This window comes from Pinus tabuliformis, chromosome 7 (genome assembly GCF_031772625.1).
Source record: "Pinus tabuliformis cultivar Carrire ecotype Pingquan chromosome 7, CPIR1, whole genome shotgun sequence".
Classification (NCBI taxonomy): Eukaryota; Viridiplantae; Streptophyta; class Pinopsida; order Pinales; family Pinaceae; genus Pinus; species Pinus tabuliformis.
Window position 1 is genome coordinate 1,827,057,976 of NC_142293.1, and position 121,896 is coordinate 1,827,179,871.

Below are 121,896 nucleotides of genomic sequence, written 5' to 3' on the forward strand. Positions count from 1 at the left end.
AGTATAAGTAGCATGAAAATAAAAAACAACCATGGTGATCATCATCAAGAAAAAAAAATGTATCTCCCCTTGAGATTACACATCATTGATTTTGAGGACTTGATAATCATCTTCTATCTAGTACCTTTCACTACTTCTACAGTGACTATTAGAAGTATTCATTTAAGAATAATGGACTGCAATAGGCACCATCTTCTTTTACTCTAAATTTGAATCTTTCTCATATCTATGAGAATTCTGTTCTTCAAACACATATAATTTGTATGGCTTTCTATATCCTCTTGCTACGACTTTTCCAGTTACTTCATTCATAGCTTTACACTTGGTTGATGTAAACACAATTATATTTCCCCTATATTCCATTTGACCTACACTTCGAATATTTTGCTTTAGCCCTTGAACTAATAAAGCATCAACTCCTCCTCTAGTTTTATTGATTCTGGGTTTACCTTTTCCTAGAAATTTTACTAAAACATTAGTTACAAGAATAACATTACCATGTTGGTTCTTCCCGAGAGACTCCATTTTACTCTTATCTCTAGTCATGCGATGAGAACTTCCACTACCTATGTACCATTCATCTTCATCTTCAAATGACTAGAGAGCAAGACCACACCTTATATGTTCTTCTTTTTCCTGCCGATTATGAGAAATGTTGGTGGATCTATTCTTTTTAGGTCTTCTAACATTAATGTTCTTATCTGGTTATTTACCATGTTGTCTATGGTGATCCATAGACTTATTCCCGCATTCTTTTGCTACATGCCCAAACTTGTTATAAGCATAACATCTTATATGTTTCATATTCCTTCTATTACAATCAATGGATTTGTGACCAAACATATTGCAAGCAAAACAATATCCCTTAAAGTACCTGGAAGCTGATGATATTTCTGTGAGATGGTTATTAGCTTGAAACATTCTACTTCTGCAATTGGCTGCAACATGTCCATAATTATGACATATAGAACATTCAACATTATTGATCATAGGAGAAAATCGATTAACACTTCTATAGTTAGGAGTAAATTATTTCCTTTGAAGATTTTCTTTCCTTGGTTGTTGATGAGGTTGACTTCTTATCTCTTTGTTGAGCATTTCAAATTTTGCATTAGAATTCCTTACCTCAGCTTGTGAACTAGATTCTCCTTCAACAGTTTCATGAAAACCAAGACCATATTTGATGGTAGGAGACCTTTGACTACTAAGAATATTATCCAAAATCTTAGTACTATCTTGAAATTGCAAATGTTTATCCTTTTCTTCTAATTTACCTTTTAGGATATTTACCTCAACCTGATATTTCTTTTCCTTTTCTAGATACTTCTTCTTCATAATTTATTCAACCTTTCTTCCTTCCTCCATTTGTTGTTTTAATTTGAGAATCTCTTCTTTCAACCCATTTTCTTGTTCTTCAAATGCTTGAAGTAGTTCTTCATTCCGCTTATCTGATTTTTCAAGATCTGCTCTTAGAGAGATGACCTCAGCTTCAAGACCTTCACAATATTGGTTAGATACCATACCAGCATGATCCTTGTTATCATAAGCCTGCAACTTATCTTTAAGATTAACAATCTTTTTCAAAGAAAGATCAAGTTTTGTTCTAAGATCAAAAATTTCTTCTAACCTGTCTTCTTTTGAATCAACAACTCCATCTATCATTTTGGACACATTGTTAGATATAGGATTACTTGGGACTTCTTCATGTATTTCTTGTAGGTTATCCCACACTTTCTTTGTAGTAGTATAATGCATAACCTTATTCAATGTTGAATTAGATATACTACAAAAGATGTTACTCAAACCCTTACTATTATTTTTCACTTCCTTCTCTGATGGAGGAAACTTGGTGTAACCATTGCACACTAGATTCCAGACATCAGGATTCATTATATTATACTTCATCTTTCCTTTCCATTGTTGATATTTATCTTTGCTTAGCATAGGCACATCTACATTGTCCTCTGATTCTAACTTGCCTTGATATGCTACTTCAAGAGGCATCATTTTTGAATATGTTTTCTCTTTAGAGTGCTTACTTTAGCTTTTACCCATAAGTGTGAGCTCAGTAGTTTCACTATCATCATCACTATCATATTATTGCATAGACAAGAAAATGGATCACATTTTGAACAAAAACCCATACCAGATGATTCTTCGTCTTATACATTCTTGATCAATAAAAAGCGAGTTTCTCATAAACTTGAATATTTGCTGACATAAGTAACCGTTACTACACCTGATATATTCCTGTCAAAGTTTTCAATAAAAGTATCCTTTCATTCTAGGCCATCAAACTCATTATTACTTTTATTTGCAAATGTGATAAGTAAGTGACATTCTTGATAAGACTCACCTTCTTCACCATTTGAAAGACCATCACGGTCTTCATGTGTATAAAAAATTCTTTTGTTTTCAAACCTCTTCCTATTTATTTTTGCAACTTTCTTTTTCTTTCTCCTGATTTTCTTTGTAGGGACACTTAGCAACATAATGACCAACTCTACCATAAGAAAAACACTTGAAAGGAAGCTTACCTCTGAATCTTCCAGTACCCAATTGGAGCTTCTTTACGAAGTTTTCCTCTTCTTCTTCTGATACATAGCGTGATTCTTCCTTTTCTTTTCCTTTTGTTGTAGCTTTGAAGGTTGCTTCTCTCATGTTTGAAGGACCAACTTTCCTCATCTCAAATGCTGTGAATATTCCATGGAGTTGGTCAAGTGTGATACTTTTCAGATCCTGCATTTTTCAATAGCAGAGACTTTGGAGTCGAACTTCAGAGTTAGAAAAATCAAAATCTTTTCAAGAATAGGAGCATCTTTTATTTCTTCACCAAGATTTCTCATGGAATTAAGAATTTCATCTAATTTAAGAAAAAATGTTGCAATTTTTTCATCATAATGCATTTTCAGTGTCTCATACTGTATTCTAAATTTTTTAAGTTTAACACTTTTTACTTTGGTGTCACCCTCATAGCTTTGGATAATTTTATTCCACATTCCCTTTGTTGTGTTCAGCTGCATTACCTTCATAAACTCAGAATTGGCCATACTTCCCAAGATGGCATTTACAACTTTTGCATTGGTTTCATATTTTTTCTTTCCTACATTATTTGAAGGAATAGAGATTGGATATTAATATCCACTTTCAAAGATTTCCCATACATCAGATCCTAGTGCCTGCAAGTATGCTCTCATCCTAAATTTCCAAAAGACAAAGTTAGCTCCATTAAATATAGGAGCTATGATAAAAAATACTCCTTCGTGACTACTCATGTTGACAAATCTCCTTCAAGTGATCAAGCTTCTACCAAAGGACCTACTTTGATTCCAATCGTTGGGAAAATACAAAGAGGGGGGGAGGGGGTGAATTGGTATTTTCAAACCATTTAAATTTTTAATTTCATATCCTGATTTATACACGTGACTTCACTAAAAGGAACTCGTTTGTATACACGGTTGATTTTCATACAACTAGCATATATTTAGTAAAACATATTTATCAATTAATTCATATTTTGTTTATATTGAGTCAGTGCATTACTACTTCATTAACCATGAAATAAATAGTAACCATGTGTAGTAAGAAAAAATAAACCATCACACATAATAATCACACATGAAAACTAGGATTTAAGGTGGAAACCTAATGTAGGAAAAAACCACCACTGTTGTTATCTCTGTCTTCTTTCAATATAAAGAAAAACTTCCTACAATCTTGTACTGGCATAAACTCATACCTTAAAAAAAGCACACACCTGCAGAAGGCTACAACCTTCACTCATTCTCTAGCACCCTCTGGAAGGGAGCAACAACCCCCTGATATCATTTAACGACACCCATCGGAAGGGAGCTCCAACCCCTTGATTTGATTTACCAGCTACAATTGGGAGGAAGCTTCGACTCCCTCATTGAAGGCTCGAACCTTCAACACTTTTGGGGACCATGTTTCATAAATTTTCGTACTAGATCCACCTGATACAACACATCACAACTTGTAGGCCTTGTTTCATCAAATTTCCAGACTAGACCCACTACCAACATTTAAGCCCAAAACCAATCATCAAAATTGAAACCCACCACTGTAACTCAACCATTGAACGAGCCAACTGAACCAATTGAATAACCCAATTACTATAACCTGTTGTAGCAGCTACAACCACCCTCCAAAATTTTGGCCTACACCAATTTCTGAGCCTCCCTTGAAGAGTTTCACTTGATGACTACACATAGTCAGGTTCACTTCGTGAGCTCATGTGAGTCTTTACATCTGCCTTGCTTGTTAATTGCACCCAAGTCTCTGCATTTCGATTTCTAAGTCATGCTTGTGAAAATGTTCTGGTTATGCTCAAAGTCTTCGCTTCATATGTGCTTGTTGTGTTCGCCATGAAAGCATCTGTCGCACTCACACACTGAGTCACATTCATTGTCGTGCAAGCATCATGTCAATCAATGAGTGATCAATCATGAGTGTGACGCTTGCCACTTGCAGAGTCAGTCAGTCATGTTGAACATGTGTGTCTGGATAATTTGGGTCATTTTGTCGTCGAGTCGTGTGAGTGTGTGTTTGCATGATCAACTATGTATCTTTCAATTTTTCACACACTTAGTCATTTTTCCAAATTTTTGACAACCAGACTCCCCTCTGACAGCTAGAACATCACCCCACCATCAACTCGATCGACTGTCAACCAGAACAATGCAGAAGCACCAAGCTAGTCTTTTCGAGCTATGCTACCTGCAAGCAATTCAATCAAATCCCATGTTGACCACTCGAAAAGTCGGACTTGACAGTCACCCTAGGATTGAATCCCCTCAAAAATTGCATAGAGGCCATTGACCTCACCTTCTCATCTCACTGAGGAAATTGTGTAGACAGGTCAGACAAACACCAAGTACCCGTCCCTGTCTCCCTCATAAAATTGTGTAGTTTTCCTAGTCAATCATCTTGATAGTCGACCAATTGTTCATCTCATAATTGCGCAGTGTTCATGAGAAGGCCTTCCGCTTCCTATCAATCAACTCAACTCATAAATTACATAGAGATGATCAATACGCTGACCTCCTGGCCTCAATGCAGTTTTCCTTGCTAGCAGCTCCTGGCAGCAGACTTCTAATTCCCTCCAGGAATTGCACAGTTTCTAGTGCTAGTGACTCCACCAGCCAACTGGCAGCTCCCTCTGGGTATTGTGCAGTTTTTGCTCTAGTGACCCAGTAGCTAGATGGTATTTCCCTCTAGGAATTACGCAGTTTTGGCTGCTAGTCTCCCGGGCAGTTCCCCCAAAAAACTGTGCAATCCCTGCATGCTGACCCTTCATACAGCCTGGCCTATTCCTCTGGAATATTTCACAAATCTAGTTGTCAAGCTCTGTTGACTATTAGTTCCGAAAAATGTGCAGAACGTGCCTGCCTTGCCTTCCCATAGCCCGGGCTGTCCCTCCCAAAATTTGCTCAATTTTGCCTCTTAGCCGAGCTAGGCCACGCAGACAGTCACTATCGACTCATATTGCTTGTCTCCATCACTCAGTGACTCTTGTGCAATTTTCATCATCAGTGCCTAGAGCCATCATCCCGCTTCACAATCTTGTTGCCTCTTTGGTCACCTGCATCTAGAATGATCATGTGTCATGGTAGACTAGGAGGTTTTGGATTTGATATCATCTCGTCATGAGTGACTACATGTTTAGGTACACCAACAAACATGGCAAGACAACGAATGGGATGAATGAAGGGAACACATGCAGAAGGACAAGTTCACTAACAGATGAATGAATAAAGAATGCGAAATGGACGAACATGACGAACATGCACCTTCCTGAACAGATGAGCTTGTTAAGCCTTCCATCATGCAAGCAAGGAATGACATCCTGAAGCCTCATCAAGTGAACCAAGCACCATCGAAGACTCCGCACACTTCTCCATGTGGAGGTGAAGCTATGATACACCATGAAAACATCCATCACCCAACAACGCTGTAGCTCGACATGCACTCTAGCAGCAGCACAAATGCACTAGCATTCTCATGTCAAGTCATGTCGCCCACATCTCCACTATGGGCTTGTTGTCAATCAATGTGATTTAATGTGGAAGTCCAAGAGACCGACTTGTTGAACAAAGATTCATATATGTCAAAAAGTCATGGAAGTCAAACAATCATGAGGGTAGTTGAACAACCACAAGGGTCAGTTTCACCCTTGGTTGTAAATACCCCCTCATTTGCACATGTAAGGGACTTTTTACCTCAAGCCTCCCACATAGCCAAGAGAGTCTGTAACCTTTTCTTTGAGGAGTAAGTAGTGGCTCCAATGCCCTGCAATTAGGGTTAGTGATGTATGGTGTAACGATGTGTCTCAGAACTTTTGCTTAATTCAGAAGCCTACTATAACACTAGCACGTTTTCACACACGTATTGTATTTGTTGTAAGACTAATCTTTAACACTTTCAATGCATGTTTCTTTAACCTATGTTCTACATATGAATTGTTTCATTTGTTGTAATGCATAATCTATTAATGGAAATATGTTGTGTATGCTATTAATGCTATCTCTCCCATGTAGACTTCTCTCCCAGACATCAGATAGACCTTTCACATGAAGCTTGCTGTAACAACCATTACACTCATTCCGACTAATCCATGAGTGTTGTACATGTTATCTTACCTTGTATGTTGTGGTCATTGCATCCATGTGGACTGCTCCACTAGAAGCTGTTTGTCCTATTGTGTTGTGTTTTCCTAGCAGTGTTGGGACAACTCCCAATCAACCTGGAACTCACTCTCACCCTCCCCTTCGACAATGAAAGAACCATTGACACAAGTGACACTTACACTCACTAGGCACGCAAAACTCACTTCTCGAAGACAAATCAAACCACTCTCCTGTGTTGATAAGCAAGTGTTGAGGAAAATCCTTAGGACAATGGCAACGTGGCCATCATACCGGATGGGATTTCCACACCAAACGGTGTGAGGTCTAGTTGGAACTTCATACCCGGGTGATCCTCTGAATGTTGGCGTTTCCAACACCGTCAACACAACCCAATCACTGAATCAACCAAATCAACTTAAATAACCAGAACAGTCAGAACATTGTAACCAAAATACCAATCAACATAATGCACATCATAGAAACCAGATTCTATTGCTGCAAACCCTGATAAATCATTTATCAAAATAAATACGCTACTTTATAGTAGAAAACCTACATGGGTACGCGCTTTCCATGAAGCATACTCGTGTATAGATCTTAAATCACTGAATTCTAAAAACTAAACCGTTGTCACTCTGAAATAAATATTGAACCATACTCAGATCTACTGCATCATTCTGAACCAACCACAAAAACTTCATCGAACTTCAATAACAGATAACACATATCATCATCATTGTTCAACCAATCAATCCTTAATCAAAACATCATTGTTTAATCCCAGACCATCAAGAAGACTTCATTGACGAACAACAAAAACATATTAAGACTGAATAATCTGATCATACATCCTTCTCATCAAAACCTTAATTTTTCTACGCGCTTTCCTCAAAGAAAACTTGTGTGTATACATGCCTTTTAGGAAAGAAACAAGCGTATACATGACTTACTAGTATTACACCCTACATGTGTATGCGTCTTGCAAGCTATAAAACCCATGTACAGTTCTGAAATTTCAGATTCAAACCTTCGTACAGCACAGAGCTTCAGACATACTCAGATCTTGACATACACAAAATCACCATGCATCAAGGCACTATTAACATAGATTCAATCACCTCATAATCAAGATTGTCATCTCAGATCTATTGGATTTGATCCATCATCAAATTCCTAGGTGCATACTTCATTTTAAATCAAGCAAAACATCAATATCCCATTACATGCATATTTTCTTCAGATCTAACTATTCATAAGGTATTCATTACTTGCACACCATTACCACTTTGATCTTCATCTCCTTATATAAATTATCCCTCATTCAATACCAGAAGTCAAAACCATACTCCATCTTATGGTTTTCTTAGAAGGGATCAAAACATCCATAATTGGGCTCAATACCACAGGGCAATACCATGATCAAGACCCTTGGTGTTTATAATACCATGGTGCGGAAACTGTATGCACATTTGCTTCTTCATGCTTGCGTGTGTAAGTGGATTTTCTTAATAGAACCCATGTATACTTCTTGAAATTTCAACTTTTTCATTCCTCTGCCTTTGAATTGCTATGCCTTTGATCAAATTCTCTGTCACATGTAGAAACATCCTCTGTACATCTTCATCAAGTAGGTTTCCATCAAAGGGAAACTCATTAGATAGGTTTCCATCAAGGACAACACATAATTAATAATGCCAACAATTTTGAGCTTATTCTTCTGATGCTTGTGGTTTATGTTGGATTTTCATATGTACTAAGGTAATTGAAGTATTTTGGTGACTTTTGTGCTTAGCATGTTGGAAATGTGTTGTGATGATTTAATGATCGTTTCATTTATGTGAACTACTTCGCTTTATGTCTAACGATTATTTCTCATTAATGTGCATGTGCCTCCTGTAGATTAGTACTATTACTTATCTTTTAGAGGCTCACTTCCTCTCCCTTGTAGTGAAAGAACCTTGATACATCTTAAATTGAAAATTTCATAAGGCACACTCTCTTGCTCATTCAAAATAACACGTGCAGTTCTCTCTCATGCTAATCGCTTAAGAAAAGGGATATATTTAAGTAAACGACAATCAGGATATATTTCTAGATGGAACTCCTACACCAAATGATGTGAGGTCTAATTGGGACCTCATATCATGGAGATCCCCTATATGTTGATGGTATCCAACACCATCAACATTCTGGCTCTAGAATGATGGCAACCCATTTTTTATGGTGGATAAATATTCACATCCCAATCTGATCCGAATTGGATCCATAAATGACTGTCAAAGAACCGTGAATAAATCAGGTCGAACAAATCTCGAATGAAATCCAAAACAGTAATCGGAAACACCCTGAACCAGTGGCCATGGCAGCCAGCGCAAAACAACAAGGACCTCGGTCAAAGCATGCTGACTGAGGTCCATGGAGACTGTGCAGGAGGTCGATGTAGCCCTTGGGATCCCTGGAATGGGAAAATGAGCTGATTTTCGATGCGCGATTAGTGCCTAGTGCTAATTGCGCATCACTGGGAAAACAGGGCCAAAATAGAGTGGCCTTAAGCCCTTGGTCACGTTGGGAGCCGGAGAACCACAGGCGGAGAAATGAAAGAGCCAACGTATGAAGGTGGGACCCACAACCTAGAAACCGGTAGTTTTGATCGAGGCGCCCTTGAACGGTAAGAGGTTTTGGAGGAGAGCAGAGCGATCCCACTCAGTGATCAACGCGTGGCAGCAGAGGTGAGAGAAAAACCATCATTGATCACGCGTTATCGATCGAGCAAGTCAACCGTGCTCAACGTGCGTATGACGTCAGATCTTGAGGGGCCCAGATCAGACAGTTGAGATTGCGCCCGATAGACAGAAGCGAAATCAACAGGGAATTAAGCCGCGATTTAAGGGGATTTGGAATTTGTTGACCGCCATGGTGGAGAAATAACGTATCCACGACATAACCGAAGAAACGAATCGACAAGCAGGCTAGCGGTGTTCTGATGGGGATGTGTGGCTACTTCCCAAGCGTTCATGCTGATGCCGAACAGGGAACTCTAAGCATGCAGGCGGTAGGCGAATCAATGTAGGTGAGAGAGGAACCGAATAGGCATGGAGATCGAATGGCTAAATCCATGAATAGAGACATTCGAATAGAGATTGAGAGAGGAGGAATAGAGAGGAGTCCAAGCGACTAAGAGAGACAGTGAACAATGAACCATGAAAGGAGGACTGAGCACAAAGAGTAGTAAAGCCAAGCAGAGGAGACAGAGGGCCGAGCTGACCACAGGCAGCATCGAGCACTAGACATCTTGAAGATTCAAGCCTTCCCATAGAGGAATCTATTTGGATTGAGCATCACAATTGGCTCTTTCCACTGTAGACCGAGGGTCACAGAGCTGGTAGGAAGGAAAAGAGTCTATGAACTTCGAGTGGCTTGGGGAATCCAAGAACCACCCTGCGAAGGAAAATCTACTTCAGGAGAACTCATATTGAGTCCTTGTATTGTAATTTCTCTGCTGAAAGACACAATAAAACAAGGCCACCACTGAAGCTGGACCGGAGACGTAGCCCTGGAGAATAGGGTGAACTCCTTATTAAAAATTGCTTGTGTCTTTGTGTTGCTTACTGCACTTCTCTGCTGTCTTTCCATTTATTTTCTGTGTATTGGCAATCTGATCAATCTGTTGTTTCAATAACACAGAACACACACACCATCACATGAATCTGTAATACCTTTTGTTTAATAAATCTTCAACTGAGGTCACTCATAGGGTGATTATCAGATCAAGTGGTATCAGAGCTCTAGGCTGTAAGGTTAGACAAGCTTGTGTTGGTTTAGCTGTGAATGCTCACTAGATCAAAGCTCAAATTAGGAGAAGGAGAGTTGGTAGAAACTAATCCTGAAATTGGGAGAGTCTATTCTCGGAAGACAATGTCAGAGGAAGGTTCTATAGGGCCAGATCCTCAATTCATAGAAAGTTTCCTAGCTATAAAGTATATGGTAGAAGAAATGTATAGGGACTTTAGAAAGCATAAGGGTGAAGATTCATTAGTCTCTAAGCAAGATAAAGAAGGAGATGAATCTCATTCCCATGACCACTCCAAAGAAAAGGGGAAAGAGGAAAGATTCCCTACACCTCCTAGTATGCTGTGCATAATAAGAAGGCATCTTTGATTAAGTTAGATGTTAAATTTGATTTGCCTATATATGATGGAGAGCTAAATGCTGAAAAGTTGGACAATTGGATTAGACAAATTGATGTGTATTGCAGAGTACAAAATATAGACTCAGACAAGAGCAAGATTCAGCTGGCAAGCCTTCGCCTAGGGGGCACTGCCTTGGTTTGGTGGGAAGGCAGAACCCAAGCTGATATGAGGAAGCATGGCAAGACCATATCTTTCTGGAGTGAATTTGTTACTGCAATCAAAAAGCAGTTCTATCCATTGGCCTACATGCAACAAGCCATGATGAGTTGGCAAACTCTTCGGCAGTTGAAAGGGAAAAGTGTACAAGGGTATACTCAAGAGTTCCGAAAGACAGCATTGATGTTGGGTATCTCATTAGACTCACCAGAAACTCTTTTGAAGTATATTGGTGGTCTACATAGCTACATGAGGCATACCATACTCATGTTTAATCCGACTAGTATAGATGAGGTATCTGTATAAGCTACTCATCTAGAAGCTAGAGGAAAGAATGGAAATCTAGAAGTTGGGGGACCATCCCAACCCACTGTAAGCAAGAGCAAGGAGAAACGAAAGCAGAAGTGGAAAGCAAGGAAGGCTAACACTGCACAGAAAGGAAAAGCTTCATGCACTCACTGTAAAAAGGAGGGGCATGATGATGAGCACTGTTGGATTCTCCATCTAGAGCTGAGACCTAAGAAGTCCAGTGGAAAGAAGAAGAAGACTGTTGCAGCTATTGAGAAAGATTTGGGGTCAGACTTGAGAGATGAAACAATCATTACAACCACAGGTATAAAAGGTAAGAATTCTAAAGCATCTACTAGTAATTCTGCTCAATATGTTATTGATGAAGAACATGAGAGAAAAAGACATGGGCTTTTCCATATTCGAGTTGTTTCTAAAAATCAAAAGATTGATACTTTGTTTGATAGTGGCTCACAAGTAAATCTGATTTCTGAAGCAATTGTAAAGAAATTGGGACTAGCAACTAGACCTCATAAGAAGCCATACCCATTAGGATGGTTGAATGATAAAGCACAACTACAAGTGACTAGACAGTGCAAACTCAAGTTTTCTTTCGGGTCAGCATTTGTAGATGAGGTTGAGTTAGATATAATTCCTTTGGATATATGTGGAATTGTTTTAGGAAGTCCTTACTTGTATGATAGAAAGGCTATTTTCTATAGAGTCGAGAACAAGTAACTACTTGTTAAAGATGGAATCGAATACTTTGTAAGAGCTCATAAGCTCAAGAATAATTATACTCTCATAAACTCAGGATAGATGAAAAGAATGATAAATTCCTGCAAACAGTTCTTACTAATGGTTGTAAAGGAAAAGAAAACTGATAAAACCAATGTATTTGAGGGCTGTAATTCTGATCAGCAAGCTGATATAGAAAAGATTTTTTCAGAGTATGATGTCTTGTTTCAAGAATCTCAAGGTCTGCCACCCAAAAAGGGAATAGTACATGATATTATTTTGCAGCAAGATGTTCCTTTGCCTAACATTGGGATGTACAGGTTATTTGCTTTAGAGAATGATGAAATCAAGAAGTAGGTGTAGGAGTTGCTCGAGAAAGGGTTCATCAGGCCTAGCACATCACCATGTGGGTCACCAATTGTTTTGGTGAGAAAGAAAGATTGCTCGTGAAGAATGTGCATTGATTACCAAGCATTGCATAAAATAACAATCAAAAATCATTATCCCCTTCCTCGCATAGATGATCTTTTAGATCAACTGAAGGAAGCTGTTTATTTCACCAAGCTAGATTTGCACAGTGGATACCATTAGGTCAGAGTTGCAGAGCAAGATGCATGGAAGACTACTTTCAAACAAAGCAGGGATTGTATGAATGGCTGGTTATGCCTTTTGGCTTGACCAATGGCCCTGCTACTTTCATGAGATTAATGAATGATGTACTCAGAACTTTTCTTGATGATTTTGTTATTGTGTATGCGGATGACATTCTGACTTTTAGTAAAACGTGGGAAGAACATTTAAAACATGTTAAGCAGACATTAGATGTTTTGAAAAGAGAAAAACTTTATGTTAAACTCTCCAAATGTGAATTTGGAAAAACCTCTCTAAATTATTTGGGTCATATAGTAGGGGGAGGTGAATTGAAAATAGATCCCTCTAAAGTGGCAGTCATTGTAAACTGGCCTAAACCCAAGTCTGATACAGAAGTGAGAAGCTTCTTAGGAGCAGTATAGTATTGGAGGAATTTCATTTCAAATTTTTCCTCAATTGCAGCTCCCTTACATGCTTTGACATGATTGAACAAGGTGTTTCAGTCGGGAGGAAAACAATAGAAAGCCTTCGACACCTTGAAAGAAAAAATTAGTACAACACTTGTACTAGCACTGCTAGATCAACAAGGACCATTTGAGATCCAAACTGATGCCAGTGACTATGCCATGGGAGCAGTGTTGACACAGCATAGTAAACCCATATGTTATCATTTTGAGACTTTTCTTCCTGCAGTGGTCAACTACCCTACATATGATAGGGAATTATATGCATTAGTTCAGAGTGTGAAAAAGTGGAAACATTACTTAATGGGCAAAGAAACAGTAATACATACTGATCATCAGCCACTTCAATACCTACACTCCCAAACTAAGTTGTAACAATCAAGACATTACAGATGGATGGGTTTTCTACAACAGTTTCATTTAGTCATCAGATATAAAAAGGGCATACATAACAAGGTTGCAGACATGTTATCTAGACCCATTATAAATGCATCTACCATACAAGCATAATTCTATGCTACATGAAAGCTACATAGAACAATATGCTCAGGACATGGACTTTAAAGATGTATATGCAACTTTGAGTCAAGGAAAAAGAGTAGAAGAATTGGACTATCATGTGAAGGATGACTCTTATATCATTGTGGGAAACTCTACATTCCACAAACTGAGAGAGCAAAGATAATTAGGGAAGCACACACTTCTCTGATATCAGGTCATTTTGGGGTAAGTAAAACAGTTGCACAACTGCAAAGGTTCTGTTATTGGCTGAGAATGAGTGAGACAATTTCTAGATATGTAAAGGGGTGTGCTATGTGTGCTAAAAGCAAGCCCAACAACATAAAACTAGGCTTATACACTCCCTTTCCAGTTCCTTCTCACCCTTGGGAAAGCATTTCCATGGATTTCATGGGAGGACTACTTAAATCTAGGAAAGGTCATGATTATCTATATGTTGTTGTGGATAGGTTCAAAAAAATTTGTATTTTGATACCCTGTAGTAAACAGATTACAGCTGAACAAACTGCAAAATTATTCTTTGAACATGTATGGGTTCATTGTGGATTACCCACTTCTATTATATTTGATCAAGACACCCGATTTGTGGGAAAGTTTTGGTCCAGTCTGTGGGAACTAATGGACACCAAATTAAAGAAAAGCACAACTTTTCATCCACAAACAGATGGCCAGACATAAGTAGTTAATAGGACAGTGATCCAGTTACTGAGAGGATATTGCAACAAACACCCTAAGCTTTGGGATGAACACTTGTGTTATGTGCAACATGCTTACAATAGAGCCAAACACTCTTCTACCCAGAGATCTCCTTTTGAGACCTGCTTTGGTTTCATACCAAGGTCTCCCATTTTGTCTTCGGTAAAGATACTATGGTTGATAGACACAGTGATGTGGACAGGGCAACTAGGTTCATTGAACAGATCCAGGAGATCCACCAGGCAGTACAGGAACAGCTGGAAAAGAGCCATGCCAAGTACAAGGCTAGGCACGATGAGCATCGGATGGAGCATAATTTTCAAGCTGGAGACCAAGTCTGGCTGTATATCAACAAGGACAGGATGCAAGGTGAAGGTAAGAAGCTAAAACCTATTAGGTATGGACCCTTTAGGATACTTGAGAAGATTTGTGAAAATGCTTTTCACCTTGATCTGCCAGCTTACATGCAGTGAATGCAGATTGCTTGAGGTTGTTTGAAACTTCAATGATTGAGGACCCTGAAGAGCAGAGTCAATTGCCTTCTGTTGTTGACCTGCTACCTGAATATCTTAGTGAATTGTAGGAAGATATAGTGCTGGACAGGAAGGTAAGGACGACGCACAGCGGACAGGTGGAATACCTCAGGATTGGGCTTAAAGGTTCAAAGTCGAGCAGTGCGAAGTGGATTGAGATTCGACAAGTGAGACATCGGTTTCCTCACTTAGTCGATGCTTGAAGAAAACCAACTTTTGGTGGCCCAAAAGCTTTTCAGTAGGGAGGCTGTGATCCGAATTGGATCCATAAACGACTGTCAAAGAACCGTGACTAAATCAGGTCGAACAAATCTCGAATGAAATCCAAAACAGCAATCGGAAACACCCTTAACGAGTGGCCATGGCAGCTGGCACGGAACGACGAGGACCTTGGTCAAAGCAAGCTGACCGAGGTCCATGGAGACTATGCAGGAGGTTGATGTAGCCCTTGGGAGCCCTAGAACGGGAAAAGGAGCTAATTTTCGATTGTTGGGAAAATAGGGCCGAAACGGAGGGGCCTTAAGCCCTTGGTCACGTTGGGAGCCGGAGAACCATGGGTGGAGAAACGAAAAGCGCCAATGTACGAAGGTGGGACCCATGACCTGGAAACCGACGGTTTTGATCGGGGTGCCCTTGAACGGTAAGAGGTTTTGGATGAGAGTAGAGTGATCCCACTCAGTGATCGACGCGTGGCAGTGAAGGTGAGAGAAAAACCGCCATTGATTGTGCATTATTGGTCGAGCAAGTCAACCACGCTTGACGTGCATATGACGTCGGATCTTGAGGAGCCTAGATCGGATGGCTGAGATTGCGCCCGATAGACAGAAGCGGAATCAACAGGGAATTAACCCGCGATTTAAGGGGATTTGGAATTCGTTGACCGCCACGGTGGAGAAAGAACGTATCCATGACATAATCGAAGAAACAAATCGACGAGCAGGCTGGCGCTGTTCTGATGGGGATGCGTGGCTACTTCCCGAGCGTTCATGCTGATGCAGAACATGGAACTCCAAGTACGCAGGCGGTAGGCGAATCGACGTAGGCGGGAGAGGAATTGAATAGGCATGGAGATCGAATTGCTAAAGCAATGAATAGAGACAATTGAATAGAGATTGAGAGAGGAATAGAGAGGATTCCAAGTGACCAAGAGAGACAGTGAACAGTGAACCCTGAGAGGAGGACTGAGCACAAAGAGCAGTAAAGCCAAGCAGAGGAGACAGAGGGCCGAGCTGACCACAGGCAACATCGAGCACCAGAGATCTTGAAGATTCAAGCCTTCCCATAGAGGAATCTATCCAGATCGAGCATCACAGTTGGCTCTTTCCACTGTAGACCGAGGGTCACAGAGCTGGTAGGAAGGAAAAGAGTCTGTGAACTCCGAGTGGCTTGGAGAATCCAAGAACCACCCTGCCAAGCAAAATCTGCTTCAGGAGAACTCATATTGAGTCCCTCTATTGTAATTTCTCTGCTGAAAGACACAATAAAACAAGGCCACCACTGAAGCTGGACCGTAGACATAGCCCTGGAGAATAGGGTGAACTCCTTATTAAAAACTGCTTGTGCCTTTGTGTTGCTTGCTGTACTTCTCTGCTGTCTTTCCATTTATTTTCTGTGTATTGGCAATCTGATCAATCCGTTGTTTCAATAACATAGAACACACACACCATCACATGAGTTTGTAATACCTTTTGTTTAATAAATCTTCAACTGAGGTCACTCATAGGGCGATTATCAAATCACAATCATTCATCTTCTGGATAAGTTAGTAATATACCAAACACTATGCCAACTCCTATTCTTGAAGTAGGAGAGTCTTATGAGCCTTGTCCAGAGTTGGCCTATGCTATTACCTATGAACAACTCTGGGCACTTCAGCCTATTATTTGTTGGTTTCCAAAAGCTATTGGCTTACTCCTTATTCCTCATAATCTTCCTCGTCATCCTAATAAGAAAGAAACAACTTGTATTGGTCTGTTAGCCACATGTTATGCAACCAACTCACAAAATAAAAGAAGAGATAGATCAACGACTTCAAAATTAGCCTCTTCGAGGGGGCAACCTCCTTTACATTACTGTTTTGTAATTTAATTGGCTATTAAATTACTTTCATTTATATTTCAATCCAGGTACATGAGATTGAGAAGTACACTACATTGTATGTGCTAGGAGATTAGCTTTCAATATTTATGCATAACTGAAATCAATTGGAAACTTCAAAAGGAAATTAGATTCTTTAATATAAACTATGAAAGTACTAAGTTTTTGGAAATGAAAATAATGTTAAACTAAAAAAAAACATAAAGATTATTGATCTAAGAAACCATGACATTTTACCCTATGAAAGCATGGAGATTTTGTTCTAAAACTTACAAACTTTAAACTATGGAATCATGAACATTTTAACCTAAGAAAGCATAAACATTTAATCTATGGAAAGCATGAGTTTTTAGTCTATGATAAGCATAAACAATTAATCTATGTAAAACAAACCATTCATGAGAATATGAAATAAATGGAAAGCATCTATACTATTCTAACAAATCTCTAGGGGGGCCTCTTGAGGATTGCAAGTTGTTGAAAACTCAGATCAAGAGAAGAGATTTAAATCACCAATATCATTCAGAGTTGCGCCATATAAAAAAAAAATACATTCAATGAAAACAATGGAGTTCTTCTCCTTCAATAAGTAGCAACAATTACAAATTAAGATAATCTTTGACATCTCTGATCCCTCCTCTCATGAAAGTGACTACCATTTATAGAATTTTGAGACAATTAACAAACTCAGAATTTTCTTGCTTGAGTTTTGGTCATGTGATCAAATCAAATCAAATTTCATGGATTTTTGGATCAAAGATCGGCCCATATCTGATCAAATTTATCTCTATTCCATGAATTTTCTAAAGAACAGCTCATTCAGGCCTTTTTGTTGACTGTGCATTAAATGAAAAATTGGAAAATCATATATCCACGTAATCTGGAAAATAAGGCTCCAAAGAACTTCGAAAATCCCTCAAATGGTAACAAACTTGAGAAACGTGCTCACAAAAAACCTAATTGGGTTCGTTCTAAACAAAACCCAGGTTTTCGTTTTCTGAAATTTTCTTTCATTTGCTGAGAAAACGTGTTTGAGTTGACTGGTCAAAACTGTTGCATTTTTCCCTTGATCTTTTGTTAGAGGTCCACACATGTGTGCTGGGTGGAATTTAACCAATAAAAATCTATATTGGAACCTTTAGAAAAAATGTCCATGTGCTATATTTCCTTCTAGAGTGGTGTTACTACCTCAACCATGGAGATAGCTACAGAAACTTGACAAAATTGTAGAAATTTGAACATGCTAAACTGTTATTAGTAAAATCCATGCAAATTTCTTCTTAATATACTAAAAATAAAGGAAAACGATGTTAATTAACCACTTAGACATATAGAGACACATCATGAATAATTATGGTAAAAATGATGGCAAGTGAGTGAAATGGTGTAATGGATGTTTGGAAGTAATGGCTTAATGAATGACTAAAACAATTTAGAATGATGACAAATCATTGACCCAACAATTACAAAAATGAACAATTCTTGGATTATTCAAATGAAAAACCCTCCTTTCTATATATATAATTCTAAGGGGTCACAATATAATCAGAGCCGACATAAAAATAATAATGTAAGGGCACATCAATAGCAATAGTGGACTTCTATGGGGCACAATAATAACAATATTGGGACTACATAGGCACAACAATAAAAATATGGGGGATACACTAACAATAACAATGAGGGAATACACTAGTATTATAGGGACCTAACATGCCCCTCTCCTTCAAAAAAAAGTGTTGTCCTCAGTGCTTGAGTAGTTCTAGATGCTTCTGTATAAAATTATCATTCTCTAATTTGGAATATTCAGTTGGTAAGTTCTTCGACTTGATGAGATACTCTAAAATTGATCGATTTCGTAGCCTTCACATTTTTGTTTTCCTGACTTCTTTAGGTTCCAATATGATTTTTCCTTCCTTGTCAAGTTCTAGAAATATTGTTTGAACTGGGAGCTTGTCACCTATAACCTTCTTTAAGCATGAAACATGGAAAACCGGGTGCACTCGGGAATATGCAAGAAGCTCCAATTTGTATTCCATAGTACCAATATTTTGCAACACCTTGTAAGGACCATAGTACTTTGGTGATAATTTATTATCCTTCTTAGCTTGCTTGAGGGACATTTGTTTGTATGGTTGTAGCCTTAAAAATACCTAGTCACGTACATCAAAACTTCTTTCATTGCGATGTTGATCTGCCTGTTGTTTCATTCTATTCTATGCCAAAGTGAGGTTATCCTTTAAGAGTTTAAGAACTTGTTGTTGATGCTCAATGTGATATTCCACTACTTTAAACTTAGAATGATTGTACAACACTTTTTGGAGACTTGGAGGAATAGATGATTTCAATATTTGAACCTCTAGTGAACATAATCGTGAAATTATGCCCCATTGTTCTTTCTTTAGAAGCTTTGACATGACATTAGAGATGATTATCTTTCCTGGTTTCCTTGTGATACCCCTTAATTAAACTTCATTTCCTTCCCAAAAAATTTTCAAGAAAAGTTCTTGAAAATTAAAAGCTATCGTACCCAAAGGTTGTACCACTAGAATCCTAATACAACTTCAACACCACCCATTGGAATGGAAAGCATTGGAATATTCAATACATATTCTCCCATGGATAGTTTGATATTATGACACTTCCCAAATCAATTTATGGTTCCTCAATTCGCAACCATCACTTGACACTCTGTTACTGGATATATGAAGAAATTAAATTCCTTGGCTATATTACAATGAATAAAATTATGGGTACTACCCGAATCAATCAACCCTATTGCCTTTTTCTTATTTATATGTCCTTCTATCTTGAGAGTTTGAGGAGTCGTAATTCCTGCTAATGCATTACAAAATATTGTCGGGTTCATTTGTTCTTTCTATGGGGTTTGTTCTGGGTGTATATCGTCTTCTTTTGAAGTTTCTTGTTCCTTTTCTTCCTCCTCTTCACAATCTATGTAAATTAAATTCTTCTCGGCACACTTATGACCTTTAGTGTATTTTCTATCACAACTGTAACAAAACCCTTTTTTTGTTTTGTCTTCTAATTGTTGTGGTGTCAATCTTGTAGGTTGTGGAAGGCTAGTTCACTACAAGAAAAAAGACATTTGTGAGGGTCGAAAAATGTCACCATAACCTCATTGGTGACTGTGAAAAGGGACTTTGTCACCAAAGGTGGTGTCACCAAAAGTATAGGCGTTGTGGTGGCATTCAAGGTATGTCACCAATAATGATTTATTATGATTGATAGTGATTGTCACCATTTCATGTGAGCAATGGTGATGAACCTTAGCCGCTATCACTAAAAACCCGAACATCACCAAAGGTGGCATTGCCAAAAGTATAGGTGTTGTGACAATTAAGGTCCATCATGAATACTGATTATAGTGATAGATAGTGACTGTCACCATTTCATATGAAGAACAATGATTCATTGTGATGGACCTTTCATGCCCGTCACTATTGATGCATATATATGGTGACATTCATTAATGGGCACCATTTCATATTTTGGTGAGGGTCAAAAAATGTCACCATAAGCTCATTGGTGACAGTCAAAAGAGTCTTCGTCATTAAACATTGACCATCACCAAAGGTTGCATTTCCAAAAGTATAGTTGTTGTGGTGAAATTCAAGGTCTATCACAAATAATGATTATAATGACAAATAATGACTGTCACTATTGATGCATATATATGGTGGCATTCATTGAATGTCATCATTTCATATTTTGGCGAGGGTAAAAAAATGTCACCATAAGCTCATTGGTGATGGTCAAAAAATCCCCCATCACCAAAAATTGATCATCGTCATTCCATACGAATATCAGGGCATGATGGAATCGAACCACCAACCTCCTTCTTGTAATGCAGGTGCTATTCCATTGACCTAGAACCATTTAAGGAATCAAACTTTAAAAAATTATACCTTGAAACTTCATAAACTTTAAATTATACAACTTTCAATAAATATAAAACTTTGTATAGTATTGGCAAATATTTTACTAAACAAACAAAATAAAATTGAAACTCCAGGTCCCTACCTAATGGTTATGGAAGTTATGAAAAGTGGGTGGAAGAAAAAATAGTAATGTATAAAGCCCTCAATATGTTCAGTTCAATATTCAATTAGAAGTGAAAATTTGAAGACATTTATAGCCTATAAATGACCTATAATTATCAAACCTAAAATCTACAATTACACCATACATTGATTTGTTACTTTGTGAATCATGTAAATCCGTTATGATAGCATAAAAATTTCCCTCTAAACAACCGTGAGTATACATGATGTAATTATGAATAATGAGCTACATGCTTGAATCCTACTAGCTATGGGGTCTAGAAAAGTAATTGGGAGAGCTTCTCGTTATTAATTAATTCAATATGTCAAAATACAATGATCAATAGCAATGATCCTAAAATATAACCACTAAACAAATGTTAAAATTGTAAGCACAAAGTTTGGCTAATATATGTTACAAATATTAAAATTGTGATCATAACATCTGGGCATAATATCAATGTATAATATGAACATCTACTCACAGTATAACTAAGCACCAAAAATCTTGCATATCCTCTAGGCCATTCTCCAATTTATTCTAATGTTTCCAACTTAAGTTGCCTTTTCTGTTTCAATTTGAAAACAAAACCTGATAGTAAAGATATAAGAAAATGCCATGATCAATATTAATGAAAAACTAATGTCGTCACCAATATATCTAACATTGTAACTCTAATGAACAGCTAATTATATTTGACTAAACATTTTACAGGTCAATATAATGTTAAATAAAATTATGTAATCACTTTAGCAAAGAGAAATGACTCATGGATAATTGTAATGCATCACACCTAATTTGGAATTTATCCCTAGTTGGGCTTCTTGTACTGGTATTTATGTACACAAGTGATGTATACCAACAAGTTTAGAAAGCTAAGAGAAGGTAAAAGCCAAACATAGTAGGCTAGATGGCCTTGATTGAGATTGTCAGGTATCCATCCTTGTTTTCCTCATTTAATGGTGACAAAAGTGAAAATGGTTACAATTAAGGTGCTCAAATAGCTTCCTCATGTTGTTGTAAGAAGAGAAAGAGAATTGTATTAGGAGACTGATTATAGCAAAAATCTAGCTGCCTATAAAGAGAAAGACTTATGAATCACCAACTAAGAAATACTGGGGAATTTCCAAAAAATGATCATGGGATATGGTGTGACTATCATGGACTAAATCAAGAGTTCTGACAATATCGAAATGCTTGGTTTCAACCAAGGTAGGTACTTCCATAGAAATTATTGATATGATTAACCCAATACCCATTCATTGCAACTCAATAAACCCCCTCTTTTCTAGTGTACTTGCAAGCAATATGGACAATTATGCGATCATAAACTGGAACCCATATCATTACACTCAATATATCAAATATAGACAACGATGTTGCAAGAATTTCGAATAAACCAATCCTAGTGTCCATGGTCATGCCATGTTCAACAAAAAATGTTGACATTGAGCATAAACAACAGATAATACAATGCCACTCACCCATATGGAAACATACAGACCAAAATCTTCAGCACCTCCACTAGGGTCACAGTACCAAGGATTGGAAAATCCACTATCTTGATTATCATCATCTGTTATTATAGCTACTTTGTCAAGACAACTACAACCATTTTAAGTTGGATCCTAAATATTAATGGGAATATATATATATATATATATATATATATATATATATATATAAACTTGTAGTTCTAGGCTCTTGAAACTTTCTAATTTACACTGCTCATTTCAATGGAATTATATTAGTAAATAAAAGAATCATATAAAACCAACCCTCAAAGTTAAAAAAAAGAGAGTAAGAGAAGTACCTGAGATCATTTGTATGATCTATCTTTCAGCTTCCTTCAATAACAAAATGCTTATATTGCACCTTGTACAACATTGAACTATCTTGAGGGACTTCCTCTTGTAATTTACACGATGATGCAACTATTAATCGACATAACCATGCAAGGGGACTTCCTCCAGGTTTCTGGATTCTATATAATGGTGTCCCAAAAAATAAACTTATTACGATTAATCCCATAAAAATGTTAGGGATAGCAGACCCCCATTCACACCCAACATTGTCTTCAACCCATACAATAATGTTTCTAGAAGCAAGAGCCCCAACATCAATTAATAAGTAAAACCAATTGAAGCTAAAAAGGTTGAGTTCAAAAATAACGCTCTGATTATCATAAATTCATCCTTAATCACCATGACTTTGTAGGTTTGTCGTGGTCACTTGCGGAAAACTTTGAATCTCATCCTGTGACTCTAGACATGCTTGAAATCACCTTCTCTTCCAAAAAATATCTGATTCAAGCTTATGACAGACATAGTGAATAGTATTTACCTCACCCTTGCATGCGCTGAGAAGAGGGTCAGCCTCACCCCTTAGGAAAGTGCCCCTCTGGTCCAAAATAAATTTTTAAAATAAAACAATAAAAGTTATACCTCAATCGAACTCTAGTAAAAGAGTTACAATAAGATTACATGAAAATGTCAATGTGACAATTGTTACGTTATTGTGAAACCCTCTAATTTGCAAGTCCAAAGCCAAACCCCTTGCAAATTAGTTGTTGCCATTATTGAATAACTTTTGGGTTTCATGCGACATCTCAGAATTGCATTGGAGAAGGCCATAACTTATTGACATACATGGTATGCATAACTTGATTTTTTCTGTTATTATTAGCTGAACTGATCATCTCCTTGCCATTGCCTATTCAGAATATAGATAAATATTTGAACAAAATACTATTTTGAAATAAAATGGAATGTTAAAGATGTAACCTGAGTCATTTTAGTGTTCTCATTTCAAAGAAGAGAATTAATACTTCGAAGGAAACAAGTTTTTCTGCAAACCCTCATTCTTCAAACATCATTTTGTCCATGCATCAAAAGTACAAGTCATTCATTTTTCATGTCATGTTAACAAAACTCGACAGTTTTAACAGAAACACTGAATACCATCACATATTAGTTTTATATAATTATTCAGTGGTTTTTGGACTCGAACAAATACAAAAAAAATTCAGTGAATGACAACTGAAATTTTTTAAACTCCTAGCAATAATCAAATGCACAGTTGCAATTGACCTAGTATTTAGTTTTGTGGCTATTTCCCACAAGTTAGAAAGATGAAAAACATTGCATAAGGAAGCCTCTTGGAGACAATCAACGTTTTTCATTTATAAGATTTTATGTTGCTGGATTTGTGAAAAATGAAAACTACAGTTTCAATTTGATATTAATAGTTCAGGTCTGCAATATGTGGCAGAAAATGGGATTGCTAAACTAAAAATCAAATCCCAAGTAGGATATCAAGAGAAAGGTTGTTCTTGTTTTTAGTCACCTATATTTTAGTCATGACTATTTTTACTTTTATGCTAAAGAGCAAGTTCAACGATACATGTACTTGGTGTAGCTATGGTCATGTGTTAGCAAAATATCTTGAAAGTAACGAGTGTCACACGGAATGAGTTGATCTTGCGGACGAGATTGACCTTCCTAGAATCTAACGATATCTAGTGACAAGCAAGCCAATCAAAAACTATATTTCTCTAAATATGCAATTTATAAACAAAGGCAAACAAGTGTCTTAGGCCTACCTTGGGTCCAATGCAAGTTTGTGGAAGCCTCGCCCCTTTGATCCAAATGAGCTCCCTTGTAGTCAATCTGCAAACAAAAACAAGCAAACAAATTAAATAGCACTTGAAAAGCTAATATCATAAAGCATACTTATCATGATGATCAAGGAATTCATGAAACAAATGACATAAGACAATTTGTTGAGAAAAATGAATCTGATTGTATTAATTCAAATCAAAGAAGAACTTTACAAATTGTGCCTTGATGCTGTACAAGCTCCTTCCAGGGTCCAACAAGAAGTCTCCTCTACTTTGACAAGTTTCACTCTCTTCCCAATGAAGCCAAAAGGTATGTGATCTCTTCTCTCAAGCTTAAATAGGAAGTCTCAATTCCACCAACATTTACCCTAAAAAATGTTCATATTCTAACCTCCCTAGCAACCAGCCCAATGCATTAATTTATAGTGCAATGGAGGGAAGTTACTAGGTCCTCCTTCAAAGGGATAAAGTCCACCTTCAAAGGGATAGCTCCTCTCATCAAGGGATTAGCTCCTTCTCTTTTGGGATGCATGAACCACCTAAGAGCGAACAATCCACGTCAAAATTCCTTCTAGAATCATCTAGAATTAACCCAATGTGAGTTTTTCAGAATAAACTTGCACCTTTTTTACTTTCACAGTGGTCCACACCCACTCCTTTAGAGACGGAGCGGGCAGGTCCGCAGGTATTGTGAACAGGGGGTGCGGGACCGCAGGTAACAGTGAGAGAAAGTGCGGAACCAGAGCTTTGTTGATTTTTAATGTCTTTCTCCCATTTTCAAAGGTTGACATGAAGAGTGAGGTCTGAGACTTGCTTAGGAGGACAGTATAAGTGATGATAGACCCATACTGACTGCAAATAGTCATGGTGACGATATTTTTGTGTAATAGATTGCCCCCTAAAGTGCGAAGTTTGTAGTAGATGAGGATTTCATTTATCATCTAGGAAGAGTGAAGTACTTTATCATTTCGAGGATCATCTTGTGGAGAGCCCGGTTGGAACCTGTAAAAACATTCAATGCAAAATATATATATGAGATCATATCATCGCTGAGGTAGGCATTCCCATACTCAGATCAAAACTGACTAGAAAACTAACTACTGCTCTGATATAGGAATGATCTTGTAATACATCACAAGTATACACACATGTAGACACAGTATGGACGTAGCCATCTGTTTATGAATAGTCCACAGTATAATGTATACAAAATTCCTCGCAGCTTGGATTGTGGAAACTAGATCCAGGGTCTTCATTTCTACTTCCTGAAACAGTACGATTCTATCAATGCGAATGAATGTGTTGAAGTCAAACATGGTAGAAACCACTTGATTACCAATCAATGATGTAAACTGTTAACAAGTGTGAGAGAAACCACCAGTAATGTCAATGGCTCTCAAAGTACTCAGTACAATCCATGAGATGTGAATAGATGTGTTGATGTCGAACATGCCACGGAATCCTTTGAACGAAGGTCAATGATGCAACCTATCGTCGAAGGCGAGAAACCTGCCACTGAGGCATGCAGATCCCAAGGTACTGATGATTTCTATATCATATTTCTAGATAATGAGCTGAAGTCGATAGAAAGCAATCCGTCATAGGCAAGCTGACAACACAAAATCATAGATCAAGTTTGAAGAAATTTAGTTGCAAGGACTGACTCAGGGATGGTCAAGATGGATGACAGATATTTCGCAGATGAATGGCTTATTTGCACTGACCTCTTGAACACATAATGACACGGTAGATGGTTTGGTGACAATTGACCCAAATTTAATACCCAGAAACCGGCTGAAGACTTTCAATGTGGTTTGATCAACTGTTAGGCAAAGGATTTCCCAACCCAGGTGAATAAAAGTGTCGTGTTCAAGAGTGGTTACAAAGTATGACAAACAGGCTCATTTTTCTCTCTTTTACCCCACCATTTCTGGCAAGTACCTCTTTATTTTTGACAAGCTTGAGGAGGATAACATTTGCTTGATTATAAGCTCATCTTTCGGAAGAGTCCAACTTAGTTTAAATTCAAACCCTAAGAAGGAGTGGTCCGTTCCTGTTTGTAATTGAATAGGTCCTTTAATGTTAAATTTTAACGAGTCCAGTATAGGAGAAACTCGGCATTTTTCAATTTTAGAGAGTCTGAGAAAACTTAAGAAGACTCCAGAGTTGTCCTTTTTCATAAATTTGTGTCTCCCAAGCCCGAAAAAGTATAAAATAATACCTGAGAGAACCGCTTGATCATTACGACCAAGGATTACTTTTCGTAATTAGTGCCTCTGATCTGAAAAAGTAAAAAAGCGATCAATGACACGTCGTTTTATAACCAATATCGAATTTGAAATGACAAAAATCCGGCAATCTTTTCATGTTTTTACGGTCAGAAAAAGAGTTGTAAGTGGACCGTCTTTTTAGTTCTGTTTTAACGAGTTTAAAAAGAAAAACTCGGCGACCTTTTCATGTTTTAGGAGTCAGAAAAGAGCTTAAAGGTGACTCTAATATTTTTCGTCGAAAATGACCGATTTCGCTTGAAAAATCCGTTATCCTGAACAAAAACTCAAACATTACTCATACCTGTTTAAAATGGATAAAAATGCTGCAAAATTTACCTTTCTAAAGTGAAACATAAACAAGTTTACAATTCATTTATTCAAAAAACTTATAAAATGGGCTTTCGTCAATTCATTTTTACCGTTTGAGAATTGGGTGAGAAAATAGAGCTTTTGGTCAGAAACTTCCCGTGAAGATTGCAGAAAATCCGTCTGTTAGAATCGAGCGCCATCTCCCCCAGGTAATCCACATCATCCTACTCTTCAATTTCATCCATTTCAAATTTTTTTTTAGGGTTTCATTTCATTTTTAGAGGATTTTTAGGCTACAAACCCGCGTGTAGGGGCCCACAGGCATAACATAGGTAGCTTGCGGACCCCGACTTTTTCTCAATGGGGAAAAAGTCAGGGGTCCGCACCTACCGTGAAGGCAAGGTGCGGACCCATGCACTATCTCTAACAGAGAGGGTGCGGTCCCCGCAGCAAGGGTTTTTAACCCTAAATTTCTCAAAATTCACCCAAAAATTTCATTTTTTTGTATTCTAATTCGCCTTTTTGTTGGATGTAGAGTATACATCATGCTTGATTGGTGAGAACAGGAGCATGAGGACGTAGATCTTGCCGCGATAAATCATCAACCTTCGATCGATGCATTGAAGGCATGCGACTTATACAAATTCTGGGCCATACCTGGCATGAGGGCCCTGGTGGACTTCTTGCAGTGGCTGGTAGACAGGTGGAGCATACAGGACCAGTGTTTCTTCATTGGTGGTCACCAGCTCGAAATGGAGCCGGAAGACATATACTTTTTGACTAGTTTGCCTAAGAGAGGTGAACATTTGACTCTATTCGGGACTAGGCCAGGTGGCCAGTCTGTCGATAGCCTCCGGCTAGAGTTCTGTAACAACCAGACTAGAGACAAAGGGATAGAAATCAAAACCATATCCCATCCTGAACTCATGGTGATCGCGTTTACTATTACCATGCTTTGCGGGAGCGCCACACTACATGTAGCCACTGGATCCTAGATGCGGATGGCAGTTGACTACTTTCGAGGCACCATCTTCAACTGGTGCGATGCTGTGTTGGCTAATGTAAAAGGCCAACTAACTAGAGCCAAGAACAGATAAGTGAAGACCTTTGGATATGGGGCTTTAGTTGTGAGCTTTGGTCTGGAGAGGGTCCCAATGTTGGTCCCACAACACCTTACTATTGGAGTTGGACTTCCTCGAGAGCCCAAACTGATACGATGGGTTGCAGTTATGGCCCGTCATCCTAATGAGGGGACAGAGGTCGTTCGATTCAAACCTGAGTATTTCCATTGGTTGGAAAACCAGGTTTTTGTTATTCAGAACTTTCCTTATGCTGGGGTAGATTTTTGTGGTGACCCAGACATGGCTCTTCCACCAGGAGAGCAATGGGATGACTCAGGTAAAATCATTTTCAACATTTTCCTAATTTTTTTTTTGTTTTTATCTCGTCCCAAAATTGATAGTAAAAGTTTCAAATGTAGATGTGTGTCCACAGAGACCAGCCGCTCTCTGACCTTACGAGAGAAAACAACCAGCTGTAGCGGCGCCAGCCCCACAAGATGAATCAGCAGAGACCTTGGCCGAATTGGAGAGTCATCTAGAGCGTTTGACAGTAGACATTTCAGAGACCGACATAGATGGCATTCCTCGTCGACTACAGTGCTATGTGATTGGGGTCCCAGGACCTTTCAGGAGGTTCCTTTGTAAGGTGGCCCATACAGTGGTTTCTTATCGAGATCATCACCAGTGATAGGATGATCGCCTGTTGTAGACACATATGACATTTTTGCTTTTTGTACTATCATTTTTGCCGATCATAAGGTGTTTTTCAACCTATGATCAAGGACGATGTATATTTTGACACACTCCTATATTATACTATATCACTATTACCGGCTTATCTTGTAAAACATGTTATGGAATGTTTTTAAATTTATTTGTATGATTATTGCAAATGTATACATAACATTAGAGAAGCAATTGCATCTGCTAATGTATTTAAAGATCTTGGAATATGCTGATATTCAATATAATCAAATTCACGTTCCAAGAGACGCACTCTCAAAAATAATCTCAATAACACTGGATTTCTAATGGCATATACTCTATTAAGTTGTAATACAAAGAGTTCAGAATCTAACCTCACTATGAAACTCCGAATCCCAAATGAAATAGATTCAGATAATAACTCAATCACTGCACTGTATTCTGCAATGTTGTTTGTTGTTTAACCGAGGCTTGCCCCATGCATAGATACCAACTCATTAGAGGGTGAATAGGTAACCCAAGCTGTGGAAGAAATGTTTTGTGTATTACGACAAGCACCATCAGCAAAACCAATGTATGTTTGGAGAGGCATCGACATCTGCAATATCAAGAGTAAAACCAAGATAAGCAGGAATAATGACGAAAAACACTCTCTAAGCTAAGAAAACTTTTTAAAACTAAAACACACCAGCTAGAAAGAAAACTAACCTAACTAAAAATCTCCACACCCATTTTTAAGCATAATACCTTTTCAGGTAAAGACCATTTCTGGGTTTACCTAAAGAGTCCCCGTCAAAGTATACCAATTCATAGGCCCCTTTTGCCAGCTTTCGCTTGACAACATAGGGACCATGCCACATAGGAAAGAATTTTCCAGCGCCTAATTTATCATTTGCTTGATTGTACAATAAGACTAGGTCTCCTTCCGAAAAATTTCGAGGGGTCACATTTCGATCATACTGAGCTTTAATATGTTTTGCATGAGTTTCGATCGCCGATGCAGCATCACGTCGATTCTCATCTAGCTGAGCCAAGTATAACAAATGTTTTTCCTCTTCAGAAGTGGTTGGAAGTAACTCGATGGCCATTTGCAATGACAGGATTTCACATTCAATGGGTAACACAACTTCCAGACCATAAACTAGTTGGAAAGGAGTGAATGCAGAAATTTTGAGTAATTTAACACATATTCAACAGAGATTATCCTAATCATGTACTATTGTGGAAAACATACACAATACATAAGCTCCTCTACGTTGATCATCAATATAGCAGCATCAATAACAATAAAACATCAAGAGCATTCACACATTAACACAGTATGTATCCCGGGGAAAGCATCTCGCTAAAAACCCTAACTATCTGTATATTAATGATTGAGTCATGTAACATTACACAGCATAATACTTCTCACAAGTATCTCCACCTCTGTTACATACAATACAGCTCAGATCTGATCTCCAAATCTCTTCCACTGCTTGCCTGCCTCCACTGCTCAATACCTGCTCAAGAACTGATGAGAATGGCTCACCAAACTCGTTTTTCACCTGTAAAATAGTCACTCACACTTTGTTGGACGTGAGCACAAGCTATAATGTGGGAAAATACGTGAGCAAACTCATTGGCATACTCAATCCCTTGATTGTGCAAGATCTGGTGCACAACTATAGTCACAACTGATAGCAATCTGATTCTCTACCACCTGTCCCTGTTGAACTGAACATGCACTGACATGAAACTGAGTTAACTGATGCATTCATTAGTTGTATTATGAGTTAATAACTTATTAATTAATTAATAACTAATTCACCCAAGTCATATCTAGTCTATTTGCCAGTTAGACTAAATACAACCAGTTTAACAAAGCTAAACTGAACACAACTCCATCAACTCCACAATCAACTCCACCAAACTCAATTGATTGAGTTCTAACTGAAGTCATGCATGCAACAACTCAACTGACTCATAAGAAAAGCATATTTCCTTCTGACAGCTGCATGTGCCACCTCTGTAGCTCAAACTAAAGTGCTCCAAGAGAATAAGATTAAGTTTATAGTCCAAATATTATTGTGAGATAATAATATTTGACTTTTCTATTTTTGACAGCCAGTCTAAAAATAGACTTTGATCACTCACACTGTGATAAAAAATAGAAGTCCATCTATTTTTTCCAACTTGATCAATCATCCATAAACAGCAACCTGCAATCCATAGACATGATCCATATGTCTAAAAATAGACATAGTCTAAAAATAGACTTGCGCCAAAAATAGCCTGCGGGCCCACTTAGTGAAGGCGACTCTTTTCACTAGCTCCATCATCTTGTTGCAATCTCAACACTCCCTCTCGACAAGATATGGATTATCAGCAACCCCTATCCTGCCTTAGTGGTACTCGAATTTGCTCCTGGTGAGAGCCTTCGTCAGAATATCAACATCCTGATCCTCCGTTGGAATGTACGAAAGTAACATGATCCTCCGCTGCACACAATCTCTGATATGATGGTACCTGATGTCAATATGTTTAGATCTATCATGAAATACAGGATTAGCTGAGAGTTTAATGCAACTCTGGTTATCATAGTAAATCACAGTAGGATCCAAATGAGAACCGAACAAACCAACTAGGATCTTCCTCATCCATATAGCCTCGCATGCAGCCAAACTTGCTGCCATATACTCGACCTTCGCTGAATTGAGTGCCACAGATCTCTGCTTCCTACTGTACCAAGAAACTGCTGTCAATCCAATACTGAAGACTCCTCCTGATGTGCTCTTTCTTTCTGTTGGGCTCCCTACCCAATCTGCATTCGTGAAGCCACATAGCTTCACCACATCCTCCTGTCTGTACCACAAACCATATCCCGATGTGCCTGTCAAGTAGCACAATACATGCTTGCCCACCTTCCAGAAGAGCTTGGTAGGCTTAACCATAGCTTGTGAAAGCTGCTTAACTGCATAGCATATATCAGGTCGTGTATTGACCAAAAAACTGTCGATAAACAGTGGCATCCACTTCTTCTCCCGAAGTGGCATCCTCCTTCCTCCAACCTCCAGGAAGAGGAGTATCAACAGGCTTGCAGCCATGCATGTTGAACTTCTCCAGTATCTCCCGAGCATACTTGCCCTGAGAAACAAACAGTCCACCACTGTGCTGCCATATTTCCAATCCCAGGAAATAGTGAAGGAGGCCCAAATCCTTCATCTCAAACTCTGTAGCAAGATCCTTCTTGCATGACAGTATCAACAGCTCATCACCCGTTAGAATCAAATCATCAACATACAGTACAATGATAAGCAACTTACCCTCCACCACAATCTGGTATAGGTTCGGATCCGCCTCGCTCTTGGAGAATCCAAGTCCTGTGAAATAGCTGTCTATCCGTGTGTACCAAGCACGTGGTGCTTGCTTCAACCCATACAGCGCTCTCTTGAGCCTGCACACATGCGACTCGCTACTGAAGACTTCAAAGCCTTCGGGTTGCTCAATGTACACCTCCTCCTTAATGACTCCGTTGAGGAACACAGTCTTCACATCCATCTGATGAATGTGCCATCCCATCTGCGCTGAGAGAGCAAGAATCGTCCGTATGGAAGAATACCTTGCGACAGGTGCAAAGGTCTCCTCATAATCGATCCCCTCAATCTGTGAAAAGCCTCAGGTAAAAAATATTGCCTTGTACTTCTCCACACTCCCGTCAGCTGGCTGCTTAACTTTGTAGATCCATCTCGAAACCACCACTGATTTCCTTTCCGGTCTAGGAACAATCTCCCATGCACTGTTTCTGACAATAAAATCATACTCTTCCACCATGGCGTCTACCCATGCAGGATCCTCCACAGCTTCCTCGAAAGAGGATGGCTCAGTCACAACACACTTGCTCATAAGAGCCATTTACAGTGTACCGATCAGGTGACTGTCTCTGCCTGCGTTGGGCTATAGGTGGTCCTACAACTTTTTCTGCATCTTGAGCCAGTCGCTCAACTTCTGTCAAGCGCTTTTGCCCTCTGATGGTTTGCGCTGCATGAGTGGTCTCTTCCACTCCATGAACCTCGTCCTGTGGCTGATCCACGTCCTGAAGCTCATCCTTAGGAACTAATAGCTCCTCATCTACATGCAAGTGTAGCTCCCTCTCAAGCGAACACTTCATGGCTTTCTCCTCCTGAAATTTTATATCCCGTCACACAACAGTTTTACCACTGTCTGGCAAATACACACGATAGTTGTGGGGTGTATCAGTGTACCCCACAAATATCCCAACCTCTGCGGTCAACTCCAACTTCTTCCTGGCATCCTTCGTCACATGCATGTAAACGTTAGCACCAAAAATCCTCAAATGAGAAAGATCAGGCTTCTTACCAGAATAAGCCTCCTCGGGTGTACTCAGGCCAAGTATCCTATGAGGAAAACGGTTCTGCACATAAACTGCTGTATTGCATGCTTCCATCCACAAGTGAAGGGGTAGGCCCTGATCATGCAACATTGCCCGTGCAACACCCACAATCGTTCTGTTCTTTCGCTCAGCTACCCCGTTCTACTGTGGGTTATGGGGAGCTATGAGCTCTCTACGAATCCCTTCTGTCTTGCAGAAATCCTTGAACTCGTCCGAGATGTATTCACCACCATTATCGCTCCTAAGAGCCTTCACCTTCTTCCCCAACTCCTTCTCGACCAGTGCTTTGAATTCACAGAACTTTGAATATGTCTCGCTCTTCTTCTGCATGAAGAAGATCCAACACTTACGAGAGAAATCATCAACAAAAATCACATAATTCCTGTGTTTTGTTGTCGAAGCAACTGAGAAAGGTCCACACACGTCTGTGTGAATTCTCTCAAGGATCGTCGTGGCGCGACTATCCTTCTCGTGAAAGGTGGCTTTCACAAACTTCCCCAAATTACACCCCTTGCACTGATCTGACTGCGCAAGTGTGCCTTTAGGAAGCCCTGTAGTGATTTGCTATAGTATCTTCAAGGCTCCATGGTGAAGGTGACCCAATCTCCTGTGCCACAACTCGCCATCATCCCGGCTCACCAATACTTCTGCCTTGCCTGCCATTGCTGCGCATCCATCTACATGCAACTGATAAAGGTTCCTCACTCGAACCCCTATCTTTCGGGTCTCATCAGTTGTCTTGCTGCGCAGGAAGGCCTTTCCCTCGCTGAAAACAACATCATACCCCTTGTCTTCTAACATCGCCACTGAGATGAGATTCTTCTTCAATCCTGGAACATGCATGACTTCCTTCAATACAAAGGGTTTACCAGACTCCCTCTCAAAGGAAATGGTACCGATACCGGTCGCACTGTATCTACCATCATCGCCCATCTCGATGTGCACTCCAAGATCTTTGTCCTCCAGATCAGAGAACAAATCTCTATCTCCCATCATGTGAAAAGACGCACCACTGTCCAAGAACCACACTGATCCAATCACACTTGAAACCAAGCATGCAATCAATGAAAAATCAAGCTCAAACTGAGAAGCTAAGGCCTCTCCCCCTGCAGATCCAGCAGCTTGCTTGTTCTTCTTCTTCTGCGGACAATTTGTGGCATAGTGTCTGTTCTGGTGACAGTGAAAACACTTCACCTTGGACATATCCTACTTCTTGCCTTTCGCACCAGACTGAGAAGCTTTCTTGCTCTTCCCTTTCTTTGCTTTGGCAGCCAAAGCACAATTCTCTTCATCAGATACCTTTGATGAAGATCCATTCTCACCTTTATTGTTACTGAGTTTATCCTTGAGCGCCAAGTCGCTCTTGCTTTGGAATAACATTCGCTATCCATTGAAATACATTTCAGCAACACTTCTGCAAATTCGAATGCCACCAGCTACCAACTCAACCGCTTCCGATCTAGAATTCGTGAGAACAAAATATTTCTCGTACAAAGATTGACTGTATGGGCATTCACCGGATATCTCACCTTCCAAAGGAAGGATGAATCCAGAGGCTACCTGGCCCGATTACAGACTCTGCCTGAAGAAATAGAATGTAAACACTTCCTGAATAGTAGATCTGATGATCAACAGCTCCGATACCATGTAGAAACATTTTCTACAATTATCTAGCTCCCTCTGATACCATGTAGAAATTTTGAATAATTTAACACATATTCAACAGAGATTATCCTGATCATGTACTATTGCGGAAAACATACACAATACATAAGCTCCTCTACGTTGATCATCAATATAGCAGCATCAATAACAATAAAACATCAAGAGCATTCACACATTAACACAGTATGTATCCCGGGGAAAGCATCTCGCTAAAAACCACAACTATCTGTATATTAATGATTGAGTCATGTAACATTACACAGCATAATACTTCTCACAAGTATCTCCACCTCTGTTACACACAATACAACTCAGATCTGATCTCCAAATATCTTCCACTGCTTGCCTGCCTCCACTGCTCAATACCTGCTCAAGAACTTATGAGAATGGCTCACCAAACTCGTTTTTCACTTGCAAAATAGTCACTCACACTTTGTTGGATGTGAGCACAAGCTATAATGTGGGCAAATACGTGAGCAAAATCATTGGCATACTCAATCCGTGCAAGATCTGGTGCACAACTATAGTCACAACTGATAGCAATCTAATTCTCTACCACCTGTCCCTGTTGAAATGAACATGCACTGACATGCAACTGAGTTAACTGATGTATTCATTAGTTGTATTATGAGTTAATAACTTATGAATTAATTAATAACTAATTCACCCAACTCATCTCTAGTCTATTTGCTAGTTAGACTAAATACAACCAGTTTAACAAAGCTAAACTAAACACAACTCCATCAACTCCACCAAACTCAACTGATTGAGTTCTAACTGAAGTCATGCATGCAACAACTCAACTGACTCGAAAAGCGTATTTCCTTCTGACAGCTGCATGTGCCACCTCTGTAGCTCAAACTGAAGTGCTCCAAGAGAATAAGATTAAGTTTATAGTCCAAATATTATTGTGAGATAATAATATTTGACTTTTCTATTTTTGACAGCGAGTCTAAAAATAGACTTTGATCACTTACACTGTGATAAAAAATAGAAGTCCATCTATTTTTTCCAACTTGATCAATCATCCATAAACAGCAACCTGCAATCCATAGACATGATCCATATGTCTAAAAATAGACATAGTCTAAAAATAGACTTGCGCCAAAAATGGCCTGCGGTCCCACTTAGTGAAGGCGACTCTTTTCACTAAGCTCCATCATCTTGTTGCAATCTCAACAGTGAACCCTGTTGATGTTTTTATTGAGGTTCGATATGCCCAAAGCGCTGAAAATAGCATGTTATGCCAATTCAACCTGTGAATCCCAATGATTCGTCGGATCATGATGAATAGAACTTTGTTGATGGCTTCAACCAGACCATTAGCTTGTGGATAATATGGAGTTGAACTATCGTGACGCAAGCCAAGCTAGCCTGTAAGTTGAGTCATCATAATGTTTCGAAAATGATGCCCATGATCAGTGATAATCGCTTGTGGAACATGAAACCTAGCAATTATATGATTGAACATGAAAATCGCAGCTGTTTTGCCGTCTGCCTCAAATGTAGGCATCGCCTCGGCCCACTTGGTAAAATAATCTACCGTAAGGATGATATACGCATGCCCCTCGACTGAGTGAGGGTTACATGTTATAAAATTGATACCCCATTTTGCAAACGGACCGACGGAAATTATATGGTGGAGAGGAGCAGGTGGAGCGCGCATCTTTCGATCAAAAATTTGGCAGTTGTGGCATTTTCGGACCGCATTAATACAATATTTAAACAAAGACGACCAGAAGTAGCCAGCGCGCAATATCTTTTGGGATGTGGCATACCCAGACATATGACTACCACACACTCCAAAGTGACAGTCATTTAGAACCCTTTTAGCTTCCTCATGAGTTAAACAACGTCAAAAAACAGAGTCCGCCCCACGACGATAAAGAGTATCTCCAATAATTCGAAATTATTGGGACTGGAATCATATTTTTCAACGTTCTGACATTGATATTTTTGGCTGAAAGGATTGGGTCTGGAGATAAACGTTGATATCCCCATACCATGGATCTAAAGTGCTGATTAGAAACAAGGATTCGTCCGCAATGGGCTCCTCCACCACAATTTCCGTGTCAGCACGCAGGAAGTCACACATTAACTCCGCAAAAACTAAAGATTTCTTTGACTTAGACTTTTCAAATTCCAAGTCAAACTCCTGCAGGATCACAATCCATTTGGAGTACTTCCCCCTAGCAATTGCTTGGTCAAAATATAGATCATAGGGTTGCAATCAGAAATTACTGTAGTTTTACGTAGTAAGATGTAATGACGAAAACATTGGATAGCTTGAACAACTGCCAATGCCAATTTCTCCACATGTGAGTATTTTAGCTCAGTTGGCTTTAAAGTTTGACTAAGGTAATATATCACATGTTCAGGACCGAATTCATCTTCCTGAACTAACACCATTCCAATGGTGGAATGCGAGGCGGCGAGATATAAGAAGTAGTCCTGGTTGTAGTTGGGAGGCTGCAATAACGGTGTATGGGTCAACGCGTGTTTTAGTGCATCAAAATATTTCTCAGCTATCTCATCCCAAAAGAATGGAGTATTTTGTTTCAACAACCGGGTAAAACCCTTTGTAATCTCGGCGTAGTTAGGAATGAATCGACGTAAAAAGTTTGCTTTCCCCTACAAACTTTGGAGTTCGTGAAGACTCAAAGGAGGAGGCAATTTGACAATAGCTTCAACCTTCGAGGGATCGACGCGAATGCTAGCTTTCAAAACAACGAACCCCAGTAACCAACCCGTTTCTATATAGAAAACACACTTGTGTGGATTCAACCTAATCTGATAATGCCTACACCTCATAAAGATTGCTCGTAAATGGATGAGATGATCAGCTCGATGTAATGAATGAGCAGGAAAATCATCAAGATAGGTTTGCACAATGTGCTTGATGTCATGAAACACATAAGACATGGCCCTTTGAAAAGTTTCCCCGATGTTCTTGAGCCCAAAAGGTAATTTGCAATAAGAAAATGTCCCCCATAGACAAATGAAAGCCATTTTTGGTTGATCGGCAGGTAGAATATTGATTTGATTGTATCCGGAAAAACCATCCATGAAGGAGAATATTTTGCTGCCGGCACAATCATCAATGATTTGATCGATATAGGGAGTTGGGTAATTGTCTTTTGGATAGGATCGATTAATATCCCTATAATCGATACATATTCTTATTGTCCCTTGCTTTTTGTTAACCGGAACAATATTCGATACCCAATCCGTTAACGGAATCGGATAAATAAATCTGCTTTGAGTAATTTTTCAACTTCTGCTTCAATAGCAGCAACTTTTCTCGGGTGGATCTGACGCAAACGTTGCTGGATGGGTTTAGCATCCGGGTAAGTTTTGATTTCATGAACAACAATTGCTGGGTCAATTCCTGGCATTTGCTCATATGACTAGGCAAACACGTCGTAGAATTCTTGAAATAGGGCCTTATATATTTGAATTTCATCTTCCGTACACGAGGCACCTATATGAATGTTTTCAACAATTCCAGGCTGAATCGAAATATCAATAGGAATAGTTCGAGAAATGTTTCCCAAATTTAACTCAAAATCCGGATTTTTCATTGGATTCTGAGTTCCCTTGACATATTTAGTCGTAAAAATTGATGAAAAATCATTTTCAAAATGATCATTCTCGGGTAAAAACGAAGATCTATGATGAAGATCTTCCCATGGTAAATCATCGACACATAGGATTTCACGAATTTTCTCATCAGCATGAACAAGTTTGGAAAACATTGTTGAATCCGAGTTTGATGTGAAAAGTGATTCCTCATGGACCACATTCATTAAGTCAATTTTGGTTGAAGATGGGCTGGAAAATGACTGCACGGCCTGATATGCAGTTTCATATGGACTCAAAGGCATAACATCACCAAATGAGTCTATCTCAGATTCGGAAGGTACGATCCGAGGATCATCATAAACAATGGTGTCTGACGAAATCATATGAATGGCTGCAGTAGAAGACGATGCATTTATAGGAGGAAAAGGAAAAGTTCCCAGTAAACCAGCACCTTTAACTAGTCCTACTCCAACATCCTTATATGGGATAGTCATTTTGTCGACATGTTGAATACTTTCAGAAGAGGCTGGGTCAGATGAAAAGTAAGTTAGCTGGTCTATAGTTACGATCTTTCCATTATGAGGGAATTTTATAAGCCGAAAGACCAATGAAACGACAGTTGTCATAGCGTAAGACCAACTGCGACCCAAGAGAAGGTTGTAATCTAGAGGGGCATCAACCACCTCCACATCTAGATTAACAGTTTTGCCTTCTACCCTTATAGGTAAATCCTGTAGAATGCCAAAAGGATGAAACCCACGGCCATCAAAGGCCTTTAGAATCATTGGGGGTTGATTTAGCAAAGGAGAACCAAGCAATATCCAACACTGTATCGACATAATACATGTTGCGGCTCCCTCATCAATCACAATCCTATAAATAGGTCTGTTTTTGACTAACACTGGGATCTGGAAAGCCATTTGATGGGGTAAGCATGGTGTACTATTTTCTAGATCGAAAATTATAAGGTTCGAGTCCTGAACGTCAACAGCTCCTATAGCTGACAATAGTAATTTACGCTGTGCTGGACATGATTGCAGCACTTCTAAAGCCGACATTGCTAAAGGTGAAACAACCAAATCTTCAACAATGTTATAGTTCTGAGCCGCTCTCGCATGTGGATTGAAAGCTGACTTTCGAAGTATACCCTTGGCGAGCGGTTTGATTACTAAGTCTGGATTAGGTTTCTCGATCTGTAGCGGATCGGAACTGGGAGCTGAGGTTGATGGGTTAGAATGAGAAGATTCTACTTCTTTACCATCAATAGGACTTTTACTTCCATAATCATGCGATCGAGTTGCAATCCTAACATGGGACATCATCAGTATGGGTTCTTTGTTGGCATTTGAGGAAGAACCTATCATCTTACTGTCTTGACTTGGAAAAGGATCCTTTAAAACAACAGGCGTTTGGGAACCTTTGACAATCTTCGCAACCTCTACACGATGAGGGCAGTTTCTTGTAAAATGCTCTTCGTCACAAATGAGACAAGGATAACGAGGTTTGTGTTTCTCATCATTTGATTTTGCTTTTTCTGGTTTCTCTTTCGAATTTTTATCTGTTTTATTTTTCTTCTTCCCTTTCTTCTTACCATCGGATTTTGATTTGGTTGTAGATGACTCTACAACATGAATATCGACGGAAATTTCTGCGGAAGAATCTCCTGTCGGGGAATCTGGCAAGGTTATGATAGGAGAAGAATTCTTGGAAGACTTCGTCTTACTTTTGGTATTAACCGTACCAATCATACCATCAGCGGCATGAGACCCTGAAGGAGCTGCAGCGATTTGATTTTGCTTAAGAAGATCAAGGATTTTCTCGTGTAACGTACTTGACTGCATATAAACTAAGTCAAGGTACTGTGCTTGAGCAATTACTTGCTCCTCAGTAATGACTCCAGCCTTAGCTACATCCTCAATGATCTTTGGCAATAAAGATTTTACAAACCATTCGGCTAAGATTTGATTCAGAATAAAAACCTTCACTAAATGCCGTTGACGTCTCCATTCATGAATGTGATCTGAAATGTAAGTGGACGTTGAATGCTTTAATGAAGTTAGTAATTCCGTGCCATTGTCATATCTGACTGGCAACTGAAAATGAGTTAAAAACGAAGTAGCTAATTGACTAAAGTTATAAAAAGTGGCTCGCGGTAACTCAATGTATCACTTGGCCGCAAGGCCAATTAGAGTGCACTGGAAAAGCCTTAAACGGATTGAATCATCTGAAATGGAATTAGACGCACACCATAGGTGATAAGTCATCACATGGTTCGATGGGTCCTCTCCTGATTTGCCTTCAAACTTAGGAATATCACTAGGCAACTTATTTAGCATTGGCGGCCAAAACGGAAGATAGTTAATGGGATCATTCGTAAGGCGCGACAAGTCAGGCAAGTCCAAAGTTGCGATAAATGGTAACTGACGATTAGGGTCCCTAAAACTCTGGGTCATGAGACCAGCCCCAGGAGGAGGATATCCAGGATAACTAGGAATTGGAATTTCATTTGGGATATTATATCCTCCCAGAAAACCAGGATTAACCAGACCGTACTGGGGTTGTTGAGGTTGTTGATATGTATACCCAGGGTACGGTTGATACTGATAGACTGGTTGCTGCACAGCAAGACCAAATTGGTACTGTCCCTGGTACGGTTGATAAGTAAATTGAGGTTGACTGGTGAAAACCATATGTGAACCAGGTTGTCCTACAGGCATTTGAACCGAAGTTTGAATTGTGGATCCAGACTGAGGTAAAGATGTCTGAGGAGTTGATACAGGAACAGTAGAAACCGAAGCTGTTGATACTCCAGAAGTAGGTGGGGTAGATTGAACAGACGTTGCAGCAGTTGCAGCAGCCGTTTGAGGTGGAGTACGAGGCGTACTGGGCCTAGGCTGAGAAACTACAGAAGGTACAAAAGTTTTAATAGTAGACTGGACAGGTTGCTGGGGTGAACCAGAAACTAAGGGTTGTCCAGTTTGAGATGACAACTATACATTCGGTTGCAAGACCAGTTTAGTTTGAGATGGATCCCACACTAAGTTCATTCCGGGGTACGGACCCATAACAGGTTGAGAATATTGAGGACCATAACTGGGTTGAGGGTAGGGTTGATAATTCAGAGGCACATTTCCAGTTCCTTGAACATATGATTGACTGGAAGGTGGTTCGAAACCTTGGTTCAAGTACTGACCTTGAGGTTGATAACCCTGAGGCACGTACTGATACTGGGGTTGACGTTGAGGTACATATTGATACTGGGATTGACCCTGAGGTACATATTGAGTCTAGGGTTGACCTTGAGGAACGTACTGTCCCATAGGTATGTACTGTCCTTGAGGTTGTCCCCCAGGCTCAAATTGGGTACCTTGAGGTTTCCCCCCAGGCGATAATTGAGGATTTTGAGGCTGCCCCCCAGGCGGTAACTGGCCACCTTGAGGTTGAGGATTAGGAATAGTACCTGACATCATGAGAATATCTTCTACACTCAACGGCTTAGTACCATTATTTCTAGTTAATAACCCTTGTTCAATGGGTTGAGGAGATGCTCCCGAAAAAGTACCAGTAAGTGACTGATACCCAAAGGGAATAGAAGAACCGTCGTACAAAAAGGATTCTGGAGATTGAGAAAACATGGACGTCTGTCTTGACATATTTAACGGAGGATAGTAACCTCTAGGTGTTGGGTGATAAGGAATACGATGTGGTGAAAAACTTAGTCCTGGGTTTTCAAAAAAATTGGTCAATGAAAGATACCAAGCACTGCTCCTAGGTGGACTGTAAAAGATTGATTCACGCTCCCTAAGTTCTATAACAGGTTGATTTTCAGGGATAGGGATGCCTACTTCTTCTTCCGGAGTAGCAAGTTCTTCAATAGCTATAAGTCCAAAAGGAAGATTTTGGGTAATTATTCTTTCTACCCTGGGTGAACCAGGGCCACTAGAAGTTGGAGATGTAAATCCTAATGTCGGAGTAGCAGCAAATTCACTTTCAGGTTCAGATATTTTAGGTTCCTCACCTAAATCACTAGTAGATGAAAATCTACCAGTAATTTCGGAAACAGACACAGATTGTGGATTATAATCTGCTACTAAAGCTTGAAAATCGGGATGTACCACTAAAGAAGACTCTCCTTCTTCAGGTGACCCAAATCTACTGTCTCTAGGAGTTACGTGGGCTCTTAACCCTTCAGGCTGGCTTGGTGAAAACTCAGGAGGTTGGCCCCAAAGTCTATGGGACTTCCTCGGTAATTCAGCCACGATTAAATATTTTAACTACTTCACACGAAAACAAAGTAAAATTTCAATGAAAACCACCTAAAGTCTCTAAAGAACCAAACAAATTTGAATCACACGCCTAAAGAATCTAGGAGATCAAACCACACACAAATAGTAACTTTCCGTGCTGAAAACACTAGTTGGTGATGAAATCCAACGTCGCAGAGTTCAATATAGAAATGGCGGTTGGAACAGTTACCCCGATAACCTGCTTAATGAATAGACTGGCACAAGTTCCTCCACTAAACCGTCTCTAGTGAAGAGAATCCCCCAGAAAATCCAAGTGAGTCTAGCCAACGTTTGCTCCAGGTACAGTGGGATCTTCCCTCCACCATCACCTTAGGAAGAATCCTATAGAATATGGTCACTATGGTTACCAACGGAAACAAATATACCTGGGGAACATTCTACGATCCGATACACATGCAAGGGCAGAGTAACAAGCTCAATCCCCTTGAAGGCTCCTTGACATAATCCAAGGTTTACCAACAAGTGACCCCAGGCTCCTAGACAATGGTTAATCCGAGGTTTACCGTTTTTAATACGTGACTATCTGGCGTCGTTCCCAATGAGGAAGGATTGATTCCCACACTGGTTCAGACAAGATCCTGTGCTTCTCCTTTAAGAGGAGCTTTCCCAGAGCATATATGCAACAATTGGATTTTTTCTCCTACCGCAAGATACAACTACTTGTTTGTTTTACTGTCTTGGAGAGTTAATTACTCCCTACTCCAAGACACTAGCCTAAGCTATGTTGGTGTAATAGAGCCCTAGAAATAAAAATATTACTAGATATATTTTACTTTAAGCGTTATTTTTATTGGTTTTTGTTTAAGTCAAGAGTTGCGGAGATGAAACTTGTGGTGCGAAGAATCGACTCGAAATCACTAAAAAATGCACTTAAGATGATTAAGCAATCTTTTCCCTTCAATGAATTTCTAGCTAGGAAAGAGTTTGAGAATGCAAATGCTTGTAAACACAAATATTTTCCTTAACAAACAAATCAAAAGAAGAGCTTTTTGTCTTTTCCAATGCACTCAAAACGAGACAACTAGTTATTTTCACAAAAAATTCCCTTTTCTTTCAAACACTTCAAATACTACAAAAACAAACTTTTTCCAAAAGAGATTTTTTATTTTTTATAAAACACTCAAAACTATGGAAATAACTAATCTTGAGATTTATAAACTATAAAAAACTACTTGAAGTCAAAGCTTACAAGATTTCTTTTTCAAGGATGTTTTACTTAGCTATAAGCAAACTAAGGACTAATTTGTCCAGAATCACAAATAAGTTAAAAAACAACTAATTTTTGTTTTCTTTTCTAAAAATCCAAACTTTTAACACAAGTCTTTTCGAAGTTTCGCAAAGAGAAAACACAAGGTGGATTCCTCAACAAAGGTAGATTTTGCAAATGGTCAGACTCATAAGAAGGCCAGTAAAAACCAAGGTGATCTGAGGCTTCTACAGCTTCTAAGCTCTGAGCTACTACAAGACCAAAATGAAAACCAAGCCCAGCAACCAAAACTTCTAGGAATTTCACCTAAAACCCTAACGCCAATGGAATTATCCTAAGAAAAATTCTTAACAAGTCATATGCAGGTCTGGGCAGGGGATAACAACATCTAAACAAAAACTAAGCTGACTACAAGAGAAAATCTTAGGTTTTCCAAAATTTTGACAGGGTCCGCAGGCCCACAGTTCACACAGGTGCAGTACTGCTCTGTTTGAAAAGCAAAAGTGCAGATAGGTCCGCACTGTGTTGCAAGCCGAGGTTGCGGTCCTCTCCCAAAGTTATGAAAAACAAAAAATAATCTTGGATCTACTAAATCTACCCAATTCCACACATGACAAGCCAAAAATAGAAACAAAAACACAGTTTCTCAGGTCAAAGTAAAGCAAATAAAGAAATCAAGTCCCCAATATGGTCGCCATTTTGTCACACGGAATGAGTCGATCTTGCAGACAAGATTGACCTTCCTAGAATCTAACGATATCTAGTGACAAGCAAGCCAATCAAAAACTATCTTTCTCTAAATATGCAATTTATAAACAAAGGCAAACAAGTGTTTTAGGCCTACCTTGGGTCCAATGCAAGTTTGTGGAAGCCTCCCCCTTTGATCCAAATGAGCTCCCTTGTAGCGAATTTGCAAACACAAATAAGCAAACAAATTAAATAGCACCTGAAAAGCCAATATCATAAGCATACTTATCATGATGATCAAGGAATTCATGAAACAAATGACATAAGAAAATTTGTTGAGAAAAATGAATCTGATTGTATTAATTCAAATCAAAGAAGAACTTTACAACCTATGCCTTGATGCTGTACAAGCTCCTCCCAGGGTCCAACAAGAAGTCTCCTCTACTTTGACAAGTTTCACTCTCTTCCCAATGAAGCCAAAAGGTATGTGATATCTCCTCTCAAGCTTAACTAGGAAGTCTCAATTCCACCAGCATTTACCCTAAAAAATGTTCAGCTTCTAACCTCCCTAGCAACCAGCCCAATGCCTTAATTTATAGTGCAATGGAGGGAAGTTACTAGGTCCTCCTTCAAAGGGATAAAGTCCTCCTTCAAAGGGATAGCTCCCTTCATCAAGGGATTAGCTCCTTCTCTTTTGGGATGCATGAACCACCTAAGAGCGAACAATCCACGTCAAAATTCCTTCTCGAATCATCTAGAATTAAACCAAAGTGAGTTTTTTAGAATAAACTTGTGCCTTTTTGGCTTTCACAGGGGTCCGCACCCACTCCTTTAGAGACAAAGCGGGAAGGTCCGCAGGTATTATGAACAGGGGGTGCGGGACCGCAGGTAATAGTGAGAGAAAGTGCGGAACTAGAGCTTTGTTGATTTTTAATGTCTTTCTCTCATTTTCAAAGCTTGACATGAAGAGCTGAGGTCTGAGACTTGCTTAGGAGGAAAATATAAGTGATGATAGACCCATACTCACTGCAAATAGTCATGGTGACGATATTTTTGTGTAACAACGAGTAATGGTGAAGGTTAATTTATAAATAAAGATGTTATTTTCATGATCATTTGATGACACAAAAAAACAATATTGGGAAAAATATTGGGGGTGGGGGGGGGTGGGGGGTCGGGGGGGTGGTGGGGGTGAATCAATATTTAAACTTTCACAATAAAAATTTTTCCTTTTCAAATTGTATATGCTATTTTATAGAAACCAAACAATGTATGTCCGCGACTATAATGAATGGAACCAGCGTATAGATAATAAACTTGTAAAACAATGAATTCGTTGTCTGTTGAACTTAAATCAGAGTGTGATGCATTTACAATGTAGTAAAAAGATGCGGTAAAAATAGAATAAATCAACACACATAAGCAGCACACATGAACGTCAAGATTTTTCAGGTGGAAAATTAGTGTGGGAAAAAAACACCATTGTTGTCATCTTAGTCTTCAATCTTCTTATTATAAAAAGTGTTTACAAGTTTTGTGCTAGTGCAAGCTTTTTCCAGTATGTAGGCATCTACTTGCTGAAGGCTGCAACCTTCATTCATTTTCCAACTTCTACTAGAAGGGAGCTGCAACCCCTTAGCTCTTATACTGGATGATATGTTTACTAGTGAGTAGGCACCGACCTATAGAAGGCTGCAACCTTCACCCGTTCTCCAGCTACTATTGGAAGAGAGCTCCAAGCACCTAGCTCTTGTACTAGCTAATATGTTTACCAATATGTCCGCACCGACCTACAGAAGGCTACCACCTTCACTCTCTCACTAGGGACCACGTTTCATAAATTTTTAGATTGGATATTCTTGGTACACATCAACATAATATGTAGGACATGTTTCATCAAATTTTCATACTGGACCCATCAGCAACATTGAAGCTAAAAATGAATCACCACAACCGTAATACAACATGTCAGGCGGAAAGAGTCGATAGTGCGGACACAAATCAACCTCCCTAGGAGCCTAAGACTCTCTAGTGACAAACAAGACAAACAAGAGCAATCCTTCTCTAAACATGCATTTACCATATAAGAAATCAAGTGTTTAGATCCTACCTGTAATCCAACGCTGTTGTAGCAGTCCAGCTCCGCTGATCCGGATGAGCTCCTCCTTCACTTTGAAACCTGCATACACTAACAATCAAACGATTAAATAGCACTTGATAATCTCATAGAATAAAACATATTTAACACATAGACCAAGGAGTACATGAAACAACTCATAAATAACAAGTTATTGAGAAGAATGGACTCATTTGCATTAATAGGTAACAAAAGGAATAAATACAACCTAAGCCTTGGTGTTGTGCAAGTCCCTCCCAGGGTCCATCAAGAGTTCTCCTTTACTTTGACAAAGCTCACCCACTTCCAAATAGAACAAGTAAAGATGACAATCTCTCCTCACAAGCTTCTAAATGGGAGTCCTAATTCCTGCAGCATCTACCCTTAGAAATGTTTAGCTTTCAACCCTTTCTCCTTCTGGCCCAATGCCTGTATTTATAGTGCTCAAGAGGAAGTTAATCAGGTCCACCATCAATGGGATAATCCCCTCTTTGGATGGGATAGCTCCCTTATTGATGGGATAGGTTCCTCTTTGGTAGGGGTACATGAACCATCTGGAGGCGCTCAATACACGTCGAACAACCTTCTAGAATGCTCTAGAAATGACCACAAGTAACTTTTTAAAGATGAAACTTGCGCATTTTGACCTTTACAGGGGGACGCACCTGCCCCTTTACATACGCTTTTGTGAACATTGGGTGCGTACCCGCAGGTAGGGTTGAGAGAACCTGCGTACCCAGAGATAAATACATTTATAAAGACTTTCTCTCTTTTTGGAGTTTGACATGGAGAGCAGAGGCATAAGACTTGCCTAAGAGGATAACATGACTGTTGATAGAGCCATACTAACTGTAAATAGCCATGGTGACATTTTTAGTGTAACAGATTGCCCCCTAAAGTGCGAAGCCTGTAATAGATTAGGGTTTTGTATTATCTAGGAAGGGTGAAGTGCTTTATCATTTCAAGGATTATCTCGTGGAGAGCCTGGTCAGAACCTGCAATTTTCAACACAAAATACATGTATAAGATTATATCATCACTGACGTAGGCATTCCCATACTCAGATCAAAACTTTAACTAACAGACTAACTACTCTGATACAGGAATGATCTTGCAGTACATCATAATCATAGACTTTTGTAGACACAGTATGGGCGCAGCCATCTGTTTATGATTAGTCTACTTAGATAATGAATACAAAACTCCTCGCAGCCTGGATGGTGGAAACTAGATCCAGGGTCTTCACTTCTACTTCCCGAATTGGTACGATTCTAGCCATGAGAATAAATGAGTTGATGTCGAACATGGTAGAAACCACTTGATTACCAGTCGATGATGTAAACTGTTAACAAGTGTGAGAGAGACCACCAGTAATGTCAATGGTTCTCAAAGTACCCAGTACAATCCATGAGATGTGAATGAATGAGTTGATGTCGAACATTTCACGGAATCCTTCAATCGAAAGTCAATGATGTAAACTAACGTCAAAGGCAAGAAACCTGCCATTGATGCATGCAGACTTCAAGGTACTGACGATTTCTAAGTCATCTCTCTAGATAATGTGCTGATGTTGATAGAAAGCGACCCGTTGCAGGCAAGCCCACAACACGAAATCATAGTTCAAGTTGAAGAAATGTTGCTGTAAGGACTGACTCAGGGATGGTCAAATGGATGACAAGTATTTTGCAGATGAAAGTTTTTCTTGTAGACCTCTTGAACACATAACGACATGACAGATGGCTTGGTGATAAACGACTCAAAGTTAATCCCCGGAACCCGGCTGAAGACTTTCAAAGTGGTTTGATTAACTGTGAGGTAAAGGATTTCCCAACCCAGGTGAATGAAAAGTGTCGTGTCCAAGAGTGGTAATAAAGTTTCTTCTGAGACAAAAGATAACAAATAGGTTCATTCTTCTCTCTTTTCCCCCACCATTTCTGGCAAGTACCTCTTTATTTTTAACAAGCTTGAGGAGGATAACATATGCTTGATTATAAGCTCATCCTTCGGATGAGTCCAACCTAGTTTTGATTCGAACCCTAGGAAGGAGTGGTTCGTTCCTGTTTGTAATTGAACAGGTCCTTTACTGTGAAATGTTTAACGAGTCCAGTATAGGAGAAACTCGGTGTTTTTCAATTTTAGAGAGTCTGAAAAAACTTAAAGAAGACTCCAAGGTGAACTTTTTCGTAAGTTTGTGTCTCTCAAGCCTGAAAAAGTATAAAATCATACCTGAGAGAACCGCTTGATCTTGCGACCAAGGAGTACTTTCATGATTAGTGCCTTTGACCTGAAAAGTAAAAAGCGATCAAGGACACGTCGTTTTATTTCCAGTATCGAATTTGAAACGACAAAAATCTGGCAATCTTTTCTTGTTTTTTACGGTCAGAAAAGGGCTATAAGAGGACCGTCTTTTAATTCCGTTTTAATGAGTGTAAAAGAAATGCTCGGTGATCTTTTCATGTTTTAGGAGTCATAAAAGGGCTTAAAAGATGACTCTGAGGTTTCACTTTTTCGTAAATTTTAACGAGTTCGAAAAAGGGATAAAAATGTACTCATGGTTTTCACTTTTTCATAAGTTTTAATGAGTTCGAAAAAATGATAAAAATGTACTCATATGGCCGACTTTCAATTTAATTTACGAGCAGAAAAAGACGGAAAGAACTCGGCATTTTCATTTGTTTTACGAGAATGAAAAATAGCAAAATAATCTCGGTATTTTCATGAGTTTAACGAGTCTTGAAAATAACTAAAATTGACTCGAGATAGGTTTCATTTTTACAAAAGCTTGAAACAGACAAAAACTATGCTTCAAAGTAGTTTCATTTTTTCACAAGCTTGAAACAAAGAGAAAACTGTGCTTGATGCCCCCTAAGCATAACTGCTAGAGCGCATGCCCCCCAGCTTCATTTCATTCAACCAGTTGGATGAAATGAAGGTTGAGTTACGAGATCATGGAAAGACTTGACCTAAAACTATAAGAAAATTATGCAAAAAACTGAAATAACTAACCTAAAAATACAAATTAACATTTACGAGATCTAGTCAAACTCTCGACCCAAGTAGAGGAGGATTTGTTTCATTTTTTAACGAGCTTGACACAGGAAAAGAACTATGCTCGGCTTCGGTTTCATGTTTACGCAAGCTTGAAACGAAAAACTATGCTTGTTATAAGTTCACATGCCCCCAGCATAATGACGCAAATCAAGGTACACGCCCCCCAACCTTTATTGCATTCAATAAGGTGGATGGAATGAAGCTTTACTTTCATGATCTTGGAAAGACTTGTGGGAGTTGTTTCATTTTTTAGTGAGGTTGACACAGGAAAAGAACTATCCTCATACCTGATTCATTTTTTAACGAGGTTGACTCAGTAATAGAACTATCCTCATACCTGATTCATTTTTTAACGAGGTTGACTCAGTAACAGAACTATCCTCAAAACCCTACTTTCTACAATCTACCTACATAACCTAAAATCTACCTGATTCATTTTTTAATGAGGTTGACTCAGTAAAAGAACTATCCTCATGCTAGCCTGTTTCATTTTTTAATGAGCTTGACACAAGACAAGGAACTATGCTCATGACTTCCAGTTTCATTTTTTAACGAGGTTGAGACTAGAAGAAACTATCCTCACTACAGCCTATTTCATTTTTTAACGAGGTTGACACAGGAAAAAACTATCCTCGTTGCATCCAGTTTCATTTTTTAACGAGGTTGAGACAGGAACAAACTATCCTCGTTGCATCCAGTTTCATTTTTTAACGAGGTTGAGACAGGAACAAACTATCCTCGTACCCATTTATTATGGCTTCCAACTGGAAGAAAGACATGTCAATGGACACACCTTGATCATGGCTTCCAAGAGGTCTTCATCAGAAGGAAGAATAGTTCTATGGAAGGAACACATGTCAAGGGACTCAAAAGGGATAAGAGCATCGTGTTCAAGTAATCCCATAGAGTTTTCCATGTCAATTACCGGATCTAAATCAAAGGAAGATGAGCAAACAGTGAGAGGCTCACTTACATCGGTAACTGAAAACATGGGACCAGTTGCCAAATAATTAACCCGTGGCAGGGTAGATACCACTTTAGAATCATGAACATTTAGGGGTGTCATATTATTGGTAGTCGAAACAAGACTAGGGAACGGAAGCTGGTCTACAGTCACAATACTTCCATTGTGAGGGAAAGACATCACACGAAAGAGTGTCGATACGACAGCTTTCATTGCATAAACATAGTCTCGCCCAAGGAGTAAATTGAAATCCAAGGGACCTCGAACTACCATAAGATCAATAGAGACAGTTTTACCTTCCAAGGTAATAGAAAACTTAGGAAGGATCCTTAAAGGTTCACTAATGGTTCTGTTAAAAGCTTTCAGATTCTGCGTAATAGGCGCAAGCTGAGGGGAACCCAAAGCTTTCCAAACAGTTGAGGATAAAATACTAACAGAAGCACCTTCATCTACCTGAGTACGATGTATGTCCCTACCACCAGCCTTGACAATGATTTGGAAAGGGATGGAGGAAGGAAGATGAGGTTCTGTCAGTCTATTCCAATCAAAGGAAAAGACCTCAGTGCTTGGAGGGGGTTCTGTGGAAACAGGTGAAATGCCCCCCGGCATAGAAGAATCTGATGTAACAAGAAGAACCTGAGCGGCATGAAGTTCACTCTCCAAAGGGAAAGTGGGATCGACCGAATGTGAAATTGAATCGACCACTTAATCAACTAATGGATCATCAACCTGAGTGACATGAGTTTCACTCTCCAATGGAAGAGTGTGATCGACTGTACTTGAAATTAGATCAATCACTCCGTCAGTTGACGATAGGTTGGGAGAAAGTTTACGGTAACCAGTTGGAAATTCTTGCTGTGGAACAGTAAGTTTTTCCAACAATGTTGAGGCTTCATCCATGTGAGGGCAAATGTGAGTTTGATGACTCCCTTTGCATAACTTACAAGGAAACCTAACTTTACCCTTTTTCCCAGGAACCTGACTATCACTGGTTGATGGATCAACGGAAAGTTGATGAGATTTTTCTGACCATACTTCCAAGACCTTTGGAATACTAGGACAATTGACAAGGAAGTGGTCACCCTTACAAAGCCTGCAAGGGTATTTGGGTTTACGATGCATGTCGGAGTTTTCCTCAACACAACTAACACTTACAGTCGTGGTTGGTTGGTTGACTTCTTTCTTATCTTGCTTCTTCTTCTTCTTCTTCTTCTTCCCTTTCTTCTTCTTCTTAGCCTCATGGTTACTAGCATCAAGGCTTTTACCAGGCGAAGAGGAAGAAATGGAGGAAGAAAAATTAGGCGAAGAAGGTAAAGGGTCAACAGAAGGTTGGTGATGTTGAGATGGTGAACTCTGTTGAGGTGAAGCATCCGGTTGAGATGGAACAATTGGAGTATTTTGGGCCAACGAAGTTGAAAATAACCATATCGGTAAACCTATTGTAAATCCAGGTAATGACAAAGTAGCCATATAAGGAGGACCAACATTTCCAAAGTAAGGAAAAGTACTAGGATTCTCGTTAGGAGGGGTTCCTAGGTTGATAAATTCCGGAACATTTGCCATTATATTCAACTTCAGTGAATTCTATTAACAATTTAAAACTAAAATTAACAATTCACACCTAACAATTAAAATTCACAAATCACACCTATGGTCTCTAAAAGTAAAAACAAACAATTTAACACGCGCTATCAAATCTAGGAGTCAAACCATACACAAACAGTAACCTTCCGGACCGAAAACACTAGTTGGGGATGAAATCCAACATCGCAGAATTCAGTACAGAAGTGGAGGGTGGAACAGTTACCCCGGCAACCTGCTTAATGAATAGACTGGACCAAGTTCCTCCACTTTAACCGTCTCGAGTGAAGTGAACCCCCCAGAAAATCCAAGTGAGTCTAGCCGACGTCTGCTCCAGGTACAGTGGGATCTTCCCTCCACCGTCACCTTGGGTAGAATCCTAAAGATAATGGTCACTAAGGTTACCAACAGCAACAAATACACCTGGGGGAACAGTCTACGACCCGATAGCACGCAAGGGCAGAGTAACAAGCTCAATCCCCTTGCCGGCTCCTTGACAATAATCCAAGGTTTATGGACAAGTGACCCCAGGCTCCTCGACAATAATCTGAGGTTTACCGTTTGTAGTACGTGCGTATCTGGCGTCTTTCCCAATGAAGGAGGATTGATCCCCTCACTGGTTCGGACACGGTCTCGTGCTTCTCCTTTAAGAGGAGCTTTCCCAGAGCATAACTGTAACAGTTGGATTTATCCTACCACAAGATGAGCTACTTGTTTGGTTTTGCTGTCTTGGAGAGTTAATTACTCTCCTACTCCAAGACACTAGCCTAAGCTATGTTGGTGTATCAGAGCCCTAGAAATGTAAAAATTACTAGATGAATTTTAATTAAGCGCTGTGTTATCAAGGCTATTATTACTCAAATGGGTAAATGGATATGAAACCAATGGTGTTATGACCCGACTCAACTGAATGCAATCGAATATGATAATGTAATCTTTTCAATTCGATGAATCCTAACTAAAGTAAGGAGAGAGTTTCCATTCACTTCCAACAATGCAAAAAATTGATCACTAAGAGAAAATATAACAAATTCTCTAATGCACTAATTTTATCAAGAAAAACTAATGCAAATCAATTCCAAACCATTTTTTTTATTTTTGTGTAAATTCAAATCAAAGAAAACTGATCTAAATCTACGATTGATTTTTCAGAATGTAAACTATGCAATTGTAATCTATGCACAATTCACTTGAAAAGTATGCAAATGTAATCTATGCACATTTTTCATTAATTTTCTGAAAATGAGAATTCTAATTATGCAAATGTGATCTATGCAAGAGAATTCTCAAACACAAGACGATTCTAATGTGGTCTAAGAACCAATCAAGTGCAAGTCGAGAAAACTGGGTGAGAGTTCCAAAGATCAAAACATAAAAACACTCAAAGGCGATTAACACTCATACACAATTTAGGCCCCCCCGGCGAATGAGGGGGAAATTTTTTTGCAAAAACAAAAGCAAAAAGATGCAAAATTGTGAAAGGACTGAGAGAAACCTCCAAGTAATGACCAAAGGAAATCAAATCAAGAATTTCTCAAAAAAGAGACTCAAAACACCCAATTGATGAAAGCTTAAAGCAGGAATGCCAATGAAACAAGCTTAGGTGAAGATCTTTGACAGGAGACTAATGGATCTGGGCAGTAAAAACTAAGAAAAAGCAAAATCTAAGAGGAAAAATGTAAAAAATGGAATTTTCTTAAATTTTAGCAGGGGACGCAGGCAACCCGTTAAGACAGGTGCGGGCCCGCTCTGTGCACACAGCGACAGTGCGTACAGGGACGCACTGTGCAATACTCAGAGGGTGCGTCCTACTGGAAAATTCAAGAAAAACTAAATTGAATCTAACCCTAAGCTAACCCACCCAAAAACAAAGTCACAGAGCCAAAAACCAGAAAATAAATGACTTTTCTCAGATCAAAGTTGCATACAAAGGAAAAGACTTTCACATCAATGGATTCCCCAGCGGAGTCACCATTTTGTCAGGCGGAAAGAGTCGATAGTGCGGACACAAATCAACCTCCCTAGGAGCCTAAGACTCTCTAGTGACAAACAAGACAAACAAGAGCAATCCTTCTCTAAACATGCATTTACCATATAAGAAATCAAGTGTTTAGATCCTACCTGTAATCCAACGTTGTTGTAGCAGTCCAGCTCCGCTGATCCGGATGAGCTCCTCCTTCACTTTGAAACCTGCATACACTAACAATCAAACGATTAAATAGCACTTGATAATCTCATAGAATAAAACATATTTAACACATAGACTAAGGAGTACATGAAACAACTCATAAATAACAAGTTATTGAGAAGAATGGACTCATTTGCATTAATAGGTAACAAAAGGAACAAATACAACCTGAGCCTTGGTGTTGTGCAAGTCCCTCCCAGGGTCCATCAAGAGTTCTCCTTTACTTTGACAAAGCTCACCCACTTCCAAATAGAACAAGTAAAGATGACAATCTCTCCTCACAAGCTTCTAAATGGTAGTCCTAATTCCTGCAGCATCTACCCTTAGAAATGTTTAGCTTTCAACCCTTTCTCCTTCTGGCCCAATGCTTGTATTTATAGTGCTCAAGAGGAAGTTAATCAGGTCCACCATCAATGGGATAATCCCCTCTTTGGATGGGATAGCTCCCTTATTGATGGGATAAGTTCCTCTTTGGTAGGGGTATATGAACCATCTGGAGGCGCTCAATACACGTCGAACAACCTTCTAAAATGCTCTAGAAATGACCACAAGTAACTTTTTAAAGATGAAACTTGTGCATTTTGACCTTTATAGGGGGACGCACCTGCCCCTTTACATACGCTTTTGTGAACATTGGGTGCGTACCCGCAGGTAAGGTTGAGAGAACCTGCGTACCCAGAGATAAATACATTTATAAAGACTTTCTCTCTTTTTGGAGTTTGACATGGAGAGCAGAGGCATAAGACTTGCCTAAGAGGATAACATGACTGTTGATAGAGCCATACTAACTGTAAATAGCCATGGTGACATTTTTTATTGTAACAAACTATCAAATACAACTACATCAACCAATCACTAAAACCCATCAACTTTGAAGAAAAATACAATCAATCAATTTGAACAGTCAAATCACTGTCACTAGAACATAGAGCTAAAACCAAAACACTGCATCAACAACCAGAAACCATTGCAACCTCAAAAACCATATGTCAGAACGTATACGTTACTTCAATGAGGAAACCCTATGTGTATACGCTACTTTCTGTAACCCAAGCTGCATATACCTCTAAAGATACTAAATCATTAAATTTTTGAACCAAAAATTATACTGACCAAAGAAATTATAAAGATTTAGGGTCATATTACAGAGTTCTAAATAGATAGCAGCAAAGATCCCCCTTCTTACTCAATCAATCAGTCAGCCAAACTCAATGTCCTTATACAATCAGTTTTACTTCAGATCTAATGAAGACATCATTGTAAAACAATAGTAAAACAACATCACTAATCAGATAGATTAGTCATTTATGAACAACAAGCCCTTCCTCTGCATACACTACTTGGACATGCTAAATCCACGTGTATATGCTCCTTTAATGAGGTAAACCTGCATATAGATGTGCAAATAGTGACTTATAACTTCACAACTTTTTAAGACTTTAGATAGACCCAAATCATAATATTTCAATGATAAAACCTGCATTAGAACTTAGATCTAGCCTATCCATGATTAGATCGTACAATGATAAGTCATTTCAGGTCTCATGATCCTGGTCCAACATTGTATCCAAGGGTGCACAAGATGTTTCAGATCTATAGCATAACCATAGCCCTTACAACACAAAATATATTTCAGATAGAAGTATTCATGAAAAACCCTTTCAATTGCATACTTACCCCTTTGATCTTCTCCTCCTTATATATTAGAGCCCTTGTCAATACCATGCACCAAAATAACGTTTATAACCTATGGTATTCCTAGACGAGATCAAGTAACCATTATTATGCTCAATATTGTGGGATAATACCATGGTATTGACACTTGGTATTCTTTAACCTTAATTTTCCATCCCATACGCGCATTTCCTTCTATGAAACTGCGTGCATATGTATACGCGCCTTTTATTCTGTGTACCTATGTGTATACACAACTTGGACTAGGTTAACCAATGTATACAACTTAAAACATTCTCTTTCCTTAATTTCTTGATTCTGATCTGTAATCCTTTGTCCCATCATCCTGTTCTTCTATGCCATTACTATGTTACCTCTGAATAGACTTGTTATAATGTGAGTTTCCATCATACATCACTTTATCATTTCTGAACTTGCCTATATGTGGGTTGCCATCAAGGACAACACATATACCATAATGCCAACAATCTCCCCCTTTGGTGTTGATCACTTCAAGCTGTAGAAACTATTAGATATATCAAGAAACAACAAGATACTCTCCCCCTTTGATATCAAGGGAAAAGGGCGGACCAAGATATTCTCCCCTTTAGTACATGCTGAGGTGCATTATACTGTCCATGCTCCCCCTGAGCACATGCAGAGTCTGTAGAAATATTTTTGAAAAGAATAACATGACTCTATAATTCAATTATGTGAGTATGACCTTCCTATCACCAATGACTCATACATACATCAATCACCCAATAAAGTGGGGATACAAAAAATGTTCATACATGACTGAAAATTGCAATTATTACATCATCCTTCCCATGCATAGTGGGGTTAAAAATTACATCATGTGTCCAAAATGAATCATCCATAATAGACTATGACAGAAAAAGACACATTATTACACCATAGGTCTTTACATGACCTTTTCATCAAATGACATTAATAACTGAGACCATAACTAAATTAAACAATCATGATGCCAACAATGCATGATATTTTGAAGGCTAATTCTCCCACTGAACATGTGCTACTCGTGCATTGTCAACAATTCATTCGTCAAGGCATCTTCATCAATCAAATAAACATTAATGAGAAAAGCATATTAGAAGACTGTATCCATCAACATCAGACTGAATAGGTATGTCAGAAACTAATTTTGAGTCTAACCCACTGTTGTTCTATCAGAAAAATACATATGCTACAGCCGACATAGAAACTCGCGTATATACACGATTCTACTTCATGAAATCCACATATAGAAAATAATCCTATGAATTTGAACACACTGGTTTTAACAATAAGATGAGGCAGAAACAACTCCTAACTTGTGTCCGAGATATTCAAATGCTTCTCTCGGAAGAGGTTTGGTAAATATATCAGCAACCTGATCCTAGGAGGGAACATACTCTAATTTAACCTTTTTTCAAGTACTTTTTCTCATAGAAAGTGGTACCTAATGGGTATGTGTTTGGTCTTGGAGTGCATAACAAGATTTTTCAAGATACTAATCACACTTGTATTTTCACATCAGATGGAGATGGGTGGAGAACATGTAATTTGAATACCTTGTAATTTCTGCATCATCCAGAGAAGTTGTGTGCAACAAGATGTAGCATCGACATATTCTGTTTCCACTATAGATAAGGCAATCAAACATTGTTCTTGCTGAACCAAGATACTAATCCTGATTCCATATAAAATGCACCTCTACTAGTGCTTTTTTGGTCATCAACATTTCCAGCCCAATCCACATTTGTATATGCATGAAGGGTGAGATCTATATCTTTAGGATATCATAGACCAAAGTCTTGAGTTCCTTGGATATATTTGAATATTCTCTTTATTGATTCAAGATGTGATTCCCTCAGATTGGCTTGGAATATTCCAACAATTCCTACTGCATGTATGATATCTAGTTTGGTACTTGTTACATAAAGTAGGCTCCCAATCATAGATCTATACTCTAGTTGATTCACTGTAGGAGAATCATCATTAGAACTGATACTACATCCTGTTACCATTGGAGTACATATTGGTTTGGAATCTTTCATTCTGTACTTCTTCAAAATCTACTTGAGATATTTATTTTGTGAGAGAAAGATGCCATCTTTTGTTTGTTGCACTTGTAGACCAAGAAAATAGGTTAGTTCTCCAAGTAAAGACATTTCAAATTCTTGCTGCATAAGATAAGCAAATTTTTTATTCATAGATTCTTCATTACTGCCAAAGATGATATCATCAACATAAACAACAATAATTACCAATTTATCATTCTCAAATTTTGTATATAAGTTGTTTTCTGTAGATCCTTTTGTGAAGCCTTCTTGTTAACGATATTTGTCAAGACGATAATACCATGCCTTGGAGCTTGTTTCAGTCCATATAAAGCCTTTTTGAGTTTGCATACAAGATTTGCATCATTTCCTAGAATGAATACTTTTGGTTGTTCAACGTATACTTCTTCTTCTAAATCTCCATTAAGAAATGCCATTTTTATATCCATTTGATAAACTTTAAATTTTTGAAAACTTGAAAGAGCAAGAAACATTCTTATGGCTTCAAGTCTAGCTACAGGTGCAAAAGTTTCTTCAAAGTCTATACCTTCTTGTTGTGCATACCCTTTACAAACAAGCCTTTATTTATTTCTAATTACCTCTCCATTTTGTTCAACTTATTCTTGAATATCCATTTTGTTCCTATAACATTTTTATCATGAGGTCTAGGAACTAATTCCCAAGTATCATTCTTTTCAATTTAGTCAAGTTCTTCATCCATGGACTTAACCCAACATTCATCTTTGCTGGCTTCATTTACATTTTGTGGTTTTATGGAGGATAATAAGGCTATATAGCTAGAACAACCTACAAGAGTTCTTCTTATTTATACTCCAGACCCTTTTTCTCCTAGAATTTGATATTCTGGATGATTCTTTTGAACATACATGGATGGAGCCTTTTCCCTGTTAGATCTATCTTCTTTTAGTGCTTCATTGGTTTCTTCCTCTCTATCATTTAGATTTGATATGGGAAATCATTCACTGTCTTCAATATCATCTTATTTTGTTGTTGTCATCTGTTTCAGATTTCTGCATGCTTCATTGATTACAACATCAATGCATTCAACAATTTTTTGAAGTCTCTTATTATAACATTTGTATCCTTTAATTTTAGATGAATAACCATGAAATATTCCTTCATCTACTCTGGGTTCGAACTTACCAAGTTTTTCATCAGCCTTTTTGATGAAAAATTTGCTTCCAAAAAATTTGAACTATTTTACAGTGGGAAGCTTACCATACCAAAGTTCATATGGAGTTTGATCACTATTTACATGTACATGAGATTTGTTGAGAATATTTACTACAGTTGTGCAGCTTCACCCCATAAGGTATCAGAAGTTCTAGACTCATCAACCATAGCTCGAGCCATTTGTTGAATTTTTCTATTCATTCTTTCCACCACGCCATTTTGTTGAGGAGTTATGGCAACATAGAACTGTTTCTTTATTCCATGTTGTTCATAAAATTCAAAATATTCATCTGATATGAATTATCCTCCCCAATCATATCTAAGACATTTGAATTTTAGACCTAATTCATTTTCAACTAAAGCTTTGAATATCTTAAAATTTTCAAATGCTTCATATTTATCTTTTAAAAACCTAATCCAACACATTCTAGAAAAATCATCAATGAATAAAATGTAGTATTCTTCTCCATGAGGTGACTTTTTCCTGTTGGTCCACACAAATCAGTATGAATGAGTTCAAGAGGGTTACTCGCTGATCCTTCTTTGGCATTGAATTGAACTATGGTTTTCTTACCAAATTGACATGGTTTGCAGATGGTATTTTGTGGGATGATTATATCTGGAAGATCACAAACAACCTTGAGCCTGCACGATTTTCTTATTCAAGAATAACTTAGATGCCCTGATCTTCTTTGCCATAACCAGTTCTCTTTTGTTTTGCTTATATAACATTGTTCATGACCTCCTCTTAGTATATATAGATTGCTTGGATTTCTTGTACCTTTGATTATTGTCTTTCCTATGTCAAGGTCATGAACCACACATTCTTTTGATTGAAACACAACTTCATTTCCTTGACCACACATTTGACTAAAAATTAATAAGTTATGCTTTAAACCATCAACATACATAACATTTCCATCTTCAACCTTTTATTTTAGATAAACAGAACCTTTACCCTTAATGCCAGTTGGTGTGTCATTTTCAAAAGAGAAATTCTTTTCCTTTTCTAAAGCATTGTATGAAAGGAGTTTATCTTTATCACATGTCATGTGTTTAGAGCATCCACTATCAATGCACCACCGATTTTCTTGTCCTTCTGCAAACAAAGCTATGCCAAATCTTTCTGATTGTAGTTCCTTCTTTTTCCATACCTTTGATTTTGATGATGTTTGCTCCTTTTGATATGTTGGCCGAAATTTTCTCCTGCATTCTGATTCTTCATGACCAAATTTATTGCAAAATGAACATTCAATTTCATCTTCAAGAGGTGAAAATTTATTATAATAGCTCTTCTTGATTCCTGTCATGCTCTGTTGTTTTCTTTCTTCTATCGTCATGATAGTTTTGTAATAAACACATTGAGTAGTCTTATGACCAAATTTATGGCATGGAAAGCATTGTACATTAAAGAAGTTTCTGTGATCATAAAATATTTTGGTATTGTTCACCTTTTTTTTATTGCTTCTACTAATGTTCACCCTTGGAATAAAATGAGCATGATTTACCTGGGGAGTACCTTTAGGCTTTTGCTGAGGATTGACACATTGTTGACTGGTTTTTGCTACATCAAGATGGCTCCTGGTGATGGCTGAAGACTTTTATGGTTGGGATGTTTCTCCAGTGTATCCAAGACCGGGCTCTAAAAGAGGAGAACGCTGAACCTTGATGATTTCTTCTAAGGTTTTTGATCCTTCAACAAATCTAAGATTCAAAGATTTTGTCTTCTCAAGTTCCTTTCTTAGAATCACTACCTCACACTCTAATTTTTTGTTGTGCCTTTCCCTTTTCGTGAGTTGGTGTGTCAAGGTGTCTATGAATATATTCATTTCTTCCAAGAAGATTTTGAGTTGAGTGATTTCTTCAAGAAAAACTTATTCTTCTAAGGCATCCATAAAATTATCATTTTCATAAGCCATGAGAAGTTTAATTTCTTGATCAGATTCACCTTCATCACTATTAAATAGGCCATCACTATCTTCATGAGTATAATAACTTCTTCTATTAACAACATTTTTCCTATTACCTTTTGTAGAATCCTTTCCTTTGTCATGGTTATCTTTATGGGGACATTTAGCAACATAATGACCAACTCTACCGCAAGAAAAACATTTGAAGGGAAGCTTACCTTTGAATCTTCCGATACCTAGTTGAAGTTTCTTCACAAATTTTACCTCATCTTCTTCTAATATATATTTTGATTCCTTGAGATCTTCCTTTTCTTTTCCCTTTGCAGAGGCTTTGGAAGTGGCTTCTCTAATTTTTGATGGACCTCCTTTCCTCACTTCAAAGGAAGTTAAAATTCCATGAAATTGAACTACAATAATAGATTGTAGATCCTTCTTCTCTTCAATGGTAGATACTTTTGACTTAAATTTAGAAGATAGAGATCTTAAAATTTTCTCTACTATAGTAGCCTCCTTTATTTCTTCGCCTAGATTCTTCATATGATTTACAATCTCATATGTTCGTAAAAAGTAACTAGCAATACTTTCGTCACTATGCATCTTGATAGTTTCATATTGAATTGTGAGAGTTTAGAGCTTAGCTTACCTAGGAATCTCCTTCGTAGCTCTGAATGATTTTGTCCCATATTTCTTGGGCTGTGTTGAGCTACATGAATTTGACAAATTTTGATTTTGATAGACTTCCCAATAATGCATTGATGACTTTGGCATTAGTTTCATATGATTTCTTTTCTCCTGGATCTATGGGGACTACTGCTAGATATTGGTATCCTCCTTCCACAATTGCCCAAACATTAGCTCCAAGTGATTGGAGATAGGCTTTAGATCTTATCTTCCAATATGCTAAGTTATTTCTGTTGAAGATTGGTGGTCTGATAGATCCCATTCCTTCGTGATTGTTCATCTTGAGAGATCTTCCTTCAAGCAATCAAGATTCTTCTGAAGGACTTGCTCTGATACCAATTATTGGGAAAAATATTGAGAGGGGGGGTGAATTAGTATTTAAACTTTCACAATAATAATTTTTCCTTTTCAAACTGTATATGTGATTTTACAGAAATCAAGTAGCGTATGTCTATGACTATAATGAATGGAACCAGCGTATAGATAATAAACTTGTAAAACAACTAATTCATTTTTTGTTGAACTTAAATAAGAGTGTGATGCATTTACTAAGGAGTAAACAGATGCAATAAAAACAAAATAAATCAACACACATAAGTAGCACACATGAACACCAGGATTTTTCAGGTGGAAACCCAATGTGGAAAAAAACCACTATTGCTGTCGTATCAGTCTTCAATCTTCTTATTATAAAAAGGGTTTACAATTTTTTTACTGCTGAAAAAATTTTCCAGTACGCAAGAATCTACCTGCTGAAGGCTACAACCTTCACTCATTTTCCAGATTCTACTTGAAGGGAGCTCCACCGCCCTTAATTTTGTATTGGATGATATGTTTACCAGTACATAGGCACTGACCGACAAAATGCTGCAACCTTCACTCATTCTCCAGCTGCTACTGGAAGGGACCTCCAACCCCCTAGCTCTTGTACTAGCTGATATGTTTACTAGTATGTAGGCACAGGCCTACAAAAGGCTACCACTTTCACTCTCACACCAAGGACCATGTTTCATAAATTTTCAGATTGGATACTCCTCGTGCACATCAACATAATATGTAGGCCGTGTTTCATTAAATTTTCATACTGGACCCACCAGTAACATTGAAGCTCAAAATAAATCACCACAACTGTAATAAAACCATCAAATACAACTACATCAACCAATCACTGAAACCCATCAACTCTAAAGAAAAATACAATCAATGAATATGAACAGTTAGATCATTATACTAGAACATAGAGTTGAAACGAGAACACTGCATCAACAACCAGAACCCACTGCAACCTCAAAAACCATATGTCAGAATGTATACGCTACTTCAATGAGGACAACCTGCGTGTATACAATACTTTATGTAACCCAACCTGCATATATATGTAAAGATACTAAATCATTAAACTTTTGAACCAAACACTGTACTAATCGAAGACATTTTGAAGATCTACTGTCATATTAGAGAGTTCTAAATAGATAGCATCAAATATCACCCTTCTTACTCAATTAATCAGTCAGCCAAACTCAATCTCCTTATACAATCAATTTTACTTCAGATCTAATGAATGTTGGGTTGTTTTATATTCTTTCCACAACTAGCCCACGTAGATAACCAGGGGTTAGAGGGGGGGTGCAACACCCCCTTCGTTGCATCGATTGCATAGCTGGTGGGGGGGGAGGTCACAGGGGGTTTGAGGGGTACCCGTAACCCCACACTATGGGGTCCGGGGGAGCGGCCTGGAAAATTTTGGTTTTGGACCCTATGTTAGGTTGGGTAGACCCACCTATGGTTTTGTGCATTATTTTTTGCACATGTTTTTTGGATGTGATGGTTTTTCGGTCCATGGTATTCAATGCTTCGACATGTATAAATATGTATTGTAACATTGAAAGGAATATAATGAAAAATCAAGTTGGTAGTCCCGGTTTTCAGATCCAAGGGAAAATCTCTGTGTATATGTGTTTTATGTGTTATGCTCTCACATTGTTTATTTTATGTGTTTTAAAATTCATATGCAGGTAATTTCTATATGGGGTTAAAACCTACATTTGGTATCAGAGCTATTTTGGCTTCAAGGGGACACCTTTGTTGCTGAGGGGTTTCGCTCTGGCCTATGGTAGACCTTGTTTAGTGGGAGATCGGCGAGATCGATTCTGTTGGTGAAAGAAGATGGCGAGTAGTGGAAAGATAGAGATCGAGAAATTTAATGGTCAAATTTTTGAGTTGTGGAAACTCAAGATGGAGGATCTGTTGGTGGATAAAGATCAGTGGATCACGGTAGATTCGGGTACTAAACCAACGGGAGTGTCTGATGAAGAATGAAAGAAGTTGGATCGGAAGGCAAAGAGCACAATACGATTATGTGTCTCAGATTAAGAATTTTTGAATGTATTAGGGGAATCTACGACGAAGGCTTTGTGGGACAAGTTAGGGAATTTGTAACAATCTAAGTCTCTGGTGAATAAACTGTTCCTGCAGAAGAAGTTGTATATCCTGAGGATGAAATATGGAGACTCGGCGACTGAACATCTGAACGTATTTAATACTGTGGTAAGTTAGTTATTATCTATTGATATTAAATTTTTAGATGAAGATAAGTGCATCAGTTTGTTGTGTTCTCTACCAGATTCGTGGGATAGTCTGGTTATTGCAATAGGTAGTAATGCAATTGCCTTGAAGTTTGATGAAATTGTCTCATCCTTACTGACGGAGGAGATGAGACAAAAAAATATGGAGAACAAGAATGGTGATGCCTTATCTATACGAGGATGGTCCTAGAATAGAAACAAAAATAATTCATTGAGTGGGAGATCTAAATCTAGAGGGAGATCTAAATCTCCAAGAAAAATTGTTAAGGTGGTGTGCTGGAAATGCAGAAAGGAAGGGCACTACAAAAGGGACTATAAATCTAAAACTCCTGATAAAGGAAAGGCATCTGATGATGCTCCTTTTGAAGAGGAAAAAACCACCTTAGATGAAGGTGGGGATGTGTACTTGGCTTCTTCAAGTACACATGTAGATCATGAGGCATGGTTCATTGACTCAGGTGCATCGTTTCACTTCATTCCCCATAGAGAGTGGTTCTATAAGTATGAGAAATATGGTGGTGATGTCTTCTTGGGGGATGACAGGAAGGCTAGAATCATTGGTCTCGGAAAAGTAAAGTTGAAGTTGAAAGGTGGAAGGATTAGAACACTTCCAGGTATTCTGCATATTCTTGCATTAGCCAGAATTCCGATTTTTTGTAAGCAAGCTAGATGATGCAGGTGTAAAAACAGTGTTTGAGAAGGATACCTACAAAATGGTTCAGGGAGCACTGGTACTGATGTGGGGAGTTTATATTGGAACTCTGTACAAGCTGCAAGGTAGCACTATTATTGATGGGTGCAACAGTTCTGTGGTTCCTGAAAGTGGAGCAGAAAATCTAGTGGTCTCTGGAGAGAAGACCATGCTGTGGCATCAAAGGCTTGGACATATTGGAGAGAAGGGCCTTCAAGTACTTCATGGTAAAGGTATGGTAGAAGGTATGAGTAATAGCTCTCTGGATTTTGATTTCTGTGAAAATTGTGTATATTGGAAGCAGAATCGAGTGAGTTTCCCCTCTGGTATTAAGAGAGCGAAACATATATTAGAGCTTGTGCATAGTGATGTGTTTGGACCTGTGAAGGTTCCATCACTGGGTAAGTCTGTGTACTATGTATCATTTATAGATGACTTCTCAAGGAATACATGGATATATTTCCTTAAGAAGAAATATGAAGTCTTTGATAAGTTTAAAGAATTTAAGGCTCTTGTGGAAAATTAGACAGAGAAGAAGATAAAGGTGTTGAGGACAGATAATGGTGGAGAGTTTTGCAGAAAGGAATTTGAAGAATTCTGTAAGAAGCATGGTATAGCACGATAGAAGACTACTCCATATACACCTCAAAAAAATGGAGCTGCAGAAAGAATGAATAATACATTGATGGAAAGGGCAAGAAGCATGCTCAGTGGTGTCGGGTTAAGACAAGAATTCTGGGTAGAGGCAATGGATAGTGCATGCTACCTGGTCAACAGGTCACCTTCATTAGCGTTGGAGGATAAGACTCCACAAGAGGTATGGACTGGTAAGAAACCCTCTCTTTCACATATAAGGGTATTTGGATGTGATGCATATGTACATGTTCCAATGGAGAAACAAACCATGTTGGATAGTAAATCTGAAAAGTGCATCTTTATTGGGTATAAGGATGGTTTAAAGGGTTATAAGCTATGGAACCCAGTAACAAGGAAGGTTGTGTACAACCGAGATGTGGTGTTCAGAGAGGTAAAAGATGTTATTAAATATGAAGTCCAACCAAAGGAACCTGAGAAGATAGAGTCTGAGATAAAGGAGGAAGAATCATACTCTACAGTAGAGGAGGAATCAGAAGATGAAGAGCCACAAACTCCGGGTGTGAGAAGATCAGTTCAAGAAAGAAGGCAGCCAAAAAGGTATAGTCCATCTACTTTCTATTCAAATTTTGCTTTATTTATTACTGATGATGATCCCAGAACTGTGAAGGAAGCAGTAGATTCAGAGGATAGAAAACTCTAGAAAGAGGCCATGGTTGATGAAATGGCATCTTTGCACAAAAATGAGGCTTGGGATTTGGTGGAGTTGCTGGCTGGAAGGAAACCCATTGGTAGTAAATGGGTGTTCAAGAAGAATACAAATGCAGAAGGAAAAGTGGAGAAATACAAAGCCTGGTTGGTAGCAAAAGGTTATTCCCAGGTGCCAAGAATTGATTTTGGTGATATTTTTTCTCCCATTTCCAAAGTAACTTCTATTAGATTACGTTTATCTGTTGCTGCTGCTTTTGATTATGAGGTATAACAGATGGATGTGAAGACAACATTTCTTCACAGGGATCTGGAAGAGGAGATCTACATGAAGCATCTTGAAGGTTTTGCGGTGAAGGATAAGAAAGAACTGGTATGCAAGTTAAAGAAGTCTCTGTATGGGGTTAAAATAGTCACCAAGGATGTGGTATCAAAAATTTGATATATTTATATGAGGACATGGCTTCACCAGAAGCAAAGCAGATCACTGTGTGTATTTTAAATTAATTGGTGACTGTGTTATTTATCTTGTCTTGTATGTGGATGATATGTTGTTGGTTGGAAATGACAAAGAAATTATCCAGGATTTGAAGACCCATTTGTCCTCCAAATTCGACATGAAAGATCTTGGTGCTGCAAACTATATTTTGGGCATGGAAATTAAAAGAGATCAGACAAAAAGGAAGCTCTGGTTAAAGTAGAGGAAGTATGTTGAGACAATATTATAGAGGTTTAATATGCAGGATAGTAAACCGGTGAAGGTTCCTATTCCTGTAGGTGTGAGGTTATTTGCTGAATAGTGTCCCAAGACACAAGAAGAGGAAGAGGACATGTCCCATGTTCCATATGCAAGTGTAGTCGGTAGCCTGATGTATGCAATGGTCTGTACTAGACCGAACATTGCACATGTAGTGGGAGTATTGAGTAGGCTTATGTCAAAACCAGGGAAGGAGCATTAGACAGTAGTGAAGCAGGTTTTCAGGTATTTGCGTGGCACTAGTGATTATGGTTTGTGCTACCAAGGAAGACCAGGATTGGATAGAGTGTTGGATATTCATGGCTTTGTTGATGCAGACTAGGCTAGAGATCTAGATCAGAGAAGATCTACAAGTGGGTATGTGTTTAACCTATTTGGAGGCACAGTTAGTGTGATGAGTAAGAAACAATCTGTAGTGGCACTATCAACTACAGAGGCAGAATACATGGCAGCCACTCATGCAAGCAAGGAAGCTGTTTGGTTGAAGAGATTGTGTTCAGGTATGGGGTTAGTACAGGAAGCTATAAGGATAGACTGTGACAACCAAAGTGCAATTTTCTTGGCAAAGAACCCTGCATATCATTCAAATACAAAGCACATTGATGTTTAATCACTTTGTGAAGGATATGATAGAAGACAAAAAGGTGTTGTTGGTAAAGGTGGACACTTTGAAGAATACTGCATATGCATTAACAAAATCTGTGAGCTTTGAGAAGTTCTCTTGGTGTAGAGAAACAATGGGCATTGCAAGGCTGGATAAATGACTAAGCTCTCTTGTGGCCTCCTGTGGAAAGAAAACAACAAGTGGGAGAATGTTGGGTTGTGTTATCTTCTTTCCACGAGTAGCCCACATAGATAACTGGGGGTTAGAGGGGAGGCGGAGCCCCCCCTTCTTTGCATTGATTGCGTAGTGGGTGGGGGGGGGGGGGGTCATAGGGGGTTTGAGGGGTACCCGTAACCCCACTCTATGGAGTTTTGGACCCTATGTTAGGTTGGGTGGACCCACCTATCGTTTTGTGCATGATCTTTTGAACATGTTTTTGGGATGCGATGGTTTTCGGTCCATGGTTTTGGACGTGATGGTTTTTCGGTGCATGGTATTGAATGCTTCGACATGTATAAATATGTATTGTAACATTGAAAGGAATATAATGAAAAATCAAGTTGGTAGTACCAGTTTTGGGATCCAAGGGAAAATCTTTGTGTATATGTGATTTATGTGTTATGCTCTCACATTGTTTATTTTATGTGTTTTAGAATTCATATGCAGGTAATTTCTGTACTAGGTTAAAACCTACAATGATGACATCATTTACAAACATCAGTAAAACAACAACAATGATCAGATAGATTAGTCATTTCTGAACAACAATCCCTTCCTCTGCATACGCTACTTGGACATGCCGAATCTGCATGTATACGTGCCTTCATTGAGGTGAACTTGGGTATAGATCTACAAATAGTGACTTATAACTTTGCAACTTTCCAAGACTTCAGATATACTCAGATCATAGTATTTAAATGATAAAACATGTATTAGCACTCAAATCTAACCTATCCATTATCATATAATACAATGATAAGTCATTCCAGGTCTCATGATCCTAATCCAACATTGTATCTAAGGGTGCACAAGATGTTTCAAATCTATATCATAGCCATAGCCCTTACAACATAAAATATATTTCAGATAGAAGTATTCATGAAAAACCCTTTCAATTGCACACTTAGCCCTTTGATCTTCTCCTCCTTATATACTAGAGCCTTTATCAATACCATGCACCAAAAAAACATTTAGAACCTATGGTATTCTTAGACGGGATCAAGTAACCATTATTCTACTCAATATTGTGGGCTAATACCATGGTATGAACTCTTGGTATTCTTTAACCTTAATTTTCCATCCCATACATGCTTTTCCTTGAGTCAAACTGTGTGCATACGTATACACGTCTTTTATTTTGTGCACATGCATGTATACACAACTTGGACTAAGTTAACTAGCGTATACAACTTAAACCATTCTCTTTCCTAAATTTCTTCATTCTAATCTATAATCATTTGTCCCATCATCTTGTTCTTATGTGCCATTACTCTATTACCTTTGAATAGATCTGTTACAATGTGAGTTTCCATCATACTGTTGAAAATAGCAACAAGAAATGATAAAAATAGAATCCAGAAATTCCAATTTTAATTTGTCCTTGAATTAAAATTGTGAATTAAAATTGAATTTAGTCTCACCAACTACTTTGAATGAATTAATTAATTCATTATGGATTAATTGGTTGGAGAAATTCAAGTTAGAAGTCTTTATGCATTCATGCAACAGTTATCCCTTAAATTAAGGAGATTATCCCTTAATTAAGGAGATAAGATTGAGTTATATTTGAGTTGTAATTAGTTAGCTTAGTTTAATGAGTTAAGTCTAGTTAAATTAGTTCCAAACTGTTTGAGGAACTAATTGTGAGTTATAAGTCAGTTGATGCATGCATGCACTCAACTAGTGTACTCCAGATAACTGAAGCTTCCCTCATCAGAAACTCATGCATGTCTATTTAGAGAAGGACCTAGTTGAGCTAAATTTCAACGATAGTGTACTATCAGTTGCATGTTTTATCCTATAAAGGAAACTCATACATGCAGAAGGAATAAGGTTCCTTGAGGATTGCGTAGTTCTGACAGGGTGTAGGATTAGTGTGAGTCATCAGCATTCCACTTGGTAATAGGAGGATCACCTAGAGTGATCCAGGTCTGAGTGTGACAAACGGCCCTTCCAAGACCTTTTACTTTCGTGATGTGTTAAATTGCATTTTTAAAAGAACATTAATGAATACATCTGCATGTTGTAAAGAAGAGGAACATGTCAATCATTAGCAACATAAAAACATAAGCGTTGATAACGGAGTTCATCGAGGAGGGACTATGTATCTGGGCCCTGGTTTCAAGATCGTGTAGGCTGTTGCATTAAGTGTTGTCAGTAGTGATGATGTACATAGAGGTGATGTCATTGTCATACAAGGAAAATGCCCTCACGCAGGAGTGGCTCTAAGAGATGTTCCGCTATAGGAACTCTCAGTCAAAAGACTCCTATCAGTATGACACCAAACTCATGCATGATGAGAATCCTAACAACATGGCATGAAAGGGATCTCAAAACAAACATGCATGGCGACACATGAGTATCCCATCAAAATACAACAAAAGGGGTCTCAAAACACAACATGAAAAATCATGACAATAAGTACATCACATAGATGATTCCGTGTCACATCAAGTAGGAATTATGAAACAAGTAATAAACAAGATCCCTCATCAAGATCAAACTGGGATCTGTGAAACACAATGCATAACAAAAGAAGCACATGAACACACTACATATAGCTCACAACCAAGGGCCATTTGAATAAGTGGATGTCAAACCGCTGAAGTTGTTCGTGCCATCGATAACAAGGCATCAATCACATGGAAATGGCTACTTGCACATGAATGATGACACCTGCATTCCACTTAGAAGAGTGGTTGAAGAATAGAATGAGAAAATGAGAAATATGAATGCACCATCATATTTGCGATGTTGAATAGTGCAAAATCGACTGTCCAATTTTTGAATTCTAAGAAACTGAGAATCTGGGGCTTAAGGAATCTTTTAGATTCCCCCTAGATTCCTCAAAGATTCTACTCCATGGATGGACTGGGAATCTGCAACTCAAAGGGTGAATCTAACCTCACCATTGTGATCCTTGCGAAAAACCATGAAAAATGACTGTAAACTTGACTATATTCTGACATGGAGAAAAATTACCTCCTCAGGAAAATTTCAAGGATCATGGTTCCACTCCCTGTTTTTGCAGCAATCATGGTTCCACCTGCATACTGAAAAATGGTCGAAAGATGAAGAAATATAAAGGAGAAATAGACAAATCCATTGTGTTCATGGTGTTGAGAAGTGCTGAAACCATATAAAATTTGTCAAATTCTGACAAAGTGAAAATTCGCCCCTCCTACAAAATTCTACCTCGAATTGCATGCACTGCCTTCCTCTATCTCGAAATCCATGCCCACTCTTGGTTCCCCCTCCTTCTCCCTGCACTGTGCAAATGAAGGTTCATTTAAGGTTTGGAGGGTAGATTAAACAAGAAAGTGGTTGTGGCGCAATAGTTATGTTAAGAAGTTTGTTGAGGAGGGGTCAGGTGGTCAAACCCCGCCCCTCCCTTTTTATACATTATGATTTTAAAAAAATTATGTTTTGTTATTTGGTTGGGGTCAGGTCCATATTGGGTGGCTCACCCATACCCACTGTACCGACGCATTCAAATTTTGGTTGGCACGCAGGTTGGTTGTACACGGTACATCTCATTGGCGTTATATGTTTTAATGGGTCACGTGTTATATGACGCCGCCTGGTGGGGGCCAGCACACGTGGGCTGGGAAGGTTTGATCCCCACCAGCCTCACACTTATGGTAATGTATTCATGGTGAGGAGAGGTGTGGGGTGGTGGGGGGTGGTGGCCCACCACCTCCCCTTTTATATATATTTTTTAATTTTAAAAACAATAGTTGTTTTTTTTAATTTTTTGAAAGTTGACCGTAGGAGTCATTTTAATGAGGCCACAAATTCTCCTGGAATTTGGCTGAGGTTGGCCTGAATCTGGTGGCTGGGTTCTATCCAAATTGTGGCCTCCTTAAGCCTGCCCAGTCAGCAAAAGGTCAACCCAACTTTGACTACTTCTAACTTTCGCATACAGAATCGGTTTGATGAACTGTTCACACTGCCATGATTAGGACGACGAGATATACGCTTTAGTCCTAGTTGGAGGATAATCCAAACACTTTTATTTTTGAGCTTTCCTAAGTCCTCTTTGTCCTATGTGTGTCTCTGGAGCCACTTGGATCAATCCTCCCCACTGAGGAGCTTTTGGTCCTCCACAAGTGTGAAAAGTAATCTACAATTATCTGTACCTTGTCTACATCACAAGCATCCTAAAAGGTCTCGCTTCCATTTCCTTCACCTTCATTCTTCGGAGCCTTAAGTGATGATCTAACACCTGCAACCTCTGCACCCTGTCATACATTATTTTTCAAATTACATTCTTGAATTTCATGACCAACTAATGACCCAAGCGTCGTACACTTGCCACGAGTTTATAACACATACTCGGTGGTCAAGTTTACAACAAGATGAACAAAATACCCCAACTACGACAACAAGGCCAACATCTAATTGTTGTTTCAACAAGTGATGAAAAACTCATCATCACTGCAACACATGATTTACAACAATAAGGCCGAACATTGTTTTGCTTTGACAAGTGATGGAAACATGACATCACTTTCACAGGTCATCATGCAACGCGAAATAAGACTAGACATCATTGTTGTTGAACAAGTGATGGAAACACATCATCACTTTTGCATTTTAAAACACAACAGATGATTTACAAAAGCATGACCATGAGAAGACAACATATCTAGAAACCATTTTTCACTTATCATTGTGAATGGGTCATCACCCTGTGATGGTCTTGGTTTTCGATCAATCGTTTCACCTGGTTCATGCATCAACACTTTGTCTTTAAGGCACTGCTCTGGATGGAGCCTCCAACAAGTGGCTCTTTAATGGCCATTTCTATCGCAATGACTACAATAGGTTTTCTTCCTCCATATCTGCTTAACATGTTTCTTTACCTGCTGTTGAGGAGGTTTTTCATGCCTCATCCTTTTGTGTGCAGCCATTCTTTTCCAACACTTAAAAAATGTATGGTTATGCAATCCACAAAAGGTACATGTCTTTCGATGCCATGTTCTACATTCATCATTAACAACATGATCATAATCGAAATGAACATTCGAATGTCAAGAGTGGTGTAAGTATGGCGATGAGAGCTTGCCTCAACTCTTTCCCTACAATGGAAACTACCATGGGATGATGGGGATGTGTTCCCATAATTCTCTTTCCTTGATGATTTTGATGATGTCTCGGAAGCATATGACACCTTCGAGCATTCCCCATTGGTGTGTTGCATGCCTGCAAATTGAGATCTCTGCACAACCTCCAATGGTTGAGTTATGCATTGGTTATTAATACCAAGTTTTTATTCCTTCTCTATGCCTTGTCTTGGTAAGGAGCCTCATGTTTGTCCCTGTAATTGGGATCTCCAAATATCCAATAGAAATCATACTATGTGAAGAAGAAACTGAAAGGAAATCAACATTTTTTACCTCCTCTGTCGATTTGGAAAGAACTGATGACTGTTGCTCATCATCTATTGTTGGTGGTGTGCTAACTGTCGTGGTGCATTCCCCAACTTCCTTTCTGACATACCCAAGTCTTTTTCGCCACGGTAATTCCTCTACTTTTATGGAATTGACAATGCTTTGGCCATTAATGCCCAAACCTTTTCCTTCATACCCCATTCTCTTCAACAGTTTGGGGCCAATTCCTTTGGTATGATTTTAAAAAACAACGAAATCATCATCAAGAAACATACATGAATTTGGAGGGTTACATTTTACCTCACATGGGTCATGTTGTAGCTTTTCCAAGGCCTTATCCTTTTCTTACAGCTATCGTAGCAAACATTGTTTTTCCTCTTTCTCTTCATGTAGATGCATCTTCAATTCGGTGTTATCTATTTGAAGATTATGTTTGTTATGCTTCAGTTTTTCCAGGGCCTCTTCTATGGCTTGTAACTGAAGCTACAATCGCTCCTTTTCCTTTGTCTCTTTCTGTAGAGTTTCATACATTATTTCCACTCTTTTGGAAATTTTGAGCATGGTCTCGTACATCGCTTTTTCATCCTCTATTGTTGCACGTTCCATTGTTCACACTACAATTCACATCAACGTAAAGACCGCTCTGATACCACTTGATCCAGGTCTGGGTGTGACAAAGGACCCTTCCAAGACCTTTTACTTTCGTGAGGTGTTAAATTGCATTTTTAAAAGAACATTAATGAATACATCTGCATGCTGTAAAGAAGAGGAACATGTCAATTATCGACAACATAAAAACATAAGTGTTGATAACGGAGTTCGTCCAGGAGGGACTACATCTTTAGGCCCCGGTGTCAAGATGGTGTAGGCCACTGCATTAAGTGTTGTCAATAGTGATGATGTACATAGAGGTGATTTCGTTTTCATACAAGGAAAATGCCCTCATGCAGGAGTGGCTCTAAGAGATGTTCTGCTATAGGAACTTGTTGTGCTATACAACAACCCCCCCATTTCAATTTTTAAACTCTTAATCTTAAAAAGCTAAATAAGAAATGGGTCCCCCTTTAGAATATAAATAAAAGAAATAAACTTTTGAGTAAAATAAATTTTCCATAAAAGACATATGAAATTTGCTTTTAGAGTATTTAGGACCACTCATTGCAAATCGCATTTCTTTAGAACCCGTGAACATCCATTTGGAAAGCTTGCGATGTGATCAGAGTCATAACAAAACCCTCATCGTAAAGTTTTATCAAGCTAAGCCATTTATAAACACGATGTAATAGAACTATCACATTTCACACAATCATTAATCCCACGGAATGATTTAAAGCGACATTGAAACTTTGCGATGCGATAAGGCTATCGCAATCGCATATTGCTGATTCATAGTGAAGCATCCAAAAAACTCCATTGAAATATTGCGATGAGATAAGGCTATTGCAATCGCATATCGCCGATTCATAAAGTAACATCCAATAAAACTTATTGAAGAATTGCGACGTGATTTAATTATCGCATATCGCGCTCTCGTTAAAAGAAAATCGTAAAATACTATGAATACATGTGGTATAGGGATAAATCGATTATAAATAAATAATGTGATTTGACAGGTTTGAAACCTACCATTCCCCAATGCTAGCTCAACACTCATCGCAATTGCAAGTATGCAAACAAACCTTTTGAGCATAATGCTTCTAACTCTTGATTTGTGATACGTGACACGACATATGGTTTCAGCATTAAAGTTTCACATTGGAAGTTACGGTAAAACATTGAGGAGTAGTTATGGGTAAGTCCTTTAAATATTTTATCCGTGATAGCTAAGTACAATATAACATCTCATGCATCTAATGCGCTTAACTATGTTTAGTCTGTAATTTGTATTACCTCTTCTCAAGTTTTTCAATTGTTACGCTCCCCTTTCTCATTTTGCAGAGCTGACTAAGAATCACACAAATAGGCAAGGCGTCTAAGAAATATCAAAAGGCAAAGGCCCCGGTTATACTGGAAGAAGCACCAGCGAAATTGATGTTAATTGTAGACAATACCTGTCAAGGCCTCGGTAAAATCTCATGGGAAGGAATATATGATTTACTCGAAGCAGAAAATCCAACGGAGATTGAAGAGGAAGCAACAATTGATGCAATTGACCAAACAGAAAACACACTCAGTTATTTGGCCAACGCCTTCCTCCATAGAATAACAGCCGTGCTAAAGTTTTACCATACAATGATATAGTGAGATGGGTGATTGAAATTATTAATATAATAGAAAGAGATTTCTTTACAACCGATAGAAGGATGTTCGGGACATTCAAGCCTGAAGATGCATCATTTGCCGGATCCCCAGCAACACTACAACAAGGCATTTCTGGAAGCTTTTGCTAAGGAGAACGAGGTAGAGTCAGACCCTATCAAATAGTGGAGGCATTTTCCTAACAAGCATAAACATGAATCTTCTGGTATGTACTCTGTGGACTCTTTGGAATCTCCATATTGTTATGCTGCTGCTATGGTATGTAGGCTCTTTGGAACCCCTGATTCTGCTAGATTTTCTATAGAAATGGTTCCTTTGATGGAAGCAGAAATCAACTCCTTTATTATGGATTGGGCAACCATTCTATCAGATAAAATTGCCAGTAAAATATTAGATTATAGAAGGAACAGATTTGTCACCACTCGAGTCATGGCCCCATTTTATATGAGTGCCTACATAATGGATACAATGTGTTTTAATTCTGAATTTCCCATTCTAGGTTGGAAATGGACTATTCAGGATCCAACCCCCATTCATATTTATCATAAGTATTTATGGAAGTCTAACTATAAGAATCATATATACATAATTTTCCATGGTTTTATTTTACCTGTTCATCAAGCCATTTTTAACAAACCTGCTCCTCGGGTGTCTGACAAGGCTAGCATTGATTTAACTTCAATCGGCAGTTGGTTCGGGGAGGAAAATTTCACCTATATTAGGGTTTTTGGCAGTATTACAGACCCTCATGTCCTTCCACTCTATATTCCAGATAAGTTATTAGCTAGGGAAATAGCATACCAGATAGTGGAAAAGGGGATGACCAGAAACCTTAAAGACTCTAAAAAACAAGTGTGGCCTTCATTTCCCCTCTGCCGTGGCACTTACACATTGCATGATTTTAAACATGCTGAGAAAGAAGCAGAGAAAACTAACGATCTGGGTCTAGCAGTGATTCCTAAAAGACAATATGATCGAAACAAGGTCGCTTACTATTTCACCACACAGGTGAAAATTAGTAAATTTATACATGAGGAGGATGAGTTTGATGATGTATTCGCTTCAGTAGAGTTATTATCACAAGTAACTCATCTGGCAAGATTCAAATTGGGAGCCAAAAAGATGAATAAATTCATAGAATATAGGACACGGAGGTTACAGACATTACCTCTAGATTTATTAAATACTTCCCCTACTATTTAGCAAGTAGAGCACAATGGGGAATAGACTATTGAAGAGCTTTTCGAGGAAGCAGAAATAAGTGGAAAAGCTAGTGAACCTCTTAGCACAAATGTTAATATTGACCCCATCTTGATCAGAGAATGGGAGCAGTTTGATCAGTAGATCAAAAGCTAGAGCGACCCCCAAAACATTATCGCATCAGCATCGCCCGCAACACAACATCCAATCGTTATTGATAGTGCGATTGAAGGGACACCCAGTACAGACATAGCTCAGAAAGAGGTTGAAATAATCCCTGAAAATCCTTAAGGAGAAATTACATTAAATATTGAGGAAATACCACCCTTGGATGTATTTTACAGCCCAAAACACAGGGTTGTAGTCAAGAGATAGAGAAAAAAGAGGAAAATTGACCAGACATCATCCATAGCTCCTCAGTCTGAATTTATGAATGTGATATGGAAGGATTCAGAGGTCAATCCTTCTGAGGATTTGACTAAATTATCTCAATTTGCAGGGGCATACATAGCTACCACAATTGATAAGGCCACTAAGGTTAATCTATTGATCGAAGAAAAAGATCAAAGGATTACTCAGCTTGAAGAGAAAACAATAGTAGAACAACAGAAGATTAATGGGCTTGAGAAACAGTTGGCAGAAGAAAAACAAAAGAACGAGTAGCTTAAGCTACAATTAAACTTGGAGAAACAAAATATCAACCAACATGCCATCCAAAAACAACAACATTTGTCCCAACAGCATGAACAACTTCAATTGACACATCAACAAGAAGTGAAGGGTAAAGAGGAGCAAATATCACATCTACAATTATATATAGAAGAATTTAGAGATTATCCTAAGGTCGAGGAATTTAAGAAAGAAGCCCTAGAAGCTAATAAGGCATTATCTCAATAGCTCAATCTACTTCTCCATAAAATATCTCTTGTTGACCCATTATGCATCATAACTACAATGCTGATCAATCAAGCAGTTAATACTAGATTAGAATTTGAGGACACAAATGACAAGGTCACAAATTTCCTCTCCTGGCAAAGCACAGCGTAAGGTAGAGCTGCTAACATATCGAAAATTCAAGAGTCGCATAAAGAAATATTGTTTTTGGAATGGGAAACACAGTTGATAAAGGCAGAAAGGGCTACTTCTAGGGACAGAGCTATAATGAACAATGTGATTGAGCTGGTAATGATAATTTATATGGAGCCAATTTGATTTCTAATTTTTGCCCATGAAAGCTTCCAAAAGTGAAAATGTTAGAAAATCAATGGAAGAAAGATCTGGCCACCAAAGATGAACAACTCAGTAGAGTACAAAGCCTTACTTGGGATGCGTATTGGTCCTTTTTGGTCAAAGTGCATGGTCAATAGATGACCATCAAATTCCTTGCTGATGCTATTGATCGCATGGTGCCCGAGCTTTCAGATGCCATGTACAAGGGACAACTACACTCTAAGGTGAGTCATCCTCCAGAAATTCAAAACATGTTCTCAATTTTTCAGTTGGGGGTACAGGAGAAGAAGTATATACAATGAATCTTTTGAAAGGAAATCACACTACTATTTTTGCAATTCAAATCCCAAATTTTAATATTTATAGTTCCAACAACTCTAAGTGATTTTTGTTGATAGTTTGCTTCAACTCTATTATATAAACCCTTTCATGTTATTGAAGAAAGGGTCCATAGAAAGATGCATTTAAAATTAATTATAAAAAAAATCTCATTGTTATAAGATTACACGGGTTACATAGATTGTTGGAGAATACTAAGAGGGGGGGGGGGGTGAATCAGTATTATCAAATCAAAAACTTTTTCATTTTCATACTCATATATATATATGCTGCTTTAGTTACGGGAACCCGCATATACATGCAACTGTCTAAAGCAATTAGCGTATATCCAATAAACTTATGATTTAGTTAATCCATTAAATGTTGATCTTTAATCAGTGCATCAGAACTTCATTAACCATAAGAACAGTAAACAAGTGCAAAAAAATAGGATAAATCATCACACACATGAACACAAGATATAAGGTGGAAACCCAATGTGGGTGAAAACCACCTGCTGCAATTCGTCTTTATCTTCTTTTAATAAGAAACTTCTTTTTACAATATTTCTTTACTAGTGCAGTCTTATACTAGTATGCAGGCTTCTACCTGTAGAAGGCTACAACCTTCTCTTTTCTTCCAGGGGCCACGATTCATAAATTTTCAGACTGGATCCATCAATAACATCAATCAAACATCAAGTGTATCTTCATCAACCAATCTCCTTTGCACCAAACAAAAATGAATCAAACAATCACTTCTCTGAATGCTGTAACTAGAATACAGTAACAGTAACCAGAAACCAATCCTAAACCCAGAACATTGTAGCAATAAATAGAAGTAGCTAAAACATATTTTATGAGACGTACACTACTTCAATATGTAGAACCTGCATGCATACGCTACTGTATTATGGCGAACCTGCGTATATGTTGTTTTGAATTACCAAAGCAACGTGTATATGCGCCTTTTCTATGTCGAACCTGTGTACGGATCTATAAAAGATAATTTACCTTTTTCAGACATCAGTTATACCCAGATTATCAAATTTATAGATCAAGTCATGCGCCAAATATAACAAATCAAAATCACACAAAGGTACTTCCATTCAAGCCTTAAGATCTTGACCCATAAATAGAACTTATCCTTCTTCTAGCACTCAGGTTCCTCCTTGATTCAAATCCAGCTATGCACCATAACCTAATGACCAGTATACTAGATCTTGCTCTTCATGAGATATTCAATCTTTTTGGTGCCTTTGCCTAATGATCTCCTTCCCCTTTTATAGTCTTAGGCCTTACTCAATACCATGGTCCAAAACCACTTAGAACCAATACTTGGGACCCAATCCCTGGGTTGAACACTTCAGATGAGATACCATGGTCCAAAACCATAGGTCCAAATACCAAGGACTAAATACCATGGACTAAAAACAAGCTTTCCCACATGTACACACTTTTCCTTGCATGAAATTGCGTGCATATGCATATGGGCCTTTTGATCGGTGATCCCGCGTGTACTTGGTTAAGTGGAACCTGCATATATCTCTTTTTCCTTCATTCTGAGAGCCTGAACTGTGATCTATCATCTGAGTGAGTTGCCATCAAGGACAACACCTGTGTCATAGTGCCAAACCTATGTCATAATGCCAATAATCTCCTCCTGTTGACTTGATGGCAACCCCAAGTCACTCAAAGTCATTCTCCCCCTTTGACATCAAAAGCAAAGGGTTATGCTCCCCCTGAGTCATGCTGACATCTCTGCTCTGCTGTGCTATCCATGCTCCCTCTGACTGTAGGAAAGGTCTACAAAAAGATGTTGTAAATGAACATGACTCTATACATCATAAATTACCTTCCTATCATCGAAGACTCATACATACTGTTAGCTAAATATACCAATAGGTTTCATATTTCATGATTGGCAAGGAAAGGCCCAAATATGCTCTGCTTTGATGATGCAAAGATCACATATTTCCAAGAGAATACAATCTGTGCCTATAGCTTGATGTTGTCTAAATTTTGATGGATGGTCCAACAGCGTAATCTGGATCATGCCATGTTTTGAATTTTCAGTTGTAGAATAGAGAAAGAAGTCTGTCCAAACTGTTTAATCTTGGCAGACAAGTAGTTTAGGTAGAGAAGAAAGGTTTCCAACTGCTTAATCTGGAACCTTGGAGGAAATAAGGGTAGAAGTAGATAGAAAAACAAAAGAAAAAAGCCAAAGAAAAGAAAAGGCAGATAAGGGTCTACAAGTCCAAGTGCACCCTCCAAGAAGAAATAAAAAATGCTAGGCAAGTAGATGGGTAGGCAGTTGGGGTTGCAGAAATGTCACTCCTTACAAGTGAAGGTATGTTAGCTTTGTTCACAAAGCAAAATCAATGAAGTGAGAAGGTGTTCCTCTCCACCAGGTTGCAACAAGAAAAGAAGCATGTCTAACTTCCCAATATTCCCCTCTCCATTCATTACTAACATCCCCTCATCAGTTGAGATTCATGGAAGGAAATATGGTTTCATGGTGGTTCTTAATCTTTTTAGAAGCCACATTTCTTGTCTAAAATTCTTTTCATTTTGATCTACTCCCTAAACTAAGTAAGTTTCAAATAAACTTAGTGGTTTCCCCCTTATTCACTTTTTCATCCATATTAACCTCTAACTCTAATATGTAATTCCCTTATGTTACCCCTTTCCCTAGTATTATTAACACCATGGTGTATAAACCCCCAAGCATTCTATAAATATCCTCCTTTTAGCATTATAGCTAAATATCTCTGTATAAAGGGAGACTTTAGTCCACCTAGGACTGTGGTCAACCCTGTCCTGGGGCTGCTCTAACCTCTGGTTATGAGCAACAACCTTTCCCCTAAGCTCTCACCTTCCCTCTGCTCAGAAAAACCCAAAAAATCCCCAAAAAAAAAACCTTATAAAAGACCTTGTTCTACCTATACCCGCTTTAATTTGCAAAAATAAACAAAAAACCCCCTTTTCTCGTGTAACCAAAGTATGGGCGTCGGGTTATTTTTATATTTTTATATTGAATGGACATTGACAAACCTTTGTAAGCCCGCCATATCCCAAGAGTTTCCGCCAAACACAGATCCCGAAATAAATATTAAAATAACCCCCGCCCCCTTCCATATTGCCCGATCAACTCAGCAACCCGTCCGCCGTCCGATCAGGCACCTTCGATCGGACGGTCCACATGCATATCGGGTTGGACCTGACGGCGGAGCTTTAGCCCCCGAGAAAATGACGAAGGGTTACGTCATGCCACGGCCACGCGTCGCCCTCACAACTTCTCAGGTCGGCCTCTGACAAAACCAGGGCCGTATTGTAAGCGGTCCGAGAAAACCATTACCGCTGTTTCACTTACCACCTGGTTTTGCTGGTCCCATGTCATGCCCACATCAGAGCCACGTCGCTGCCACCCCGCCGTCGCATCACCTCATTCGTCCGTCCCTTCGTTGACATGTCCGCCACTTCAGCATATCCGTGGACCAACCAGGACCTGCCACATCACCCGGTGATGTCATACTGACGTCATCCGACTCCGACCCCACCCGATGACATCATGCTGACGTCATCCCAAAAACGCGCCAATATTGCCAAAAATCCATTTTTAGGCCAAAATCTCGTGTTTTTTCCACTTTTGGCAAAAGACACTACTGCTATTTTTGCATGCTGCTCACGTCCAAACCAGCACCAGCCTGCTAAAGTCGATTCCGAGACCGCCAGAGCCTCCATTGCACCTGCATTCGCAACTATTGCCGACGAATTCATCAGGTATTCTTCAAAATCATCCCATGAGCCTGGTTTTATCCATAATTCCTCAAGTAAACTGTTAAAAGACTGTAAAACTCTGTTTTCACCACCAAACACACAGTGACCTGCACTTATATCCAGCCAGTGAAGCCATTAAACTCCTGTAGGGCCGCATTTGACAAATTGAGTTGAAATTTACAGCTGGTTCGCGCAGTCGCAAAATAAGAACCTTAACTGACCAAATTCACCACAGAAAACACTTTGCTCAGTCCTGTTACTGTTTTATCAATCCTTTAAACAATATTTCAATTGCTGTTTTACTCAATTTGCCTTCTGTTTCTTATATCTCACCTCCCTCACCAAGAAACACTCCTCTGTGTCGTTCTGTTCAATTGGAACCGGTTTACATACAAATCAAGAGCCTCAGAAGCCATGGAGACACCAATAGCTCTAAACATCCAGCCTCTGAATGCCCCTCAGAAAGAAATAGATTGGAAACCCCTGGGGGACATGGATTATCAAATGTTAGATTGGTTTCCAATGGGTTCCAAGTTCAATATTCACATGCTAAATGAATTGAAAGCCCAACATCTTAATGGAGCTGATATTTTAGGGATTTGGGACTCAAATTTGCCCATTTACAACCTCCCTCAAGTCAATGCCCTTCCAGACTTGATCCATAAGTGCCAGGAATGCTATGATCCTTGCCAGAGAGCTGTTCTCAGTCGTACAGGCTCAGTTTTGTTCTTTATCACCCCAGAAACCATAAATGAGATGCTACATTTCCACTCTGCAAGGCCATTAATCCCTCTTTCCATGGTGGACTTAATAAAGAAGGAGAGGAATCTGTCAAGTGCCCAGATTACCAAAATTAACCAATTATTTGTACTGCCAAGCTCTGAAACTATAAGGACTCCTCCTATTGGATATCACTACCTGAATGACCTGGGAAGAATGCTAGTGGATTTGATCAGCTATGTCCTGGGCTTTAAAGGAATTGAAGATGTTGATGATACTATAATGGCAATGCTGTCCATATTTTCTCCTGGAAAGCCTCCAGCTGTACACTATGACTATGCCACTTATATTGCAGAAAAGATCCATGAGCAGCTAATGAATCTACCAAGGGAGAGGGTGTTCAGATACACCTCATACATCTACCATCTGTTCTTGTTTTATCAGCCAGACAATTTCTCCATTCCCCTCAAGAAACTTAATGTCCAGGGGAATCCAAGGTCAGTTGTGTTTTGGACTCCAGTCTTCCATCATGTTTCTCAATCGCCATACACATACTGTGAATTTATAGACCTGTTCATTCACCCAACTATGACATTGCTGTATGGTGTCCCTCCCCCAAGGTTAACCGATGATATGCAGAGAGTTCTCCATCTCTCCAAATCCTACAGCATTGGTGATTGGTATTTTTACCAGCATCACACAGTAATCAGAGTATATGGCTGTGAGTTGGACCCTTTTAGGCTTCCAAGGTATGTCCCCATGAGACTTTTTGCCTTAGAATATTTCAAGAAGTTTGGATATGCTGACTACTTCCATTTCCAAAGCAAAAACAAGAAGGTACAACTGAAGGTAAGGAGCCAGCTAGGCCCTTTTTTGTACAACAAAAGAGAGGAGGGATGGAAGGAGGCAGATATGATCCTAGCAAGCCTCAAATTGCAAACCAGTTTCAAATGGTCACCTTATGACCGCAATCATTTTATTTCCCTCAGGAGGATAAAACACAAATTGGGTAACTATTCACATGTTAAGCTGCCCCATATTGAAAAGTATGCCAATTCCTTGAGCTGGAAAGAGGGCACCCTAGAAGAGGAAATTACTAGAGAGCAGATGCTAGAACAAGAGGCTAGAAATATTCAAAAAGAAGCTGACTTGGAAACTTGTGGACAGGTTTCCTTCTCATATCAAAGGCAACTTGGAGCAGCTGCCTCATCATCAACAACACATCAGCAAGCTGCCATGGACACTCAGCAGACATCCAGCAAAGGCAAAGAAAAGCAAATGGGGGAGGAGCAGCCACCTCCTATGACTGAAGAGCAAATGGAAACACAGGTGGAACAGCAAAAAGAAGTGCTGCAGCAGGAAGTGCAGCAACAACCACAACACCAACAGCAAGAAGAACAAAGACAGGAGCAGCCTGTCCAGCAAGAGCAAACAGTGGAAGCCCCTAAATCCACTGAACAAACTCTGCCTCCAAGGCAAGAAACCTCAGCTGAGGCATCAATCCTCCAAACCCCACAAAAGGAGGATACAAGCAGGAAAAGGGACAGAGAGACTCCCCTTACAACATCCACAACTCATGGGGAGAAAAGACAGAGAATCAATCCTTTCTCAGAGGAAGAAATGCCAATAGGACAGTCTTTTGGCATGGCCCCACCCAGCAGGGAAGCATCTGCAAGTTCCTTTCAGCAGGAACAGGACAGAACAGTGGGAGGAGAAGTGAGCTCCTCTAGCCAGCAGAGAGAGGGTGAACTGAGCATTAAGCAGTAGTTCATTGAAATAAAGAAAAAGAATGAGCCCATAAAAATACAGCTGTATAACCATTTGTTGAACATGGCTCCCACCAACCAGCAGCGACTAATGTCTGCATATGATGTCCAGGAGGGCAAGATGATCATGACTCATTTCATGCCAACTACTTTGCAGCCAAAGTCCCCTTCTGACTACTTGAGGACCAACCTTGAGGTCCTTGCCAAGGACATCCACCCAATGGATAAAATTGAATTGCATAAACAAACAGGTGAAATGGTCTATGCTTCCTTGGCAGACAAGACATTGTATAACTATAGGCTAGAAAATAGCCTTAATAATACGGCTGCCCAACTTGAGTTGGAAAGGGCATCCTCACAAGCAAAGGACAACAGAATAAGGTCCCTAGAAGATATAATTATTGAGATTGGGCATGACCCCAAAGATATCAAGGGCATACAAGAAATATTAAAGTTGAGGGATGCAGATATGGCAGCTTTAAGAAGAAAGATCAAACTCCCAGCCACAATTCACCCTCAGACAGATGAAGTAGCTCAACAAAGGCATGATCAAGATGCCACAGCTTTGTTGGTATCTCTCTATAAATAGCTCATCCAGACACAAGAAAAGCTGGGAGAATCAGAGGCTGCATAGGAAGCATTACAGGCAGCTTTGAAGCACAGAGAAGAAGGTCAGACCTCTCAGCCTCCTCCTGAAGTAATAAACCTTGAGGAAGCTGCCCCAACTACTATTCCTCCTCCTCAACAGACTGAACAAGCAGCACCATCTGCTTCAGTACCACCAACAACAGAGCAGGCCCCTAGCTTGGACATGCAAAAACTAAGGAATGAGATTCAGGCCCTGGAAGCTCAAATGACAGAACTGAATGAGACCAGGGAGAAATTGGCCAAAATAAATGAAAGATATGATAAGAGCAAACAGAATGTAGCTGAGAAGGAAAGAGAGATAAAGGCTCTCAAAAAGAGAATAACTGAGCTTGAGAAAGAGCTCACACTCGATAAAGTAACAGCAGAACTCAGAACAGTCCTCTGGGCCAACATTGGCCAGTCCATTACTGACCAGTGGCATTTCATTGAGACCATACATGAGTAGTCAGAGCTCATTACAAAGGCAAATAGGGAGATACACGAAGCAAGAGCAAGCCTTGGCAACATGCCTGATGCTGCCAATAGAATGATCAATATATTAAATCACAGGACAAGCTCTCAACTGACCACCATGGGAATTGCCAACAGGACTGAGACAATCTCAATGGTAAAAAGGGTCCTGACATTAAGAAACCTGATTGGAACATTGGAGAGAAGGACCCAAGATATGCAGACCGAAATCAACAGGTTCATGGACAGGTTCCAGGCATTGCAAAACAGAGGTCTCCCCAGCATACTAAGCAGTGTAGGCAAACTGCTTACCCATGAAAACTATGCCAAAAGGGTCAATGCCTATGCTGCCAATCAAGTTGCAGAACAGCCCAGCACTTCAGCAGAATCAGGGCCAGCATCAGGGCAGACTCTCTACAACAGGGTGGAAAACCTGTTCTTCATCATGAACGAGATCAATCATCTATTCGATGTGCCTCCAAATTTTTATAAATATACCGAGGCAGATGAAACCATAGAGGCAATTGTGAAGCACCAATTGCCCACACAGGAAGTCTGGAATAGATTGATACAGTTAATATTATCAAACCAGAACCTGTAAATCAAATTTTTGCAAATTTTATAAATGATCATGCACAGGATAACTTAACAAAATCGGCATGCGAAGAAAGGATGAAAGTTGAGCCAGCTCAGCAAGCCATTCGGCCACCACAGCAGCAAGCACAGTCACAGGTGGCAGGGCCGAGAAGATACAGTGCAACAAACATAAAGGCACATTTTCCAGCTTTAAAGCAAAGCGTTCCAACCAACTCAGCGACCTCCAAAGGTCAAAATATCTTCTGACAGACTTAAAGAGCAGTTATGCTATATTCAAAACTGTAATAACTTCTTATCTACTTTTCTGTACGAAGTAATGAAGATATCTCTTTCTCAGATGACTCAATGCCTGAGATATTTTGTATGAACATTTCTATAAAGCCCCCTTCGCATGAGTTTGCAAGGGTTGTTGTTGATTTCCCTTGAAGAAGTTCTTATGCTGTAATCCTTTCAGAGTCTAATAAAGAAAGTGATGGAATTTCTCAAAGTTCTGAAGTGTTGAATGCGTTCTGGTGTTCGTTGAAAACTGCAGGATTCCTGTGTACCTCACAATACAATAAGTTTTCTGTAACTCTCTTTGTTATGTGTTTCAATCTTTTACAATCCATACATGTTTCTAGTTTCTAAATATTCAGCAACAAAGAAAAAGAATAGCCTTCAGGATTTATTCATGCAATACCCTGAGCTCAATCTATGTTGTTGATGAATGTTTTCTTCAGCTATAATCTTGATAAGTGTAATTCTTAATTGCTGCACTATCAGAATATATCTTTCACAGTGACCTTTGTTTCAGGAATTCAAGTTTGCTCCTGTGCAACATGTTCACTTTCACATCACCAGCTTAATGGAGAATTCTTAATTGCTTTCTGTTGGCTGACCATACATCACCACTTAAGTTTAAATTTTGTTTGTTTGAGATACCCAATAGGCCCTGCAGTCTGAATATCATCACTCCAGCATTTCAAGCATTTCACAGCTCTAGACTCCATTGCCCAATGTTATACTACTATCTGAACACTACATCTTAAGCACTGAAAGAAGTCCTTCAACCAAAACATAAACCAAAAACCTGAGCATAATAGCTAGCCTAAAATACCATCAAAACAGAGACAAATCATAAAGAGAGAGCCCTCTCTGATTACAGTTTGGCTAGAAACTGTAATCCAAAGATTGGTTAGTGGTTACCCCGGCCGTATTCCCTTGGGAGTCAAAGGGAACAACCTGGGTGTTAACATAATTGGCGACTCCACTGGGGAATTCTTAGGATTTTCCAATTTCTATACATCTCTCAAAGCTACAGATCAAGCCTGGAATCAGTCAGGAGGCCTTCAAAGCTGTTTCTGTGTCACATTGGCAGCTTTAGGGAAGAGCTTTTTCAGTGAATCTTCATCTCAGCTTTGAAATATATATAGCCATTCCAAAATCTTTATCCAGTCCCTGCAGATATAAAAACTTCCTATAAAATCCTAAAAAACAGTTAGAAGCTGGCTCCCAAGAAAAATCCACGGCATACTAGGGCAAATCCTGACCCTAATCCACCCATCATTGTTGATAATCCAAATACCATCCCTAGAAATATTAGGAGGCAGCAAAGGCAGGAGCAGCCTGCTGATCTAACCTCAGATTCAGATCATCCCAGCCTTATCTCTACCCCATGCAAGGTCCTTTTCCGGTCTACCCCTAGTTCCCCTAGTTCACCATCCACATCTCAAAGTTCTCCTTTCACATCTTCATCCACTGCACAAACTCCTTTAACCAACATCCTAGTTGCTACCCCTCCCATTAACCCTGTTGTACCTGTTATCCCTGTTAACCCCTTAAACCCTGTGAATATGGCTAACAGATATGCACCCTTGCAAATACCAGCTAATGCTGCAGCCCTACCCCAAGACTACCAAACCAAAATCTCATACTTTGACTCCACTGGCCCTTTGACAGCTGTTCAGCATGCCAAAAGGATGCAAGACCATTTTGAGACCTATGAAATAGATGATGACAGTGTGAGAATGAGGATGTTTGTTCAAAGCCTAACTGGGGATGTAAGAACTTGGTTTAGATCCCTGAATGCAAATTCCATCACAACTCCTGATGAGCTGTATCAAGCCTTTACTAACAGATGGGAGAAAAAGAAAGATCCTCTGCACATACTTGGGGAATATGACACCATCAAAAGAGGTCCCCAAGAGACTGTTTTGGAGTATTGTGCAAGATTCAACAATGTATATAACGCAATCCCACAAAATTTAAGACCCCCTCCTGATTTAGCTTTGTATAAATTCCCTGATGGTTTTGACCCTGACATGGCCTATCAGTTAAAAGAAAGAGATCCTCAGTCCCTTGCAGAGGCCCAAAGGGTTGCTGTTACAGTGGAAGCCAACCTAATTGCCAAAAGAAACAGAGCAAGGTTGGAAAAAAGGACTGTTTTCAAAGAGGAACCCTCTGCCTTTGATCAAAAGCTGGATGCAATACTCAATGGAATGAAAAGATTGGGTGATAGAGTGGAATCGGTTGAGAGAAAATCATCATGGGAAGCACCACAAAACAACCCTCCTAGGAATCCAAATTTTAGGAGAACTCAAAACCCAAACGTTGGCAAGGCCAGTGCTGACCAAGACATAAGACCTCCTTTCCAAGAAAATTATGCTGAAACTTCCACATCAACTGAACCCAATGAAGATCCTCAGATTAATTTAATGGGTCTAGATGGTGAAAGTCAAGTTTTCTTAACACAAGAGGATCATGAGGATGATGAAATCAAACTGTTCCAAACTAAATCAGGTGAATCCTTTGACTTTAAACAAGGCTATGACACTGCTGTTTATGAAGTCCATAGACAATATAAGCTAAGGAGCAGAACTGTAAACATAACTCAGCCTGAAAAGATAAAGGATAATCAGCAGCCTAAAAGAGCCATAATCACAGAGCCTAATGACAAAGCAAATTCACCTACAGAAGAAGTAATTATTGAAGAGATCACTGAACCATTGTCCTTAAAACAGCAGCCTCTGGCTACTTCATCCTCTCACCCTGATTTAAATGTTATTCCTCAAGAGATGAGTAAAAAAGACAAGTCCCAAAATCAAGATAAGAATCAAGAGGAAGATTTAGTGAACAAGGTAAGGACTGTTATCCATAACCCTAAGACCCAATCTGAAAAACCCTTTGACCTGGAAACTGAAATTGGCAAACTAAAGATAGCAATTCCTCTCTCAGAACTAGCCAAGCATGACATTTACAAACAACAGATCAAGAAGTCCCTTCAACTCACCAGTAGCAAGGATGATGTTAATGTGCTGGATGATACCCCAGAGCTACTTTTTGGCCCAGAGGTGGATGGAAAGACAGTGGTTGCAGGCATTTTACCTTTCTATGTCAGCCTGCATGTTCATGACAAGATATTACACAATGCAATGTTTGACTCAGGTGCCTCTCACAACCTGATGCCCAAATCAGTCATGGAGAGACTAAACCTGGATATTACAAGACCATATAAGGACTTATTCTCCTTTGATTCCAGCCAAGTCAAGTGCTTAGGCCTGATCAAAGACCTCTGTGTCTCACTTGTCCAGTACCCAAATAAAACAATTCTAATGGATGTTGTAGTTGCTGATATCCCACCTAAGTATGGGATGCTGTTATCAAGATCATGGGGAGCTAAACTCCAAGGTTCCCTACAATTAGACATGTCATATGCCACCATCTCTGTTTTTGGGCAACCAAAAAGACTATACAGAGAAACACTCATGAAATACATGGTCAGCAGTGAAGAAAGGCCTCAAAACTTTCCCATATATGCTGTCCATTCAGACATAGACTCATACATTCTCTTCAATGATAATGCAACTCTCTCAGACAATGAGGTTGAACCCAAGATATTCATAAAAGAGGAAGACCCTAATGAAAGAATTACCACCCATGAAACAACAGTCAATCAATCACTAGACACTGTTGCTGCTCTAGTTGTCAAGTATATTCAATCAAGTAAGGAGACTGTCCTAGAAGACAAACCAGATGAAAAATCATAACTTCAACTTACAGCTCCAACTCATGAACAGATCATTAAGTCCCCCCTACAGCAAAACATTCTATGGTTCCTGGAATTTGATGGCTCAGTCAACAAATTAGGGGCGGGAGCTGGAGTTTGGGTACACAATAAAGAAAACAGTCATGCAGAAGGCAGAGCCTATAGATTAAACTTCAGATGCACTAATAACATGGCGGAATATGAAGCTCTTTTACTAGGCCTCAAGCTAATAAAGTTCTTACAAGCTGCCAGGGTTTCAATCATGGGAGATTCAGATTTAGTCATCCAACAAGTGAAGGGAAATTTTGTCACCAATGATAAAAGATTGAGGTCTTATAGGTCTGCTGTTGCTGAAGTACTAAACTCTTTCTCTGAATTCCAAATCACCAAAATTTCTAGGACCCATAATCTGCATGCTCATAGTTTGGCCACATTTGCAAGTACTTGCAAATTGCCATTGGAACCTAACAATTGTTTCACAGCTGAGATAAAACACAGACCCTCCATTCCAAACAATGTTAAAGATTGGCAAGTATTTGAGGATGATATGCAAATAAACAATTTTTTAACTTTGCAACAAGAATTTGCAGGACTAAATATTGACACTGAAATAGCAAATCAATCACAAATACTTGATAGAGCAAGTCAATCACAAATACAGTTTGAACAAACTAACCACCCAATATCACCCAAAACAGCAAAACAAATGCTAAATCCAACTATTTTCAACAAGGAGAACATTCAGCAAATTCAACAAATCAGTTGTGAAGAAGTGGCCAATGCTGAAGCTGAAATCATAGAGCTGAAAGATAATTTTCTACCAACAGGCCTAACTCCACTAGAGGACATCTTTGATTCAAATGATATTCCCAGAAAACCTTAAATGCAGCCCTTAAATGCAGCCATTGAAGAATGCAACATTGGTACCATTGACAAGCCCAAAATCATAAAATTGTCTGCATCTTTACCTCCTGATCAAAAGCCTAAATACATTGACCTTTTCAAAGAGTTTCAGGACGTGTTTGCATGGGGCTATGAGGATCTGAAATCCTATGACACCTCTGTTATTCAGCATACTATCCCTCTCAAGCCTAATCAAAAGCCATTCAAACAGAAATTGAGAAGGATTAATCCCATGCTCCTCCCTTCAATTGAAAAAGAACTTCAAAAAATGTTCAAAGCTGGCATCATAGCACCAATAAGGTTTTCTGATTGGATTTCAAATTTGGTGCCCACAAGAAAGAAAACTGGTGAAATAAGACTATGTGTTGATCTTAGAAACCTAAACCAAGTGTCTCTCAAAGACAACTATCCCTTACCTAAGATGGATCATATCCTCCAAAGAGTGGTAGGGGCCTCAAGGATTTCATTACTGGATGGATTCTCAGGCTTCAATCAAATCTTGGTGCACCCTGATGATCAAGACAAAACAGCATTTACAACCCCATGGGGAACTTTCAAATATGTAAAAATGCCTTTCGGGTTGAAAAATGCAGGGGCCACATTCCAAAGAGCAATGGATATTGCTTTTGCCAAAGAGATTCATGACTTCCTGGTCATTTATCTAGATGACCTCACACCTTTTTCCAAATCGGACCAAGAACATTTAAAACACTTAAGGCAGATTTTCTTAACATGTAGGAAATATGGAATTTCCTTGAATCCCAAGAAGTCTCTATTTGGTCTAGAGGAAGGTAAACTGTTAGGTCACATCATCTCTAAAGATGGCATAAGAATTGATCCAGATAGGATACAAGCTATCTTACAAATGCCCCACCCAAGAAATATAAAAGAATTGCAAGGATTCTTGGGAAAAATCAATTTCTTGAGAAGGTTTATCCCAAACTTAGCAGAATTGATCAGATTGCTAAATAATATGCTAAAGAAAGATTCGAAAGTGAAATGGACAGTTGAAGCAAATCAAGCCTTTGAAGGTATAAAGCTGGCTCTTACCCAAACCCCGATCTTGACCAATCCTCAATTCGACAGAGAATTCATCATTTTCTCTTTTGCATCCCAGCATACTATTGCTGTTGTTTTGTTACAGAAAGATGACCAAGGAAATGAGAAGCCAATTGCTTTCTTTAGCAGAGCTCTTAGAGATGCACCTCTGAAATATCAGATCATGGAAAAGCAGGCTTATGCTCTGGTCAAAGCAATTAAGGACTTTAGGATTTACATCCTTTATTCCCATGTTGTAGCATATGTGCCAAGTCCAATTGTAAAAGACATACTAACTCAAGAAAATTTAGAGGGCAGAAGAGGAAAGTGGATTGCCAACATCTTGGAATTTGATATTGAAATAAAACCTACAAAATTGATAAAAGGGCAAGGTTTGGCCAAACTAATGACAGAAGCAAACTTTCAAGCCTTAGACATCAACCAGCTGGACAGTGAACCGGAGCTGGCGACTCCAGAGATCAATGTAGCCTTTGAACAATCCCCTTGGTACTCTGATATATGTTATGTGTTACAAAACCTGTGTGCTCCCCCAGGATTGTCCAGAACTAAAGGTAGGTTCTTAAAAATGAAAACCTCAAGATTTTGTGTGATGGATGGCAATTTGCTTTGGAAGAACCATGAAGGAATATTGCTGCACTGTTTACTTGAAAATGAAACTGACAATATCATGAAAGAATTTCATGCAGGTGACTGTGGTGGACACTTGTACTGGAAGTCCACTGTGGATAAAATACTAAGGGCTGGTTACTACTGGCCCACCATGTTCTCTAACGTTAAGAAATTCACCACCTCATGTCATAAATGTCAAGTGTTTGAGGGAAAGAGACAGTTGCTGCCACTTCCCTTGAGGCCTATTGCAACAAAGAGACCTTTTCAACAATGGGGCTTGGATTTCATTGGGGAAATTCATCCCTCATCTTCAGGCCAACATAGATGGATCTTAACAGCCAAATACTACTTCACCAAGTGGATTGAAGCTGTTCCATGCAGACAAGCAAATGATTCCACTATCATTCAGTTCTTGGAGAACAACATATTGGCTAGATTTGGCTGTCCTGATAAAATAATAACAGACAATGCTGCTGCTTTCAGATCCAAGAAAATGGTGAATTTCTGCCACAAATTTCACATTACCTTAGGCCATTCTACTGCATACTATCCCCAAGGAAATGGCCTTGCTGAGTCATCAAATAAAAGTCTGGTAAACATCATAAAGAAAGTGCTAGAAGAGAACAAAAAGAATTGGCATAAGAAGCTTGTGAATGCTCTATGGGCAAATAGACTAAAAACCAAGAGATCAATTGGGACCAGCCCATATGAGTTGGTGTATGGATTAGAAGCCAAGTTTCCTTCATCACTAGGGGTACCTGTTATGAAACTTCTTCAAGAGAGCCAAGCTGAACCAAATGATATGCAAAGAAGGATCAATCAAATCATATGTTTACAGCAAACTAGAGACCAAGTTTTCAGCAGAGTTCAAGTCCTACAAGAAAAATTAAAAAAGGCCTTTGACAGAAGAACTAAGGCAGAAGATTTCAACATGGGTGACAAAGTCCTCAAGTGGGATTCAAGGAGGGAAGATAAAGGAAAACATGGAAAATTTGATTCCCTTTGGAGGGGACCATTTGCTGTCCAAGCAGTACAAGGAAACAACACTTATTTCCTTAAAAGTCTTAATGAAACTGATTTGGATGAAGGTCCTGTGAATGGCAGGATGCTGAAGCACTATTTTGACTACTACCCATAAGTGCAGCCTGAGTTTCCCTTGTACATATTCAGATGTAAATATCACTTTCTGTTAAGGTGTAGAAATGCAGTTTCTCAAAGTTTTCTTAACTATCAGCAAAAGGTAAATAGGATCAGAGGTCTACCAAGAAGAGAGGTACACAATTTTGGCATGTCAAAGCAGCAAACTTCAAAATTTTGATAAAAGCAGTCAAGGAGCAAGGCAATCTGACCTGCTGTTCTTGGTCTTTCAAATGAAAAACCATCCCCATGTGGAGCCACTGTTAGCTACCTATACCAATAGGTTTCATATTTCATGATTGGCAAGGAAAGGCCCAAATATGCTCTGCTTTGATGATGCAAAGATCACATATTTCCAAGAGAATACAATCTGTGCCTATAGCTTGATGTTGTCTAAATTTTGATGGATGGTCCAACAGCCTAATCTGGATCATGCCATGTTTTGAATTTTCAGTTGTAGAATAGAGAAAGAAGTCTGTCCAAACTGTTTAATCTTGGCAGACAAGTAGTTTAGGTAGAGAAGAAAGGTTTCCAACTGCTTAATCTGGAACCTTGGAGGAAATAAGGGTAGAAGTAGATAGAAAAACAAAAGAAAAAAGCCAAAGAAAAGAAAAGGCAGATAAGGGTCTGCAAGTCCAAGTGCACCCTCCAAGAAGAAATAAAAAATGCTAGGCAAGTAGATGGGTAGGCAGTTGGGGTTGCAGAAATGTCACTCCTTACAAGTGAAGGTATGTTAGCTTTGTTCACAAAGCAAAATCAATGAAGTGAGAAGGTGTTCCTCTCCACCAGGTTGCAACAAGAAAAGAAGCATGTCTAACTTCCCAATATTCCCCTTTCCATTCATTACTAACATCCCCTCATCAGTTGAGATTCATGGAAGGAAATATGGTTTCATGGTGGTTCTTAATCTTTTTAGAAGCCACATTTCTTGTCTAAAATTCTTTTCATTTTGATCTACTCCCTAAACTAAGTAAGTTTCAAATAAACTTAGTGGTTTCCCCCTTATTCACTTTTTCATCCATATTAACCTCTAACTCTAATATGTAATTCCCTTATGTTACCCCTTTCCCTAGTATTATTAACACCATGGTGTATAAACCCCCAAGCATTCTATAAATATCCTCCTTTTAGCATTATAGCTAAATATCTCTGTCTAAAGGGAGACTTTAGTCCACCTGGGACTGTGGTCAACCCTGTCCTGGGGCTGCTCTAACCTCTGGTTATGAGCAACAACCTTTCCCCTAAGCTCTCACCTTCCCTCTGCTCAGAAAAACCCAAAAAATCCCAAAAAAAAAAACCTTACAAAAGACCTTGTTCTACCTATACCCGCTTTAATTTGCAAAAATAAACAAAAAACCCCCTTTTCTCGTGTAACCAAAGTATGGGCACCGGGTTATTTTTATATTTTTATATTGAATGGACATTGAAAAACCTTTGTAAGCCCGCCATATCCCAAGAGTTTCCGCCAAACACAGATCCCGAAATAAATATTAAAATAACCCCCGCCCCCTTCCGTATTGCCCGATCAACTCAGCAACCCGTCCGCCGTCCGATCAGGCACCTTCGATCGGACGGTCCACATGCATATCGGGTTGGACCCGATGGCGGAGCTTTAGCACCCGAGAAAATGACGAAGGGTTACGTCACGCCGCGGCCACGCGTCGCCCTCACAGCTTCTCGGGTCGGCCTCTGACAAAACCAGGGCCGTATTGTAAGCGGTCTGAGAAAACCATTACCATTGTTTCACTTACCACCTGGTTTTGTTGGTCCCATGTCATGCCCACGTCAGAGCCACGTCGCTACCACCCCGTCGTCGCATCACCTCATTAATTCGTCCCTTCACTGACATGTCCGCCACTTCAGCATATCCGTGGACCAACCTGGACCTGCCACATCACCCGGTGATGTCATGCTGACGTCATCCGACTCCGACCCCACCCGATGACGTCATGCTGACGTCATCCCAAAAACGTGCCAATATTGCCAAAAATCCATTTTTAGGCCAAAATCTCGTGTTTTTTCCACTTTTGGCAAAAGACACTACTGTTATTTTTGCATGCTGCTCACGTCCAAACCAGCACTAGCCTGCTAAAGTCGATTCCGAGACCGCCAGAGCCTCCATTGCACCTGCATTCGCAACTATTGCCGACGAATTCATCAAGTATTCTTCAAAATCATCCCATGAGCCTGGTTTTATCCATAATTCCTCAAGTAAACTGTTAAAAGACTGTAAAACTCTGTTTTCACCGCCAAACACACAGTGACCTGCACTTATATCCAGCCAGTGAAGCCATTAAACTCCTGTAGGGCCGCATTTGACAAATTGAGTTGAAATTTACAGCTGGTTCGCGCAGTCGCGAACTAAGAACCTTAACTGACCAAATTCACCACAGAAAACACTTTGCTCAGTCCTGTTACTGTTTTATCAGTCCTTTAAACAGTATTTCAATTGCTGTTTTACTCAATTTGCCTTCTGTTTCTTATATTTCACCTCCCTCACCAAGAAACACTCCTCTGTGTCGTTCTGTTCAATTGGAACCGGTTTACATACAAATCAAGAGCCTCAGAAGCCATGGAGACACCAATAGTTCTAAACATCTAGCCTCTGAATGCCCCTCAGAAAGAAATAGATTGGAAACCCCTGGGGGACATGGATTATCAAATGTTAGATTGGTTTCCAATGGGTTCCAAGTTCAATATTCACATGCTAAATGAATTGAAAGCCCAACATCTTAATGGAGCTGATATTTTAGGGATTTGGGACTCAAATTTGCCCATTTACAACCTCCCTCAAGTCAATGCCCTTCCAGACTTGATCCATAAGTGCCAGGAATGCTATGATCCTTGCCAGAGAGCTGTTCTCAGTCCTACAGGCTCAGTTTTGTTCTTTATCACCCCAGAAACCATAAATGAGATGCTACATTTCCACTCTGCAAGGCCATTAATCCCTCTTTCCATGGTGGACTTAATAAAGAAGGAGAGGAATCTGTCAAGTGCCCAGATTACCAAAATTAACCAATTATTTGTACTGCCAAGCTCTGAAACTATAAGGACTCCTCCTATTGGATATCACTACCTGAATGACCTGGGCAGAATGCTAGTGGATTTGATCAGCTATGTCCTGGGCTTTAAAGGAATTGAAGATGTTGATGATACTATAATGGCAATGCTGTCCATATTTTCTCCTGGAAAGCCTCCAGCTGTACACTATGACTATGCCACTTATATTGCAGAAAAGATCCATGAGCAGCTAATGAATCTACCAAGGGAGAGGGTGTTCAGATACACCTCATACATCTACCATCTGTTCTTGTTTTATCAGCCAGACAGTTTCTCCATTCCCCTCAAGAAACTTAATGTCCAGGGGAATCCAAGGTCAGTTGTGTTTTGGACTCCAATCTTCCATCATGTTTCTCAATCGCCATACACATACTGTGAATTTATAGACCTGTTCATTCACCCAGCTATGACATTGATGTATGGTGTCCCTCCCCCAAGGTTAACCGATGATATGCAGAGAGTTCTCCATCTCTCCAAATCCTACAGCATTGGTGATTGGTATTTTTACCAGCATCACACAGTAATCAGAGTATATGGCTGTGAGTTGGACCCTTTTAGGCTTCCAAGGTATGTCCCCATGAGACTTTTTGCCTTAGAATATTTTAGGCACTTTGGATATGCTGACTACTTCCATTTCCAAAGCAAAAAAAAGAAGGTACAACTGAAGGTAAGGAGCCAGCTAGGCCCTTTTTTGTACAACAAAAGAGAGGAGGGATGGAAGGAGGCAGATATGATCCTAGCAAGCCTCAAATTGCAAACCAGTTTCAAATGGTCACCTTATGACCGCAATCATTTTATTTCCCTCAGGAGGATAAAACACAAATTGGGTAACTATTCACATGTTAAGCTGCCCCATATTGAAAAGTATGCCAATTCCTTGAGCTGGAAAGAGGGCACCCTAGAAGAGGAAATTACTAGAGAGCAGATGCTAGAACAAGAGGCTAGAAATATTCAAAAAGAAGCTGACTTGGAAACTTGTGGACAGGTTTCCTTCTCATATCAAAGGCAACTTGGAGCGGCTGCCTCATCATCAACAATACATCAGCAAGCTGCCATGGACACTCAGCAGACATCCAGCAAAGGCAAAGAAAAGCAAATGGGGGAGGAGCAGCCACCTCCTATGACTGAAGAGCAAATGGAAACACAAGTGGAACAGCAAAAAGAAGTGCTGCAGCAGGAAGTGTAGCAACAACCACAACACCAGCAGCAAGAAGAACAAAGACAGGAGCAGCCTGTCCAGCAAGAGCAAACAGTGGAAGCCCCTAAATCCACTGAACAAACTCTACCTCCAAGGCAAGAAACCTCAGCTGAGGCATCAGTCCTCCAAACCCCACAAAAGGAGGATACAAGCAGGAAAAGGGACAGAGAGACTCCCCTTACAACATCCACAACTCATGGGGAGAAAAGACAGAGAATCAATCCTTTCTCAGAGGAAGAAATGCCAATAGGACAGTCTTTTGGCATGGCCCCACCCAGCAGGGAAGCATCTGCAAGTTCCTTTCAGCAGGAACAGGACAGAACAGTGGGAGGAGAAGTGAGCTCCTCTAGCCAGCAGAGAGAGGGTGAACTGAGCATTAAGCAGTAGTTCATTGAAATAAAGAAAAAGAATGAGCCCATAAAAATACAGCTGTATAACCATTTGTTGAACATGGCTCCCACCAACCAGCAGCGACTAATGTCTGCATATGATGTCCAGGAGGGCAAGATGATCATGACTCATTTCATGCCAACTACTTTGCAGCCAAAGTCCCCTTCTGACTACTTGAGGACCAACCTTGAGGTCCTTGCCAAGGACATCCACCCAATGGATAAAATTGAATTGCATAAACAAACAGGTGAAATGGTCTATGCTTCCTTGGCAGACAAGACATTGGATAACTATAGGCTAGAAAATAGCCTTAATAATACGGCTGCCCAACTTGAGTTGGAAAGGGCATCCTCACAAGCAAAGGACAATAGAATAAGGTCCCTAGAAGATATAATTATTGAGATTGGGCATGACCCCAAAGATATCAAGGGCATACAAGAAATATTAAAGTTGAGGGATGCAGATATGGCAGCTTTAAGAAGAAAGATCAAACTCCCAGCCACAATTCACCCTCAGACAGATGAAGTAGCTCAACAAAGGCATGATCAAGATGCCACAGCTTTGTTGGTGTCTCTCTATAAACAGCTCATCCAGACACAAGAAAAGCTGGGAGAATCAGAGGCTGCACAGGCAGCATTACAGGCAGCTTTGAAGCAAAGAGAAGAAGGTCAGACCTCTCAGCCTCCTCCTGAAGTAATAAACCTTGAGGAAGCTGCCCCAACTACTATTCCTCCTCCTCAACAGACTGAACAAGCAGCACCATCTACTTCAGTACCACCAACAACAGAGCAGGCCCCTAGCTTGGATATGCAAAAACTAAGGAATGAGATTCAGGCCCTGGAAGCTCAAATGACAGAACTGAATGAGACCAGGGAGAAATTGGCCAAAATAAATGAAAGATATGATAAGAGCAAACAGAATGTAGCTGAGAAGGAAAGAGAGATAAAGGCTCTCAAAAAGAGAATAACTGAGCTTGAGAAAGAGCTCACACTCGATAAAGTAACAGCAGAACTCAGAACAGTCCTCTGGGCCAACATTGGCCAGTCCATTACTGACCAGTGGCATTTCATTGAGACCATACATGAGCAGTCAGAGCTCATTACAAAGGCAAATAGGGAGATACACAGAGCAAGAGCAAGCCTTGGCAACATGCCTGATGCTACCAATAGAATGATCAATATATTAAATCACAGGACAAGCTCTCAACTGACCACCATGGGAATTGCCAACAGGACTGAGACAATCTCAATGGTAAAAAGGGTCCTGACATTAAGAAACCTGATTGGAACATTGGAGAGAAGGACCCAAGATATGCAGACCGAAATCAACAGGTTCATGGACAGGTTCCAGGCATTGCAAAACAGAGGTCTCCCTAGCATACTAACCAGTGTAGGCAAACTGCTTACCCATGAAAACTATGCCAAAAGGGTCAATGCCTATGCTGCCAGTCAAGTTGCAGAACAGCCCAGCACTTCAGCAGAATCAGGGCCAGCATCAGGGCAGACTCTCTACAACAGGGTGGAAAACCTGTTCTTCATCATGAACGAGATCAATCATCTGTTCGATGTGCCTCCAAATTTTTATAAATATACCGAGGCAGATGAAACCATAGAGGCAATTGTGAAGCACCAATTGCCCACACAGGAAGTCTGGAATAGATTGATACAGTTAATATTATCAAACCAGAACCTGTAAATCAAATTTTTGCAAATTTTATAAATGATCATGCACAGGAAAACTTAACAAAATCGGCATGCGAAGAAAGGATGAAAGCTGAGCCAGCTCAGCAAGCCATTCGGCCACCACAGCAGCAAGCACAGTCACAGGTGGCAGGGCCGAGAAGATACAGCGCAGCAAACGTAAAGGCACATTTTCCAGCTTTAAAGCAAAGCGTTCCAACCGACTCAGCGACCTCCAAAGGTCAAAATATCTTCTGACAGACTTAAAGAGCAGTTATGCTATATTCAAAACTGTAATAACTTCTTATCTACTTTTCTGTACGAAGTAATGAAGATATCTCTTTCTCAGATGACTCAATGCCTGAGATATTTTGTATGAACATTTCTATAAAGCCCCCTTCGCATGAGTTTGCAAGGTTGTTGTTGATTTCCCTTGAAGAAGTTCTTATGCTGTAATCCTCTCAGAGTCTAATAAAGAAAGTGATGGAATTTCTCAAAGTTCTGAAGTGTTGAATGCGTTCTGGTGTTCGTTGAAAACTGCAGGATTCCTGTGTACCTCACAATACAATAAGTTTTCTGTAACTCTCTTTGTTATGTGTTTCAATCTTTTACAATCCATACATGTTTCTAGTTTCTAAATATTCAGCAATAAAGAAAAAGAATAGCCTTCAGGATTTATTCATGCAATAACCTGAGCTCAATCTATGTTGTTGATGAATGTTTTCTTCAGCTATAATCTTGATAGGTGTAATTCTTAATTGCTGCACTATCAGAATATATCTTTCACAGTGACCTTTGTTTCAGGAATTCAAGTTTTCTCCTGTGCAACATGTTCACTTTCACATCACCAGCTTAATGGAGAATTCTTAATTGCTTTCTGTTGGCTGACCATACATCACCACTTAAGTTTAAATTTTGTTTGTTTGAGATACCCAATAGGCCCTGCAGTCTGAATATCATCACTCCAACATTTCAAGCATTTCACAGCTCTAGACTCCATTGCCCAATGTTATACTACTATCTGAACACTACATCTTAAGCGCTGAAAGAAGTCCTTCAACCGAAACATAAACCAAAAACCTGAGCATAATAGCTAGCCTAAAATACCATCAAAACAGAGACAAATCATAAAGAGAGAGCCCTCTCTGATTACAGTTTGGCTAGAAACTGTAATCCAAAGATTGGTTAGTGGTTACCCCGGCCGTATTCCCTTGGGAGTCAAAGGGAACAACCTGGGTGTTAACACATACATCCATATTTCAACCAAATTTGACTCATCCACCCAACCATGTGGGGATATACCAAAAATTTATACATGATACAACAAGAATATTACATCATCCATCCTAGGCATAGTAGGGAACCAAAATAGGTCGTTACATGACCTTAATAATAAAAGAAATACATGACATAGAGACCAAATATCTAAGACAAGACTATGATAGTCATCAGCAACTGTCATCAACAACATCTGTCAATCACCATTTAGACCATCAACCATGATCTCCCTTTGCACCTATTCCACTTGAATCAAAAGCAACTGTGAAGTTGTACCAAGATCTTGTAAGATAATTCCAACAATGCATTATTAGAATTATATGCTCCCCCTGAACTTGTGCCAGATGGTCTCTGGCAGACCCATATTTGACTCTTTTCATCCTGAGTTTGGCCCACTATTTTTCTTCAACCCAACATATACGCGACTGTATCCATAGAAACAGGCATATGTATGAAGATGTTTTTCATGAAACTCGTGTACAACCACTTTTCTCTGAAACAGATAAGTGTCAACAGAAAGCTAATGCATCAACTACCCCCAGCTTCTGTCTAAGATATTCAAATGTCTCTCCGGGTAGTGGATTGGTGAATATATCAGCAACCTATTCCTTGGAGGGAACATACTCCAATTTGACCTTTTGTTCAAGCACTTGTTCTCGGAGAAAATGATAGTTGATAGGTATGTGCTTGGTATTTGAATGCATGACTGGATTCTTTGAAATACTGATTGCACTTGTATTATCACATAAAATGGAGATAGGTGGAGTACAAGTGATTTGGATGTCTTGCAATGTTTGCATCATCCAAAGGAGTTATGTGCAGCAAGATGCAGCCGCCATATATTCTGCTTCAACTGTAGATAATGCAATTGAACTTTGTTTCTTGTTGAACCAAGATACTAATCTAGAACCCATAAAGAATGCACCACGACTCGTGCTTTTTCTGTCATCCACACTTCCTACCCAATCTGCATCTGTATATGCATGAAGTGTGAGATCTGTATCTCTAGGATACCATAAGCCATAGTTTTGCGTTCCTTGAAGATATTTGAATATCCTTTTAACTACCTGAAGGTGGGCCTCTTTTGGATTAGCCTGGAATCTTCCAACTATTCCCACTGCATGCATGATGTTTGGTCGGGTACTTGTCAGATAGATCAGACTACCAATCATGGATCTATAGGTTGGTTGATGTACTGCTGCTGATTCATCATTTATGTTGAGGCTGCATCCTGTTACCTTAGGGGTACATACTGGTTTTGAATCTTCCATGCCATATTTCTTCAAGATCTTCTTGAGGTACTTGGTTTGTGATAGAAAAATACCATCTTTGTTTTATTGTACTTGTAAACCAAGGAAATATGTGAGCTCACCAAGTAGGGACATTTCAAATTCTTTCTTCATCACCAAAGCAAAGTTTTGACTCATGGTGTCTTCATTGCTACCAAAGATGATATCATCAACATATACAACCAGTATTAGCAATTTATCATTATCAATTTACATATAGATTGCTATCTGCTGATCCTTTTGAAAAGCCTTGTTGATGGAGGTATTTGTCCAGATGATAATACCAAGCCCTTGGAGCCTATTTAAGACCATAGAGTGCCTTTCTAAGTCTGCATACAAGTTTTGGATCATTTCCAAGGATGAATCCATCTGGTTGCTCAATATACACTTCTTCTTCTAAGTATCCATTTAAAAAGGCAGATTTCACATCCATTTGATAAAATTTGAACTTCTGAAAGCTAGAAAGAGAATGAAAGCTAGAAAGAGAAAGGAACATTCTTATGGCTTTTTCCTTGATGGACCACATAAATCAATATGGACAAGTTCAAGTGGCTTACTAGCTGATCCTTCCTTCTCAGGGAAATGTGTTCTGGTTTGCTTACCAAATTGGCATGATTTGCATATTGTATTGTCTGGAATTCTAAAGTTAGGAAGATCGCGAACAACCTGATATTTGCATGCTTTCCTTATCTGAGGGAAGCTTAGATGCCCCAATCTTCTGTGCCATAGCCAACGTTCATCATTTTTACTTAGATAGCATTGTTACTGTCCTCCCTTGAGTATGTATAGATTATTTGGAGTTCTTATGCCTATAATCACTGTTTCTCCTATATCAAGCTCACGAACAATACATCCATTTGATCGAAATATTACCTCATTCCCTTGATCACACATTTGACTAACACTCAATAGATTATTCTTTAAGCCATCAACATAAATAACATTTCCAGCTTTGACCTTTTCTTTCAGAAGAATAGATCCTTTACCTTTTATGAGTGCAGGGGTGTCATTTCCAAATGAGACCTTCCTTTCCTTGTCTAAGGCACTATATGACTAAAGTTTTTCTTTATCACCTGTCATATGTTTCGAGCATCCACTGTCGATGTACCATGGATTTTCCTATCCTTCCACATATAAGGCTATACCACATCTTTCTGGTTGCGGTTCTTTCTTTCTCCATGTTTTGGGACCCAATGAAGCTTGCTCCTTCTGAGTTGTTTGTCGAAACTTACTCTTGCATTCAGAATATTCATGACCGAAGTTGTTACAAATAGAGCATTCTATTTCATTTTCAAGAGAAGAATATTTATTGTAGGTCCTTTTCATGATCCCAGTCACTCTCATTTTATTTCGTGCTTCTCTAGTCATGATGGTCTTGTAGGAAACACACTGAGCAGCTTTGTGTCCAAAGTTATGACAAGAGAAACATTGGCCATTAAAGAAATTCTTGTGACTATCAAATCTACTGACCAGGTGATTATAGTTTTCATTGACATTCATTCTTGAAGCAAATTGAGAATGATTTATCTGTGGTTGGTTGTAGCTTCTGTTCATCCTCGAAGTAGATTGACCCCGATTTACCTAGTGATCTGCTTTATGCCTTTGCTGACGATTGTCAACCTGTTCACTTTTCCTTGCTGCATCAAGGTAACTTTTGGAGGTGGATGGCTTCTATGCTTGAGATGCTTCTTCAGTATATCCAAGACCTGTCTTGATTAGAGGAGAACGCTACACTTCGATAATCTCATCTAAAGTTTCAGATCCTTTAGGAAATCTAAGATCAAGAGATTTTGTTTTCTCAATATCTTTTCTAAGTCCCACAATTTCACATTCTAACTTTTCATTGTGTTTTTCCCTTTCAGCAAGTTGGAATGTTAGAGTATCTATAATCATACTCTTTTCTTCTAAGCAAATTTTAAGTTTAGAAATTTCTTCATAGATATCATCTTCATCTATAGCATCCAAGAAATCATTATCTTTAAAAGCCTTTAAAAGTCTATAATCATTACCATGTTCATATTCATCACTATTTGAGAGTCCATCACTGTCTTCATGTGTATAATAGCTCTTCTTACTTACATTCTGTTTTCTATTCCATTTAACTAGGTCCTTACCTTTATCAAGCTTATCTTTATGATGACATTTGGATGCATAGTGACCGACTCTTCCATAAGCAAAGCATTTGAAAGGTAGCTTACCTCTGAATCTTCCAGAACCCTGTTGAAGGTTCTTGACAAAGATTGATTCTTCCTCTCCTTTTGACGTATGTCTTGACTCATTGTACTCTCCTTTTGAAGTTTTGAATGCGGCTTCTCTTATATCCGATGGAGCCCCTTTTCCCATTTCAAAAGCAGTTAGGATTCCATGCTGTTGTGACATGGTAATACTCTGAAGATTCTACTTTTCTTCTATGGCAGAAACTTTTGATTTAAACTTAGAAGACAAAGATATTAAAACCTTTTCAACTAAAGTAACTTCTTTTATCTCTTCACCCAAATTTTTCATGCGATTAACAATCTCATCTATACGTAAGAAATAATTAGCCACACTTTCATCATTGTGCATTCGGAGAGTTTCGTATTGAATTATGAGATATTGTAGTTTTGCACGTTTTACCTGATTGTCTCCTTCATAGCTTAGAATGATCTTGTCCCATATTTCTTTGGCGATTTTGAGCTACATAACCTCGACAAATTTTGATTGAGATAGACTCCCCAATAGAGTATTGACAGCCTTTGCATTTGTTTCATACTACTTTTTACCAGTTGTATCTGTAGGAGTTGCTGATGGGAATGTGTATCCTCCTTCCACGATATCCAAAACTTCTGCACCAAGAGATTAAAGATAGGTTGTGGTTACTACCTTCCAATAGATGAAGTTTCTCCCATCAGAGATTGGTGGCCTAATGGATGCCTCACTTTCATAGTTTCTCATGATGATAGATCTTCAAGCGATCAAGCTTCTTCTGAAGGACCTGCTCTGATTCCAATTGTTGGAAATAATACTCGGGGGGGGGGTGAATCAGTATTATCAAATCAAACATTTTTTCATTTTCATACTCAGATATATATATACTACTTCAGTTATGGGAACCCGCGTATACATGCAATTGTGTCTAAAGCAACTAGCATATATCCAATAAACTTATGATTTAGTTAATCCATTAAATGTTGATCTTTAATCAGTGCATCAGAACTTCATTAACCATAAGAACAATAAACATGTGCAGAAAAACAGGACAGATCATCACACACATGAACACAAGATATAAGGTGGAAACCCATTGTGGGTGAAAACCACCTACTGTAATTCATCTCTATCTTCTTTTAATAAGAAACTTCTTTTTACAATATTTCTATACTGGTGCAGTCTTATACTAGTACGCAGGCTTCTACCTGTAGAAGGCTACAACCTTCTCTTTTCTTCTAGGGACCACGATTCATAAATTTTCAGACTGGATCCATTAATAACATCAATCAAACATCAAGTGTATCTGCATCAACCAATCTCCTTTGCACCAAACAAAACTGAATCAAACAATCACTTCTCTGAATGCTGTAACTAAAATACAGTAATAGTAACTAGAAACCAACCTGAACCCAGAACACTGCAGCAATAAACAGAAGTAGCTAAAACATATTTTATGAAACGTATGCTACTTCAATATGTAGAACCTGCGTGCATACGCTGTTGTATTAAGGCGAACCTGCATATATGCTGTTTTGAATTACCGAAGCAGCGTGTATACGTGCCTTTGCTATACTGAACCTGCATACAGATCTATAAAAGATAATTTACCTTTTTCAATTATTCAGACATCAGTTATACCCAGATTATCAGATTTATAGATCAAGTCATGCACCAAATATAACATGTCAAAATCACACAAAGATACTTCCATTCAAGCCTTAAGATATTGACCCATCAATAGAACTTATCCTTCTTCTAGCACTCAGGTTCCTCCTTGATTCAGATCCAACTATGCACCATAACCTAATGACCAGTATACTAGATCTTGCTCTTCATGAGATATTCAATCTTTTTGGTGCCTTTGCCTAATGATATCCTTCCCCTTTTATAGTCTTAGGCCTTACTCAATACCATGATCCAAAACCACTTAGAAACAATACTTGGGACCCAATACCTGGGTTCAACACTTCAGATGAGATACCATGGTCCAAAACCATAAGTCTAAATACCAAGGACTAAATACCATGGACTAAAAACAAGTTTTCCCACATGTACACACTTTTCCTTGCATGAAAGTGCGTGCATATGCATACGCACGTTTTGATCAGTGATCCTGCGTGTACACATGACTTGGTTAAGTGGAACCTATGTATATCTCTTTTTCCTTCATTCTGAGAGCCTGAACTGTGATCTGTCATCTGAGTGAGTTGCCATCAAGGACAACACCTGTGTCATAGTGCCAAACCTATGTCATAATGCCAACATAGATATATTTGTATATTTTAGAGTTATAGGTTAAACCATCTACCATCTTTGATATACATTTTAAAACACTCATTCATTAAACCACACATTATTGGGAAACTGGTCCCATAATATCTAGTCGGAGCCACCATCCTAAATGGAAAAAGAGTTGTACTAAGGTATGGACTAGGTGGTTATCTCGCAATGTTGGAGCTACGATTTTAGAGGCATCAATATTTTTGGCACTAGAAGGAGGGCCTAACTATGAATGGTGAGTAAATATAAATCCATAGGCCATTCCAAGAGTAAAACTCCCTCATCATCTTCTCCAACTTCTCCTTCGCATTCTAAATCTCCTATTTCTAAGTGAGAAGTTGAAAATAAGAATACAACAACCATTGCTGAAACCCTTAACACACCAGACAATTCTTCTCTTGAACCCCTTGAAGTACAGCCTTTGATTCATAAACTCCAAGGGTTTTCAATATCCCAAGAGGAGTCTGAGTTATCCCCAGGCAGTGTGACTTCGCAATATATCCCATCGGAGTTGCTTACTAGATCACAGAGTGAAAAACTTGGTATTCCACCAGTTGAGTTCCCTATGCCAAGTCAAAAAAGGGCTAGGAAGACACCATCTGAATCTAACAATGAGACTCTGTCCTCATCATCATCCATTCAATCCATACCATTGCAAGATCATCCATCCCTTTCTCAACTTCAGATCATAGTCCAAACAGGCTCAGGAACTTCATCATCCTCTACTCAATCACTTTCAATTGCTTCATCACCCTCTTCTATTGTTAGCTCAATGATGGCACATAATCAACCGTAACTAAGGCCATGGACCAACCCAGGAGCAGTCAGACTCATTGCACCTTTGAGTCAATTACCATAACATCCTAAAAAATGGTTACCAAAATTTAATCCCGACATTGGCCTATTAGCAGAACATATAAATAGTTTCATGTTATCAATCAATTTGAATGGAGTAACAAAAGAAGATGTTGTTGTCAAACTATTTCCATACACTCTATAAGGAGCAGCGGGATCGTGGTACTTTTCATTACCACCAGGGTCTATCAATAGCTGGGATGCTTTTAAAGAGCAATTTCTAACTAAGTTTGGAGACGATAGGTCTACTGCCACTTTGATTAATGATCTCACCAATCTGAAATCTGAATCAAAGCAACCCATCAAAGACTTCAACTCACACTTTAATAAGCTATTAAATAAAATTCCTGCAACATCCAAGCCTAGTGAGGAAGTCTGAAATGAATGGTATATATCTGCCTTTCCTTCAAACATAGCCATCTTCGTTGATAGGGCTGCTAAACCAACATTAGTAAAAAATATGAAGGAAGCAATCACTGTTGAAAAATGTATCCTTGCTTTGGAAAAGAAAAATGCTCTCGAGGAAAGGAAATCCAAAAAAGCAGGTGGCTGAAACTTCTATGAAAAAACCATTTAGGAACTTTAAAAGGAATCAATCAGCTAATCCTAAACCACCTAATACTATATCTAGTGCCGAATCTGATCTGGATGATGATGAAGATGAAGATATAGTTTTATCAGCTGATGAAACTAAAGAATATGAAACAGTTGAATGTAATGGAATGTGGGACTTTATCTTAACCAATTCTAATAATGAAAGTGAACAGGAAGCTCTCCCAGTAAATACCAGAAGCAAAAGTATAGTTGCGCCTAGTCAAGAAAATTATAAGAAGAAAAACTCAAGTCATGTTGCTAAAGACAAAGCTCCCACAAAGAAAACTCCAGTTGCATCTCCCCACAATCAACCATCATCCTCCAATCCTCCCTCTTCATATAAAATGCTAGTAGTTCCAGACTCCATGGATTATAACATTGTGGAAGACATGAAGAAGACTTGAGCAAATATTTCTTTTCATGAACTTAGCAAGTTCAAACATCAACAAAAGTTGTTGATTAAAGAATTAAATGTCGTACCTTCTTCTCCTCTTCCAACCAGTGTATTATCAAAGGCGACTAGAGGATTAGGTAAGCCACCATCCGATAAGGTAGATGCTAATGATGCTGTTTTAATTAGGGATAAGTCGAATTTTCATACCCCTCCATTTCTCTTGACTTATGAGATCTACAATAGAAATTTGAATAACTGCTTGATGGATTCAGGGGCTTCAGCAGATATAATGCTAGCCTCAGTTTTCTCCAAATTAAATATTAAGCCCCAGAAGTCTGTAGTTCACATTGTTCAATTAGGTCGAACTAAGGTACAGGTTTTAGGAGAGATAAATTCAGTTACTATCAAATTAGCAGCCGATCCAAGGGTTGTCCAAAGAATTGATATATTAATTGTTGACATCCTTGAGTTTTATAGATTAATCCTTAGCAGAGATTGGTCCAAAAAACTTCACAGTTATATTTCAACTGATTGGTCTCACATGTGGCTTCCCTATAATGGGAAACCAAATCAAATCAGAATAGATTGTGAAAAACATTTTACTCATACAATAATCGAGTTTGAACAAGAAAATCAACCTGTAGCCTTCAATAATAACATTCTAGGAAACTATTCGGCTGAGTCATTTTTTGGAAATTTTAATTCTCAACAATCTCCTTTTCCTGTTAATAGTGTCATATTGCAAATCGAAAAATTTTCCCATACTGATACCTCAAAGTGTGTTAGTGTTGCTGATGAACTTATAAATAAGCCTGTAAATAAGCCTTTGTTTTGGTCTTTGTATTTTGATGGATCAAAATCCAATGACAGTTCAGGAGTAGGATGTATTTTAGTTAGTCCAGAAGGAGAAAAACGATGTTATCATGTAGATTGGAATTTGAATGTACCAATAACACTATGGAATATGAGGAATTGATTCAAGGGCTCTATAAAGAAACAGGCCTGAATATCCAATATCTGAAAGTATTTAGTGATTCTAAAATTTTCATTAAATAAGTAAGAAATACTATCCATTGTCTCTTGGGTCATCTCAAACATTATCAATCACTTGTTCAAGATCTCATAACTCATTTTCTAGCATTTGACATTTCTCCTATTCCTAGATCACAGAATGCAGCAACCGATCTTTTGGCTAATGTTGCTTCTAAACTCCTTCCATCCGAGGATTATAGTCTAGATAGATTTTCAATTGAATTAATTTTTCGACCATCTGTCCCAGATAATGTCACCAATTGGCGTGTATTTAATCACGATGAGGATATCTTAAATTTCCTGACTTGTGAAGGATCTTATGACAAGTAGATTATCGATGAAAGCAATCATGATATTCAATTAAAACAAAGACTAAACGAAAATCCTATTCCTAACTCTGTGGTCAAGCTCAAATATCTTTATGATATTAAGGATAGATTCAAAAAGGTAACTAATGCAAAACTTCAAAGTTCTACTTTAAGATTTGAATTAGTAAATCTTGGCACTGAGGCCAAACTCTAGAATGTTATTCTAGGACTTGGACTTTCATTAGAGGAAAGATTTTCTTTCATCAGATTATTAAAGAAATATTACGAAGATATGAAAACTTATGATACCTCTATCATTCAACACACAATTCTAATGATTTCTGATGAGAAACCTATACAACATAAGCTAAGGAAAATTCACCCAAATCTTGAAAGTCAAATCAAAGCAGAGTTGAATAAACTCCTTAAAGATAAAATAATCTTTCGTGTCAGACATTCTAGATGGGTCTCAAGCTTAGTACCTATAAGGAAAAAGAATGGTGATATTAAGATATGTATAAATTTTAGAAATCTCAACAAAGCATGTTAGAAATATAAGAGTTAATGTCTTTTCTTGATGGTTTTTCAGGATACAATCAGGTACTAGTACATCGACAGGATATATTAAAGACTACATTCCAGACTAAATGGGGAACATATACTTATCACAAAATTCCTTTTGGTTTGATAAATGTTGGAGCTACTTTCCAACGAGCCATGGATATAGCCTTCAAAGGTTTGATCAATAGGACAGTCGTTGTTTACTTAGATGACATAACTGTCTATTCTAAGAAAAGGACCAATCATCTACATGATTTAAAACACATCTTTGAATATTGTAAAAGGTATGGGATTTCTTTAAATCCCAAGAAATCATTCTTCACTCTTAATGAAGGTAAACTCTTAGGGTTTATTGTATCCAAAGATGGCATATACATTGATCCAGACAAGATAAAAGAGATTTCTGATATTCCTTTTCCACACAATAAGAAATCTATGCAATCATTTTTGGGACAAACAAATTTTGTGAAAAGATTTGTTCCTAATTTTTCTCATATAGTTTTACCCTTGTAATCTATGATTAAGAAAAATTTAGTTTTCAAATGGGGACATAATGAAAAAGAGGCTTTTGACTCGATCAAACAAGCAATCATTAATGCTCCTACATTGAATACTCCGAATTTTTCTAGTCATTTTATTTTGTATACTTTGGCCACTGAAACATCTTACGCTATTGTTTTAACTCAGATCAATGACCAGCAAGTAGAAGCACCCATATCCTTCTTTACTTCTAATTTGCAAGGTGCTGAGCTCAACTATTCTGAAGTTGAAAAACAAGCTTTTGCTATATTTAAATATATCAAGCACTTTAGACCATTTCTCCTAAAACATATACAAAAGTAATAGTCCCATTCTCTGTAGTGAGACAATTGCTAGTTCAAAGGGAAGTAGGAGAGAAGAGAGCTAACTGGGTAACAACTCTACAGGAGTATGATATTGATATTAAACTAGCGAAAATTGTTAGAGGGCAAGGTTTTTGCATGTTATTGGCAGGAGCTTCTAATATTCTAGACCATGAAGATTCAAACAATATTGCACAAGTAAATGATATAAGTATCATTAATTCTGAATCTCAATATGCTGATTTGATCTTTTACCTGAAAAATGGATATGCTCCCCCTGAATTCAATTAAAAAAACAAACATGCCTTAAGATTAAAAGCCAAACACTTTGAAATCATTGATAATGTGTTATTCAGGAGAAATTATGATTCAATTTTATTAAGATGCCTGGAAAAAACTGAAGCACAAATGGTTTTGCAGGAATTGCATGATGGCCCAGCAGGTGGACATTTTGGAGGAGACACTACAGCTCATAAAATACTACATGTTGGATATTATTGGCCGACTTTGTTTAAAGATGCCCATGACTACGTAAGGAAATGCAATATATGACAAACTGCTATGGGAAGAGAAAGGAAACCAACATTTCCTTTACAACCAATAAACATTGAGCAACCATTTGAACAATGAGGGCTTGATATTGTAGGAGAAATTGTTTCACATTCTTCCAGGCAACACAGATACATCCTCATGGCCATGGACTACTTCACAAAGTGGGTAGAAGAAATACCACTAAAGGTAGCCAATTTTAATGCAATTATTGGATTTATTGATCAATTCATCATTACAAGGTTTGGTTTACCTATGACGCTTATTTTTGATAACTCATCTTATTTTTCTAGGAATAGTATAGTTGAATTTTCTCTTAAGAGAGGTTTTAAGTTAAAATACTCTGAAAATTACTATCGTCAAGGAAATGGCTTAGCAAAGTCAACTAACAAGAATCTCATCAAGATTATTAAAAGAACTATTGATGAAAATCAAAAGAATTGGCATAAATCTTTAATATTTGCATTATGGGTAGATCGCATAACTTAGAAGGCCTCAATAGGTACTTCTCCTTTTAACTTGGTGTATGGGAAAGAAGCTATAATACCGCCAAATTTAGCACTCCCATCTCTAGCCCTAGTACAATTTATTGAAGAAATCCCTTCTTCCTCTATTCAATTGAGGTTTGATCAAATCCTTAAATTGGATGAGGAAAGAGAAAAGGCCAAAATTACTCATGCTAAACATCAACAAATCATTAAATCTTGTTTTGATGCAAGTTCTGTTGGCTCAAAAGCATTACAGATTGATGATCTCATTTTGAAATGGGATAAAGAACATGAAGACAAAGGTAAGCATACCAAATTTCAAAAGATGTGGCTTGGACCATTTCAGATCATTGAAAAGATAGGCTCATCAACGTTCCTACTGCAAGACTTATCAGGAAAGAGAGATTCTCTTCCTGTGAATGGGCTTATCTTAAAGAAATGTTTTTCTTAAGAAGGTAACCCCTTCTTACCTATACTTATTCTTTATGCAAGCTAGTTTCTTTTAGGAAATAATGTTGTAAATAGTCTCCCATTGACTTTTCACTATTGAAAAGTTCTGTGAAAGAATATTGTGAATACTTGCTTTCAAAAAATAGAACTTTTTAAGGAAATGATTATAGTTTTGGAAATTAGATAAAACATGAAACTCTCAGAACCTCTTTAAATTTGTGAAATCTTCGAAACCTTGAAAATACAGTAAATAATTTTGAAGTTTTATAAAGTTAAGAAAGGTTCTTTAAAAAAAGGTAAAGACTTTCTCTAGCTAAGCATCAACAACTCTAAAATTGTCTTCCACAAACTCTTAAGGAGTAAGTCATTCACCCCATCCACTAGGTTTATGATTTTTCAAAGTGTAATTCTAAAATATATCTGATTTAAAATATATGAGGTCTCATGATGAGCCTGCTTACCATGATCATAGGGAACTAATTAAATTGGCATTACCATTACTGCATATCAAAACAGCGTAATGGCTTATAATTATAAGACAAGGGATCTCATTATGAGCCAGCTTGTTCAGTTCAATTACAACCAGTGAATGGCATTGTCATCATCTGGCTCCCAAACCAGGACAATGGCTTTTATCCAAAAAAATAAAAAAGTAAAAAATAAAAAAATAAATGTTGGTATATCTTTTTGGATTTATCTTGCGAAAGTTACTCGTAGATGGATGAGACAATGAATGATTGATGGTTAAAAGGTAACCCTGTTGAGACTATAGATGTTTGCTGGCAGTAGAGGCACTACCTGTCACAAAAGAGTAAATTTAAAAGCTAAGTTGGAAGATCCCCCTACTTTATCTTTAACAACCAATCAAAGCTTGAAGAAACCAAAAAATGTTTTTTATTTTATCATAAGGGTTTGTACAAAAAGTTGCAAAATTCATATATTTTTATTCAGAGTAAATTTTTATCTAACCAATTCTTAGATAATTGTCTTTTTCCTCAATTGATTCTACTTAAGAAAGTTTCAGAAATTTCATGATTTTTTAGAGATAACTGGTTCTCCCAGTGAATTGCCAATTGTTACACTATACAACAACCCCCCAATTTCATTTTTTAAAATCTTAATCTTAAAATGCTAAATAAGAAATGGGTCCCCCTTTAGAATATAAATAAAAGCAATAAAATTTTGAGTAAAATAAATTTTCCATAAAAGACATATGAAAGTTTCTTTTAGAGTATTTAGGACCGCTCATCGCAAATCGCATTTCTTTAGAACCCGTGAATATCCATTTGGAAAGCTTGCGATGTGATCAGAGTCATAACAAAACCCTCATTGTGAAGTTTTATCAAGGTAAGCCATTTATACACACGATGTAATAAAACTATTGCATTTCGCACAATCATTAATCCCACGGAATGACTTAAAGCGTCATTGAAACTTTGCGATGCAATAAGGCTATTGTAATCACATATCGCTGATCCAAAAAACTCCATTGAAATCTTGCGATGCGATAAGGCCATCGCAATCTCATATCGTGAATTCATAAAGTAACATCTAGTGCACCTTATTGAAGAATTGCGATGCGATTTAATTATCACATATCGTGCTCTCGATAAAAGCAAATCGTAAAATACTATGAATACATGAGGTATAGGGATAAATAGATTATAAAAAAATAACATGATTTTCCAAGTTTGAAACTTGCTTTTCCCCAATGCCAGCTCAGCACTCATCACAATCGCAACTATGCAAGCAAACCTTTGAAGCATATTTCTTGTAACTCTCGATTTGTGATACACGATTATTACACAAAAATTAAAATAATGCAATTGCTGAATGCAAATCGTAGAGTGACAACACCTATTCTAAAAAGGACCGTTACCAAACTTGTGACACAACATATGGTTTTAGCATTAAAGTTTCATGTTGGAAGTTATGGTAAAACATTAAGGAGCAGTTATGGGTAAGTCCTTTAAAGATTTCATCCATGATAGTTAAGTACAATATAATATCTCATGCATCTAATGTGCTTAACTGCATTTGGTATGTAAATTGTATTATCTTTTCTCAAATTTTTCGACTGTTACGCTCCCCTTTCTGATTTTACAGAGCTGACTGAGAATCACACAAATAGGCAAGATGTCTAAGAAATCTCGAAAGGCAAAGGCCCCTGTTATAGTGGAAGAAGCACCAGCAAAATTGGTGTTAATTGCAAACACTACTTACAAGGCCTCGGTAAAATCTCATGGGAAGGCATATATGCTTTACTTGAAGTAGAAAATCCAACAGATATTGAAGAGGAAGCAACAATTGATGCAACTGACCAAATAGAAAACACGCTCAGTGATTTGGCCAGCTCCTTCCTCCATAGAATAATAGCCCATGCTAAAGTTTTACCATACAATGATCTAGTGAGATGGGTGATTGAAAGTATTAATATAATGGACGAAGCTTTCTTTACAATAGATGGAAAGATGTTTGGGACATTCAAGCCTGAAGATGTCAAGAAGATGTATCATTTTCCGAATCCCCTTAGACACTACAACAAGGCATTTCTAGAATCTTTTGCTAAGGAGAATGAGTTAGAGTAAGATCCTATCAAAACATGGAGGCATTTTCCTAACAAGCATAAACATGAATCTTCTGGTATGTACTCCATGGACTCCCTGGCATCTCCATATTGTTATGTTGCTGCTATGGTATGTAGGCTCTTTAGAACTCCCAATTCTGCTAGATTTTCTATAGAAATGGTTCCTTTCATGGAAGCAGAAATCAACACATTTATTATGGATTGGGCAACCATTCTATCCAATAAAATGGCCAATCAAATATTATATTATAGAAGGAACAAATTTTTCACCACCCGAGTCGTGCCCCCATTTTATATGAGTGTCTACATAATGGACAAAATCTGTTTTAATTTCGAATTTCCCGTTCTAGGTTGGAAATGGATTGTTCAGGATCCAACCCCCATTCATATTTATCATAAGTATTTATGGAAGTCTGACTACAAGAATAATATATAGAGAATTTTCCATGGTTTTATTTTACCTGTTCATCAAGCCATTTTTAACAAACCTACTGCTCGGGTGTTTAACGAGGCTAGCATTGATTTAACTTCAATTGACAGTTGGTTCAGGGAGGAAAATTTAACCTATATTAGGGTTTTTGGCAGTATTACAGACCCTCATGTCCTTCCACTCTATATTCCAGATAAGCTATTAGCTAGGGAAGTAGCATACCAGATAGTGGAAAAGGGGATCACCAGAAACCTTAAAGACTCTAAAACGTAAGTGTGGCCTTCATTTCCCCTCCACTGTAGCTCTTACACATTACATGATTTTAAACATGCTGAGAAAGAAAAAGAGAAAACTAAGGATCTGGGTCTAGTAGTGATTCATAAAAGACAGTATGATCCAAAGAAGGTCGCCTACAATTTCACCAGTCAGGTGAAAATTAGTAAATTTATACATGAGGAGGATGAGTTTGATAATTTATTCACTTTAGCGGAGTTATTCTCACAGGTAACTCATCTTGAAAGATTCAAATTGGGAGCCGAAAAGATGAATAAATTCATCAAATACATGACACAAAGGTTACATACATTACCTCTAGATTTATTGAATATTATCCCTAATGTTCAAGAAGCAGAGCACAATGGGGAACAAACTATTGAAGAGATTTCCAGGGAAGGGGAAATTAGTGAAGAAACCAATGAAACCCTTAGCACAAATGTTAATATTGACCCCATATTGATCAGAGAATGGGAGCAGTCTGATCAGTAGATCAAAAGCCAGAGCGGCCCCCAAAACATTATCACATCAACATCGCCTGGAACACAAAAACCCATTGTTACTGATAGTACGATTGAAGGGACACCCAATATAGACATAGCTCATAAAGAGGTTGAAATAATCCCTGAAAATCCCTCAGGAGAAATTACGTTAAATATTGAGGAAATACCACCCTTGGATGTATTTTATAGCCCAAAACACAGGGTTGTAGTCAAGAGACAGAGAAAAAGAGGAAAATTGACTAGACATCATCCACAACTCCTTAGTCTGAATTTATGAATGTGATATGGAAGCATTTAGAGGTCAATCCTTCTGAGGATTTGACTAAATTATCTCAATTTGTAGGGGCATACACAACTACCACAATTGATAAGGCCACTGAGGTTAATATATTGATCAAAGAAAAAGATCAAAGGATTACTCAGCTTGAAGAGTAAACAACAGTAGAACAACAGAAGATTAATGGGCTGAGAAACAGTTGGTAGAAGAAAAACAAAAGAACGAGAAGCTTAAGCTACAATTAAACCTGGAGAAACAAAAGATCGACCAACATGCCATCCAAAAACAACAACAGTTGTCCCAACAACTCGAACAACTTCAATTGACACATCAACAAGAAATGAAGGGTAAAGAGGACCAAATCTCACAGCTACAACTATATATAGAACAGTTTGGATATTATCCTAAGGTCAAGGAATTTAAGAAAGAAGCCCTAGAAGCCAATAAGGCCTTATCTCAACAACTCAATATAGTTCGCCATAAAATATCTCTTGCCGACCCATTATGCATCATAACTACATCGCTGATTGATCAAGCAGTTAATACTAGATTAGCTTTTGAGGATGCAGATGACAAGGTCACAAATTTCCTCTGCTGGAAAAGCACAGTGCAAGGCAGAGCTGCTAACCTACGGAAAATTCAAGGGTCGCATAAAGAAATATTGTTTTCAGAATGGGAAACACAGTTGATAAAGGTAGAAAGGGCTACCTCGAGGGCCATAGCTATAATGAACAATGTGATTGAGCTGGTAAATGGTAATTTATATGCAGCCAATTTGATTTCTTATTGTTCCCTAGTAAAGCTTCCAAAAGCGAAAATGTTAGAAAATCAATGGAAGTAGGATTTGGCCACCAAAGATGAACAACTCAGTAGAGTAAAAAGCCTTACTTGGGATGCATATTGGTCCTTTTTGGTCAAGCCACATAGTCAACAAATGACCATCAAATGTCTTGCCGATGTTGTTGATCACATGGTGCTCGAGCTTTCAGATGCCACATACATGGGACAACTACACTCCAGGATGAGTCATTCTTTGGAAATTCAAAACATGCTCTCAATTTGTCAGTTGCGGATATAGTAGAAGAAATAGATATAATGAATCTTTTGAAAGGCAATCACACTACTATTTTTTCAATTCAAATACTTGATTTTAATGTTTACAGTTCCAACAACTCTAAGCGATTTTTTTTACAGTTTGTTTTAATTCTATTATATAAAACCTTTCATGTTATTGAAGAAGGGTCCTCAATTTGTACAAAAAATAGACTTGAGAAGTTGCACTTTTGCACTTCTAAATTTATTTTTTATGAGCAGTGGATCAAGGTTTCAGATTTTTGTGAAAGAATTTTTTCAAGACTGGAATTTTTGTATCTTCTTAAAGTTTCTGAAATAAAGAGGTGGAACTGGAATGTTAATTACATATCAAGACTCAAATGCATGTGGTATTTCTATCATTGTTCCCTTTGTCTTGATTTAATTAGCATTCCATTTAATTTTCTATTGTTGATGTATTCACACGCTTCAATCAATTCTATATTGAGTAACTTCTGAATGATTTAGATATGTTAAATTAGAGATATATGTCAGCAATATATATTATGATGTCATGCGATATGTTTTTATAATTACTTTGTTTAATTTCTTAAACAAAGTAATCATTATTTAAATGCATCTTTCTATGGATAATGAAAACATCTATATGATTATTTGTCGCTAGGAATTTTCAAAAATTGCATTGTTATAAGATTACCTAGGTTACATAGATATATTTGTATATTTTAGAGTTATAGATTAAACCATCTACCATCTTTGATATACATTTTAAGACACTCATTCATTAAACCACACATTATTTGGAAACTGGTCCCATAATATCCAGTCAAAGCCACCATCCCAAATGGAAAAGGAGTTGTACTAAGGTCTGGACCAGGTGGTTATCCCCCAATGTTGGTGCTACGATTTTAGAGGCATCAACAGAACTCTTAGTCAAAAGACTCCTATCAATATGACACCAAACTCATGCATGATGAGCATCCTGCTAACATGGCATAAAATGGATCTCAAAACAAACATGCGCGGCGACACATGAGTATCCCATCAAAATACAACAAAAGGGGTCTCAAAACACAACATGACAAATCATGACAATAAGTACATCACATAGACGATTCTGTGTCACATCAAACAAGAATCATGAAACAAGTAATAAACAAGATCCATCATCAACATCAAACAGGGATCTGTGCAACACAATGCATAGCAAAAGAAGTACATGAACACACTGCATATACCTCACAACCAAGGGCCATCTGAAGAAGTGGATGTCAAATTGTTGAAGCCATTTGTGCCATCGATAACACGACATCAATCGCATGGAAATGGCTGCTCGCACATGAATGATGACACTTGCATTCCACTTAGAAGAGTGGCTGAAGAATAGAATGAGAAAATGAGAAATCTGAACACACCATCAGATTTTGCGGCGTCGAATAGTGCAAAATTGACTGTCCAATTTTTGAATTCTGAGAAATTGAGAATCTGGGGCTCAAGGAATATTTTAGATTCTCCCTAGATTCCTCAAATATTATGCTCCATGGGTGGACTAGGAATATGCAATTCAAAGGGTGAATTTGACCTCACCACTGTGATCCCTACAGAAAACCATGAAAAACTACTATAAACTTGACTATATTCTGACATGGAGAAAAATTACCTCTTTGGGAAAATTTCAAGGATCATGGTTCCGCTCCCCATTTCTGCAGCAATTATGGTTCCACCTGCATACTGAAAAATGGCCAAAAGATGTAGAACTCTGATGGAGAAACAGATAATGTCATTGCATTCACAGCGTCAAGAAGTGTTGAAACCATATAAAATTTGTCAAATTATGATAAAGTGAAAATTTGGCCCTCCTGCAAAATTTTGCCTGGAACTGCATGCACTGCCTTCCTCTGTCTCAATATCCATGCCTACTCCTGGTTCCTCCTCCATCTCCCTGCACTATGAAAATGAAGGTTCATTTAAGGTTTGGAGGGCGGATTAAACAAGAAAGTGGTTGTGGTGCAATGGTTATGTTAAGCGGTTTGTTGAGGAGGGGTCGGGTGGTCAAACCCCGCTCCTCCCTTCTTATACATTATGATTTAAAAAAAAATGAGTTTTTTATTTGGTTGGGGTCAGGTCCACATTAGGCAACCCTTCCATACCCACTGTAACGGCACATTCAAATTTTGGTTGGCACGTAGGTTGGTTGTACACGGTACATCTCATTGGCATTATATGTTTTAATGGGTCACGTGTTATATGAGGTTGCCCAGTGGGAGCCAGCCCATGTGGGTCGGGTGGGTTTGATCCCCACTGGCCTCACACTTATGGTAATGTATTCATGGAGAGGAGAGGTGTGGGGTGGTGGGAGTGATGGCCCACCACCTCCCCTTGTATATATATTTTTTAAATTTTAAAAACAACAGTTGTTTTTCTTGAATTTTTCGAAAGTTTACTGTAGGAGTCATTTTAATGAGGCCAAAAATTCACCCAAAATCCAGCCCAGGTTGGCTGAAATCTAGTGGCCAGGTTCTGTCCAAATTGTGGCCTCCTTAAGCTTGCCCAGTCAGCAAAAAGTCAACCCAACTTTGACTTCTTCTAACTTTCGCATACGGACTTGGTTTGATGAACCATTCACACTATACTGATTAGGATGATGAGGGCTATGCTCTAGTCCTGGTTTGAGAATAATCCAAACACTTTTATTTTTTAGCTTTCCTAAGTCCTCTTTGTCCTGTGTGTGTCTCTAGAGCCACCTGGATCACAGAGAAATTGCGCAAGGAAATAGGAGCTTGGAGGGCAGAGGAGAAGGCTTGTGGGAAGCTTTGATTGCCTGTGAGCATCTAGGAGGATTGTATTGAGATATGGCTAGCTGTGAGAGCTAAGA

At 38.6% G+C, this 121,896-nt stretch overlaps 1 pseudogene; it reads right to left on the reverse strand.

Annotated features, from left to right (window-relative positions):
* Positions 1–21,792: 21,792 nt before the first annotated feature.
* On the reverse strand, positions 21,793–120,959 carry LOC149255697 (protein NRT1/ PTR FAMILY 8.3 pseudogene; annotated as a pseudogene).
* Between the last annotated feature and the right edge of the window lie 937 nt (positions 120,960–121,896).